Here is a 144,179-nt window from a genome sequence, read left to right on the forward strand (position 1 = left end):
GAGGGAGAGAAGCGTCCCGGGGAGCGAAGCCGAGCCCCTGGCTGGAAGAATGGTCTTATCGTTCAGCATGAGGTGAGTGGTGATTGGGCGGGAAGGTCCACGCTCGCTCCTCCCGCCCCTGTGTAGGAGCTGTAAGCTGAGCTTTGAATGTGACACCCGGGAGAAAGAGGCAGCTCCACAACATCAGCCAGGCAGAGCGCAGCTCCTGAGCACATAGTGCATCTATCACCATGGTGTCTCACTACTGGATGCTTCTACTTGTCTTGGCTATGGGCAGAAGCTCGGATTCTTCCCCTAGAGAGATGCTGAGCCCGGCCACGGACCCCCTGTCATCGCACATGATGAAGCTGTATGAGAAGTATAGCCGGGAGGGCTCCCGACCCCAGGACGGCAACACAGTGCGGAGCTTCCGGGCACAGCCAGGTAAGAGCCCTGATCTTATAGAACCTGTCCGGGACTCTCAGAGGAGCGAGGGGGGGGGGAGGTGAGGTGTTACAGACATCACACCACCACTGTCCCCCTGCACAGGTCACACGACTATTACACCTGTACAGTTCTATGTGCTGAGAGGGAGGGGGCTGCCATTGTCCCTGATACACTGTGATGTCATCGATGACACAGGAGAAGTCGTCTGAGGTCACCGTGTAGAGAAAGTCTACTATAAAGGGTTCTAACGCCGGGGATGGTGTCCGAAACCATAGATAATGGCGTCATGTGGTGCTGACCCTACCTGCAGCTCTTCACCCTACAACAGGGATTATACAGTATGGAGTCCCAGCAAGTAGCGGGAGCACATGCAGTAGCGCAGGATTCCCCTCTATAATATAGTCGCCATTGGCCAGCTCTCCGCTCGCCCCGTTTATACCAGAAATGTCTCATACTCGACTGATACCCCATATCTGGAGTGATTGTCTCCGAGGCGGATCAACTAGATCCCACCAGTCTGAACGGCCAATTACTGATCCAATAGCTACAATCACTGGAACCCATAGTATGGCCAAGCCCCAGATTATCAGGTGTGTGGGGTCCCCCATTACTCTATGAGCCCCAGAGTTATCAGGTGTGTGGGGTCCCCCATTATGAGGTGAGCCACAGAGTTATCACGTGTGGGGTCCCCCATTATAAGGTGAGCCCCAGAGTTATCAGGTGTGTGGGGTCCCCCATTACTCTATGAGCCCCAGAGTTATCAGGTGTGTGGGGTCCCCCATTATGAGGTGAGCCCCAGAGTTATCAGGTGTGTGGGGTCCCCCATTATAAGGTGAGCCCCAGAGTTATCAGGTGTGTGGGGTCCCCCATTATAAGGTGAGCCCCAGAGTTATCGGGTGTGTGGGGTCCCCCATTATAAGGTGAGCCCCAGAGTTATCGGGTGTGTGGGGTCCCCCATTATAAGGTGAGCCCCAGAGTTATCAGGTGTGTCGGGTCCCCCATTATAAGGTGAGCCCCAGAGTTATCAGGTGTGTGGGGTCCCCAATTACTCTGTGAGCCCCAGAGTTATCAGGTGTGTGGGGTCCCCCATTATAAGGTCAGCCTGAGAGTTATCAGGTGGGTGGGGTCCCCCATTACCCTGTGAGCCCCAGAGATATCAGGTGTGTGGGGTCCCCCATTACCCTGTGAGCCCCAGAGTTATCAGGTGTGTGGGGTCCCCCATTATAAGGTGAGCCCCAGAGTTATCAGGTGTGTGGGGTCCCCCATTATGAGGTGAGCCCCAGAGTTATCAGGTGTGTGGGGTCCCCCATTACTCTATGAGCCCCAGAGTTATCAGGTGTGTGGGGTCCCCATTATGAGGTGAGCCACAGAGTTATCACGTGTGGGGTCCCCCATTATAAGGTGAGCCCCAGAGTTATCAGGTGTGTGGGGTCCCCCATTACTCTATGAGCCCCAGAGTTATCAGGTGTGTGGGGTCCCCCATTATGAGGTGAGCCACAGAGTTATCAGGTGTGTGGGGTCCCCCATTATAAGGTGAGCCCCAGAGTTATCGGGTGTGTGGGGTCCCCAATTACTCTGTGAGCCCCAGAGTTATCAGGTGTGTCGGGTCCCCCATTATAAGGTGAGCCCCAGAGTTATCAGGTGTGTGGGGTCCCCCATTATAAGGTGAGCCCCAGAGTTATCAGGTGTGTGGGGTCCCCCATTATGAGGTGAGCCACAGAGTTATCACGTGTGGGGTCCCCCATTATAAGGTGAGCCCCAGAGTTATCAGGTGTGTGGGGTCCCCCATTACTCTATGAGCCCCAGAGTTATCAGGTGTGTGGGGTCCCCCATTATGAGGTGAGCCCCAGAGTTATCAGGTGTGTGGGGTCCCCCATTATGAGGTGAGCCCCAGAGTTATCAGGTGTGTGGGGTCCCCCATTATAAGGTGAGCCCAAGAGTTATCAGGTGTGTGGGGTCCCCCATTATAAGGTGAGCCCCAGAGTTATCAGGTGTGTGGGGTCCCCCATTATAAGGTCAGCCTGAGAGTTATCAGGTGGGTGGGGTCCCCCATTACCCTGTGAGCCCCAGAGATATCAGGTGTGTGGGGTCCCCCATTACCCTGTGAGCCCCAGAGTTATCAGGTGTGTGAGGTCCCCCATTATAAGGTCAGCCTGAGAGTTATCAGGTGTGTGGGGTCCCCCATTATAAGGTCAGCCTGAGAGTTATCAGGTGTGTGGGGTCCCCCATTATAAGGTCAGCCTGAGAGTTATCAGGTGGGTGGGGTCCCCCATTATAAGGTGAGTCCGAGAGTTATCAGGTGGGTGGGGTCCCCCATTACCCTGTGAGCCCCAGAGTTATCGGGTGCGTGGGGTCCCCCATTATAAGGTGAGCCCGAGAGTTATCAGGTGTGTGGGGTCCCCCATTATAAGGTGAGCCCGAGAGGTATCAGGTGTGTGGGGTCCCCCATTACCCTGTGAGCCCGAGAGTTATCAGGTGTGTGGGGTCCCCCATTACCCTGTGAGCCCGAGAGTTATCAGGTGTGTGGGGTCCCCCATTATAAGGTGAGCCCGAGAGGTATCAGGTGTGTGGGGTCCCCCATTATAAGGTGAGCCCGAGAGGTATCAGGTGTGTGGGGTCCCCCATTACCCTGTGAGCCCCAGAGTTATCAGGTGTGTGGGGTCCCCCATTATGAGGTGAGCCACAGAGATATCAATAAATAATACTAACAGCAGACTACCATAGCGCCGTACAATGAAGGAGCAGCAAAAAAGTGTATTGCAGCTTAGCACAACTAACCAAAAAATGAATAAAGATGTTGTAATAGAGAATGATGTGTATACTAATCACTTACATTGCACATTGCCAATAATTAGCAAATAATCAGTATGCAAACCCAATCAAATATTGGTCACATCCCTGAGTGTCAGTGTATATGACAGCCAGACTGACTAGGCTCTATTACAACTGCCCTCTAATAAGTCCTTACACTACTGCAATACAGATAGATCCCGGTGTCTGCTACCAGACCTAAGTAAGCCCCAGCACATCCAAGCTCATCACCCTATACCAACCCAGTGGTCATGCGTCCTGACTCCACATCTCCACACAGGTCGGGTATAGTACAGGACAGGTATAGTACAGGATGGTCAGGTATAGTACAGGTCAGGTATAGTACAGGACAGGTATAGTATAGGTCAGGTATAGTATAGGGCCGGTATAGTACAGGTCGGGTATAGTACAGGTCAGGTATAGTACAGGTCAGGTATAGTACAGGACAGGTATAGTATAGGTCAGGTATAGTATAGGGCCGGTATAGTACAGGTCGGGTATAGTACAGGTGGGTCAGGTATATTACAGGTGGGTCAGATATAGTACAGGACAGGTATAGTAGAGGTCAGGTATAGTACAGGTCGGGTATAGTACAGGTCAGGTATAGTACAGGTCGGGTATAGTACAGGTCGGGTATAGTACAGGTCAGGTATAGTACAGGTGAGGTATAGTACAGGTCAGGTATAGTACAGGTGGGTCAGGTATAGTACAGGTGGGTCAGATATAGTACAGGACAGGTATAGTAGAGGTCAGGTATAGTACAGGTCGGGTATAGTACAGGTCAGGTATAGTAGAGGTCAGGTATAGTACAGGTCAGGTATAGTACAGGTCGGGTATAGTACAGGTGGGTCAGGTATAGTACAGGTCAGGTATAGTACAGGACAGGTATAGTAGAGGTCAGGTATAGTACAGGTCGGGTATAGTACAGGTCGGGTATAGTACAGGTCAGGTATAGTACAGGTCAGGTATAGTACAGGTCGGGTATAGTACAGGACAGGTAAAGTACAGGACAGGTATAGTATAGGTCAGGTATAGTATAGGGCCGGTATAGTACAGGTCGGGTATAGTACAGGTGGGTCAGGTATAGTACAGGACAGGTATAGTAGAGGTCAGGTATAGTACAGGTCGGGTATAGTACAGGTCAGGTATAGTAGAGGTCAGGTATAGTACAGGTCGGGTATAGTACAGGTCGGGTATAATACAGGTCGGGTATAGTACAGGACAGGTATAGTATAGGTCCGGTATAGTATAGGTCCGGTGTAGTAGAGGTCGGGTATAGTAGAGGTCAGGTATAGTACAGGTCAGGTATAGTACAGGACAGGTATAGTATAGGTCCGGTATAGTACAGGTCAGGTATAGTACAGGTCGGGTATAGTACAGGACAGGTATAGTACAGGTCAGGTATAATACAGGTGGGTCAGGTATAGTACAGAACAGGTAAAGTACAGGACAGGTATAGTATAGGTCAGGTATAGTACAGGTCGAGTATAGTACAGGTCAGGTATAGTACAGGTCATGTATAGTACAGGTCGAGTATAGTACAGGTCAGGTATAGTACAGGTCATGTATAGTACAGGTCGAGTATAGTACAGGTCAGGTATAGTACAGGTAGGGTATAGTACGGGTAGGTCAGGTATAGTACAGGTTAGGTATAGTACAGGTCAGGTATAGTACAGGTCGAGTATAGTACAGGTCAGGTATAGTACGGGTAGGTCAGGTATAGTACAGGTCGGGTATAGTACAGGTCAGGTATAGTACAGGTCGAGTATAGTACAGGTCAGGTATAGTACAGGTCAGGTATAGTACAGGTGAGTAAGGTATAGTATAGACCAGGTATATTACAGGTTGGTTATAGTACAGATAGGGTATAGTGCAGGTCAGGTATAGTAAAGGTCAGGTATAGTGAAGGTGGGTCAGGTATAGTACAGGTGGGTATAGTACAGGTCAGGTATAGTACAGGACAGGTATAGTACAGGTCAGGTATAGTACAGATCAGGTATAGTACAGGTGGGTATAGTACAGGTCGGGTATAGTGCAGGTCAGGTATAGTACAGGTCAGGTATAGTACAGGACAGGTATAGTACAGGTCAGGTATAGTACATTACAGGTATAGTACAGGTGGGTTGAGTATAGTACAGGTGAGTATAGTACAGGAGAGGTATAGTACGGGTAGGTCAGGAATAGTACAGGACAGGTATAGTACAGGACGGGTATAGTACAGGACAGGTATAGTACAGGTCAGGTATAGTACAGGTCGGGTATAGTACAGGTGAGGTATAGTACAGGTGAGGTATAGTACAGGACAGGTATAGTACAGGTCGGGTATAGTACAGGTGAGGTATAGTACAGGTGAGGTATAGTACAGGTCAGGTATAGTACAGGACAGGTATAGTACAGGACAGGTATAGTACAGGTCAGGTATAGTACAGGTCGGGTATAGTACAGGTGAGGTATAGTACAGGTGAGGTATAGTACAGGACAGGTATAGTACAGGACGGGTATAGTACAGGTGAGGTATAGTACAGGTGAGGTATAGTACAGGACAGGTATAGTACAGGACAAGTATAGTACAGGTCGGGTATAGTACAGGTGAGGTATAGTACAGGTCAGGTATAGTACAGGTGACGTATAGTACAGGTCGGGTATAGTACAGGACAGGTATAGTACAGGACAGGTATAGTGCAGGTGGGTAAAGTACAGGTCGGCTTTAGTGCAGTTCAGGTATAGTACAGTACAGGTCTGGTATAGTACAGGACAGTTGTAGTACAGGTGAGGTACAGTACAGGTCGGGTATAGTACAGGTGAGGTATAGTACAGGACAGTTATAGTAGAGCTAAGGTATAGCAAAGGTCGGGTATAGTACAGGTCAGGTATAGTACAGATGGGTATAGTACAGGTGGGTCCGGTATAGTACAGGTGGGTCAGGTATAGTACAGGTGAGGTATAGTACAGGTGAGGTATAGTACAGATCAGGTATAGTACAGGTCAGGTATAGTACAGGTCAGGTATAGTACAGGATGGTCAGGTATAGTACAGGTCAGGTATAGTACAGGATGGTCAGGTATAGTACAGGTCAGGTATAGTACAGGTCAGGTATAGTACAGGTCAGGTATAGTACAGGATGGTCAGGTATAGTACAGGTCAGGTATAGTATAGTCGGGTATAGTACGGGTAGGTCAGGTATAGTACAGGTGAGTAAGGTATAGTACAGATCGGTTATAGAACAGGTTGGTTATAGTACGGGTAGGTCAGGTATAGTACAGGTCAGGTATAGTATAGGTCAGGTATAGTACAGGTCAGGTATAGTACAGGTCAGGTATAGTACAGGATGGTCAGGTATAGTACAGGTCAGGTATAGTACAGGATGGTCAGGTATAGTACAGGTCAGGTATAGTACAGGTCAGGTATAGTACAGGTCAGGTATAGTACAGGATGGTCAGGTATAGTACAGGTCAGGTATAGTATAGTCGGGTATAGTACGGGTAGGTCAGGTATAGTACAGGTGAGTAAGGTATAGTACAGATCGGTTATAGAACAGGTTGGTTATAGTACGGGTAGGTCAGGTATAGTACAGGTGGGTAAGGTATAGTACAGGTCGGGTATAGTACGGGTAGGTCAGGTATAGTACAGGTGGGGTATAGTACGGGTAGGTCGGGTATAGTACAGGTGAGTAAGGTATAGTATAGATCAGGTATATTACAGGTTGGGTATAGTACAGATAGGGTATAGTGCAGGTCAGGTATAGTACACGTCAGGTATAGTACAAATCAGGTATAGTGCAGGTGGGTCAGGTATAGTACAGGTCAGGTATAGTACAGGTGGGTCGAGTATAGTACAGGTGGGTATAGTACAGGTCAGGTATAGTACAGGTCGGGTATAGTGCAGGTCTGGTATAGTACAGGTCAGGTGTAGTACAGGTGAGGTACAGTACAGCTCGGGTATAGTACAGGTGAGGTATAGTACAGGACAGTTTTAGTACAGGACAGGTATAGTACAGGTGAGGTATAGCACAGGTCGGGTATAGTACAGGACAGGTATAGTACAGGTGAGGTATAGGACAGGTCGGGTATAGTACAGGTAGGTCAGGTATAGTACAGGTCAGGTATAGTACAGGTCGGGTATAGTACAGGTCAGGTATAGTACAGATGGGTATAGTACAGGATGGTCAGGTATAGTACAGGTGAGGTATAGTACAGGTGAGGTATAGGACAGGTCGGGTATAGTACAGGTAGGTCAGGTATAGTACAGGTCGGGTAAAGTACAGGTGGGTCGGGTATAGTACAGATCAGGTATAGTACAGGATGGGTATAGTGCAGGTGGGTCAAGTATAGTACAGGTGGGTATAGTACAGGAGAGGTATAGTACGGGTAGGTCAGGTATAGTACAGGACAGGTATAGTACAGGATGGGTATAGTACAAGTCAGGTATAGTACAGGTCGGGTATAGTACAGGTGAGGTATAGTACAGGTCAGGTATAATACAGGTGAGGTATAGTACAGGTCAGGTATAATACAGGAGATGTATAGTACAGGACAGGTATAGTACAGGTCGGGTATAGTACAGGACAGGTATAGTACAGATCGGGTATAGTGCAGGTGGGTATAGTACAGGTCAGGTATAGTACAGGTCGGGTATAGTGCAGGTGGGTATAGTACAGGTCGGGTATAGTACAGGTCGGGTATAGTACAGGTGGGTATAGTACAGGTCGGGTATAGTACAGGTCGGGTATAGTACAGGTCGGGTATAGTACAGATGAGGTATAGTACAGGTCGGGTATAGTATAGGTCGGGTATAGTACAGGTCAGGTATAGTACAGGTCAGGTATAGTACAGGTCGGGTATAGTACAGGTCAGGTATAGTACAGGTCGGGTATAGTGCAGGTGGGTATAGTAGAGGTCGGGTATAGTAGAGGTCGGGTATAGTAGAGGTCGGGTATAGTACAGGACAGGTATAGTACAGGTCGGGTATAGTACAGGTCAGGTATAGTACAGGTCGGGTATAGTACAGGACTGGTATAGTAGAGGTCGGGTATAGTACAGGTCGGGTATAGTACAGGTCGGGTATAGTACAGGTCGGGTATAGTACAGGTGGGTATAGTACAGGTCGGGTATAGTACAGGTCAGGTATAGTACAGGTCGGGTATAGTACAGGTCGGGTATAGTACAGGTCGGGTATAGTACAGGTCAGGTATAGTACAGGTCGGGTATAGTACAGGTCAGGTATAGTACAGGTCGGGTATAGTACAGGTCGGGTATAGTACAGGTCGGGTATAGTACAGGTGGGTATAGTACAGGTCGGGTATAGTACAGGTCAGGTATAGTACAGGTCGGGTATAGTACAGGTCGGGTATAGTACAGGTCGGGTATAGTACATACACTAATTGAGCACAACTTCCTTAATGCAAAAAAATTCCTTTATTAAAAAATAATAGAATAGAAATGTCAAAAACATGAAGAATGAGGGAAAAGGTGATAACAGTACAACAATCCAGGGAAGACACAATATGAATGGCAAAGACAATGAGTAAAGAAATATTACATATATAAAGGGCACAGGTACAATCAATAGTATAAATAACAGGATCCCAAGAAAAAACCCTCTCAAAAATCTATAAGTGCATTAGTGCATGTGAGGCTAACCGCCTAAACACAATTGGGACCTGTAAACGTAACACTCATATGATTGCCACCAGCCCAAAAAGACATACAAATATTAGTCAAGTCTTACCCATATTGCTGCTACCCTGGCACACCCCGACGCGCGTTTCGCAGATGACCACTTTATCAGGTATAATACAGGAGATGTATAGTACAGGACAGGTATAGTACAGGTCGGGTATAGTACAGGACAGGTATAGTACAGATCGGGTGTAGTGCAGGTGGGAATAGTACAGGTCGGGTATAGTACAGGACAGGTATAGTACAGATCGGGTATAGTGCAGGTCAGGTATAGTACAGGTCGGGTATAGTGCAGGTCAGGTATAGTACAGGACAGTTTTAGTAGAGGTAAGGTATAGCACAGGTCGGGTATAGTACAGGACAGGTATAGTACAGATGGGTCAGGTATAGTACAGGATGGGTCGGGTATAGTACAGGTGAGGTGTAGTACAGGTGAGGTTTAGTACAGGTGAGGTATAGGACAGGTCGGGTATAGTACAGGTAGGTCAGGTATAGTACAGGTGAGGTATAGTACAGGTCGGGTATAGTACAGGTGGGTCAGGTATAGTACAGGTCAGGTATAGTATATGTCAAGTATAGTACAGGTAGGTCAGGTATAGTACATGTCAAGTATAGTACAGGTAGGTCCGGTATAGTACAGGTCGGGTAAAGTACAGGTCAGGTATATTTCAGATAGGTCGGGTATAGTACAGGTCGGGTATAGTACAGGTCAGGTATACTACAGGTAGGTCGGGTATAGTGCAGGTCGGGTATGGTACAGGTCGGGTATAGTACAGGTGGGTCAGGTATAGTATAGGTCGGGTATAGTACAGGTCGGGTATAGTACAGGTGAGGTATAGTACAGGTCGGGTATAGTATAGGTTGGGTATAGTACAGGTAGGTCAGGTATACTACAGGTGGGTCAGGTATAGTACAGGTCGGGTATAGTACAGGTCAGGTATAGTATAGGTTGGGTATAGTACAGGTAGGTCAGGTATACTACAGGTAGGTCAGGTATAGTACAGGTGAGGTATAGTACAGGTCGGGTATAGTACAGGTGGGTCAGGTATAGTACAGGTCAGGTATAGTACAGGTCGGGTATAGTACAGGTAGGTATAGTACAGGTCGGGTATAGTACAGGACAGGTATAGTACAGGACAGGTATAGTACACGTCGGCTATCGTACAGGTAGGTCCGGTATAGTTCAGATAGGTCGGGTATAGTACAGGTGAGGTATAGTACAGGTCGGCTATAGTACAGGTAGGTCCGGTATAGTTCAGATAGGTCAGGTATAGTACAGGTCGGCTATAGTACAGGTGAGGTATAGTACAGGTCGGGTGTAGTACAAGACAGGTATAGTACACGTCGGCTATCATACAGGTAGGTCCGGTATAGTTCAGATAGGTCGGGTATAGTACGACATGGTATTAAATCTAGTAATTATAAACCAGGGCATAAAAAGTAAAAATAATTGAAATTCCAAGAAATAGTTGCATCTAATGTGAACGACTGAGACTTTCCTGAGCGCCCAAATCATCATGGACCTTAGATGAGTAAGTGAGGGATCCTGTATGATCTGGGTAAGTGAGGGATCCTGTGTGATTTGGGTAAGTGAGGGATCCTGTGTGATTTGGGTAAGGGAGGGATCCTGTGTGACCTGGGTAAGTGAGGGATCCTGTGTGATTTGGGTAAGGGAGGGATCCTGTGTGATCTGGGTAAGGGAGGGATCCTGTGTGATCTGGGTGAGGTATCCTGTATTATCCGGGTTAGTGAGGGATCCTGTGTGATCTGGGTAATGCTACGTTTACACGAAACGACTATCTGGCGAATTTTCACGATAACGATCGAATTCGAACGATAATCGTACGTGTAAACGCGGCAAACGATCAAAAAATTGTTCATTTTGATCTTTTAACATGTTCATAAATCGTTGTTCGCCAATTGCAAAAAATTCGCCGATCGTTCCGTGTAAACAGTCGTCGCGCGATAGTCCGGCCACCCGCAGCCCCGCCCGCCGCCCGGCCCCCCGCTCGCAGCCCGGCCCCCCGCTCATCCGCAGCCCCCTGCGCAGGCTCGATCGCCACCCCCGCCGCTCTGATCGACACCCCTGCCGCCGCTCCGATCTCCCCCCCTGCCGCTCCGATCGACACCCCCGCCGCTCCGAACGCCGCCGCCGCTCCGATCGCCACCCCCGCCGCCGCCGCTCCGATCGTCAACCCCCCCCCCCCCCCCGGCCCCCCGCTCATCCGCAGCCCCCTGCGCAGGCTCGATCGCCTCCCCCGCCGCCGCTCCGATCGCCACCCCCGCCGCCGCCGCTCCGATCGCCAACCCCCCCCCCCGGCCCCCCGCTCATCCGCAGCCCCCTGCGCAGGCTCGATCGCCACCCCCGCCGCTCCGATCGCCCCCCCCCGCCGCCGCTCCGATCGCCACCCCCACACGCCGCCTGTCCGATCGCCCCCCCCCCGCCGCCGCTCCGATCGCCCCCCCCCCCCCCGCCGCCGGATTATCTGCCAAAGATTTGAAGCCAAAGCCAGAAACAGACTATAAACAGAGATCAGGTCATAAAGGAAACCTGAGATTTTTCCTCTTTTCAAATCCATTCCTGGCTTTAGCTTCAAATCTTTGGCAGATAATCTTTCTGTGTAAATGGACCCTTATGCTAAGTTTACACGAGGCGATTATTGGCCCGATCGTACGATTAACGATTTCGAAGTAACGATTTTTTTTTTTATAACGATCAGCGTTTAGACGGTACGATATATCGTACGGAAAAATCATTTTGTGATCGTTGCAATCGAAATTTCAAACGGCTCCTCTTCAGCCAATCAGTGCTCCTCTTCAGCACTGATTGGCTGAAGGGGAGCTGTTTGAAATTCCCGGATCATCTCTTCAGCCAATCAGTGCGCTGAAGAGGGGAGCCGGGGATGTCCGAAGACCTGCTCCGCGGAGCAGGTAACGTATGTTCTTGGCCGCGGCGGTGGGGGCGATCGGAGCGGCGGGTGGGGGTGGCGATCGGAGCGGCGGGGGGTGGGGGTGGCGATCGAAGCGCCGGCGATCGGAGCAGCGGCGAATGGGGGTGTCGATCGGAGCGGCGGGGGTGTCGATCGGAGCGGCGGAGGGGGTGGCGATCGGAGCGGCGAGGGTGGCGATCGGAGCGGCGGCGGAGGTGGCGATCGGAGCGGCGGCAGGGGGGAGCCGATCGGGGCGGCGGGGGTGTCGATCAGAGCAGCGGGGGTGGCGATCAAGCCGGTGCAGGGGGCTGCGAATGAGCGGGGGGCCAGGCTGCGAGCGGGGGGCCAGGCGGCCGGACTATCGCGCGACGACTGTTTACACAGAACGATCGGCCTGTTAAAAGATCAAAATGAACGATTTTTCGATCGTTCGCCGCGTTTACACGTACGATTATCGTTCGAATTCGATCATTATCGTGAAAATTCGCCTGATAATCGCTCCGTGTAAACCCAGCATTAGGCTGGGTTCACACTACGTATATTTCAGTCAGTCCTCATAGCAACCAAAACGAGGAGTGGATTGAAAACACAGAAAGGATCTGTTCACATAATGTTGTAATTGAGTGGATGGCCGCCATATAACGGCAAATATTTGCTGGCATTTTAAAACAACGGCCGTTGTATTGAAATAATGGCAGTTCTTTACTGTTATATGGCGGCCATCCACTCAATTTCATCAGGATCCTTTCTGTGTTTTTAATCCACTCCTGGTTTTGGTTGCTATATGAGGACCACAATAGTGACTGAAATATACCTAGTGTGAACGCAGCCTCAGTGTGGGATCCTGTGGGATCCTGTGTGATCTGGGTGAGGAATCGTGATCTGGGTAAGTGAGGAGTCCCGTGTGATCTGTGTAAGTGAGGGATCCCGTGTGGTTTGAGTAAGTCTGGGATCCTGTGTGATCTGGGCAAGTAAAGGATCCTGTATAATCTGAGGAAGTGAGGGATCCTGTATGATCTGGATAAATGAGGGTTCCTGTAGGATCCGGATAAGTAAAGAATTCTGTGTGATCTGAGTTAGTTAAGGATCCTGTGTGATCCGCTTAAGTGAGGGATCCTGTGTGATCTGAGTAAGCAAAGGATTCTGTATTATCTGGGTAAGTAAGGGATCCTGTGTGATCTGGGTTAGTGAGGGATCTTGTGAGCTGGGTGATGGATCCTGTGTGATCTGTGTGAGGGAAGGATCCTGTGTGATCTGGGTAAGTGAAGGATCCTGTGTTATCCAGGTAAGTGAGTGATCCTGTGTGATTTGCATAAGGGAGGGATCCTGTATTATCTGTGTAAGTGATGGATTCTGTGTGATCGGAGTGAGGGATCCTGTCTGATGTGGGTAAGTGAGGAATCCTGTGTAATCTGGGTAAGTGAGGGATCCTGTATTATCTATGTAAGTTAGGGATCCTGTATAATCTGAGCAAGGACGGGTTTTCCCGCTACGGAATTCTCGCGGATAAACTCCTCGGAATTCTGACGGCTGTACGCGCGACTTTCCGCCGGCGGAATTCTGCTGAGTTTATCCTCGAGAATTCCTCAATGTGAACCCACCCTTAGTTAGTGATCTTGTGTGATTTGGGTTAGTGAGGGATCCTGTGTGATCTGGGTAAGAGGGATCCTGTATGATCTGTGTAAGTGAGGGATCCTGTATGATCTGTGTAAGTGAAGGATCCTGTATGATCTGGGTAAGTGAGGGATCCTCTGTGATGCGGGTTAGATGAGGGATCCTGTGGGATTCGGGTTAGTGAGGGATCCTGTGGTAGGATAGAATACAGGGTAATATACAGTATAGAGAAGTCTTCCAGATGCTTCTATGGATCAGTTAATCTTGCAGACACATTGTGGGTCCCTCACATCCATCTGGTAATCCATCCATGGAAATGAAGTGTTGGCACAAATTGTTCCTCTTGTACAATAAAGCTTCTTTATCTGACAGATTTCCTGGCTCCTCGCCCCACATATCGCTTCAACCTAACATCTCTGCAGCAGTCGGAGGTTGTCTTGGCTGCCACTCTCCATTTCGGACCTGACAAAGGCCCCCGGCCCTCCAGGGACTCATTGTGCAAAAGATCCAAGAATGCTTCCTGTCGTCTTCTGCTTCCACCACAAATCCAGAGGGTCAGCGTGATCTTCAGGAGTATTCTCCACCAATCTGATCTAGGTCTGGTGAAGTGGAATATCAGCAGTGCCACGTCCAATAAAAAGGGCGCGTGGCACGTGAAGGACATAACCAGCATCATCAAGGAGGTGCAGCGCCTACAGGACTTCTTCATCTCCACTGAAATTGACTTTGGCCACAAGTCTGCAATGATTCTGGATGGTAATCCGAGTGACGCCCCCTACATCCTAGTATTCGCCAATGACCGAGCCATCTCAGAGCCTAACAGTGTGGCAGTAACGTTACAAAGGTATGACCCATTCCAGCCGAGCATTGCCGAAGCCAAGCAGCAGCCCAATGCATCATCGGAGAGCAGAGTACGGAGGGATGCCACATTTCTAGCCTCCACCCATAATAATGAGCTCCCCGATGTTAAGTACATTCACTACAGCAAGCAGGACCTGTGGGAAAGCACCTACAAGTCCCTGAAACAGAAGCCCCAGAGGAAGGATCGCAAGAAGAAGGGCCACGACCCTGCCGACACCTTGCCAAAATCCCCAGTCCTTCACTTTGATGAGAGGACAATGAAGAAGGCTCGAAGACGTCAGTGGGATGAGCCGAGGGTCTGCACTCGCAGGTATCTCAAGGTGGATTTTGCGGACATTGGATGGAGTGAATGGATTATATCTCCCAAATCATTCGATGCCTATTACTGCTCAGGAGTGTGCGAATTCCCTATGCCAAAGGTAAGAAGCATCTCAGCAAGCAAAGTAGTAGATCCAGAAGTAGTAGGTCTGGGAGTAGTAGATCCAGGAGTAGTAGATCCGAGAGTAGTAGGTCTGAAAGTGGTAGATCCAGGAGTAGTAGATCCGAGAGTAGTAGGTCTGGAAGTGGTAGATCCAGGAGTAGTAGATCCGAGAATAGTAGGTCTGGAAATAGTAGATCCGAGAGTAGTAGGTCTGGAAGTAGTAGATCCGAGAGTAGTAGGTCTGGAAGTGGTAGATCCAGGAGTAGTAGGTCTGGGACTAGTAGATCCAGGAGTAGTAGATCCGAGAATAGTAGGTCTGGAAGTAGTAGATCCGAGAGTAGTAGGTCTGGAAGTAGTAGATCCGAGAGTAGTAGGTCTGGGAGTAGTATATCCAGGTGCAGTACGTCCAGAAGTAGTAGATCTGGCAAAAGAATACCCAGGAGTAGCAGATCCAGGAATAGTAGATCCGGGAGTAGTAAATCTAAGAGTAGTAGATTCAGAAGTAGTAGATCCAGGAGAGGTAGGTCTGGGAGTAGTAGATCCAGGAGGAGTAGTGTGGTGTGAGCCCCGGTGATGATGATGTGTCGGAGGATTGGCCGGTCACTTGCTAGATGGTGAAGTGTGACACCAGGCCGGTAGTGGTTGGCCGAGATACAGCCGGACCTTGGAGTGTTACTTTGTGACTCAGTGCCGTTGGGCACACAGGTGTGAGGGCACGCCTGCTTTTATTTTACAAGGCCGGTTGTACCTTTTTCCCCTGTGGTCAGTGTCCTGCCAGGTTCCTACCGGGTCCCTTGAGATACTGTAATCACGGATTTCCAGAGTGGTGTAGTGACCCTCCCGGACTATCGAAACTGCCACCCACAGAAAGGGGAAGTGTCCCAAGGTTGCAGTGTATGCTGTGTCGGTGTAGGACGAAGGATCACAAAGTCTCTTTACCATAAATAAGGCTGTTTTTGCTGAAGAGTACGTGATTGCAGCAGGTTACAAGGTTATGACGTCTCTCTTGATAAAACACTTGATAATACTTGTAGACAAATACTTGGCAAAACAGCAACCAAATCTGTGACAGGAATATAGTGTTGAATACAGTCGTACTGACTGGTTAGCATGGTGAGTGATACAGAGAAGCAGAGTAGCAGAAGAAAAAAGAAGAAGACATTCCTGTTGGTTTGCAGATCCATGTGACACACAAATAAACAATAACCCTTTACACACTTCAGCCGTGCCGCATCTGAACACACATATCCAATACAGCGACATCTAGTGGCGAAACGTTATCACTACTTTCATCACCACTTCAATACAATAAGTACGGACTTTTCTGAAGGGTGTATATAATAGTAACACCCATGATAGGACACCACAGTAGATTTGAGTGTAGTAGGTCTGGGAGTAGTAGATACAGGAGTCGTAGATCTGGAAGGATTAGGTCTATGAGTAGCAGATCTGGGAGTAGTAGATACAGGAGTATTTGCTCCAGGAGTAATAGATCTGGAAGAAGTATATGCGGGATTAGCAGATCCAGGATAAGGTCTGAGAGTAGTATATCTGGGAGAAGTAGATTCAGGAGTAGCCGATCCTGGTGCAGTACATTCAGGAGTAGCAGATCCAGGAGTAGTAGGTCCGGGAGCAGTAGATAAAGGAGTAGCAGATCTGGGAGCAGTAGATCCAGAAGTAGCAGATCTGGGAGCAGTAGATCCAGGAGTAGCAGATCTGGGAGCAGTAGATCCAGGAGTAGCAGATCTGGGAGCAGTAGATCCAGGAGTAGCAGATCTGGGAGCAGTAGATCCAGGAGTAGCAGATCTGGGAGCAGTAGATCCAGGAGTAGTAGATCTGGGAGCAGTAGATTCAGGAGTAGCAGATCCAGGAGTAGTAGGTCTGGGAGCAGTAGATCTGGGAACTGTAGATCCAGGAGTATTAGGTATAGAAGTAGTAGATCCAGGAGTAGTAGATCTGGGAGAAGTAGATCCAGGATTCTCAGCTCACTACTTTTTAGTTTTTTTTTTTTAATTTTAATCAGTTTTTATTAAATTTTTTTCAATAAAAAAAAAACAGATTTTACATACAAAGCAGGGACCGGCACAACCCGAATCCCTGTCAATATATATATAGATACATTTTCGCACAAGGGTAGATCCTAACCCGTATAACGGTTTCACCATACACATATACAAAATAAAGCATCCTTATCAAGCCTTAATATTTATACACATTATCGTTTACCATAAAATCCATACCCCAGTGCCAAGTCACTTTCCAGAAAAAACATCCTCACGGGTTATGAGCGAGCAGCCTGTGCATCCTCACAGGTTATGAGCGAGCGGCCTTTGCATCCTCACGGGTTATGAGCGAGCGGCCTGTGGATCCTCTGAGGTTATGAGCTAACGGCCTGTGAATCCTCTCATGGTATGAACGAGTGGCCTGTGCGTCCTCACGGGTTATGAGCGAGCGGCCTGTGCATCCTCACGGGTTATGAGCGAGCGGCCTGTGGATGCTCCCGGGTTATGAGCGAGCGGCCTTTGCATCCTCACGGGTTATGAGCGAGCGGCCTGTGGATCCTCTGAGGTTATGAGCTAACGGCCTGTGAATCCTCTCATGGTATGAACGAGTGGCCTGTGCGTCCTCACGGGTTATGAGCGAGCAGCCTGTGCATCCTCACGGGTTATAAGCAAGCGGCCTGTGCATCCTCACAGGTTATGAGTGAGCGACCTGTGGATCATCACGGGTTATGAGCGAGCGGCCTGTGGATCATCACGGGTTATGAGCGAGCGGCCTGCGGATCATCACGGGTTATGAGCAGGCGGCCTGTGGATCATCACGGGTTATGAGCGAGCGGCCTGCGGATCATCACAGGTTATGAGCGAGCGGCCTGTCGATCCTCACTGGTTATGAGCAAGCAGCCAGTGCATTCTCACGGGTTATGAGCGAGCGGCCTGTGAATCCTCTGAGGTTATGAGCTAACGGCCTGTGAATCCTCTAATGGTATGAACGAGTGGCCTGTGCGTCCTCACGGGTTATGAGCGAGCGGCCTGTGGATCATCACGGGTTATAAGCGAGCTGCCTGTGCATCCTCACAGGTTATGAGTGAGCGACCTGTGGATCATCACGGGTTATGAGCGAGCGGCCTGTGGATTATCACGGGTTATGAGCGAGCGGCCTGTGGATCATCACGGGTTATGAGCGAGCGGCCTGTGCATCCTCACGGGTTATGAGCGAGAGGCCTGTGGATCATCACGGGTTATGAGCGAGCAGCCTGTGGATCATCACGGGTTATGAGCGAGCAGCCTGTGCATCCTCACGGGTTATGAGCGAGCAGCCTGTGGATCATCACGGGTTATAAGCGAGCAGCCAGTGTATCCTCACGGGTTATGAGCGAGTGGCCTGTGGATCATCACGGGTTATAAGCGAGCGACCTGTGGATCATCATGGGTTATGAGCGAGCGGCTTGTGGATCATCACGGGTTATGAGCGAGCGGCCTGTGGATCATCACAGGTTATGAGCGAGCGGCCCGGAGTTTTCCATACCTTACATTTTGATGTGACGGGTTTTGAGACGCCTCGTGTTTTGTATAAGTCAGGCCTGCTCCTTGGGGACTTGTAACCGGTCAGGAATTTAAAGGGATAGTATGTTTAAGCAGCGTAATTATCCTCCTTTTTGGGGCCATAAAGTTTGTGCTTTTTAGGTTGTCATTATGAGAGGAAATTCTCCAGTGTGGAGGATGGGCCGATAATTCCACCGTAATGTATCATTCTCCAAGATGTGGTCACACAGGGTGTCTGCAGGGGGGCAGCTATAGGGGGCAGGGGGGCAGCTATAGGGGGCAGGGGTACAGCTATAGGGGGGCAGGGGTACAGCTATAGGGGCAGGGGTACAGCTATAGGGGGGCAGGGGTACAGCTATAGGGGGGCAGCTATAGGGGGCAGGGGTACAGCTATAGGGGGGCAGGGGTACAGCTATAGGGGCAGGGGTACAGCTATAGGGGGGCAGGGGTACAGCTATAGGGGGGCAGGGGTACAGCTATAGGAGGGCAGGGGTAAAGCTATAGGGGCAGGGGTACAGCTATAGGGGGGCAGGGGTACAGCTATAGGGGGGCAGCTATAGGGGGCAGGGGTACAGCTATAGGGGGGCAGGGGTACAGCTATAGGGGCAGGGGTACAGCTATAGGGGGGCAGGGGTACAGCTATAGGGGGGCAGGGGTACAGCTATAGGGGCAGGGGTACAGCTATAGGGGCAGGGGTACAGCTATAGGGGGCAGGGGTGCAGCTATAGGGGCAGGGGGCAGCTATAGGGGGCAGCGGGGCAGCTATAGGGGGCAGGGGGGCAGCTATAGGGGGCAGGGGTACAGCTATAGGGGGCAGAGGTGCAGCTATAGGGGGCAGGGGGGCAGCTATAGGGGGCAGCGGGGCAGCTATAGGGGGCAGGGGTACAGCTATAAGGGGCAGGGGGGCAGCTATAGGGGGCAGGGGTACAGCTATAGGGGGCAGGGGGGCAGCTATAGGGGCAGGCGTACAGCTATAGGGGGCAGGGGTACAGCTATAGGGGCAGGCGTACAGCTATAGGGGGCAGGGGTACAGCTATAGGGTCAGGCATACAGCTATAGGGGGCAGGGGTACAGCTATAGGGGCAGGGGTGCAGCTATAGGGGGCAGGGGTACAGCTATAGGGGGGCAGGGGTACAGCTATAGGGGCAGGGGTACAGCTATAGGGGCAGGGGTACAGCTATAGGGGGCAGGGGTGCAGCTATAGGGCAGGGGCAGCTATAGGGGGCAGCGGGGCAGCTATAGGGGGCAGGGGGGCAGCTATAGGGGGCAGGGGTACAGCTATAGGGGGCAGAGGTGCAGCTATAGGGGGCAGGGGGGCAGCTATAGGGGGCAGCGGGGCAGCTATAGGGGGCAGGGGTACAGCTATAAGGGGCAGGGGGGCAGCTATAGGGGGCAGGGGTACAGCTATAGGGGGCAGGGGGGCAGCTATAGGGGCAGGCGTACAGCTATAGGGGGCAGGGGTACAGCTATAGGGGCAGGCGTACAGCTATAGGGGGCAGGGGTACAGCTATAGGGGGCAGGGGTACAGCTATAGGGGCAGGCGTACAGCTATAGGGGGCAGGGGTACAGCTATAGGGTCAGGCATACAGCTATAGGGGGCAGGGGTACAGCTATAGGGGCAGGGGTGCAGCTATAGGGGGCAGGGGTACAGCTATAGGGGGCAGGGGTACAGCTATAGGGGGCAGGGGTACAGCTATAGGGGCAGGCGTACAGCTATAGGGGGCAGGGGTACAGCTATAGGGGGGCAGGGGTACAGCTATATGGGGCAGGGGTACAGCTATAGGGGGCAGGGGTACAGCTATAGGGGGCAGGGGTACAGCTATAGGGGCAGGGGTGCAGCTATAGGGGGCAGGGGTACGGCTATAGGGGCAGGGGTACAGCTATAGGGGCAGGGGTACAGCTATAGGGGGCAGGGGTACAGCTATAGGGGGCAGGGGTGCAGCTATAGGGGGCAGGGGTACGGCTATAGGGGGCAGGGGTACGGCTATAGGGGGCAGAGGTACAGCTATAGGGGGCAGGGGTACAGCTATAGGGGGCAGGGGTACAGCTATAGGGGCAGGGGTACAGCTATAGGGGGCAGGGGTACAGCTATAGGGGCAGGGGTACAGCTATAGGGGGCAGGGGTACAGCTATAGGGGGCAGGGGTACAGCTATAGGGGGCAGGGGTGCAGCTATAGGGGGCAGGGGTACGGCTATAGGGGGCAGGGGTACGGCTATAGGGGGCAGAGGTACAGCTATAGGGGGCAGGGGTACAGCTATATGGGGCAGGGGTACAGCTATAGGGGGCAGGGGTACAGCTATAGGGGGCAGGGGTGCGGCTATAGGGGGCAGGGGTACGGCTATAGGGGCAGGGGTACAGCTATAGGGGGGCAGGGGTGCAGCTATAGGGGGCAGGGGTACGGCTATAGGGGGCAGGGGTACAGCTATAGGGGGCAGGGGTACAGCTATAGGGGCAGGGGTACAGCTATAGGGGCAGGGGTACAGCTATAGGGGGCAGAGGTACAGCTATAGGGGGCAGGGGTGCAGCTATAGGGGCAGGGGTACAGCTATAGGGGGGCAGGGGTACAGCTATAGGGGGCAGGGGTGCAGCTATAGGGGGCAGAGGTGCAGCTATAGGGGGCAGGGGTACAGCTATAGGGGGCAGGGGTACAGCTATAGGGGCAGGGGTACAGCTATAGGGGGCAGGGGTACAGCTATAGGGGCAGGAGTACAGCTATAGGGGGCAGGGGTACAGCTATAGGGGGCAGGGGTACAGCTATAGGGGGGCAGGGGTACAGCTATAGGGGGCAGGGGTGCAGCTATAGGGGGCAGGGGTACAGCTATAGGGGGCAGGGGTGCAGCTATAGGGGGCAGGGGTACGGCTATAGGGGGCAGAGGTACAGCTATAGGGGGCAGGGGTACAGCTATAGGGGCAGGGGTACAGCTATAGGGGCAGGGGTGCAGCTATAGGGGGCAGGGGTACAGCTATAGGGGGCAGGGGTACGGCTATAGGGGGCAGGGGTGCGGCTATAGGGGGCAGAGGTACGGCTATAGGGGGCAGAGGTGCAGCTATAGGGGGCAGGGGTACAGCTATAGGGGGCAGGGGTACAGCTATAGGGGGCAGGGGTGCAGCTATAGGGGGCAGGGGTACAGCTATAGGGGCAGGGGTGCAGCTATAGGGGGCAGAGGTGCAGTTATAGGGGGGAGAAGTGCAGCTATAGGGGGCAGGGGTACAGCTATAGGGGGGCAGGGGTACAGCTATAGGGGCAGGGGTACAGCTATAGGGGGCAGGGGTGCAGCTATAGGGGGGCAGGGGTGCAGCTATAGGGGGCAGGGGTACAGCTATAGGGGGCAGGGGTACAGCTATAGGGGCAGGGGTACAGCTATAGGGGGCAGGGGTACAGCTATAGGGGGCAGGGGTGCAGCTATAGGGGGCAGGGGTACAGCTATAGGGGCAGGGGTGCAGCTATAGGGGGCAGAGGTGCAGTTATAGGGGGGAGAAGTGCAGCTGTGGGGAAAGAGGTGCAGCTATAGGGGGGCAGGGGTACAGCTATAGGGGGGCAGGGGTACAGCTATAGGGGCAGGGGTACAGCTATAGGGGGCAGGGGTGCAGCTATAGGGGGGCAGGGGTGCAGCTATAGGGGGCAGGGGTACAGCTATAGGGGGCAGGGGTACAGCTATAGGGGGGCAGGGGTACAGCTATAGGGGGGCAGGGGTACAGCTATAGGGGCAGGGGTACAGCTATAGGGGGCAGGGGTGCAGCTATAGGGGGCAGGGGTACGGCTATAGGGGGCAGAGGTACAGCTATAGGGGGCAGGGGTACGGCTATAGGGGGCAGAGGTGCAGCTATAGGGGGCAGGGGGGCAGCTGTGGGGAAAGAGGTGCAGCTATAGGAGGCAGGGGTACGGCTATAGCGGGCAGAGGTGCAGCTATAGGGGGCAGAGGTGCAGCTATAGGGGGCAGGGGGGCAGCTATAGGGGGCAGGGGTGCAGCTATAGGGGGCAGGGGTACGGCTATAGGGGGCAGAGGTACAGCTATAGGGGGCAGGGGTACGGCTATAGGGGGCAGAGGTGCAGCTATAGGGGGCAGGGGGGCAGCTGTGGGGAAAGAGGTGCAGCTATAGGAGGCAGGGGTACGGCTATAGCGGGCAGAGGTGCAGCTATAGGGGGCAGAGGTGCAGCTATAGGGGGCAGGGGGGCAGCTATAGCGGGCAGGGGTGCAGCTATAGGGGGCAGAGGTGCAGTTATAGGGGGGAGAAGTGCAGCTGTGGGGAAAGAGGTGCAGCTATAGGGGGCAGAGGTGCAGCTATAGGGGGCAGGGGGGCAGCTATAGGGGGCAGGGGGGCAGCTATAGCGGGCAGAGGTACAGCTATAGGGGGCAGAGGTGCAGTTATAGGGGGGAGAAGTGCAGCTGTGGGGAAAGAGGTGCATCTATAGGGGGCAGAGGTGCAGCTATAGGGGGCAGCTAGAGGTGCTGGCCCCTCTGGTATATGGTGGTTCTGTTACAGGTCTCTACAGAGAATGGCCCTAATATACGTCCTGTTGTGGTAGGGCAGGTGATTGTCTGTGTGCAGTCTGTGATGTTAATGTTGTGACACCAGTGCTAGTCCAATACACAGGTGTGATGTTGGTACCTGCTTTGTGTTGTGGCCGGCTGTATTCCCCAATTGGTCGGTGACCTGTCGGGCTGTGATGGGTCCCTTGTCCCTTGTGATGGGCTCTTGTCACAGTGGTCCGGAGTGGAGCTGTGACCCACCCGGACTATCGGTACCACCACCCACAGAAAGGGGAGATGACCCAAGGTGTGCAGTGCTGTGTATATAGGTGTTGGTGCGTATAGAAGATGATGTAGTATAAAAATATAACAGTTCAATTGTAAGACTTCTCAGTATAACAGCTCATGTCTCACAGGACAGACAAGTCGTGGTATACTAGAGTGTCTGACCCTTAGTGCTTGAGAAAGTGCTTGAGAGAAGTAAGAGAGGTAGTTGTAGTGGTGCTTGTAGAGTAGGAGAGAGGAGTTTGCCAGAGCAGCCCCAACCCAGTGTAGCAATGTACAACCTGAAGATATCGTTATAGTGAACTGTTACTTGTACTTGTGTATAGACTTTGTCTGAGCAGACTGTAAGAGTAAGTTCCTTCAGCTGAGGATGTGAGAACATGTACCTCCTGCTTTCTGCAGTGTTTTCTTCCTGTTTCTTACATTTGAGAAGGAATGGTCCCTCAGCAATAGGGGTGGGTCAGGGTGCTCCTGGGTGGCTGCTCTCCCTTGCTGTTGTTTAGCACTGCATAATAGAACTAGTTGCTTGCTTAGAAGAAATCTTTGTCTTTAGCTGCATCTGAGCTTGGTTCTTGTCAGGGGTCCTGGCATCAGCCAGGCCCTAGCTTATCTTCAGCAGGAACGGTTGTCTCCTGTGTCCTCTCTCTGTGAGAATCTGACTAGAACTGAACTGCACTTCCACCACCATGTAACTCCTCCTACAGAGGCTTCTGTGTGACTCTCAGTGAGTGGTGGGGGCGAGTATGTGCAGGTGAAAGGAGAAAAGAGATAGGTGAAAAATAAAGAGCACCTCCTATTGGTCAATAAGAAACACATGGTATACAATAAACATTAACCCATTACTGATTTCAGCTGTGCAATAAAAGTAACACATAGAAAATACTGACACCTATTGGTAAAACTTTAGAATACCTCATCACCACTTTAACCTTAAAGATATAGCTTTTGACAGATGCATAGGAGAGACAAAAACCACCCGTGGTGGGACACCACATACTCCCCCACTTGAGAAAAGCCGTCCACGGCGTAGCACCTGAAGAAAAGGTTTTGAGAGAAGGTTAAGGCACAGCATGGGTTATAGTAAAACAATAATATAAATAGGCATATAAGCAATTATAAATAACTTTGGCATTAGGCAATGGTTAGATCGTCCATGGATGCTGATCACTGGATGCATCAGTCCATATACACCCTTAGTGGTGCTATGATATGTATGAGATGATGCTATGAGACCAATACAACAGTGTGATGCCGCAGGGCCGTGTATATACCCTGTATCCTACATATGTGCACACAGTCCGCCTCAAGTGTGTCGGAGAAGATGAAAGAAGTAACATGAACTCTCATGCTGATGCCGGTCCCCCAGTACCTGGGCGCTTCCTGGTTAGAGACGACCTGAGAAGTGATGTTCCAGACAGTTAGCGGCCGAGACAGGACCCCACCATGGCCACTGAGTGGTGTCACTTCCCAGGTCCCCCTCTAACCACAAAGCGGAGAGGAACCAGGGAACTTGGGGAAAGTGCCAGAGACTTGTAATTTACAAGTCTTCCAGTACTTATCAGTTGCTGTATGTCCTGCAGGAAGTGGTGTATTCTTTCCAGTCGTCCAGTACTTATCAGCTGCTGTATGTCCTGCAGGAAGTGGTGTATTCTCTCCAGTCTGACACAGTGCTCTCTGCTGTAAGTACTGGAAGACTGGAGATTTTTTTAACAGAAGTAAATTAAAAATCTCTGGCACCACTTGATTTGAAAAAAATAAAAAATAAAATTGGTAAACAACCCCTTTGAGAATGATTTGGAATAAAACCCATTGTACGACTTACATATCTCTTCTTTGCTTCTCTCTCACAGGTGGTGCGACCCTCTAACCACGCGACAATACAGAGCATAGTCAAAGCGGTGGGCATCATTCCTGGCGTCCCAGAGCCTTGCTGTACACCCGAAAGAATGAGCTCCCTCAGTGTCCTCTTCCTGGATGAAAGTCGGAACGTAGTGCTGAAGGTGTACCCCAACATGTCGGTGGAGAGCTGCTCCTGCAGATAGTTTTATGCATAGGTCTTCAGCCCGGGCAGGTTATCATGTGAGACCTTCACCTCCTCTCATTCCCAAACACTTTGTCAGCACGGACAGATGGAACACAAGTGGATGCCCCGATAGGGAGAGACAAGGACCCCCATACTGGGAGAGACATCCATGGGCTTCACAAAGTGACTATAAAGGGCTGCAGGACCTGATCTGGAGGTTGGAGGACCTGACCTAATCTGGAGGTTGGAGGACCTGACCTGGAGGTTGGAGGACCTGAGCTAGAGGTTGGAGGACCTGACCTGGAGGTTGGAGGACCTGAGCTAGAGGTTGGAGGACCTGACCTGGAGGTTGGAGGACCTGATTTGGAGGTTAAGGGACCTAATCTGGAGATGGCATTTTACTCTTTGCTGGAGTGGATTTTTTCTTTTTATGTTAAAAGGTGTTTTTATGTGTATAGTATTTTTTGTACAGTCATACCAAGCTTCCATTGTCTGCCGGGACATTTTATACAGGACTGTAGTTACAGGGGACCTCCAACTTTTAGGCCTGAACTTTAATGTCAGAATAAATCTTTGTTGAGGTCGGCCCTCTGTTTGGGAGCTGGATATAGGGTTGTCCCTCTCCGTCAGTCCTGTGGACAGTGGATGGAGCGGCAGTGTATTGGTGTGGGCCCTCAAAGACCTCAAGAATGGGGGTCCTGAGGGGAGAGGGGATGAGTGTTGGTCCCTTTATCTCTGTCCTTAGAGAGGAATTAGAGCTCAATGGTTAGGCATTGGCACTGGAGGACAGCGGGGGGTGGGATCGGACCTAAAAAATCCAAAGTGCCGCCCCTTCTCTCCACTGATATCAAAGTGTATGACGGCCTTACAGGAGAAGTGCGGCACAGGGGGAAACAACAAAGGGCACTACCTTACCTCTCGCCATGCCCGCCATCTGCCGGAAGGCATTTTCCCCCGAGTTGTGATGACATCACGACTTGGGGGAGAATGCCTGTCCTGGGTGATGGACTGGATTCAGCTTTTCTAGGCACCTAGGGTGGAGCGGCAGGCTGATAGGCAGATCACCGAGCTCACGGAGCCATTCACTTAGCTTGTTCTGTCTCATCTCTAACCAGCTGATGTGTAGGGCCCCCGGGGGGAATTATTATGTCTGTATTTAATGTCCTTATTTAATTTTTTTATGGTTTTTCAATATATTTTTGCTTTTTCTAAACAACAACCTAAAACATTACGATAATAAAGGCCCAGGAAAAACCTTTAAATTAGCGCTATAAATAATGGATAATGCGGATGTCGACCTGTCCGGCCCTCTTGTTATCTCACATATAAAGGAGCCATCTATGTAGCCATGCAGACACGTGTCATCCAGACCTCAGATCTCGCTGGGATTGTGTAGGGGGTGCCCAACTATCCCTGATGGCAGATGATTAGGGAGAGAAGAGCTGGATGTGTTGGGTTTGAACATGGCCAATCCTTTTGTTCTCTCCCCTTCCATCTAGAATATGTGGACGCTCCGCTGAGTGTATGTGGCGATGGGGAGAGACAGTTGTATTACACGGCCCAATTAATGCTGGAATGCCCTTACCGAGCCTATATCGGCTGTGTATATGTATATATATATATATATATATATCGTTGGCAATGTCTGTGCAGCCCTTGCTGTATGTAGAAAGTAATACTTACCTCTCCACACTCCCAGGTGACCTCCTGCCGCTTTCCCGCTGACCGTGGCCACCTCTGAAGCTCTGCAGTGACAGGCAGCTCAGCCAATCACAGAGCAAGACAGGATAGCACTGCCGTTGGTGATTGGGCTGAGCGGGCTGTCATTTCAGTGACGGGTGGAGAAGCTTCAGAGATGGCTGTGGTCAATGGAAAACAGACAGGAGGACACTAAGGAGAGTGGGCAGGTAAGTACCACTTTATTATTTTAAGTTCCTCTGTCTTCAGCCGTGATTCCTAAACATGTTGACAGGTAATGATCAGCCGATGATCAGCCCTTTGACTTACCATTGTCTGATTCGGCAGATAATCACTTTGTTTCATAGGGCCCTTAGCTTGTACCAGATCTAGATCCCCTTTAACCCTTTAAGAAACCACAAGCTCATTCACAGTAGTATCATGGTGTCCCAGTGGTTCTCTCATGGTGTCCCAGTGGTTCTCGACATTCAGTTTGTTGTTTGATGGTTGAACAGTTGAATGAATGGTCATATAATGAAGGATCAATAGGCCGATACAGCCGCACACACCAGTCAGACGCGATCAATGACACCAAGTGAAGGATGAATGATCCTCCCTGAGAACTTTCTTTCCTGAAGGATCAATTATTGAAAAAGATATTTTGACTATTAAACAAAAATTTATTTTTTCCAGGTGAAGGCTGTCTCATCCATCTACAAAAACCATCATAGTAACTTCAGTCATTTTGGTTGTAATTGTCCATTTTGGTGAGTTTTACCTAAAGGCTCAGGTTCGGAGTGTTCCATCCCCTTAGTCCCCAGCGGTAAGACCAAGAATGATCAGACACTGGTAGCATGTCCTAGTAACACACTGTGGAGTCCACCCTACTGTGCCAGTACTCGCGGCCTCATGGATCGAAATCCCGGCTGTCATTGACAATACCACCACCCGACAGCTGGAGAGCTACAGGGGTCCCAGGAGGCTGATATATAGATAGCCATAACATGTGTTCTTCATCAGTGCTTTCACAAGTGGTGCCGCATGCTACACCAAAAAAATCCACATGGATGCAGATTTGTTACACCCCTCTGTAATTAGATGGACCCACAAACCTTTCTTTTCCCTATAGACCAGAAGCCACCATCAAGGGTCGAGGATCAATGGCCACCATTAGCTGAGGTCTTGCTGATATACAAGGTTGGCCCCCAGGTGGGGAGCTGTCGAGAGGTACATCTGGCTTTAGACCAATGGCAAGGAATCAGTGCCATAGGGGAACCAACCACTCGGTTGCCCAATATAACAATACATTAATAATAATAAATATTTAGCCAGAGACTTTAGAACAAAAATGAAAAACTTCTGTCTTCTTAATATGACAAAGACTTTTTTTATTTGATACAACACATGACCCATATTGTGGTTGTAAAGGCTGAACAAACTTCTGTCCTGGTACAGAGGATCCATATTGTTGTTATTTCCATATTGTTTCCATGTGGTACTTCTTTCCTACAGAATATATAACATCTCATCGAAGTCTATGAGGAACACTAGAGGCCCATGGAAGTGTATAAGGAACACTAGAGGCCCAAGGAAGTCTATGAGGAGCACTAGAGGCCCATGTACGTGTATGAGGAACGTTATAAGCCCATGGAAGTGTATGAGGAGCACTAGAGGCCCATGGAAGTGTATGAGGAGCACTAGAGGCCCATGGAAGAGTATGAGGAACACTAGAGGCCCATGGAAGTGTATGAGGAACACTAGAGGCCCATGGAAGTGTATGAGGAACACTAGAGACCCATGCAAGTGTATGAGGAACACTAGAGGCCCATGGAAGTGTATGAGGAGCACTAGAGGCTTATAGAAATGTATGAGGAGCACTAGGGGTCCAGAGGTCCATGAGTGCCTCAGTACAGCTCCGAGTGTATGGGAGGGTGGATGGTGTAGGAGAAGACTCACCATAGCCGCCTCTAGTCACCATATTGAGAGATGGTAGATCTATCGATTTTATTCACGTACATCAGATTCTAATGACTTGTACATAGAAATAGGTTAAATAACACCTCTAGAAAGATCTATGTAGGAGATGAATCTGCCAGGATCCTCTAATGTGGTTGGAAGGGGGAGATTCACTTACATGGAGAAATGTTTTATAATAAGATGTATATAGGACCCTGGTGAGATAGCAGGAGGTCACGTCGGGCTGATACCCCGTCCATTTCCATGGTAAAGCAGTGAAGACACCAGGGCTGGCGCTTTACGTTATTGTCGGGTCACCATCAGGATTACTGATCGTAGGATTTCTTGTGTCCATTGCTCTGAAGATGTAATTTATGTCTTGGATTATTAATTTGTATGGAATATTTTTATATTAGATGATTATATGATATGTATCCTGTGTCAGTCATGATGGGGTTAAAGTATTTCTGCATCACACCGTCCCTAATAAAACTTACTCCTGTTTATCATCTCTTCTCGATGTTCCACGTGTAGCCGTAGATTTACAGCTCATCTCCCTATCTGGACAAGAACACACAGGGCACAGCGGCCGTCTTCCTGCGGGGCCGTCTCCGATATCGACGCTCATGGCCATTTAGGTGAATTTATTCTATCAAACAAAGAACGTCAGTCAGTATAGTATCTGTCAGCCTACAGGACACGTCACCAACTATGATCCATTCCCAATCCTGAGCCGGAGCCGCTACTCTCCATAGGCCACCATGGGCTCATGTCTACTGGGGTCAGAACTGAGCAGCTTTAGGGGCTGTGGTCCTCCATTCTACTGACTGGTGGAGGTCCCAGGCTATTAAGACCAGAAGCTATAATCATGACTATGCTGTTCTATGTAGAAGCATTGTAGTAATACTATTATTAGAATTTATGTGTTCCTTTTTCCGGGTGTCGTTTGTGAGTCGCTGATCGCATCTTATGAGCCGACCATAAAATCAATGTTAATTGTTCGCTGTTCAGTGAATATACACATCGTTGATTTGCTGGGATTAGGAATATAGGGTATAGGAACGATCATAAAACCCATTGTAACTAACAGCTTTTTCTGTATATTATCGTCAACGATTGCAGGTTGTTCGCAAAAGCAATTGTTTATGGTTAGTTGGAGAAAGTAGATAATTTCAGGGAGAGCAGCTTAAGAAGACGCTGTAGGCTGCTAGGAAAAGCAATGATTGTGTCCACTATACATGAAGAGGGAGCTCCTCACTTCGTATTGGGGCTCCCCATCCTGAGCTAAGTCTTTCTTCCGACTGGTGATTTCGAACACATTGGCTTCTTTCCAGATGACGACTATTATCGGCCTATTGTTAGCTATAGCATCTCCATGGATGTTAGGTGAACAGATGTCTCTCTTGGCCCCACTATACACATGAACATTTTGCTCAGTGAAGATGGACGTGTTAAGCCACTGCAAGACCCCTCAGGTGGCAGCCCAGACAACACAAGGATCGAGCAAGTAAAGTCCATCACCTGTCTACGTAGAGACCATAGTGACCATAATGTAAGGCTTGTCTACCATGATCCTACATCATAAACTCTCTCTAAACTCTTCATAAATGAAACACAAGAGTGTCTGAGTGTTATACCCATAACGTCTATATGATATATTAGCATAAAGATAAGTCAAAGTTTAAGGGGTTACCGCCATATAGTTATATCCTTGACAAATGATGAGACCCCCACTGATCTAGAGGAAGGAGCCCTCAGCATGGTGAGGTTGATGATCTTTCATTCCTGGTGGCTTCTTTCTCTGACTGTCCAGGTGAGGTTGTCAGCACATTACAATAAACCTTCTGAGAGACAGTACAACTAGCGAGTTTTGCCGTACTGCAATGGCCGTGGCCATGAGGAGCCGCTGCTTTGCTTCTATTGTCCTATTCCTATTCCTATTCCTTTCCTTCTATGTTCATATTTGTGTGTGCCTAGTTCTTCTAGAAGGATCTGACTATATGATCTCTGGCCCAGCCTTAGGGGTGTGCAGCCTGCATATATCATAAGACCACTGCTGGCCCTAATGTTCCGGCACCCAGGGCGTTCACCCGTAGACTCACTGACTTTTCTACATCCTGAGATCATTGTTCACATTCTATGGCTTTCATCTATTGTTAGGATTCCTCTGAGGCCAGTGACATGGTGCTGTACACTCTCCCTACAGGAGCCGCCTTTCCCTTATATCAGTTATTGGAAGTCCCATAGGGTGTTCAAAGGGTGTGGTGGCACCAAAGTCCTGGCCAGGGTTGAACAGGCACACCACTGTGTACGCCATAGTGTGACACAGTAAACAAGCCCAAAAGTCCAGCCGAAGAGATCCCTTTATGGCTTCATTTCTTATGGGATGATTCACAAATAACCTATTTCTGTTGCTTATATACCACCAACATATTCAGTGGTGATGTATAAGATTGTCTCCATATGCATCAATCTAATCAACACTGGGGCCATTTCCATTGGAAGTCACTTTTTCAAACAAGTATAAAAACTGTAGGATGTGGAGGAACCCAAGCAGATATGGGAGCCTACCAGACCCCACTGATAATAGGTGTCAGGAATGTGACTTTGCGCTCCTCGATCTGTGCTGGGCGACCAAGGAAGCGCTGAGCCTCTGGTTGTTTTTTGGGTCACCTGCATCATGGACCCTATGAACAACCTGGTGACCCAGATGCAGGGTCTGAATATGTTGGTACAGACCCTTGCTGAGTGTGTGCAGGAACAAGAGTCCTTGCCCAGGCAGATGTCTCAAATGGTTCTCTAAGATTGATTTGCGGGGAGCATACAACCTAATAAGAGTAAAGGAGGGAGACGAGTGGAAGACTGCCTTTAATACTCCTGAGGGACATCTCGAATACCTTGTTATGCCCTTTGGATTATGTAATGCTCATTTTTTGGTGGTATATCTAGATGATATTTTGATATTTTCTCCTGATTGGTGCTCTCATGTTCAGCATGTTCGTGCTGTGTTAGAATTGCTAAGGCAAAATCACCTCTGCGCCAAGCTGTCAAAATGCCAGTTATGGATACAGGAGGTCTCATTCTTAGGGTATAAGATCACCTCCAACTCATTTTGTATGGACCCCCTTAAAGTGACAGCCATTGAAAATTGGGAGCGACCCAGTAGCCTTAAGGCCCTACAAAGGTTCCTGGGATTCGCCAATTACTATAGAAAGTTCATCAAGGGTTTTTCTGTTATTGCTAAACCTTTAACTGATCTAACCAAAAAGGGGGCAGACCTGGTTAATTGGAGTCCTGAGGCTATCCTGGCGTTTGACAAGCTGAAGAGGTGTTTTGCGGAAGCTCCTGTGTTAACTCAACCTGACTTTGAACAACCCTTTGTCATTGAAGTTGACGCATCTGAGGTTGGGGTAGGAGCAGTTCTCTCACAAGGTTCAGAGACCCTCACCAACCTCAGACCCATAGCCTACTTTTCTAGGAAGATCTCCAAGGCCGAAAGCAACTATGACATAGGTAACAGGGAACTTCTGGCCATTATTTTCTGAAAGGGGCTAAACATAGAATTAAGGTGTTAACAGATCATAAGAATCTTATATATCTGGATAAAGCCAAACGTCTCACTCGTCAGACCAGATGGGCTTTGTTCTTTACACGATTTAATTTTGAAATTACTTTTCAACCTGGGTCTAAAAATGTTAAAGCTGACGCCTTATCACGCAGCTTTGACATCGACACAGTTCCCAGGGAGCAACCAGAGACCATCCTGTCACCCGGGGTGGTGGTGGCCACTTTATAGCCCGATCTGGCAGCTCGGGTTGCGGAATCTCAGTCTCTGGCTCCCCGGGACACTCCTGAGTCCAAACTGTTTGTTCCTCCAAACCTTCATAAGGTTTTGGAGGAGATTCAGAATTCTGTGTTGCGCCGGTCACCCGGGAATTGCAGGTACTAAGTACTTACTCTCACGGCATTATTGGTGGCCTTCATGGGCAAGAGATGTCAAATCATTTGTCGACGCCTGTGAAACTTGTGCCAGATCCAAGGTTCCGTGTAGACTACCTGAAGGTCTCCTCCATCCCCTTCCGGTGCCTACCAGACCTTGGACTCATATTTCTATGGATTTTATTACCCTCTAAGGGTAAAACAGTCATTTGGGTGGTTGTTGACAGATTTTCTAAGATGTGTCACCTTATTTCCCTGCGTAAGCTCCCTAATGCTCGTACCTTGGCTACATTGTTCATAAACCATATCTTACGTTTGCATGGTGTTCCAGAAAATGTAGTTTCTGACAGGGGGGTACAGTTTGTTTCCAGATTTTGGAGGGAATTTTGTGGTCGGCTGGGCATCTCATTATCCTTTTCGTCGGCTTTTCACCCACAATCTAATGGCCAGACACAAAGGGTGAACCAATCTCTGGAACAATTTTTGAGGTGTTTTGTTGCAGGGAGCCAAGATAAATGGAGAGAATTTCTATCCTTAGCGGAATTTGCTCTAAATAGTCGTGAAAATCAGTCACTCAAGATGTCGTCATTTTATTGTAATTATGGCTTTAATCCCAGATATTCTTCTGTACATGCGTCAGAGTCCGTAAACCCTTTGGCCCAAGGTATCTATTCTAAACTGTGCACAGTTTGGGCCCAAGCTCTTCAGAACTTGGTCAAAGCCCAAGAGACAGCTAAGAAACAGGCGAACAAAAGACGCATATCTGGCCCAGATTACGGGATAGGAGAAAAGGTATGGCTCTCAACTAAGAACTTGAAATTGAAGGTTCCCTCTGGTAAACTAGCACCCAAGTACATTAGTCCGTACGTTATCACAGAGATCATTAATCCTGTTTCATTCAGATTACGATTACCTGGGTCTATGAGAATTCACAATGTATTTCATAAGTCTCTTCTCAAACAGTATGTTAATCCTGAGATTCCTTCAGTCCTCCCTGCTCCTCTGGTCATCCAGGGGGAGCTGGAGTTTGAAGTGGACAGGATATTGGACTCTTGTCAAATTCAAAATTCTATCCAATATCTTGTCCAGTGGAAGGGATATGGTCCTGAAGAAAACACATGGGTTGCCAGTAAGGATATTCCTCCCCCCACGTCTCATTCGGAAGTTTCATGACCATAACCCCTCTAAACCGGGTCCTTTAAATAAGGTTCCTGAGGCCCCTCATAAGAGGAGGCGTTCTGTCAGGAATGTGACTTTGCGCTCCTCGGTCCGTGCTGGGCGACCGAGGAAGCGCTGAGCCTCTGGTTGTTTTTTGTTTGCAGTTCTGTCTGAATGCTGTCTTAGTTTCCCAGCCACACCCGCATTGCCTGTTACACTCTGGCAGTGCGGGGGTTACTCCTTATAGACCTGTCCAGCTGAGCTGGGGGCTGGGATCAGGGCTGATCCAATCAAGTGCTGGACCCCGTCCCTGATTCCAGATAAAAAGCAGCAGGCTCCTCATTTCCCTGCTGGCTATTGAGTGTTACTCAGCTAAGCGCTTCATCTCTCCTGGTCCTGTTACTTCTGTTGTCTGACCTATTGCTTCATCTCTCCTGGTTCTGTTACTGCTGTTGTCTGACCTATTGCTTCATCTCTCCTGGTCCTGTTACTGCTGTTGTCTGACCTATTGCTTCAGCTCTCCTGGTTCTGTTACTTCTGTTGTCTGACCCATTGCTTCATCTCTTCTGTTACTGCTGTTGCCTGACCTATTGCTTCAGCTCTCCTGGTCCTGTTACTGCTGTTGTCTGACCTATTGCTTCAGCTCTCCTGGTTCTGTTACTTCTGTTGTCTGACCTATTGCTTCAGCTCTCCTGGTTCTGTTACTGCTGTTGTCTGACCTATTGCTTCATCTCTCCTGTTACTGCTGTTGTCTGACCTATTGCTTCATCTCTCCTGTTACTGCTGTTGTCTGACCTATTGCTTCATCTCTCCTGGTCCTGCTGTTGTCTGACCTATTGCTTCAGCTCTCCTGGTTCTGTTACTGCTGTTGTCTGACCTATTGCTTCATCTCTCCTGGTCCTGCTGTTGTCTGACCTATTGCTTGATCTCCCAACCTGCTTTGTCTGCTGCCTGCCCTGACCTCCTTGTCTGTCTCTGACTCTTCTTCTGCCTTACGTTTTTGTACTTCGCTGACCGCCGTTGCTGACCCGGACCGTAGACTCTTCATTATTGTGTTTGTTTCGTCTGTCTTGTTTTGTGTATCACCTGGTGTAGGACAGGGACTGACACCGTGGTTGTCCGCGGCCGTTTAGGGCCATTGAGGCAAGTAGGTAGGGACAGAAGGTGGGTTCTAGTGGTTAGGGCTCACTGTCTTGTCCTGTTCCCTACCTACGTCCGGCGACTTTGTGACAATAGGTCCATGATAATGTGGACATGTTCTGAGGTCCTCAGATACTCGAGACTTCAAATGAGATGATGGTTGCCATATGACTGGATCCTGGGGCATTGAAGTACAAGATGAAGTACGGCTGGTGTGAGCAGGTGTCACGGCCCGGGATGTGCCATGAATATCAGCTGGTGTGCCCCAGTGTAGAGCAGTTCACTCCTACATATACAGCGTCAGTCTCATCCAATATTTCTGGATAGGAACTTTTCTAAGAGAATGATGGATGGCGTCATGCCTACTCCAGTAAACAACGCTTCAGGAAATTTCACAAATGAAGAATGCGGATATTTGGTCGGGAGCAGATAATTAAGCAGAAGCCCCTTCCATGTAGTCCGGGCGGCCTCCCTTCGAGCCCCGTTCTGCATGTTTATAGAATCTTCATTAACTCCAATGTGATAAGCTCAGTTGATGCATTGCAATCCAAACCCAGATAAGAGGCAGTGAACACTTTGGTCTGCATCATAATTACCAGGATAGTAGCTTCAAAAAATAACTCAAAGAAGAATCGTGCCGGGATTCCTGCCGCCAGATCCATCCACTGCGCATGAAGGAACCTCACATCCCAACGTTGTCATACTAGAAGCACCCGAATTAGTAACACAGCCCCGACACCATGTGGAATGCCAGGTTACCCATGCTGTGCTCTCTAGTCATGGTCCTAACACGCTCTACACTCAACAGACCATTGCCAGAAAAGGAAGAAGAAGACCTGAGCCACCATGAAGTGGAGGCAGAGGAGGTTCTCAGCTCCCTGACTGGAACCATGAAAGAGCACCTGAAAGAGAGTCTGAACTTAACTGGAGTCTTATTTCCAGAGAAAACTCCAATGAAGCTCCCCCAGTACATGATCGATCTCTATAACCGATATGCCGATGATAGGACATCTATGCCAGTGTCCAACATAATCCGAAGCTTTAACGTTGAAGGTAGGAGAATATGCATCCCTCTCTATGGCCAGTATACGATATCTCCTCACCCTTTATGTGCCCATGTGTATTCCTGACTGATATATTGGAGACTTTTTGGTCAAATTTTCATCTTATTCCTATAGACATGACTGGTAAAAGTTTTGGACACTTTTTGGAGTCAATAATAGTTTCATAATATTTCATCTCTTGATGTTCTGGGGTTTTTACTAGGAAATTGATAATGTATAGGGGAATATTTAACTTTAGGTAATAATCCCACCAATACATTGTTATACAGTGTGGCTCAAAGAATACATAGTCCATGGGGTCCAGCCTGGAGAATGTTGGGTGGATGAGGAAACGGGGGGATTCCTAAGCTTGGTTCTATCTATGGGAAGTCTATGGTCAAGTCCAAATTATCCTAAAGGTAGGAAAAAAATTGGATTAAGATCCAACAAAGTATTTCTGCAACTTTTTGTAGTTTGTTGTATTTCTCTTTGCTCAGCGAGTCCAGAGGTGGATTGTTTCCCAGCATCACCATCTTTATAGTATAGAACCCTTATTGGTGGTGGGAGATAGAACCGGAGGAGGCAGCACAAGAAGAGGAGAGTGTGTGTAAACCGCCAGGAGAGTAGAGAGATTAGAGAGATAGGACTGCTGCAATGTGATGCTGGTTTACAGGTGGAGCGGTGTGATGTTGGCTTATACAGGTGGAGCAGTGTGATGTTGGGTTATACAGGTGGAGCGGTGTGATGTTGGGTTATATAGGTGGAGCGGTGTGATGTTGGGTTATACAGGTGGAGCGGTGTGATGTTGGGTTATATAGGTGGAGCGGTGTGATGTTGGGTTATACAGGTGGAGCGGTGTGATGTTGGGTTATACAGGTGCAGTAGTGTGATGTTGGGTTATACAGGTGGAGCGGTGTGATGTTGGGTTATACAGGTGCAGCAGTGTGATGTTGGGTTATACAGGTGGAGCGGTGTGATGTTGGGTTATATAGGTGGAGCGGTGTGATGTTGGCTTATACAGGTGGAGCGGTGTGATGTTGGGTTATACAGGTGGAGCAGTGTGATGTTGGGTTATACAGGTGGAGCGGTGTGATGTTGGGTTATACAGGTGGAGCAGTGTGATGTTGGGTTATACAGGTGGAGCAGTGTGATGTTGGGTTATACAGGTGGAGCGGTGTGATGTTGGGTTATACAGGTGGAGCAGTGTGATGTTGGGTTATACAGGTGGAGCGGTGTGATGTTGGGTTATACAGGTGGAGCAGTGTGATGTTGGGTTATACAGGTGGAGCAGTGTGATGCTGGTTTACAGGTGGAGCAGTGTGATGTTGGCTTATACAGGTGGAGCAGTGTGATGTTGGCTTATACAGGTGCAGCAGTGTGATGCTGGTTTACAGGTGGAGCAGTGTGATGTTGGGTTATACAGGTGGAGCAGTGTGATGTTGGGTTATACAGGTGGAGCGGTGTGATGTTGGGTTATACAGGTGCAGCAGTGTGATGTTGGGTTATACACGTGGAGCGGTGTAAAGTTGGGTTATACAGGTGGAGCGGTGTGATGTTGGGTTATACAGGTGCAGCAGTGTGATGTTGGGTTATACAGGTGGAGCGGTGTGATGTTGGGTTATACAGGTGGAGCGGTGTGATGTTGGGTTATATAGGTGGAGCAGTGTGATGTTGGGTTATACAGGTGGAGCGGTGTAATGTTGGGTTATACAGGTGGAGCAGTGTGATGGTGGGTTATACAGGTGGAGCGGTGTGATGTTGGGTTATACAGGTGGAGCGGTGTGATGTTGGGTTATACAGGTGGAGCGGTGTAATGTTGGGTTATACAGGTGGAGCGGTGTGATGTTGGGTTATACAGGTGGAGCGGTGTGATGTTGGGTTATACAGGTGGAGCGGTGTGATGGTGGGTTATACAGGTGGAGCGGTGTGATGTTGGGTTATAGAGGTGGAGCGGTGTGATGTTGGGTTATAGAGGTGGAGCGGTGTGATGTTGGGTTATACAGGTGGAGCGGTGTGATGTTGGGTTATACAGGTGGAGCGGTGTGATGTTGGGTTATACAGGTGGAGCGGTGTGATGTTGGGTTATACAGGTGGAGCGGTGTGATGTTGGGTTATACAGGTGGAGCGGTTTGATGTTGGGTTCCTCAGGTGGAGGCAGTTGCTATGGGGCCTGTGCAGGAATGGGCCCGGGCGAGAAGTTAAGATCGTGTGCCCTTCTGCTTAACCCCTTATGTACTGCAGTGTGTAAGTGACCCAATGTTTACTTACATGCTGCACCCCAAAAAAGGATTAACAAACAGAAGACAGAATTCTGCTTCACTGTTCTGATAACCTCTGACCTCTGTTCTCCAGCTGGCAATCAAGTAGTAAAGGAAAATGTGCAGAGCTCCGTGCAAAGGTCAGGGGTTATCAGTAGAGATGAGCGAACCGGCCGAGGTTTGGGTTCGTATGAACCTGAACTCTCAGTAATGATTCCCACTGTCTGCCCGCTCCGTGGAGAGGGTGGATACAGCCTGAGGACCGCCTGGAACACTAGGATACAGCCATAGCCATAGGCTGTATCCACCCTCTCCACGGAGCGGGCAGACAGCGGGAATCAGAAGCCGAGAGTTCAGGTTCATACGAACCCGAACCTCGTCCGGTTCGCTCATCTCTAGTTATCAGTGCACCAGCAGTAAAGCAGTAAATATATATATATATATATATATATATATATATATATATATATATATATATATGCGCAGTGCTTTCTGCTGTGCGTATTTATTGGTGCACAGTGATGCTGGTTCACTACAGGTGGGACAGTATTTATTGGTGCACAGGGATGATGGCTCACTACAGGGGGGACAGTATTTATTGGTGCACAGGGATGCTGGTTCACTACAGGTGGGACAGTATTTATTGGTGCACAGGGATGATGGCTCACTACAGGTGGGACAGTATTTATTGGTGCACAGGGATGCTGGCTCACTACAGGTGGGACAGTATTTATTGGTGCACAGGGATGCTGGTTCACTACAGGTGGGACAGTATTTATTGGTGCACAGGGATGATGGTTCACTACAGGTGGGACAGTATTTATTGGTGCACAGGGATGATAGTTCACTACAGGTGGGGCAGTATTTATTGGTGCACAGGGATGCTGGCTCACTACAGGTGGGACAGTATTTATTGGTGCACAGGGATGATAGTTCACTACAGGTGGGACAGTATTTATTGGTGCACAGGGATGATGGTTCACTACAGGTGGGACAGTATTTATTGGTGCACAGGGATGATAGTTCACTACAGGTGGGGCAGTATTTATTGGTGCACAGGGATGCTGGCTCACTACAGGTGGGACAGTATTTATTGGTGCACAGGGATGATAGTTCACTACAGGGGGGGCAGTATTTATTGGTGCACAGGGATGCTGGCTCACTACAGGTGGGACAGTATTTATTGGTGCACAGGGATGATGGTTCACTACAGGGGGGACAGTATTTATTGGTGCACAGGGATGCTGGTTCACTACAGGTGGGACAGTATTTATTGGTGCACAGAGATGCTGGTTCACTACAGGGGGGACAGTATTTATTGGTGCACAGGGATGCTGGCTCACTACAGGTGGGACAGTATTTATTGGTGCACAGGGATGATAGCTCACTACAGGGGGGACAGTATTAATTGGTGCACAGGGATGCTGGCTCACTACAGGTGGGACAGTATTTATTGGTGCACAGAGATGCTGGTTCACTACAGGTGGGACAGTATTTATTGGTGCACAGGGATGCTGGTTCACTACAGGTGGGACAGTATTTATTGGTGCACAGGGATGCTGGTTCACTACAGGTGGGACAGTATTTATTGGTGCACAGAGATGCTGGCTCACTACAGGGGGGACAGTATTTATTGGTGCACAGGGATACTGGCTCACTACAGGTGGGACAGTATTTATTGGTGCACAGAGATGCTGGTTCACTACAGGGGGGACAGTATTAATTGGTGCACAGGGATGCTGGTTCACTACAGGGGGGACAGTATTAATTGGTGCACAGAGATGCTTGTTCACTACAGGTGGGACAGTATTTATTGGTGCACAGGGATGCTGGCTCACTACAGGTGGGACAGTATTTATTGGTGCACAGGGATGATGGCTCACTACAGGGGGGACAGTATTTATTGGTGCACAGGGATGATGGCTCACTACAGGTGGGACAGTATTTATTGGTGCACAGGGATGCTGGTTCACTACAGGTGGGACAGTATTTATTGGTGCACAGGGATGCTGGCTCACTACAGGTGGGACAGTATTTATTGGTGCACAGGGATGCTGGTTCACTACAGGGGGGACAGTATTTATTGGTGCACAGGGATGCTGGTTCACTACAGGGGGGACAGTATTTATTAGTGCACAGGGATGATAGTTCACTACAGGTGGGACAGTATTTATTGGTGCACAGGGATGATAGTTTACTACAGGTGGGACAGTATTTATTGGTGCACAGGGATGCTGGCTCACTACAGGGGGGACAGTATTTATTGGTGCACAGGGATGCTGGTTCACTACAGGGGGGACAGTATTTATTGGTGCACAGGGATGCTGGTTCACTACAGGTGGGACAGTATTTATTGGTGCACAGGGATGATAGTTCACTACAGGTGGGGCAGTATTTATTGGTGCACAGGGATGATGGCTCACTACAGGTGGGACAGTATTTATTGGTGCACAGTGATGCTAGTTCACTACAGGTGGGACAGTATTTATTGGTGCACAGGGATGCTGGCTCACTACAGGTGGGATGGTATTTATTGGTGCACAGGGATGCTGGCTCACTACAGGGGGGACAGTATTTATTGGTGCACAGGGATGCTGGTTCACTACAGGTGGGACAGTATTTATTGGTGCACAGGGATGATAGTTCACTACAGGTGGGACAGTATTTATTGGTGCACAGGGATGATAGTTCACTACAGGTGGGACAGTATTTATTGGTGCACAGAGATGCTGGTTCACTACAGGGGGGACAGTATTTATTGGTGCACAGAGATGCTGGCTCACTACAGGGGGGACAGTATTTATTGGTGCACAGGGATACTGGCTCACTACAGGTGGGACAGTATTTATTGGTGCACAGAGATGCTGGTTCACTACAGGGGGGACAGTATTAATTGGTGCACAGGGATGCTGGTTCACTACAGGGGGGACAGTATTAATTGGTGCACAGAGATGCTGGTTCACTACAGGGGGGACAGTATTTATTGGTGCACAGGGATGATGGCTCACTACAGGTGGGACAGTATTTATTGGTGCACAGGGATGATGGCTCACTACAGGGGGGACAGTATTTATTGGTGCACAGGGATGATGGCTCACTACAGGTGGGACAGTATTTATTGGTGCACAGGGATGCTGGTTCACTACAGGGGGGACAGTATTAATTGGTGCACAGGGATGCTGGTTCACTACAGGGGGGACAGTATTAATTGGTGCACAGAGATGCTGGTTCACTACAGGTGGGACAGTATTTATTGGTGCACAGGGATGATGGCTCACTACAGGTGGGACAGTATTTATTGGTGCACAGGGATGCTGGTTCACTACAGGTGGGATGGTATTTATTGGTGCACAGGGATGATAGTTCACTACAGGTGGGACAGTATTTATTGGTGCACAGAGATGCTGGTTCACTACAGGTGGGACAGTATTTATTGGTGCACAGGGATGATGGCTCACTACAGGTGGGACAGTATTTATTGGTGCACAGGGATGCTGGTTCACTACAGGGGGGACAGTATTTATTGGTGCACACGGATGCTGGCTCACTACAGGTGGGACAGTATTTATTGGTGCACAGGGATGATAGTTCACTACAGGTGGGACAGTATTTATTGGTGCACAGGGATGATGGCTCACTACAGGTGGGACAGTATTTATTGGTGCACAGGGATGCTGGTTCACTACAGGTGGGACAGTATTTATTGGTGCACAGTGATGCTGGTTCACTACAGGTGGGACAGTATTTATTGGTGCACAGGGATGATAGTTCACTACAGGTGGGACAGTATTTATTGGTGCACAGGGATACTGGCTCACTACAAGGGGGACAGTATTTATTGGTGCACAGGGATGATGGCTCACTACAGGTGGGACAGTATTTATTGGTGCACAGGGATGATAGTTCACTACAGGTGGGACAGTATTTATTGGTGCACAGGGATGATAGTTCACTACAGGTGGGACAGTATTTATTGGTGCACAGGGATGATAGTTCACTACAGGTGGGACAGTATTTATTGGTGCACAGGGATGATAGTTCACTACAGGTGGGACAGTATTTATTGGTGCACAGGGATGATGGCTCACTACAGGTGGGACAGTATTTATTGGTGCACAGGGATGATAGTTCACTACAGGTGGGACAGTATTTATTGGTGCACAGGGATGATAGCTCACTACAGGTGGGATGGTATTTATTGGTGCACAGGGATGCTGGCTCACTACAGGGGGGACAGTATTTATTGGTGCACAGGGATGCTGGTTCACTACAGGTGGGACAGTATTTATTGGTGCACAGGGATGATAGTTCACTACAGGTGGGACAGTATTTATTGGTGCACAGGGATGATAGTTCACTACAGGTGGGACAGTATTTATTGGTGCACAGAGATGCTGGTTCACTACAGGGGGGACAGTATTTATTGGTGCACAGGGATGCTGGCTCACTACAGGTGGGACAGTATTTATTGGTGCACAGGGATGATAGCTCACTACAGGGGGGACAGTATTAATTGGTGCACAGGGATGCTGGCTCACTACAGGTGGGACAGTATTTATTGGTGCACAGAGATGCTGGCTCACTACAGGGGGGACAGTATTTATTGGTGCACAGGGATACTGGCTCACTACAGGTGGGACAGTATTTATTGGTGCACAGAGATGCTGGTTCACTACAGGGGGGACAGTATTAATTGGTGCACAGGGATGCTGGTTCACTACAGGGGGGACAGTATTAATTGGTGCACAGAGATGCTGGTTCACTACAGGTGGGACAGTATTTATTGGTGCACAGGGATGATGGCTCACTACAGGTGGGACAGTATTTATTGGTGCACAGGGATGATGGCTCACTACAGGGGGGACAGTATTTATTGGTGCACAGGGATGATGGCTCACTACAGGTGGGACAGTATTTATTGGTGCACAGGGATGCTGGTTCACTACAGGGGGGACAGTATTAATTGGTGCACAGGGATGCTGGTTCACTACAGGGGGGACAGTATTAATTGGTGCACAGAGATGCTGGTTCACTACAGGTGGGACAGTATTTATTGGTGCACAGGGATGCTGGTTCACTACAGGTGGGATGGTATTTATTGGTGCACAGGGATGATAGTTCACTACAGGTGGGACAGTATTTATTGGTGCACAGAGATGCTGGTTCACTACAGGTGGGACAGTATTTATTGGTGCACAGGGATGCTGGTTCACTACAGGTGGGACAGTATTTATTGGTGCACAGGGATGATGGCTCACTACAGGGGGGACAGTATTTATTGGTGCACAGGGATGCTGGTTCACTACAGGGGGGACAGTATTTATTGGTGCACACGGATGCTGGTTCACTACAGGGGGGACAGTATTTATTGGTGCACAGTGATGCTGGTTCACTACAGGTGGGACAGTATTTATTGGTGCACAGGGATGATAGTTCACTACAGGTGGGACAGTATTTATTGGTGCACAGGGATGATAGTTCACTACAGGTGGGACAGTATTTATTGGTGCACAGGGATGCTGGCTCACTACAGGGGGGACAGTATTTATTGGTGCACAGGGATGATGGCTCACTACAGGTGGGACAGTATTTATTGGTGCACAGGGATGATAGTTCACTACAGGTGGGACAGTATTTATTGGTGCACAGGGATGATAGTTCACTACAGGGGGGACAGTATTTATTGGTGCACAGTGATGCTGGTTCACTACAGGGGGGACAGTATTTATTGGTGCACAGGGATGCTGGCTCACTACAGGTGGGACAGTATTTATTGGTGCACAGGGATGCTGGCTCACTACAGGGGGGACAGTATTTATTGGTGCACAGGGATGATAGCTCACTACAGGTGGGACAGTATTTATTGGTGCACAGGGATGCTGGTTCAATACAGGTGGGACAGTATTTATTGGTGCACAGGGATGATGGTTCACTACAGGTGGGACAGTATTTATTGGTGCACAGGGATGATGGTTCACTACAGGTGGGACAGTATTTATTGGTGCACAGGGATGCTGGTTCACTACAGGGGGGACAGTATTTATTGGTGCACAGGGATGCTGGTTCACTACAGGTGGGACAGTATTTATTGGTGCACAGGGATGCTGGTTCACTACAGGGGGGACAGTATTTATTGGTGCACAGGTATTTATATCCCCTTTCAACACATGAGCCAGAAGCAGCGATCTCTGATTTCTTAATATTGATCTGTGAGGGAGTTTTTGATGGGGGCTTCAATATTCAGGGAAGGAGTATAGAAGTATATAAGATAGCTGTCACTGAGAGATATCTGTCCTTCCTGGCTTTATAGATAACACATCCCTGTACACATAGAGTATATAGCAAGGTGCTATAGATTAGTTATCTGTATATATTTTCCTAGGGGCTATATACATTGTATCTGATGTACTTGGGATACATTACTATAGCCTGTATACACACAAGCTTGCTGGGGGTCACACAGGGGGATGGTCAGGGGAGTGATTGCTAATCAAGAGTTGATAAATTGCATCTGTGTGAAGCTCCCAGTCCCTTCCAGCACAGAAGCTGCGATCTCTGCGAGCTGAGGGCCGCCATATTGAGATCTGTGAGCAAGTTTTGGATCTGAAGTGGGGGGCTATACTATGGGGGGGCTATACTATGGGGGGGCTATACTATGGGGGGGCTATACTATTGGGGGGCTATACTATTGGGGGACTATACTATTGGGGGCTATACTATTGGGGGGGCTATACTATTGGGGGGCTATACTACTGGGGGACTATACTACTGGGGGGCTATACTATTGGGGGGGCTATACTATTGGGGGGCTATACTATTGGGGGACTATACTATTGGGGGACTATACTACTGGGGGGCTATACTACTGGGGGGCTATACTATTGGGGGGGCTATACTATTGGGGGGCTATACTATTGGGGGGGGCTATACTATGGGGGGCTATACTATGGGGGGGGGCTATACTATGGGGGGGGGCTATACTATGGGGGGGGGCTATACTATTGGGAGGCTATACTATGGGGGGGACTATACTATGGGGGGGCTATACTATTGGGAGGCTATACTATGGGGGGGCTATACTATTGGGGGGCTATACTATGGGGGGGGCTATACTATGGGGGGGGGCTATACTATTGGGGGGCTATAGAGAACAAATTGTTTGTTGCTTTTGCTGTTAGTTTTTTATATATACTTTATATCCCCATAAAAATGAGCTCTATGTGTGATAATGCGGCCCAATGTACATCTTGTGCGATGTATGCAAACCTGGATCAACCGAGAGGGTATATACCATTGTGGGAGATGTATGGGGGGGGGAGGGTATATACCATTGTGGGAGATGTATGGGGGGGGAGGGTATATACCATTGTGGGAGATGTATGGGGGGGGAGGGTATATACCATTGTGGGAGATGTATGGGGGGGGAGGGTATATACCATTGTGGGAGATGTATGGGGGGGGAGGGTATATACCATTGTGGGAGATGTATGGGGGGGGAGGGTATATACCATTGTGGGAGATGTATGGGGGGGGAGGGTATATACCATTGTGGGAGATGTATGGGGGGTTAGGGTATATACCATTGTGGGAGATGTATGGGGGTTAGGGTATATACCATTGTGGGAGATGTATGGGGGGTTAGGGTATATACCATTGTGGGAGATGTATGGGGGGTTAGGGTATATACCATTGTGGGAGATGTATGGGGGGGATAGGGTATATACCATTGTGGGAGATGTATGGGGGGTTAGGGTATATACCATTGTGGGAGATGTATGGGGGGGGAGGGTATATACCATTGTGGGAGATGTATGGGGGGGGGAGGGTATATACCATTGTGGGAGATGTATGGGGGGGGGAGGGTATATACCATTGTGGGAGATGTATGGGGGGTTAGGGTATATACCATTGTGGGAGATGTATGGGGGGTTAGGGTATATACCATTGTGGGAGATGTATGGGGGGGATAGGGTATATACCATTGTGGGAGATGTATGGGGGGTTAGGGTATATACCATTGTGGGAGATGTATGGGGGGGAGGGTATATACCATTGTGGGAGATGTATGGGGGGTTAGGGTATATACCATTGTGGGAGATGTATGGGGGGTTAGGGTATATACCATTGTGGGAGATGTATGGGGGGTTAGGGTATATACCATTGTGGGAGATGTATGGGGGGGAGGGTATATACCATTGTGGGAGATGTATGGGGGGTGAGGGTATATACCATTGTGGGAGATGTATGGGGGGTGAGGGTATATACCATTGTGGGAGATGTATGGGGGGGGGAGGGTATATACCATTGTGGGAGATGTATGGGGGGTTAGGATATATACCATTGTGGGAGATGTATGGGGGGTGAGGGTATATACCATTGTGGGAGATGTATGGGGGGTTAGGGTATATACCATTGTGAGAGATGTATGGGGGGGAGGGTATATACCATTGTGGGAGATGTATGGGGGGGGAGGGTATATACCATTGTGGGAGATGTATGGGGGGTGAGGGTATATACCATTGTGGGAGATGTATGGGTGGGAGGGTATATACCATTGTGGGAGATGTATGGGGGGGGGAGGGTATATACCATTGTGGGAGATGTATGGGGGGTTAGGGTATATACCATTGTGGGAGATGTATGGGGGGGGGGGGTATATACCATTGTGGGAGATGTGTGCATGTTGCTGGTTTGGAAGCCCAGATCCTGGATCTAAATGAGCGGCTGTGATAATTGAGATACATTGGCAAACTGGAAAGGGGTCTGCTGCTCACTGAGCAAGCACTCCAAGGGGTAGATGGGAGATGGGGTGATAGCATGGAGGGGGCAGGAGTTAGAGGCAGCTAGTTTGGTCACAGTTAGATAACGGGGTAGAGGGAAGAGTGTGAGGGAGGCCAGTCCTGATCTGGCACACCCCAACAAGATTGCCAAATTGGGGATGAGGGGGATGCTGGTTCAGGGGGGCATTGCTGCAGCAGGACACTGCCAGCCAGGGGGGTGTCTGCTCCAGTAAGGTGGGAAACAGGAGTTCAGGGCAGGCCAGGCAGGTACTGGTAGTGGGGGACTCAATTATTAGGGGGACAGACAGGGCAATCTGTCACAAAGACCGGGATCGTTGAACAGTGTGTTGCCTTCCTGGCGCTCGAGTTCGTCACATCGCGGATCGGGCTGACAGATTACTGGGAGGGGCTGGCGATGACCCAGCAGTCATGGTGCACATTGGCACCAATGATAAAGTTAGAGGTAGGTGGAGGGTCCTCAAAAATGATTTCAGGGACTTAGGCAGGAAGCTTAAAACTAGGACCTCCAAGGTGATATTCTCCGAAATATTACCTGTACCACGAGCCACACCTGAGAGACAGCGGGAGATTAGGGAGGTAAGTAAGTGGCTCAAGAGCTGGTGTAGGATAGAGGGGTTTGGGTTCATGGAGAACTGGGCCGACTTCTCGGTCGGTTACAGGCTCTACGGTAGGGAAGGGCTGCATCTCAATGGGGAGGGTGCAGCCGTGCTGGGGGAGAAGATGGCTAAGAGGTTGGAAGAGACCAGGGGGGGAGGGGCAACTACAATATAGTAAGTCAAGACAGAGTAGATGGAGAGCTAGGCCTAGACCAGTAATGGCTAACCTTGACACTCCAGCTGTTGCAAAACTACAACTCCCATCATGCCTGGGTTTTGCAACAGCTGGAGTGTCAAGGTTAGCCATCACTGGCTTAGATTATGGAACTGGGGGTGGAGCGGCAGGAGGGGACAGAACAGTCACTAGTGACAAGAGGAAAGGGAATATGGACAAACATATTAAATGTATGTATACTAATGCTCGAAGCCTCACTAATAAAGCTGAGGAATTAGAACTCATAATGGTGGAAGAGAAATATGACATAGTGGGGATAAGCGAGACCTGGCTGGACGAGACCTATGACTGGGCGGTTAATATCCAGGGTTATAGTCTATTCAGAAATTACCATAAAAATAAGAAAGGGGGAGGGGTCTGCCTATATGTTAAATCCTGCCTTAAAGGGGTAGTGCGGCGCTAAGAAATTATTCACAAAATAACACACATTACAGAGTTGTATAACTTGTGCGGGTGCGGGGGAACACGGGGAAGGGGGTGATTCACATACATAACATACATTACAAAGTTGTATAACTTTGTAATGTGTGTTATTTGTGAATAATTTCTTAGAGCCGCACTACCCCTTTAAGCCCATTCTGTGGGAGGATATAAGTGATGATAATGTGGAGTCTCTTTGGGTAGAAATAAGGGGGAGGGACGAGGAATAATAAAATTCTTATAGGAGTGAGTTATAATAACTACCCAAATATAAACTGGAAAGGGAAGCCGATACTGGAAATAGTAAGAGAAAATTACCTTTCCCAACTAGTACAGGAACGGGGGGGGGGAACTTCAGAAAGGCTAATTTCCAAAAACTAAGAGAGGACCCCGGGGACATAGACTGGGACACTGCCCTGAGATATAAGAGAGGACCCCGGGGACATAGACTGGGGGGACACTGCCCTGAGATATAAGAGAGGACCCCGGGGACATAGACTGGGGGGACACTGCCCTGACATATAAGAGAGGACCCCGGGGACATAGACTGGGGGGACACTGCCCTGAGATATAAGAGAGGACCCCGGGGACATAGACTGGGGGGACACTGCCCTGAGATATAAGAGAGGACCCCGGGGACATAGACTGGGGGGACACTGCCCTGAGATATAAGAGAGGACCCCGGGGACATAGACTGGGGGGACACTGCCCTGAGATATAAGAGAGGACCCCGGGGACATAGACTGGGGGGACACTGCCCTGCCCTCCCACAAATCTCACCTGCCTAACACAACAAGAAGTGGGGAGACGCCATAAAAACATTACAATCCATCAGTCACCAGGCCCAGAAGGTGTCCATCCCAGAGTAGTGTAGGGTAAGTACTGTGTTAGAACAGAAACGAAGATTCATCCACCGCTTCTTTAAAATCTAATATTTATTGTAACATCACAAATCAAAAAATAAAATAAAAATGTCTGAAACCAAGCTGAGGCGTTGCAGGGTGTCCACCCCTTAATCATGGCAAATGCATATCAGACACATCAGACTGATCCATGATTTAGGGGTGGACACCCTTTAGACGTGATACAGAGGGATTTGGAGAAGCTGGAGGCTTGGGCAGAGAAATGGCAAATGAAGTTTAATGTGGATAAATGTAAGGTTATGCATTTGGGCCGTAGAAATAATAAGTACAGTTATGTGCTAAATAATAACACACTGGGTAACACTGCTACTGAAAAGGACCTGGGGGAATTGGTGTCTGGTAACCTCATCTATAGTGATCAGTGCCAGGCAGCAGCTGCCAAGGCTAATAAAATAATGGGAGGCATCAAAAGAGGCCGAGATGCTAAAGATTAGAGATGAGCGAATACGATTCGATAGAGTAGGTGTTCGATGGAATATTGCGATATTCGAAAGATTCGAAATACAATAGAAATCCCCCCCCCCATCGCACTTGGTGCTTTTTTAATCCAATAATCATGCAGGGAGGCCGGGAGGGACCCTGGGAGTCAGAAAACGGCGTCTACCCTCATTGGATATTAGGAAGAGCCCGGCACTCACCAAGTAGATTATGCTTCTTTATTGTAGTGTGTGTACACCCCTAAGCTGATGAAGGCCATGCTTGGCCGAAACGCGTCCTTGTACCATATGTTTGCTACACTACAATAAAGAAGCATAATCTACTTGGTGAGTGCCGGGCTCTTCCTAATATCTGAACATTTTTCTCACCTCGAGCACCACCGCCACGGAAGTGCCGTCTTCTACATATTTCTACCCTCATTGGATGGCTGAACCACATGACCTAGAATCTTAAATTCTTGGCTCCCGCCTCTCGACCGCAGATAAACTTTCAACCTAGTCAGGGAGAGATCTTGGAGCAGGGAGAGATCTTGGAGCAGGGAGAGATCCTGGAGCAGGGAGAGATCGGTGTTAGTAGGTTTGGTCAGGCAGGATTACTACAGAACCCAAAAGTCCTTTTCAGGGCGAAGATCCAGCGAAAAAGTCATCTCTGCATCCAAAGCTTCTCAGTGCTAAGAAATAGATGATATAACAGCAGCAGCATCAGGTGTATTCATTCCAGGACCCTGTGTGTACAAGTGACTTATAGTGTCCCTGGTTTAGCCCACTAAGGGCAGGTAAACGTTATACCTAGTGTGCCAGTTGCCCAGTAAAAGGCACGTGATACCCACTGGTGTGCCAGTTACCCAGTAAAAGGCACGTGATACCCACTGGTGTGCCAGTTGCCCAGTAAAAGGCACGTGATACCCACTGGTGTGCCAGTTGCCCAGTAAAAGGCACGTGATACCCACTGGTGTGCCAGTTGCCCAGTAAAAGGCACGTGATACCCACTGGTGTGCCAGTTGCTCAGTAAAAGGCACGTGATACCCACTGGTGTGCCAGTTGCCCAGTAAAAGGCACGTGATACCCACTGGTGTGCCAGTTGCCCAGTAAAAGGCACGTGATACCCACTGGTGTGCCAGTTGCTCAGTAAAAGGCACGTGATACCCACTGGTGTGCCAGTTGCCCGGTAAAAGGCACGTGATACCCACTGGTGTGCCAGTTGCCCAGTAAAAGGCACGTGATACCCACTGGTGTGCCAGTTGCCCAGTAAAAGGCACGTGATACCCACTGGTGTGCCAGTTGCCCAGTAAAAGGCACGTGATACCCAGTGTGCCAGTTGCCCAGTAAAAGGCACGTGATACCCAGTGTGCCAGTTGCCCAGTAAAAGGCACGTGATACTCAGTGTGCCAGTTGCCCAGTAAAAGGCACGTGATACCCAGTGTGCCAGTTGCCCAGTAAAAGGCACGTGATACCCAGTGTGCCAGTTGCCCAGTAAAAGGCACGTGATACCCAGTGTGCCAGTTGCCCAGTAAAAGGCACGTGATACCCAGTGTGCCAGTTGCCCAGTAAAAGGCACGTGATACCCAGTGTGCCAGTTGCCCAGTAAAAGGCACGTGATACCCAGTGTGCCAGTTGCCCAGTAAAAGGCACGTGATACCCAGTGTGCCAGTTGCCCAGTAAAAGGCACGTGATGCCCAGTGTGCCAGTTGCCCAGTAAAAGGCGCGTGATACCCACTAGTGTGCCAGTTTCCCAGTAAAAGGCATGTGATACCCACTGGTGTGCCAGTTGGCCAGTAAAAGGCACAAGATACCCAGTGTGCCAGTTGCCCAGTAAAAGGCACATGATGCCAAGTGTGCCAGTTGCCCAGTAAAAGGCACGTGATACCCACTAGTGTGCCAGTTTCCCAGTAAAAGGCACGTGATACCCACTAGTGTGCCAGTTTCCCAGTAAAAGGCACGTGATACCCACTAGTGTGCCAGTTTCCCAGTAAAAGGCATGTGATACCCACTAGTGTGCCAGTTTCCCAGTAAAAGGTGCGTGATACCCAGTGTGCCAATCTCTGCTCTGCTGCGGCCTAGCGTTCATACAGCATTACGTGTGATATGTGCAAATCACATGACGCTCTACGGACGCACATTGGGATAATGTATGTAACGCTGCGCAAGAAATATGAAGGAAATGTGTGAACATTGCCGTAAACATTCGTAAAGTGTTTGAAAATATTTTTCCTTCGCAACTGCGGAGAGTGGCATTATACTGGGATTTTGGGGTGTTGGGTCCACCCTGGCACGCTCCCCCTGAGGTCACAGTGTAATTCCAGAGGTGTTGCATCATTTAGGGAGGTTTCATGGGGGACTTGGTGACCTCCAAGTGGTCGAATTTTGATTTCCAAGTGCCGAGAATTATTTTCCCACAGACTATAATGCGATTGATTGGGACTGTATACAGCCACGGGCACCGGTATATAAGAAGGACACAGCTGAACTGGAGCGGGTGCAGAGAAGGGTGACAAAGTTCATTAAGGGCAAGGGGGGGGGGGTTACAGGACCAGGACAGGTTATCACGCTTGGGGTTATTTACTCTAGAATAAAGACGTCTTAGGGGCGATCTGATCCCAATGTACAAATATATGAATGGACAGTACAGAGATCTTTGTAGGGGTCTCCTTACTCCTAGGTCTGTAACCATGACAAGGGGGCATCCTCTACGTCTAGAGGAAAGAAGATTTCACCATCAGCATCGACGCGGGTTCTTTACTGTACGAGCGGTAATGGTGCGTTTACACAGGCAGATTTATTTGTCAGATTTTTTTAAGCCAAAGCCAGGAAAGGATTTGAAAACAGGAGAAATCTCAGTCTTTCCTTTATGACCTGTTCTCTGTTTATAGTCTGCTCCTGGTTTTGGCTTCAAAGATCTGACAGATAAATCTGTCTGTGTAAATGCAACAGTAGACTGTGGAACTCCACGTGATGGTTGATTCATTATATAAGTACAGGGGAGGCCTGGATGCTTTTCTACAACAATATAATATTACAAGTTATGGGCATTAGATTTCCGGTGATACGTTGGTCCGGGGATTGTTCTGGTCGTCATTGGAGTCGGGAGGGAGTTTTCTCCCTGTGATGGGGCAATTGTCATCTGCCTCATGGGGGTTTTTGTCTTCCCCTGGATAACACAGTAGGATTTCCCTAGGTTGAACCTGATGGACTCTTGTCTTCTATCAACCTTATTTACTATGTTACTATTGGTGCACAGTGATGTTGGTTCACTACAGGTGGAGCAGAACCTTTTTGCTGCACTGTGGTTTTGGTTTGTCACTGATGGAGAAGTACATATTGCTGCACTGCAGTGTTTGTGTACTTCAGGTAGAAGAGTACTTATTGCTGCAGTGTTGGTGTACTTCAGGTGGAAGAGTACTTATACTGCAGTGTTGTTGTACTTCAGGTGGAACAGTACATATTGCTGCACTGCAGTGTTGGTGTACTTCAGGTGGAAGAGTACTTATACTGCAGTGTTGTTGTACTTTAGGTGGAACAGTACATATTGCTGCACTGCAGTGTTGGTGTACTTCAGGTGGAACAGTACTTATTGCTGCAGTGTTGGTGTACTTCAGGTGGAACAGTACTTATTTCTGCAGTGTTGGTGTACTCCAGGTGGAACAGTACTTATTGCTGCAGTGTTGGTGTACTTCAGGTGGAACAGTACTTATTGCTGCAGTGTTGGTGTACTCCAGGTGGAACAGTACTTATTGCTGCAGTGTTGGTGTACTTCAGGTGGAACAGTACTTATTGCTGCAGTGTTGGTGTACTTCAGGTGGAACAGTACTTATTGCTGCAGTGTTGGTGTACTTCAGGTGGAACAGTACTTATTGCTGCAGTGTTGGTGTACTCCAGTTGAAGCATTATATTTTTGCACTGTGGTGCTGATTTGGCGCTGCTCAGGAATATCCTGTTCACTACATGGCGGTATCTGGCGCTGTGTTTGAGAAGCCCCAAGTTTCACTATTGTTCTTGATTTCTCGCTCACTTCACCTCTGTCTGTTTCTTTATACTGAGATTCTTCTTTTTCATCATATTGTTTGGGACTCGATGATCAGCAGTAGAGATGACCGAATCGGGTTCGAGTCCAGCCAAACTCGAAGGATTAGCGGTGGCTGCTGAAGTTGGATAAAGCCCTAAGGCTATGTGGGAAACATGGATATAGTCATTGGCCGTATCCATGTTTTCCAGACAACCTTGGAGCTTTATCCAAGTTCAGCAGCCCCAGCTAATCAAATACCGAATGCTCGGGATCGGATCGACTCGAACCCGAACTCTGTTCGCTCATCTTTTATCAGCAGTGATCAGTAACTTCATTACGAACACATTCACACTGACTAGAAAGTTCCTCTCATCTCCTGATACACCACATTGACCAAGATTCATCAGCCTGACTGAGACAAAGACTGGCTGGTTTTGCCCATAGAAACACCAATCACAGTTCCCATAGCAACCAATCCCAACTCCCATAGCAACCAATCCCAGCTCCCATAGCAACCAATCCCAGCTCCCATAGCCATCAATCACAGTTCCCATAGCAACCAATCCCAGCTCAGCTTTTAGGGGGGGTCACAGAAAGTCCTGTCTCCTCCGCCCTGTATACCGCCAGCTATGCACTTTCTGCTCCCGTTAGAAGTTTAATGGGTATTCCAGGTGAAACTATTGGTGGCCCGTCCAAATAGCAAAGCAGCTGCCATTCACCTCAATGGGGGAGCAGTGCAATTGTATGGGCCACACTTTTGCTTATTCATTGGCCGATAGCTGGGCGGCTTAGAGCGGCCGCTCCTAGGAACGATCAATGAGAATTAACACTGAAAGAACAGGAGAGCAGCAGCGGCGGCAATAAGATTGGATGATGGCGGAGGTGCGGAGCGCTGCTGCCATCTGCTGGGGAGATGAGGAACTCGCCACATCCTGCTCTACTACAAAGTGTTATCAGCTGTGAGGGAGACTACAGAGCAATCAGTATCAGGAACTCAGCAAGAAAGTCATCCAGCAACTACACATCATACACATCATATACATACTACACATCATACACATACTACACATCATACACATACTACACATCATACACATACTACACATCATACACATACTACACATCATACACATACTACACATCATACATCATACTACACATCATACATCATACTACACATCATACATCATACTACACATCATACATTATATACATCATACACACTACACATCATACACATACTATACATATACTACACATCATACACATACTACACATCATATACATACTACACATCATATACATACTACACATCATACACATACTACACATCATATACATACTACACATTATATACATACTACACATCATACATCACATCATACACATACTACACATCATATACATCATACACATACTACACATCATACACATACTACACATCATACATCATACTACACATCATATACATTATATACATCATACACACTACACATCATACACATACTACACATCATACATCACATCATACACATACTACACATCATACACATACTACACATCATACATCATACTACACATCATACATCATACTACACATCATACATCATACTACACATTATATACATCATACACATACTACACATCATACATCACATCATACACATACTACACATCATACACATACTACACATCATACACATACTACACATCATACACATACTACACATCATACATCATACTACACATTATATACATCATACACATACTACACATCATACTACACATCATATACATCATACACATACTACACATTATATACATCATACACATACTAAACATTATATACATCATACACATACTACACATCATACTACACATCATATACATCATACATATACTACACATCATACAGATGGTAACAAGCAATAGAGAGTTAATTCCCAACCTATAAGGCCTATGCTGACCTCTAACCTCCCTGTGCACTTCTAACGATGTAGGGAAACATGACCCCAAACACTCCGGGTATGCTGCATAAACCTTTATAGGGGGTTAGTTTGTGCTGCTGCTTCGGACTACAGGAAAGAGAATTTACTGAGTATAAAATTCCATTTCCACATAATGGGGATCTAGCAAGATGACATAAAGGGGGGAGAATCATACAGCAGCCATGAGAACCGCTTTACCAAGGCTGGCTGCCCAGAGGTTCTAATGGCCAGAAGAATAAGACCACAATGCAGTTCTGCATATCTGATCAATGAGAATGCACATCTCCACCACCCAGGGTGTAGACATTGCCCTTGTGGTAAGGGCCTTCATGGATTCAGGTACTTGGACTCTCACCTCTTGGTAACACACAAAGGGGGAGATTTATCAGACATGGTGTAAAGTGAGACTGGCTCAGTCGCCCCCGGCAACCAATCAGATTCCACCTTTCATTTTCCAAAGAGTCTGTGAGGAATGAAAGGTGGAATCTGGTTGCTAGGGGCAACTGAGCCAGTCTCACTTTACACCATGTTTGATAAATCTCCCCCAAAGAGTCTTTCTTATCCATCTGGATAAAATGGCTTTCGAGGACTTCAATCCCTTATCCTTCCTGAAAAAGATACAGAAAAAAATATCTTCTGACTTCTCCGGTTCTCACTAAAGAAGCTCTCAAGGCTCCGCCCCCAACCAGAGAGCGCAGGCTCAAGGCTCCGCCCCCAACCAGAGAGCGCAGGCTCAAGGCTCGGCCCCCAACCAGAGAGCGCAGGCTCAAGACTCCGCCCCCAACCAGAGAGCGCAGGCTCAAGGCTCGGCCCCCAACCAGAGAGCGCAGGCTCAAGGCTCGGCCCCCAACCAGAGAGCTCAGGCTCAAGGCTCGGCCCCCAACCAGAGAGCGCAGGCTCAAGGCTCTGCCCCCAACCAGAGAGCTCAGGCTCAAGGCTCGGCCCCCAACCAGAGAGCTCAGGCTCAAGGCTCCGCCCCCAACCAGAGAGCGCAGGCTCAAGGCTCGGCCCCCAACCAGAGAGCGCAGGCTCAAGGCTCGGCCCCCAACCAGAGAGCTCAGGCTCAAGACTCCGCCCCCAACCAGAGAGTGCAGGCTCAAGGCTCGGCCCCCAACCAGAGAGCTCAGGCTCAAGGCTCGGCCCCCAACCAGAGAGCGCAGGCTCAAGGCTCTGCCCCCAACCAGAGAGCTCAGGCTCAAGGCTCGGCCCCCAACCAGAGAGCTCAGGCTCAAGGCTCGGCCCCCAACCAGAGAGCTCAGGCTCAAGGCTCTGCCCCCAACCAGAGAGCTCAGGCTCAAGGCTCGGCCCCCAACCAGAGAGCTCAGGCTCAAGGCTCGGCCCCCAACCAGAGAGCTCAGGCTCAGGGCTCGGCCCCCAACCAGAGAGCTCAGGCTCAGGGCTCGGCCCCCAACCAGAGAGCTCAGGCTCAGGGCTCGGCCCCCAACCAGAGAGCTCAGGCTCAGGGCTCGGCCCCCAAACAGAGAGCTCAGGCTCAAGGCTCGGCCCCCCAACCAGAGAGCTCAGGCTCAAGGCTCGGCCCCCCAACCAGAGAGCTCAGGCTCAAGGCTCGGCCCCCAACCAGAGAGCTCAGGCTCAAGGCTCGGCCCCCAACCCGAGAGCTCAGGCTCAAGGCTCGGCCCCCAACCCGAGAGCTCAGGCTCAAGGCTCGGCCCCCAACCCGAGAGCTCAGGCTCAAGGCTCGGCCCCCAACCCGAGAGCTCAGGCTCAAGGCTCGGCCCCCAACCCGAGAGCTCAGGCTCAAGGCTCGGCCCCCAACCCGAGAGCTCAGGCTCAAGGCTCGGCCCCCAACCCGAGAGCTCAGGCTCAAGGCTCGGCCCCCAACCCGAGAGCTCAGGCTCAAGGCTCGGCCCCCAACCCGAGAGCTCAGGCTCAAGGCTCGGCCCCCAACCCGAGAGCTCAGGCTCAAGGCTCGGCCCCCAACCAGAGAGCTCAGGCTCAAGGCTCGGCCCCCAACCAGAGAGCTCAGGCTCAAGGCTCGGCCCCCAACCAGAGAGCTCAGGCTCAAGGCTCGGCCCCGAACCAGAGAGCTCAGGCTCAGGGCTCGGCCCCCAACCAGAGAGCTCAGGCTCAGGGCTCGGCCCCCAACCAGAGAGCTCAGGCTCAGGGCTCGGCCCCCAACCAGAGAGCTCAGGCTCAGGGCTCGGCCCCCAACCAGAGAGCTCAGGCTCAGGGCTCGGCCCCCAACCAGAGAGCTCAGGCTCAGGGCTCGGCCCCCAACCAGAGAGCTCAGGCTCAGGGCTCGGCCCCCAACCAGAGAGCTCAGGCTCAAGGCTCGGCCCCCAACCAGAGAGCTCAGGCTCAAGGCTCGGCCCCCAACCAGAGAGCTCAGGCTCAAGGCTCGGCCCCCAACCAGAGAGCTCAGGCTCAAGGCTCGGCCCCCAACCAGAGAGCTCAGGCTCAAGGCTCGGCCCCCAACCAGAGAGCTCAGGCTCAAGGCTCGGCCCCCAACCAGAGAGCTCAGGCTCAAGGCTCGGCCCCCAACCAGAGAGCTCAGGCTCAAGGCTCGGCCCCCAACCAGAGAGCTCAGGCTCAAGGCTCGGCCCCCAACCAGAGAGCTCAGGCTCAAGGCTCGGCCCCCAACCAGAGAGCTCAGGCTCAAGGCTCGGCCCCCAACCAGAGAGCTCAGGCTCAAGGCTCGGCCCCCAACCAGAGAGCTCAGGCTCAAGGCTCGGCCCCCAACCAGAGAGCTCAGGCTCAAGGCTCGGCCCCCAACCAGAGAGCTCAGGCTCAAAGCTCTGCCCCCAACCAGAGAGCTCAGGCTCAAAGCTCTGCCCCCAACCACATCCAGTGCAGTCGTAACTCTTCCTCATTAGACCAATTTTAGACAAAAAAAAAAAAAAACAGGTAACTTAATCTGCTGAGTAGTGATCACATGGACACAGTGTACAGAAAGGGCCACAGCGGGCTCTACCTGCTCAGGAGGCTGAGGGCCTATGGAGTCCAGGGGGCACCTTCTTAGGACCTTCTTTAACTCTGTAGTGGCATCAGCCATCTTCTTCGGAGTGGCCTGCTGGGGAAGTGGCATATCAACCAGCGATCAGAAGGGGCAGCTCTGTCCTTGGGAGCCCCCTGGAACCGGTGCAGGTGGTGGGGGAGCGAAGGATTTTGTCAGTGGTCAGCTCCATACTGGAGAATGACCCCCATCCTATGCACGAGACTGTGATAGTGATCGCACTGGGCAGTACTGTCAGTGACCGTTTAATGCACCCAAAGTGCAAGAAGGAGCGATATGGGACGTCCTTCCTTCCTGCAGCGGTCAGGCTGTACAACCAACACCGACCCATGCAGAGATCACTCCACAAAAAGAACTAAAATAGTCTAATGTTTTATTGTATCTTTTTACCTTTTCTTCTTTGTCTACCTAATCGTAATGCCTTCACTTTACCTTTTAGCTTTTTGTATGTGTGATCTCGATGCTGCTGTAACACACTGAATATCCCCATGGTGGGACTATTAAAGGATTATCTTATCTTAGATCCCACCTGGGAGCTGGATCCATGACAGTCGGTGGAATCCTTAGCGTAGCTTTAATAAATCTCTGTATTAGGGATTCATGGGACTGTCAGCTGTCTAGAAGGGCATAAAGAGTACAGACATGGACTGTGACGGTAGAAGCTTCAGCCCATTCTCAAATCCATCCTGGAGAAATTGAAGGATTGCCTCAAATCGAGGGTGATATGGAAGAAGTCTGATTCTTCTCACACCAGGATACAAACATCCTTCACCCTCAGGGAGGTTCTGTTTGTGGATTCTGCACTTAATAAGAGAAATATGTTCACCACCAATTCTAAAAAGCCTCAGCCCATCAATAGGGGCCTGCAATCATAGGTGGCCCAGACCCAGACACAATCTGCCCTTCTGTGACAGTAGATGAGGAACCTGGGGATGTCCTTTTGGACATATACACCAGGAGAGAAAAACCATGACCTATTGGGCCAATCATGATAAACGAGACCTAATCTTTGGCATTCTCCGAAATGGCCATTAGGTCCACGTAAGGGTCGCCATAATATCTGGTGATTCGCCAGACACAATCTGTCCTCATGGGGCAGTAGGTGAGGAATCTGTGTAAGTCTCCAAAATTTCCTTTAGGACATATTTATCAGGAGAGAACAACAATTACCACAATGACCTCTTGGGCCAATCTGTGGCTCTCAGGATTAATGAGACGTGATCCTGTATTGTCTTTTTACAAGACTTCTACTGGTTATTGTCCCCAGTAGCTTTTAGGGAGTTAAAACCATGCATCCTGGTTTTACCCCAAATGGCCATGGGACCAATGGGTCGCTGTAATATCTGGCGATTCACTAGAACATCATCTGGTCCAGAGACCATTCTTCTGTCAGGGTTATATTGTGGCCTTTTACATTACAGTGTTGCGACTTCCCTTGTTGCTGGATAGAACTCTTGGTCCATGCAAAAAAAAAAAAAAAAAAAAAAAAAAAAAAAAAGCTTCTGCCTCTCACAGTAATGCTGCTGATCACCTGCCCCTCTGAAGATGGATATGCACCACTGTAGATGTGTTCTGGATCTTACTCAGATAGCTTCCCCATGGATGGATATGCACCACTGTAGATGTGTTCTGGATCTTACTCAGATAGCTTCCCCATAGATGGATATGCACCACTGTAGATGGGTTACTTACTCCGATAGCTTCCCCATAGATGGATATACACCACTGTAGATGTGTTACTTACTCCGATAGCTTCCCCATAGATGGATATGCACCACTGTAGATGTGTTACTTACTCCGATAGCTTCCACATAGATGGATATGCACCACTGTAGATGTGTTACGTACTCCGATAACTTCCCCATAGATATATATGCACCACTGTAGATGTGTTACTTACTCCGATAACTTCCCCATAGATATATATGCACCACTGTAGATGTGTTCTGGCTCTTACTCCGATAGCTTCCCCATAGATGGATATGCACCACTGTAGATGTGTTCTGGCTCTTACTCCGATAGCTTCCCCATAGATGGATATGCACCACTGTAGATGTGTTCTGGATCTTACTCCGATAGCTTCCCCATAGATAGATATGCACCACTGTAGATGTGTTACTTACTCCCATAGCTTCCCCATAGATGGATATGCACCACTGTAGATGTGTTACTTACTCCGATAGCTTCCCCATGGATGGATATGCACCACTGTAGATGGGTTCTGGATCTTACTCCGATAGCTTCCCTATAGATGGATATGCACCACTGTAGATGTGTTACTTACTCCGATAGCTTCCCCATGGATGGATATGCACCACTGTAGATGGGTTCTGGATCTTACTTCGATAGTTTCCCCATAGATGGATATGCACCACTGTAGATGTGTTACGTACTCCGATAGCTTCCCCATAGATGGATATGCACCACTGTAGATGTGTTCTGGCTCTTACTCCGATAGCTTCCCCATAGATTTATATACACCACTGTAGATGTGTTACTTACTCCGATAGCTTCCCCATAGATAGATATGCACCACTGTAGATGTGTTCTGGATCTTACTCCGATAGCTTCCTCATAGATCGATATGCACCACTGTAGATGTGTTACTTACTCCGATAGCTTCCCCATAGATAGATATGCACCACTGTAGATGGGTTCTAGATCTTACTCCGATAGCTTCCCCATACATGGATGTGCACCACTGTAGATGTGTTACTTACTCCGATAGCTTCCCCATAGATGGATATGCACCACTGTAGATGTGTTACTTACTCCGATAGCTTCCCCACAGATGGATATGCAGCACTGTAGATGTGTTACTTACTCCGATAGCTTCCCCATAGATGGATATGCACCACTGTAGATGTGTTACTTACTCCGATAGCTTCCCCATAGATGGATATGCACCACTGTAGATGTGTTACTTACTCCGATAGCTTCCCCATAGATGGATATGCAGCACTGTAGATGTGTTACTTACTCCGATAGCTTCCCCATAGATAGATATGCACCACTGTAGATGGGTTCTGGATCTTACTCCGATAGCTTCCCCATAGATGGATATGCACCACTGTAGATGTGTTCTGGATCTTACTCCGATAGCTTCCCCATAGATGGATATGCACCACTGTAGATGTGTTCTGGCTCTTACTCCGATAGCTTCCCCATAGATGGATATGCACCACTGTAGATGTGTTACTTACTCCAATAGCTTCCCCATAGATGGATATGCACCACTGTAGATGTGTTACTTACTCCGATAGCTTCCCCATAGATGGATATGCACCACTGTAGATGTGTTACTTACTCCGATAGCTTCCCCATAGATGGATATGCACCACTGTAGACATGTTCTGGATCTTACTCCGGTAGCTTCCCCATAGATGGATATGCAGCACTGTAGATGTGTTACTTACTCCGATAGCTTCCCCATAGATGGATATGCACCACTGTAGATGTGTTACTTACTCCGATAGCTTCCCCATAGATGGATATGCAGCACTGTAGATGTGTTCTGGCTCTTACTCCGATAGCTTCCCCATAGATGGATATGCACCACTGTAGACATGTTCTGGATCTTACTCCGGTAGCTTTCCCATAGATGGATATGCACCACTGTAGATGTGTTCTGGATCTTACTCCGATAGCTTCCCCATAGATCGATATGCACCACTGTAGATGTGTTCTGGATCTTACTCCGATAGCTTCCCCATAGATGGATATGCACCACTGTAGATGTGTTCTGGCTCTTACTCCGATAGCTTCCCCATAGATGGATATGCACCACTGTAGATGTGTTACTTACTCCAATAGCTTCCCCATAGATGGATATGCACCACTGTAGATGTGTTACTTACTCCGATAGCTTCCCCATAGATGGATATGCACCACTGTAGATGTGTTACTTACTCCGATAGCTTCCCCATAGATGGATATGCACCACTGTAGACATGTTCTGGATCTTACTCCGGTAGCTTCCCCATAGATGGATATGCAGCACTGTAGATGTGTTACTTACTCCGATAGCTTCCCCATAGATGGATATGCACCACTGTAGATGTGTTACTTACTCCGATAGCTTCCCCATAGATGGATATGCAGCACTGTAGATGTGTTCTGGCTCTTACTCCGATAGCTTCCCCATAGATGGATATGCACCACTGTAGACATGTTCTGGATCTTACTCCGGTAGCTTCCCCATAGATGGATATGCACCACTGTAGATGTGTTCTGGATCTTACTCCGATAGCTTCCCCATAGATGGATATGCAGCACTGTAGACATGTTCTGGATCTTACTCCGATAGCTTCCCCATAGATGGATGTGCTGGACTGGAGCTCACTTACCACTCATCTCTCATATGTTGGATGGCAGCCACTTCTGTTAGGAACAAAGTCTTCTTCATCCGTCTCTCCTGAATGAGGGTGCCTCACCCTGTGTTAGATGCATCAGCAGTTACCTCCACCCACTTCGAGGGTGAGATTGGTCTGCCATTGACTGAGAAAACCATCACTTAAAGGAGGCCTTTGTATCTGTGGATATAAACAATCACCCAATGTCAGCTGTTTATGCTTTGGTCCCATACGGACAGCATCTGCTGCACGGGATGCATATGCCAACTCGTACTCTTGCAGGAAGGAGACAATGGTGACCTTGGATTCTCTCAGGATGGTGACTACAACCGACATAACACAGAAGATTGTCCTATCTATTTCCCTTATCTTATGTCATCCCAGGCCAGGGATATATATATATAATACACACCAGGCAGGTAACCTTAGTGAATGTAAAGGGATCTGGGGTGATCTCAAACAGAAGAGCTGTAAACTGGAGATGCAAAGGAATATGCAGGAATATGCCAGGTACATGCAGGTGTATGCAGTCTTCTCTGTAGCCAGGTACATGCAGTCTTCTCTGTAGCCAGGTACATGCAGTTATATGCAGTCTTCTCTGTAGCCAGGTACATGCAGTTATATGCAGTCTTCTCTGTAGCCAAGTACATGCAGGTATATGTAGTCTTTTCTGTAGCCAGGTACAGTACATGCAGGTACATGCAGTCTTCTCTGTAGCCAGGTACATGCAGTCTTCTCTGTAGCCAGGTACATGCAGATGTATGCAGTCTTCTCTGTAGCCAGGTACATGCAGGTATATGCAGTCCTCTCTGTAGCCAGGTACATGCAGTCTTCTCTGTAGCCAGGTACATGCAGTTATATGCAGTCTTCTCTGTAGCCAGGTAAATGCAGTTATATGCAGTCTTCTCTGTAGCCAAGTACATGCAGGTATATGCAGTCTTCTCTGTAGCCAGGTACATGCAGGTGTATGCAGTCTTCTCTGTAGCCAGGTACATGCAGGTGTATGCAGTCTTCTCTGTAGCCAAGTACATGCAGGTATATGCAGTCGTCTGTGTAGCCAGGTACATGCAGGTATATGCAGTCGTCTCTGTAGCCAGGTACATGCAGGTATATGCAGTCGTCTTTGTAGCCAGGTACATGCAGGTGTATGCAGTCGTCTTTGTAGCTAGGTACATGTAGAAATGTGTCAGTCACATCTAGCATGGTTAGATAGTCTCCTTCCTCTAGGAGGGAGAACACAGAGCGTATGTTCTCCATATGGAACCTTCTTTGCTTAGAACTGTAGATCTATGGACGTTCACCAACAACTTACTTTATTTTGGATTGGAAACTGCCGAGAATATGGCATCATAAGGTAAACCTATGGTTGCTGCAAGAGAAGCTTTAGTCACAAGCTTCTTTGTCCCCATCCACAAGACCTCTGAGATGGATGATCCTTATTGTACCGGATCCATCATTTTATTCCAGTACCTTCCATGCTGGAAACTCTATAGAACGTGGAACAAGGGAGGATTTTCTTCCCACTATTAGACTGGGGCAGAGATTGTACCTTTCTGTAAGGAAAAGTCCTCCATGAGAGTGTCCCCAATCCATTCAGGTGGATTCTCAAGGTACATAGAGTATTATTAGAAAGAACATCCATCTCTGGCAAAGTCTTATGCTCCTCTCCAACCGTGGAGGGGCCACGGACCAGGCAGCCGACTGTGGAGGGGCCACGGACCAGGAAGCCGACTGTGGAGGGGGCCACGGACCAGGCAGCCAACTGTGGAGGGGGCCACGGACCAGGCAGCCGACTGTGGAGGGGGCCACGGACCAGGCAGCCGACTGTGGAGGGGTCCACGGACCAGGCAGCCAACTGTGGAGGGGGCAACGGACCAGGCAGCCGACTGTGGAGGGGTCCACGGACCAGGCAGCCAACTGTGGAGGGGGCCACGGACCAGGCAGCCGACTGTGGAGGGGGCCACGGACCAGGCAGCCGACTGTGGAGGGGTCCACGGACCAGGCAGCCAACTGTGGAGGGGGCAACGGACCAGGCAGCCGACTGTGGAGGGGTCCACGGACCAGGCAGCCAACTGTGGAGGGGGCCACGGACCAGGCAGCCGACTGTGGAGGGGGCCACGGACCAGGCAGCCGACTGTGGAGGGGGCCACGGACCAGGCAGCCGACTGTGGAGCGACACATACTCAGAAGCAAGAGCATCTGCTTAACAAAACTGAATTCCCCTGCCATCTGGATGTGGACTCTTGCAGGATACACATATATAAGTGACTGAGCTTTCCCAAAAGTTTCCTCACCCTGGAACTTTGATCATTAGATTCCTGCATTAAACATGATAATAAACTTGCGCCAGGTATAAAGGCAACAAACTGCTGTGTAGTGAAAGAAAAACAGCTACCACAAGCACCTGATACCCAACTAGCAATTCTAAGGCTGTGTACACACAATGCAGCCTCATTGCTTTAATGCATCATTCTATGGCAGTACTAGTGTAAGACACCAGGTGTACTCAGTATATAATATTACTAATGTAATACAGACACCAGGTGTACTCAGTATATAATAGCACTAATGTAATACAGACACCAGGTGTACTCAGTATATAATATTACTAATGTAATACAGACACCAGGTGTACTCAGTATATAATAGCAGTACTAATGTAATACAGACACCAGGTGTACTCAGTATATAATAGTACTAATGTAATACAGACACCAGGTGTACTCAGTATATAATATTACTAATGTAATACAGACACCAGGTGTACTCAGTATATAATAGTACTAATGTAATACAGACACCAGGTGTACTCAGTATATAATATTACTAATGTAATACAGACACCAGGTGTACTCAGTATATAATATTACTAATGTAATACAGACACCAGGTGTACTCAGTATATAATATTACTAATGTAATACAGACACCAGGTGTACTCAGTATATAATATTACTAATGTAATACAGACACCAGGTGTACTCAGTATATAATAGCAGTACTAATGTAATACAGACACCAGGTGTACTCAGTATATAATATTACTAATGTAATACAGACACCAGGTGTACTCAGTATATAATATTACTAATGTAATACAGACACCAGGTGTACTCAGTATATAATATTACTAATGTAATACAGACACCAGGTGTACTCAGTATATAATAGCAGTACTAATGTAATACAGACACCAGGTGTACTCAGTATATAATAGTACTAATGTAATACAGACACCAGGTGTACTCTGTATATAATATTACTAATGTAATACAGACACCAGGTGTACTCAGTATATAATATTACTAATGTAATACAGACACCAGGTGTACTCAGTATATAATATTACTAATGTAATACAGACACCAGGTGTACTCAGTATATAATAGCAGTACTAATGTAATACAGACACCAGGTGTACTCAGTATATAATATTACTAATGTAATACAGACACCAGGTGTACTCAGTATATAATATTACTAATGTAATACAGACACCAGGTGTACTCAGTATATAATATTACTAATGTAATACAGACACCAGGTGTACTCAGTATATAATAGTACTAATGTAATACAGACACCAGGTGTACTCAGTATATAATATTACTAATGTAAGAGACACCAGGTGTACTCAGTATATAATATTACTAATGTAATACAGACACCAGGTGTACTCAGTATATAATAGTACTAATGTAATACAGACACCAGGTGTACTCAGTATATAATAGCAGAACTAATGTAATACAGACACCAGGTGTACTCAGTATATAATAGCAGTACTAATGTAATACAGACACCAGGTGTACTCAGTATATAATATTACTAATGTAATACAGACACCAGGTGTACTCAGTATATAATATTACTAATGTAATACAGACACCAGGTGTACTCAGTATATAAAATTACGAATGTAATACAGACACCAGGTGTACTCAGTATATAATATTACTAATGTAATACAGACACCAGGTGTACTCAGTATATAATATTACTAATGTAATACAGACACCAGGTGTACTCAGTATATAATAGCAGTACTAATGTAATACAGACACCAGGTGTACTCAGTATATAATATTACTAATGTAATACAGACACCAGGTGTACTCAGTATATAAAATTACGAATGTAATACAGACACCAGGTGTACTCAGTATATAATAGTACTAATGTAATACAGACACCAGGTGTACTCAGTATATAATAGTACTAATGTAATACAGACACCAGGTGTACTCAGTATATAATAGCAGTACTAATGTAATACAGACACCAGGTGTACTCAGTATATAATATTACTAATGTAATACAGACACCAGGTGTACTCAGTATATAATAGTACTAATGTAATACAGACACCAGGTGTACTCAGTATATAATAGCAGTACTAATGTAATACAGACACCAGGTGTACTCAGTATATAATATTACTAATGTAATACAGACACCAGGTGTACTCAGTATATAATAGCAGTACTAATGTAATACAGACACCAGGTGTACTCAGTATATAATATTACTAATGTAATACAGACACCAGGTGTACTCAGTATATAATAGTACTAATGTAAGAGACACCAGGTGTACTCAGTATATAATAGTACTAATGTAATACAGACACCAGGTGTACTCTGTATATAATAGCAGTACTAATGTAATACAGACACCAGGTGTACTCAGTATATAATAGCAGTACTAATGTAATACAGACACCAGGTGTACTCAGTATATAATATTACTAATGTAATACAGACACCAGGTGTACTCAGTATATAATAGTACTAATGTAATACAGACACCAGGTGTACTCAGTATATAATATTACTAATGTAATACAGACACCAGGTGTACTCAGTATATAATAGCAGTACTAATGTAATACAGACACCAGGTGTACTCAGTATATAATAGTACTAATGTAATACAGACACCAGGTATACTCAGTATATAATAGCAGTACTAATGTAATACAGACACCAGGTGTACTCAGTATATAATATTACTAATGTAATACAGACACCAGGTGTACTCAGTATATAATAGTACTAATGTAATACAGACACCAGGTGTACTCAGTATATAATAGTACTAATGTAATACAGACACCAGGTGTACTCAGTATATAATAGCAGTACTAATGTAATACAGACACCAGGTGTACTCAGTATATAATAGCAGTACTAATGTAATACAGACACCAGGTGTACTCAGTATATAATATTACTAATGTAATACAGACACCAGGTGTACTCAGTATATAATAGTACTAATGTAATACAGACACCAGGTGTACTCAGTATATAATATTACTAATGTAAGAGACACCAGGTGTACTCAGTATATAATAGTACTAATGTAATACAGACACCAGGTGTACTCAGTATATAATAGTACTAATGTAATACAGACACCAGGTGTACTCAGTATATAATATTACTAATGTAATACAGACACCAGGTGTACTCAGTATATAATAGCAGTACTAATGTAATACAGACACCAGGTGTACTCAGTATATAATAGTACTAATGTAATACAGACACCAGGTGTACTCAGTATATAATATTACTAATGTAATACAGACACCAGGTGTACTCAGTATATAATATTACTAATGTAATACAGACACCAGGTGTACTCAGTATATAATAGCAGTACTAATGTAATACAGACACCAGGTGTACTCAGTATATAATAGTACTAATGTAATACAGACACCAGGTGTACTCAGTATATAATATTACTAATGTAATACAGACACCAGGTGTACTCAGTATATAATATTACTAATGTAATACAGACACCAGGTGTACTCAGTATATAATATTACTAATGTAAGAGACACCAGGTGTACTCAGTATATAATAGCAGTACTAATGTAATACAGACACCAGGTGTACTCAGTATATAATATTACTAATGTAAGAGACACCAGGTGTACTCAGTATATAATAGTACTAATGTAATACAGACACCAGGTGTACTCAGTATATAATAGTACTAATGTAATACAGACACCAGGTGTACTCAGTATATAATATTACTAATGTAAGATAGACACCAGGTGTACTCAGTATATAATAGTACTAATGTAATACAGACACCAGGTGTACTCAGTATATAATAGTACTAATGTAATACAGACACCAGGTATACTCAGTATATAATAGCAGTACTAATGTAATACAGACACCAGGTATACTCGGTATATAATATTACTAATGTAATACAGACACCAGGTGTACTCAGTATATAATAGTACTAATGTAATACAGACACCAGGTGTACTCAGTATATAATAGTACTAATGTAATACAGACACCAGGTGTACTCAGTATATAATAGTACTAATGTAATACAGACACCAGGTGTACTCAGTATATAATAGCAGTACTAATGTAATACAGACACCAGGTGTACTCAGTATATAATATTACTAATGTAATACAGACACCAGGTGTACTCAGTATATAATATTACTAATGTAATACAGACACCAGGTGTACTCAGTATATAATATTACTAATGTAATACAGACACCAGGTGTACTCAGTATATAATAGTACTAATGTAAGAGACACCAGGTGTACTCAGTATATAATATTACTAATGTAATACAGACACAAGGTGTACTCAGTATATAATAGTACTAATGTAATACAGACACCAGGTGTACTCAGTATATAATAGTACTAATGTAATACAGACACCAGGTATACTCAGTATATAATAGCAGTACTAATGTAATACAGACACCAGGTATACTCGGTATATAATATTACTAATGTAATACAGACACCAGGTGTACTCAGTATATAATAGTACTAATGTAATACAGACACCAGGTGTACTCAGTATATAATAGTACTAATGTAATACAGACACCAGGTGTACTCAGTATATAATAGTACTAATGTAATACAGACACCAGGTGTACTCAGTATATAATAGCAGTACTAATGTAATACAGACACCAGGTGTACTCAGTATATAATATTACTAATGTAATACAGACACCAGGTGTACTCAGTATATAATATAACTAATGTAATACAGACACCAGGTGTACTCAGTATATAATAACAGTACTAATGTAATACAGACACCAGGTGTACTCAGTATATAATAGCAGTACTAATGTAATACAGACACCAGGTGTACTCTGTATATAATATTACTAATGTAATACAGACACCAGGTGTACTCAGTATATAATATTACTAATGTAATACAGACACCAGGTGTACTCAGTATATAATAGTACTAATGTAAGAGACACCAGGTGTACTCAGTATATAATATTACTAATGTAATACAGACACAAGGTGTACTCAGTATATAATAGTACTAATGTGATACAGACACCAGGTGTACTCAGTATATAATATTACTAATGTAATACAGACACCAGGTGTACTCAGTATATAATAGTACTAATGTAATACAGACACCAGGTGTACTCAGTATATAATATTACTAATGTAATACAGACACCAGGTGTACTCAGTATATAATATTACTAATGTAATACAGACACCAGGTGTACTCAGTATATAATAGTACTAATGTAATACAGACACCAGGTGTACTCAGTATATAATAGCAGTACTAATGTAATACAGACACCAGGTGTACTCAGTATATAATAGTACTAATGTAATACAGACACCAGGTGTACTCAGTATATAATATTACTAATGTAATACAGACACCAGGTGTACTCAGTATATAATATTACTAATGTAATACAGACACCAGGTGTACTCAGTATATAATAGTACTAATGTAATACAGACACCAGGTGTACTCAGTATATAATAGCAGTACTAATGTAATACAGACACCAGGTGTACTCAGTATATAATAGTACTAATGTAATACAGACACCAGGTGTACTCAGTATATAATAGTACTAATGTAAGAGACACCAGGTGTACTCAGTATATAATATTACTAATGTAATACAGACACAAGGTGTACTCAGTATATAATAGTACTAATGTAATACAGACACCAGGTGTACTCAGTATATAATATTACTAATGTAATACAGACACAAGGTGTACTCAGTATATAATAGTACTAATGTAATACAGACACCAGGTGTACTCAGTATATAATAGCAGTACTAATGTAATACAGACACCAGGTGTACTCAGTATATAATAGTACTAATGTAATACAGACACCAGGTGTACTCAGTATATAATATTACTAATGTAATACAGACACCAGGTGTACTCAGTATATAATATTACTAATGTAATACAGACACCAGGTGTACTCAGTATATAATAGTACTAATGTAATACAGACACCAGGTGTACTCAGTATATAATAGCAGTACTAATGTAATACAGACACCAGGTGTACTCAGTATATAATATTACTAATGTAATACAGACACCAGGTGTACTCAGTATATAATAGTACTAATGTAATACAGACACCAGGTGTACTCAGTATATAATATTACTAATGTAAGAGACACCAGGTGTACTCAGTATATAATAGTACTAATGTAATACAGACACCAGGTGTACTCAGTATATAATAGTACTAATGTAATACAGACACCAGGTGTACTCAGTATATAATAGCAGTACTAATGTAATACAGACACCAGGTGTACTCAGTATATAATAGTACTAATGTAATACAGACACCAGGTGTACTCAGTATATAATATTACTAATGTAATACAGACACCAGGTGTACTCAGTATATAATATTACTAATGTAATACAGACACCAGGTGTACTCAGTATATAATAGCAGTACTAATGTAATACAGACACCAGGTGTACTCAGTATATAATAGTACTAATGTAATACAGACACCAGGTGTACTCAGTATATAATAGCAGTACTAATGTAATACAGACACCAGGTGTACTCAGTATATAATAGTACTAATGTAATAACAGACACCAGGTGTACTCAGTATATAATATTACTAATGTAATACAGACACCAGGTGTACTCAGTATATAATATTACTAATGTAATACAGACACCAGGTGTACTCAGTATATAATATTACTAATGTAAGAGACACCAGGTGTACTCAGTATATAATAGCAGTACTAATGTAATACAGACACCAGGTATACTCGGTATATAATATTACTAATGTAATACAGACACCAGGTGTACTCAGTATATAATAGTACTAATGTAATACAGACACCAGGTGTACTCAGTATATAATAGTACTAATGTAATACAGACACCAGGTGTACTCAGTATATAATAGTACTAATGTAATACAGACACCAGGTGTACTCAGTATATAATAGTACTAATGTAATACAGACACCAGGTGTACTCAGTATATAATAGCAGTACTAATGTAATACAGACACCAGGTGTACTCAGTATATAATAGTACTAATGTAATACAGACACCAGGTGTACTCAGTATATAATATTACTAATGTAACACACCAGGTGTACTCAGTATATAATAGCAGTACTAATGTAATACAGACACCAGGTATACTCGGTATATAATATTACTAATGTAATACAGACACCAGGTGTACTCAGTATATAATAGTACTAATGTAATACAGACACCAGGTGTACTCAGTATATAATAGTACTAATGTAATACAGACACCAGGTGTACTCAGTATATAATATTACTAATGTAATACAGACACCAGGTGTACTCAGTATATAATATTACTAATGTAATACAGACACCAGGTGTACTCAGTATATAATAGTACTAATGTAAGAGACACCAGGTGTACTCAGTATATAATATTACTAATGTAATACAGACACCAGGTATACTCAGTATATAATAGCAGTACTAATGTAATACAGACACCAGGTATACTCGGTATATAATATTACTAATGTAATACAGACACCAGGTGTACTCAGTATATAATAGTACTAATGTAATACAGACACCAGGTGTACTCAGTATATAATAGTACTAATGTAATACAGACACCAGGTGTACTCAGTATATAATAGTACTAATGTAATACAGACACCAGGTGTACTCAGTATATAATAGCAGTACTAATGTAATACAGACACCAGGTGTACTCAGTATATAATATTACTAATGTAATACAGACACCAGGTGTACTCAGTATATAATATAACTAATGTAATACAGACACCAGGTGTACTCAGTATATAATAACAGTACTAATGTAATACAGACACCAGGTGTACTCAGTATATAATAACAGTACTAATGTAATACAGACACCAGGTGTACTCTGTATATAATATTACTAATGTAATACAGACACCAGGTGTACTCAGTATATAATATTACTAATGTAATACAGACACCAGGTGTACTCAGTATATAATAGTACTAATGTAAGAGACACCAGGTGTACTCAGTATATAATATTACTAATGTAATACAGACACAAGGTGTACTCAGTATATAATAGTACTAATGTAATACAGACACCAGGTGTACTCAGTATATAATAGTACTAATGTAATACAGACACCAGGTGTACTCAGTATATATAGTACTAATGTAATACAGACACCAGGTGTACTCAGTATATAATAGCAGTACTAATGTAATACAGACACCAGGTGTACTCAGTATATAATTAGCACTAATGTAATACAGACACCAGGTGTACTCAGTATATAATATTACTAATGTAATACAGACACCAGGTGTACTCAGTATATAATATTACTAATGTAATACAGACACCAGGTGTACTCAGTATATATAGTACTAATGTAATACAGACACCAGGTGTACTCAGTATATAATAGCAGTACTAATGTAATACAGACACCAGGTGTACTCAGTATATAATAGTACTAAATGTACTACAGACACCAGGTGTACTCAGTATATAATAGTACTAATGTAAGAGACACCAGGTGTACTCAGTATATAATAGTTACTAATGTAATACAGACACCAGGTGTACTCAGTATATAATAGTACTAATGTAATACAGACACCAGGTGTACTCAGTATATAATGCAGTACTAATGTAATACAGACACCAGGTGTACTCAGTATATAATATTACTAATGTAATACAGACACCAGGTGTACTCAGTATATAATATTACTAATGTAATACAGACACCAGGTGTACTCAGTATATAATAGTACTAATGTAATACAGACACCAGGTGTACTCAGTATATAATAGCAGTACTAATGTAATACAGACACCAGGTGTACTCAGTATATAATAGTACTAATGTAATACAGACACCAGGTGTACTCAGTATATAATATTACTAATGTAATACAGACACCAGGTGTACTCAGTATATAATATTACTAATGTAATACAGACACCAGGTGTACTCAGTATATAATAGTACTAATGTAATACAGACACCAGGTGTACTCAGTATATAATAGTACTAATGTAATACAGACACCAGGTGTACTCAGTATATAATAGTACTAATGTAATACAGACATCAGGTGTACTCAGTATATAATATTACTAATGAAATACAGACACCAGGTGTACTCAGTATATAATATTACTAATGTAATACAGACACCAGGTGTACTCAGTATATAATATTACTAATGTAATACAGACACCAGGTGTACTCAGTATATAATAGTACTAATGTAATACAGACACCAGGTGTACTCAGTATATAATATTACTAATGTAATACAGACACCAGGTGTACTCAGTATATAATAGTACTAATGTATACTGAGTACACCAGGTGTACTCAGTATATAATAGTACTAATGTAATACAGACACCAGGTGTACTCAGTATATAATAGCAGTACTAATGTAATACAGACACCAGGTGTACTCAGTATATAATAGTACTAATGTAATACAGACACCAGGTGTACTCAGTATATAATATTACTAATGTAAGAGACACCAGGTGTACTCAGTATATAATAGCAGTACTAATGTAATACAGACACCAGGTGTACTCAGTATATAATAGTACTAATGTAATACAGACACCAGGTGTACTCAGTATATAATAGTACTAATGTAATACAGACACCAGGTGTACTCAGTATATAATAGCAGTACTAATGTAATACAGACACCAGGTGTACTCAGTATATAATAGTACTAATGTAATACAGACACCAGGTGTACTCAGTATATAATATTACTAATGTAATACAGACACCAGGTGTACTCAGTATATAATACATACTAATGTAATACAGACACCAGGTGTACTCAGTATATAATATTACTAATGTAATACAGACACCAGGTGTACTCAGTATAATAGCAGTACTAATGTAATACAGACACCAGGTGTACTCAGTATATAATAGCAGTACTAATGTAATACAGACACCAGGTGTACTCAGTATATAATATTACTAATGTAATACAGACACCAGGTGTACTCAGTATATAATATTACTAATGTAATACAGACACCAGGTGTACTCAGTATATAATATTACTAATGTAATACAGACACCAGGTGTACTCAGTATATAATAGTACTAATGTAATACAGACACCAGGTGTACTCAGTATATAATAGCAGTACTAATGTAATACAGACACCAGGTGTACTCAGTATATAATATTACTAATGTAATACAGCCACCAGGTGTACTCAGTATATAATATTACTAATGTAATACAGACACCAGGTGTACTCAGTATATAATAGTACTAATGTAATACAGACACCAGGTGTACTCAGTATATAATATTACTAATGTAATACAGCCACCAGGTGTACTCAGTATATAATATTACTAATGTAATACAGACACCAGGTGTACTCAGTATATAATAGTACTAATGTAACACAGACACCAGGTGTACTCAGTATATAATATTACTAATGTAATACAGACACCAGGTGTACTCAGTATATAATAGCAGTACTAATGTAATACAGACACCAGGTGTACTCAGTATATAATATTACTAATGTAATACAGACACCAGGTGTACTCAGTATATAATATTACTATGTAATACAGACACCAGGTGTACTCAGTATATAATATTACTAATGTAATACAGACACCAGGTGTACTCAGTATATAATAGTACTAATGTAATACAGACACCAGGTGTACTCAGTATATAATAGCAGTACTAATGTAATACAGACACCAGGTGTACTCAGTATATAATATTACTAATGTAATACAGCCACCAGGTGTACTCAGTATATAATATTACTAATGTAATACAGACACCAGGTGTACTCAGTATATAATATTACTAATGTAATACAGACACCAGGTGTACTCAGTATATAATAATGGTACTAATGTAATACAGACACCAGGTGTGCTCAGTATATAATAGCAGTACTAATGTAATACAGACACCAGGTATACTCAGTATATAATAATGGTACTAATGTAATACAGACACCAGGTGTACTCAGTATATAATATTACTAATGTAAGAGACACCAGGTGTACTCAGTATATAATATTACTAATGTAATACAGACACCAGGTGTACTCAGTATATAATAGCAGTACTAATGTAATACAGACACCAGGTGTACTCAGTATATAATAGCAGTACTAATGTAATACAGACACCAGGTGTACTCAGTATATAATAGCAGTACTAATGTAAGATAGACACCAGGTGTACTCAGTATATAATATTACTAATGTAATACAGACACCAGGTGTACTCAGTATATAATAGTACTAATGTAATACAGACACCAGGTGTACTCAGTATATAATAGTACTAATGTAAGAGACACCAGGTGTACTCAGTATATAATATTACTAATGTAATACAGACACCAGGTGTACTCAGTATATAATATTACTAATGTAAGATAGACACCAGGTGTACTCAGTATATAATAGTACTAATGTAATACAGACACCAGGTGTACTCAGTATATAATAGTACTAATGTAAGAGACACCAGGTGTACTCAGTATATAATATTACTAATGTAATACAGACACCAGGTGTACTCAGTATATAATAGCAGTACTAATGTAATACAGACACCAGGTGTACTCAGTATATAATAGCAGTACTAATGTAATACAGACACCAGGTGTACTCAGTATATAATAGTACTAATGTAATACAGACACCAGGTGTACTCAGTATATAATAGTACTAATGTAATACAGACACCAGGTGTACTCAGTATATAATAGCAGTACTAATGTAATACAGACACCAGGTGTACTCAGTATATAATAGTACTAATGTAACACACCAGGTGTACTCAGTATATAATAGCAGTACTAATGTAATACAGACACCAGGTGTACTCGGTATATAATATTACTAATGTAATACAGACACCAGGTGTACTCGGTATATAATAGCTGTACTAATGTAATACAGACACCAGGTGTACTCGGTATATAATAGTACTAATGTAATACAGACACCAGGTGTACTCTGTATATAATAGCTGTACTAATGTAATACAGACACCAGGTGTACTCTGTATATAATAGCTGTACTAATGTAATACAGACACCAGGTGTACTCAGTATATAATAGTACTAATGTAATACAGACACCAGGTGTACTCTGTATATAATAGCTGTACTAATGTAATACAGACACCAGGTGTACTCGGTACACAACTAGATACTCTAAAGTTTTATTCATACCCTGCAATATCATCTTCTGCATCAAAAATAGCAGTACTATACATGTAGCAACTCTAGGGGGGTGTACACACAATGCAGTTTCTTGCTTCAATGCAAGATTAAATATCAGTACCAGAGCTAAAAAAAAAGACACCAGATGCTCAATACACAACCAGCAACTTTAGGGTTGTGTTCATACAATGCAGTCTTATAACTTCACTGCATCATACAAAAGCAGCGCTAGAGATCCTACGTCAGGTGTAACCAAAACACAACCAACAATCCTAGGGATGTGTCCACACAACAGTTCCATAACCACATAATGCATCCTTCCACAAAAACATAAAATCTTTGCTCCGTACACAACAGGATAGAAACAAAATACATATACAAAAAACTCTCCCTCTCCACACGGAAAAGTAGAATTAATGGAAGGAGAACAGAGAAACACACATAGGCCTGAGCCTGCTCTCCTCCTACCACCTGTCCTACAGGACACACATAGGCCTGAGCCTGCTCTCCTACCACCTGTCCTACAGGACACACATAGGCCTGAGCCTGCTCTCCTCCTACCACCTGTCCCACAGGACACACATAGGCCTGAGCCTGCTCTCCTCCTACCACCTGTCATACAGGACACACATAGGCCTGAGCCTGCTCTCCTCCTACCACCTGTCCTACAGGACACACATAGGCCTGAGCCTGCTCTCCTCCTACCACCTGTCCTACAGGACACACATAGGCCTGTTCCCTGCTCTCCTCCTACCACCTGTCCTACAGGACACACATAGGCCTGAGCCTGCTCTCCTCCTACCACCTGTCCTACAGAAGGACACACATAGGCCTGAGCCTGCTCTCCTACCACCTGTCCTACAGAAGGACATACATAGGCCTGAGCCTGCTCTCCTCCTACCACCTGTCCTACAGGACACACATAGGCCTGAGCCTGCTCTCCTACCACCTGTCCTACAGGACACATTTAGGCCCGAGCCTGCTCTCCTCCTACCACCTGTCCTACAGAAGGACACACATAGGCCTGAGCCTGCTCTCCTATCCTACCACCTGTCCTACAGGACACACATAGGCCTGAGCCTGCTCTCCTACCACCTGTCCTACAGAAGGACACACATAGGCCTGAGCCTGCTCTCCTCCTACCACCTGTCCTACAGGACACACATAGGCCTGAGCCTGCTCTCCTACCACCTGTCCTACAGAAGGACACACATAGGCCTGAGCCTGCTCTCCTACCACCTGTCCTACAGAAGGACATACATAGGCCTGAGCCTGCTCTCCTACCACCTGTCCTACAGAAGGACACACATAGGCCTGAGCCTGCTCTCCTCCTACCACCTGTCCTACAGGACACACATAGGCCTGAGCCTGCTCTCCTCCTACCACCTGTCCTACAGGACACACATAGGCCTGAGCCTGCTCTCCTCCTACCACCTGTCCTACAGGACACACATAGGCCTGAGCCTGCTCTCCTCCTACCACCTGTCCTACAGGACACACATAGGCCTGAGCCTGCTCTCCTACCACCTGTCCTACAGGACACACATAGGCCTGAGCCTGCTCTCCTACCACCTGTCCTACAGGACACACATAGGCCTGAGCCTGCTCTCCTCCTACCACCTGTCCTACAGGACACACATAGGCCTAAGCCTGCTCTCCTCCTACCACCTGTCCTACAGGACACACATAGGCCCGAGCCTGCTCTCCTCCTACCACCTGTCCTACAGGACACACATAGGCCTGAGCCTGCTCTCCTCCTACCACCTGTCCTACAGGACACACATAGGCCTGAGCCTGCTCTCCTCCTACCACCTGTCCTACAGAAGGACACACATAGGCCTGAGCCTGCTCTCCTCCTACCACCTGTCCTACAGGACACACATAGGCCTGAGCCTGCTCTCCTCCTACCACCTGTCCTACAGGACACACATAGGCCTAAGCCTGCTCTCCTCCTACCACCTGTCCTACAGGACACACATAGGCCTGAGCCTGCTCTCCTCCTACCACCTGTCCTACAGGACACACATAGGCCTAAGCCTGCTCTCCTCCTACCACCTGTCCTACAGGACACACATAGGCCTGAGCCTGCTCTCCTTCTACCACCTGTCCTACAGGACACACATAGGCCTGAGCCTGCTCTCCTACCACCTGTCCTACAGGACACATAGGCCTGAGCCTGCTCTCCTCCTACCACCTGTCCTACAGGACACACATAGGCCTGAGCCTGCTCTCCTCCTACCACCTGTCCTACAGGACACACATAGGCCTAAGCCTGCTCTCCTCCTACCACCTGTCCCACAGGACACATAGGCCTGAGCCTGCTCTCCTCCTACCACCTGTCCTACAGGACACACATAGGCCTAAGCCTGCTCTCCTCCTACCACCTGTCCTACAGGATACACATAGGCCTGAGCCTGCTCTCCTCCTACCACCTGTCCCACAGGACACACATAGGCCTGAGCCTGCTCTCCTTCTACCACCTGTCCTACAGGACACACATAGGCCTGAGCCTGCTCCTATCCTCCTACCACCTGTCCCACAGGACACACATAGGCCTGAGCCTGCTCTCCTCCTACCACCTGTCCTACAGGACACACATAGGCCTGAGCCTGCTCTCCTCCTACCACCTGTCCTACAGGACACACATAGGCCCGAGCCTGCTCTCCTCCTACCACCTGTCCTACAGGACACACATAGGCCTGAGCCTGCTCTCCTTCTACCACCTGTCCTACAGGACACACATAGGCCTGAGCCTGCTCTCCTCCTACCACCTGTCTCACAGGACACACATAGGCCTGAGCCTGCTCTCCTCCTACCACCTGTCCTACAGGACACACATAGGCCTGAGCCTGCTCTCCTCCTACCACCTGTCCTACAGGACACACATAGGCCTAAGCCTGCTCTCCTCCTACCACCTGTCCTACAGAAGGACACACATAGGCCTGAGCCTGCTCTCCTCCTACCACCTGTCCTACAGGACACACATAGGCCCGAGCCTGCTCTCCTACCACCTGTCCTACAGGACACACATAGGCCTGAGCCTGCTCTCCTACCACCTGTCCTACAGGACACACATAGGCCTGAGCCTGCTCTCCTCCTACCACCTGTCCTACAGGACACACATAGGCCCGAGCCTGCTCTCCTCCTACCACCTGTCCTACAGGACACACATAGGCCTGAGCCTGCTCTCCTACCACCTGTCCTACAGGACACACATAGGCCTGAGCCTGCTCCTATCCTACTACCACCTGTCCTACAGAAGGACACACATAGGCCTGAGCCTGCTCTCCTCCTACCACCTGTCCCACAGAAGGACACACATAGGCCTGAGCCTGCTCTCCTACCACCTGTCCTACAGGACACACATAGGCCCGAGCCTGCTCTCCTCCTACCACCTGTCCTACAGGACACACATAGGCCTGAGCCTGCTCTCCTCCTACCACCTGTCCTACAGGACACACATAGGCCTGAGCCTGCTCTCCTCCTACCACCTGTCCTACAGGACACACATAGGCCTGAGCCTGCTCTCCTCCTACCACCTGTCCTACAGGACACACATAGGCCTGAGCCTGCTCTCCTCCTACCACCTGTCCTACAGGACACACATAGGCCTAAGCCTGCTCTCCTCCTACCACCCGTCCCACAGGACACACATAGGCCTGAGCCTGCTCTCCTCCTACCACCTGTCCTACAGGACACACATAGGCCTGAGCCTGCTCCTATCCTCCTACCACCTGTCCTACAGGACACACATAGGCCTGAGCCTGCTCACCTACCACCTGTCCTACAGGACACACATAGGCCTGAGCCTGCTCTCCTCCTACCACCTCTCCTACAGGACACACATAGGCCTGAGCCTGCTCCTATCCTACCACCTGTCCTACAGGACACACATAGGCCTAAGCCTGCTCTCCTCCTACCACCTGTCCTACAGGACACACATAGGCCTGAGCCTGCTCTCCTCCTACCACCTGTCCTACAGGACACACATAGGCCTGAGCCTGCTCTCCTCCTACCACCTGTCCTACAGGACACACATAGGCCTGAGCCTGCTCTCCTCCTACCACCTGTCCTACAGGACACACATAGGCCTAAGCCTGCTCTCCTCCTACCACCCGTCCCACAGGACACACATAGGCCTGAGCCTGCTCTCCTCCTACCACCTGTCCTACAGGACACACATAGGCCTGAGCCTGCTCTCCTCCCACCTGTCCTACAGGACACACATAGGCCTGAGCCTGCTCTCCTCCTACCACCTGTCCCACAGAAGGACACACATAGGCCTGAGCCTGCTCTCCTCCTACCACCTGTCCTACAGGACACACATAGGCCTGAGCCTGCTCCTATCCTACCACCTGTCCTACAGGACACACATAGGCCTGAGCCTGCTCTCCTCCTACCACCTGTCCTACAGGACACACATAGGCCTGAGCCTGCTCCTATCCTACCACCTGTCCTACAGGACACACATAGGCCTGAGCCTGCTCTCCTCCTACCACCTGTCCTACAGGACACACATAGGCCTGAGCCTGCTCTCCTCCTACCACCTGTCCTACAGGACACACATAGGCCCGAGCCTGCTCTCCTCCTACCACCTGTCCTACAGGACACACATAGGCCTGAGCCTGCTCTCCTCCTACCACCTGTCCTACAGGACACACATAGGCCTGAGCCTGCTCTCCTCCTACCACCTGTCCTACAGAAGGACACACATAGGCCTGAGCCTGCTCCTATCCTACCACCTGTCCTACAGGACACACATAGGCCTGAGCCTGCTCTCCTACCACCTGTCCTACAGGACACACATAGGCCTGAGCCTGCTCTCCTCCTACCACCTGTCCTACAGGACACACATAGGCCTGAGCCTGCTCTCCTCCTACCACCTGTCCTACAGGACACACATAGGCCTGAGCCTGCTCTCCTCCTACCACCTGTCCTACAGGACACACATAGGCCTGAGCCTGCTCCCCTCCTACCACCTGTCATACAGGACACACATAGGCCTGAGCCTGCTCTCCTCCTACCACCTGTCCTACAGGACACACATAGGCCTGAGCCTGCTCTCCTCATACCACCTGTCCTACAGAAGGACACACATAGGCCTGAGCCTGCTCTCCTCCTACCACCTGTCCTACAGAAGGACACACATAGGCCTGAGCCTGCTCTCCTCCTACCACCTATCCTACAGGACACACATAGGCCCGAGCCTGCTCTCCTCCTACCACCTGTCCTACAGGACACACATAGGCCTGAGCCTGCTCTCCTCCTACCACCTGTCCTACAGGACACACATAGGCCTGAGCCTGCTCTCCTACCACCTGTCCCACAGAAGGACACACATAGGCCTGAGCCTGCTCTCCTCCTACCACCTGTCCTACAGGACACACATAGGCCTGAGCCTGCTCTCCTCCTACCACCTGTCCTACAGGACCCACATAGGCCTGAGCCTGCTCACCCCCTACCACCTGTCCTACAGGACACACATAGGCCTGAGCCTGCTCTCCCCCTACCACCTGTCCTACAGGACACACATAGGCCTGAGCCTGCTCTTCTCCTACCACCTGTCCTACAGAAGGACACACATAGGCCTGAGCCTGCTCTCCTCCTACCACCTGTCCTACAGGACACACATAGGCCTGAGCCTGCTCTCCTCCTACCACCTGTCCTACAGGACACACATAGGCCTGAGCCTGCTCTCCTCCTACCACCTGTCCTACAGGACACACATAGGCCTGAGCCTGCTCTCTTACTACCACCTGTCCTACAGGACACACATAGGCCTGAGCCTGCTCTCCTCCTACTTCCTGTCCCACAGAAGGACACACATAGGCCTAAGCCTGCTCTCCTCCTACCACCTGTCCTACAGAAGGACAGGAAAAATACAAGGAGGCTGGAGGTCAGCATAGGGCCTTATAGGCAGGGCAATTAACCTCTTAGGGACATATGACGTACCCGTACGTCATATGTCCCTAGGAGGTGTTCAGAGCGGGGCTGCGCGGCGACCCCGCTCCGAACCGCTGCGATCCCTGGTGCCGCGTGTAGCCCAGGACCGCGGCTATTAGCGGCCACGGTCTGTTTGCCGTGCCCGCTAATCAGGTAATCGGAGGCAGCTGTCAAAGTTGACAGCTGCCTCCGATTACCGGAGGCAGCCGTTCCCTGGTGTCTAGTGGCGGAGATCGCTCCTCCGTGTGTGGTGCCGGCTGGGGTCTGCTCCAAGATGGCTCCGACCCCGGCTTGGCACTCGTTTGTTTTTAGCTGCAGCAGCCGAAAGCAAACGAGTGCCGATCTCATTGATCTGTGCTGTATTACTATACAGCAAAGATCTCAATGAGAGATCAAAGTGTATATACTAGAAGTCCCTAACCCCAGGGGGGAATAACCCTAACCCCAGGGGGGGGAATAACCCTAACCCCAGGGGGGGAATAACCCTAACCCCAGGGGGGGGGAATAACCCTAACCCCAGGGGGGGGAATAACCCTAATCCCAGAGGGGGAATAACCCTAATCCCAGAGGGGGAATAACCCTTATCCCAGAGGGGGAATAACCCTACCCCCAGGGGGGGGATAACCCTAACCCCAGGGGGGGAATAACCCTAACCCTAGGGGGGAAATAACCCTAACCCCAGGGAGGGAATAACCCTAACCCCAGGGGGGGAATAACCCTAACCCCAGGGGGGGGGAATAACCGTAACCCCGGGGGGGGGGGGGAATAACCCTAACCCGGGGGGGGAATAACCCTAACCGCAGGGGGGGGGGAAATAACCCTAACCCCAGGGGGGGGGGGGGGGAAATAACCCTAACCCTAGGGGGGGAATAACCCTACCCCCAGGGGGGGGGATAACCCTAACCCCAGGGGGGGGATAACCCTAACCCCAGGGGGGGAATAACCCTAACCCCAGGGGGGGGAATAACCCTAACCCTAGGGGGGAAATAACCCTAACCCTAGGGGGGAAATAACCCTAATCCCAGGGGGGAAATAACCCTAACCCTAGGGGGGAAATAACCCTAATCCCAGAGGGGGAATAACCCTAACCCCAGGGGGCTTCTAGTATATGTGTAAAAAAAAAAAAAAAAAGTATTATTAGTAAAAAGCCCCCTCCCCTAATAAAAGTCAGAATCACCCCTTTTCCCAGGTTATAAATAAAAGTCAATAAATAAATAAACATGTTTGCTATCGCCGCGTGCGTAATCGCCCAAACTATTAATTAATCACATTCCTGATCTCGCACGGTAAACGGCGTCAGTGCAAAAAAATCCCAAAGTGCAAAATTGTAAAAATGTAATTAAAAAGCGATCAAAAAGTCGCTTATGCGTAATCAAGGTACCGATAGAAAGAACACATCATGGCGCAAAAACTGACACCTGACACAGCCCCATAGACCAAAGGATAAAAGCGCTATAAGCCTGGGAATGGAGCGATTGTAAGGAACGTATATTTGGTAACAATGGTTTGAATTTTTTACCGGCCATCAGATACAATATAAGTTATACATGTTACATATCGTTTTAATCGTAATGACTTGAGGAACATAGATAACAAGACAGTTTTACCCCAGGGCGAATGGCGTAAAAACACATACCCCCAAATAAACAAAATATGTTTTTTTTTTCCATTTCACCACACTTTGAATTTTTTTCTTGTTTCGCAGTGTACTTTATGAAAACATTCAGCCGTCACTGCAAAGTACAATTAGTGACGCAAAAAATAAGGGCTGATGTGGGTCTCTAGGTGGAAAAATGCAAGTGCTATGTATGTATGTATGGCCTTATATACACAAGGAGGAAAAAATTAAAATTGTCTCTGTCCTTAAAGGGTTAAAGGGATATTCCTCCCCAAATTATTTTTGCATTAATACGTTGCCCCCCCCCCCCCCCGTAGCTTTCCATCTTTCCAATATCAATTTATTATGGATTCTGCATAGTTTTGCTGTTATCTAGATGCATTCACCCCCACCAAACACATAGAGCCATCAAATCTCAGTCCAACTTGCCACCCCTCCCTTACTCGGGGTCACGAGTCAGCTTCTAACCCAGACCACTGAAGTGAGGGAGGACATTGACAGCTGCTGCTGCCTCGTTTGTCCCCACGGTTTCCTGCAGCAGTCCAGTAGCAGCGGCGGCACAAACCCCCCCCCCCCCCCCTCCCTTTACTAACCAGCAGCTCTGCTATATCACTCATTCAGCTCTGCTATATCACTCATTCAGCTCTGCTATATCACTCATTCAGCTCTGCTATATCACTCACTCATCTCTGCTATACCTTGTGGATATCAGCTCTGCTACATCATGGACCAATCAGGCATAAGCATGGCATGATGGGAGATGTAGTTTTGTAGCAGGCGCCATGTTGGATATAGTTCGGCTTTTTAAAAAACTTGTAACCAGGGCTGTGGAGTCGGTAAGCTGCAGCTCCAACTCCAACTCCGACTCCTGAATTTTATCAGGACCGACTCGGACTCCTGCTCCTTGATAAATGGCCGGTCATATACCAGGGGAAATATCTATCACATCGGCTCAGCAGCTTCTCCCTAATGTCCTACATGATCCTGGGGCGACTTCTGAGGGAATATATACTGTATATACAGCAGCTTCTCCTGTGTGTGCAGCCAGTCTCCAGCCTCCATGTCGTGAACTACTCACAACTAGACTAGATGGAGCAGGTGATCTTTTCCTGCTGACATCTTCTATGTTTCTAATATTCACCACAGAAACACTAACACTGCCAGATACCTGTAATATAGAGGTCAGCCATAGTGATAGAGTCACACATAGTGATGTTGAGGGTAACTGTGGGGGCAAGCAATAACACACACATATACACACACACACACACACAGCCTGCTGCAGCCATAGCACACACACGCACACACAGCCTGCTGCAGCCATAGCACACACACGCACACACAGCCTGCTGCAGCCATAGCACACACACACGCACAGCCTGCTGCAGCCATAGCACACACACAGCTGCTGCCATAGAACACTGAAGAAAACCACACAATGTTCTACCAGAGAGAAAACCCCACACTGAGGACAGAGGTTACTGCTACACTACTTATGTCTTCTCCTCCTCCTCTATATTACACAGGATATCTCCATATTACACTGCTGCTCATATACAGTCATCCAGCATCCAGGAAGAGACCAGCACAGATCTCCCCCCACACAATGGACTCTTCCAGCTCAGGAACAAACTGCCAGTGTCCTATTACTGATATATTCCCCGACCACCCTTATGTAATAGGGCCAGTGTCCTATTACTGATATATTCCCCGACCACCCTTATGTAATAGGGCCAGTGTCCTATTACTGATATATTCCCCGACCACCCTTATGTAATAGGGCCAGTGTCCTATTACTGATATATTCCCCGGCCACCCTTATGTAATAGGGCCAGTGTCCTATTACTGATATATTCCCCGACCACCCTTATGTAATAGGGCCAGTGTCCTATTACTGATATATTCCCCGACCACCCTTATGTAATAGAGCCAGTGTCCTATTACTGATATATTCCCCGACCACCCTTATGTAATATTGCCAGTGTCCTATTACTGATATATTCCCCGACCACCCTTATGTAATAGGGCCAGTGTCCTATTACTGATATATTCCCCGACCACCCTTATCTAATAGGGCGAGTGTCCTATTACTGATATATTCCCCGACCACCCTTATGTAATAGGCCCAGTGTTCTATTACTGATATATTCCCCGACCACCCTTATCTAATAGGGCCAGTGTCCTATTACTGATATATCCCCGACCACCCTTATCTAATAGGGCCAGTGTCCTATTACTGACATATTCCCTGACCACCCTTATGTAATAGGGCCAGTGTCCTATTACTGATATATTCCCCGACCACCCTTATCTAATAGGGCCAGTGTCCTATTACTGATATATTCCCCGACCACCCTTATGTAATAGGCCCAGTGTTCTATTACTGATATATTCCCCGACCACCCTTATGTAATAGAGCCAGTGATCTATTAGAATGTTGCTCATAAAATATATTGATGAGCAAAACTTATAAAATTCATATCAAAACTCAATTCAAAATTTTTTAAAGATTTTTTTAAAGCTGGAGTCTGAGTCGGTACATTTTTTTCCCGACTCCAACTCCGACTCCACAGCCCTGCTTGTAACTATGGAAAGGAAGCAGCTAGAAAGACGGGAGACGGCTCAAAATTCTCAGGGGAACTTGGTGAGTAAGACCAGCTAGGGTTGGGGGCATTTTATTTTTTTTAGCTCTTGGGGGGAGTACCCCTTTATTGCTTGTTACCATCTGTCCTATCATTGCAGGAAGATAGAATCTTCCCCATTGTGTGCTGCTGCTTAGGATGTAAGGGAAATACTATATACTATACACACCACATTATATACACTATACACACCACATTATATACACACTCCACATTAAATATACTCTACACTATATACACCACACACATATATATATATATATATATATATATATATATATATATATATATATATATATATATTATACACTATATACACCACATTATATATACTATACACCCCACATTATATATTCTATAAACACCACATTATATATACTATACACTATATACACCACATATATATTATACACTATATACACCACATTATATACACTCACCGGCCACTTTATTAGGTACACCATGCTAGTAACGGGTTGGACCCCCTTTTGCCTTCAGAACTGCCCCAATTCTTGGTGGCATAGATACAACAAGGTGCTGGAAGCTTCCTCAGAGATTTTGGTCCATATTGACATGATGGCATCACACAGTTGCCGCAGATTTGTCGGCTGCACATCCATGATGCCAATCTCCCGTTCCACCACATCCCAAACATGCTCTATTGGATTGAGATCTGGTGACTGTGGAGGCCATTGGAGTACAGTGACCTCATTGTCATGTTCAAGCAGAAATCGAGACTCATCAGACCAGGCAACGTTTTTCCAATCTTCTACTGTCCAATTTCGATGAGCTTGTGCAAATTGTAGCCTCAGTTTCCTGTTCTTAGCTGAGCGGAGTGGCCCCCGGTGTGGTCTTCTGCTGCTGTAGCCCATACTGTGTACTGTGCGTTCAGAGATGCTCTTCTGCCTACCTTGGGTGTAACGGTTGGCTATTTGAGTCACTGTTGCCTTTCTATCAGCTGGAACCAGTCTGCCCATTCTCCTCTGACCTCTGGCATCAACAAGGCATTTCCACCCACAGAACGGCCGCTCACTGGATGTTTTTTCTTTTTCGGACCATTCTCTGTAAACACTAGAGATGGTTGTGCGTGAAAATCCCAGTAGATCAGCAGTTTCTGAAATACTCAGACCAGCCCTTCTGGCACCAACAACCATGCCACGTTCAAAGGCCTCAAATCACCTTTCTTCCCCATACTGATGCTCGGTTTGAACTGCAGGAGATTGTCTTGACCATGTCTACATGCCTAAATGCACTGAGTTGCCGCCATGTGATTGGCTGATTAGAAATTAAGTGGTAACGTGCAGTTGGACAGGTGTACCTAATAAAGTGGCCGGTGAGTGTATACTATACACACCACATTATATACACATTACATTACATATACTATACACTATTTATTACATTATATACACACATTATATACACTATATACACCACATTATATATACTATACACTATATACCACATTATATACACACCCCATTATATGCACACATATATATATATATATATATATATATATACACACCACATTATATATACTATACACCCCGCATTATATATTCTATACACACCACATTATATATTCTATACACACCACATTATATATACTATACACTATATACACCACATATATATTATACACTATATACACCACATTATATATACTATACACTATATACACCACATATATATTATACACTATATACACCACATTATATATACTATACACTATATACACCACATATATTATACACTATATACACCACATTATATATACTATACACACCACATTACATATACTATACACTATATATTACATTATATACACACATTATATACACTATATACACCATGTTATATATACTATACACACCACATTATATATATACTATACACACCACATTACATATACTATTCACTATATACCACATTATATACACACCCCATTATATGCACACATTATATATACTATACACACCACATTATATATACTATACACTATATACACCACATATATATTATACACTACTGGAAAATTTACCCGGCGCTGCCCGGGTATAAAGTGTCAGTGTGTATAGGGGGTCCTGTATACCTGTAGTATAGAGTTGGTGGATGTGCTGTATACCTGTAGTATAGAGTTGGTGGAGGTCTTGTATAACTGAAGTATATAGTTCGGGGGTCCTGTATACCTGTAGTGTATAGTTTGAGGGTCCTGTATACCTGAAGTATATAATTGGTGGAGTTCCTGTATACCTGTAGTGTATAGTTTTGGGGTTCTGAATACCTGTAGTGTATAGTTTGGGGTTCTGTATACCTGTAGTATAGAGTTGGTGGAGGTGCTGTGGCAGTGTTATCCAGTCACAGTATGGTGGTATTGGTCAGGTCTGGTATGGCAGTGTTATCCAGTCACAGTATGGCGGTATTGGTAAGGTCTGATATAGCTGGTGTTATCCAGTCACAGTATGGCGGTATTGTTCAAGTCTGGTATGGCGGTGTTATTCAGTCACAGTGTGTCGGTATTGGTCAGGTCTGGTGGTGTTATGCAGTCACAGTATGGCGGTATTGGTCAGGTCTGGTCTGGTGGTGTTATCCAGTCACAGTATGGCGGTATTGGTCAGGTCTGGTATGGCAGTGTTATCCAGTCACAGTATGGCGGTATTGGTCAGGTCTGGCAGTGTTATCCAGTCACAGTATGACGGTATTGGTCAGGTCTGGTGTGGCGGTGTTAAATGTGACATCTAGAGCTATTACCTACCAGTCCTGATGCTAATTGGTGAGTGAGGATGGGGCATCCTCAGGTTTAGTGCTTAGGGCAGCAGCAGCTGGTAATACTGCCCTGTACACATGTACTGTATAGATGGAGTAGGGGGTCCTGTATACATGTACTGTATAGATGGAGTAGGGGGTCCTGTATACATGTACTGTATAGATGGAGTAGGGGGTCCTGTATACATGTACTGTATAGATGGAGTAGGGGGTCCTGTATACATGTACTGTATAGATGGAGTAGGGGGTCCTGTATACATGTACTGTATAGATGGAGTAGGGGGTCCTGTATATATATGTACTGTATAGATGGAGTAGGGGGTCCTGTATACATGTACTGTATAGATGGAGTAGGGGGTCCTGTATACATGTACTGTATAGATGGAGTAGGGGGTCCTGTATACATGTACTGTATAGATGGAGTAGGGGGTCCTGTATACATGTACTGTATAGATGGAGTAGGGGGGTCCTGTATACATGTACTGTATAGATGGAGTAGGGGGTCCTGTATACATGTACTGTAGAGATGGAGTAGGGGGGTCCTGTATACATGTACTGTATAGATGGAGTAGGGGGGTCCTGTATACATGTACTGTATAGATGGAGTAGGAGGGTCCTGATTACATGTACTGTATAGATGGAGTAGGAGGTCCTGTGTGAGGCAGCTTCCCTAGCAACCACAACTCCCTGTGAAAATGAAAGCAGTAATCCTATTGGTTGCTAAGGCTCCAACTGCTGTTTCCTCTGGGCAGCTGCAGCTAATTATATCACCTGTGTTTGCAGTGTGGACTCAATGGGGTGCAGCTCTTTCCCCTCCCCCTCCCCTCCTGTACATCTGGCGGGGACGGGACCTTCGCTAAAACCTTCCCGGGCACCCAATGTATTTTTGTGCCAAATTTGGGGTCAAAAGGTTCAGGCGTTTGGAAGTCTATATGGGACAGACAGAAAGACAGACTTTCATTTTTATGATATAGATATACTATACGCTATATGTTGGTGACTTTCTGCAGGTAACAGGTTTTCTCTTCTCTTGCAGATATTTTCTCATCATCTTCCCAGGAGAATCTCCTCCAGAGTCATATCTTGTTGTTTAATGTCACCATCCCCCAGCACGAGGTGGTCACCATGGCCGAGCTGAAGCTTTCTTTAGGAGACGCTGGTCCGGGGCACCTCAGTCTATTTGACGTTATCCACATCGAACCCTCCGAGAACCTGATGGACCCCAACTCCTTCTTGGCTTCCAAAGACGTTGCAGGAGATGAATCTGTGACCATAGATGTCACCAAAGCCGTGAAGCGATGGATAAAGTCTAAGGTGCAAGTGAAGAAGCTAGAGATCTTCCTGAAGCTAAAGGCTCCACAAGACACCTGCCTTACAACTAAGAACTTCACTATCTATTCTGATAGAAGTCACCCCCCCATATTAATCGTCTTCTCAGATGATCAAAGCGAGAGCAACGTGAAGGACAATCCCATGGGTCTAACCCAAATGATGCTCTATGAGCAAAGTAACAAGCTGGGAACCTACTCCAAAAACACCACTAATGGACATGGTGAGGAACACAAAGGGAAGAGGAGGACGAAGCGTAATGCGGAGAGCAACCACTGCACCAAGGCCTCCCTCATCGTCAATTTCAAAGACATCGGCTGGGACTCCATCATCATCTTCCCTCCGAGCTATGATGTCGGCCAGTGTGTGGGAAACTGCTATTATCCCCTGACCGAGAACCTGACGCCCACGAAGCACGCCATAGTGCAGTCACTGATGCACATGAAGAAACCCAAAGATGTCGGAAACATTTGTTGTGTGCCGACCAAGCTAGAAAGTATCCAGGTGGTGTACCGGGAAAACAAACAGACCTACATCAAGAAGAACTACGAGGACATGAAAGTGGTGGAGTGCGGCTGTAGGTAGCCTCCTCGCCGGCTGTAGGTAGCCTCCTCACCTGATGTGGGTAGTCTACTCGCCGACTGTATGTAGTCTCCACTCCGGCTATAGGAAGTCTCCTTGCAGTTCGTGGGTGGTCTCCTCACCAACTGTGGGTGGTCTCCTCGCCGGCCGTAGGTAAACTCCTCACCGGCTGTAGGTAGTTTCCTCGATGGCTGTAGGTGGCTTTCCTGCTGGCTGTGGGTAGTCTCCTTGCCGGTTGTAGGGAAACTTCGCTCAGGCTGTAGGTAGCCTCCTCATTGGCTGTAGGTAGAATTCGCTCCAGCTGTAGGTAGTGTTCTCGCCAGTTGTAAGGAGTCTCTTCGCTGGCTGTAGGAAGACTCCAACTCTAGGTAGTCTTCTCTTCGGCTCTAGGTAGTCTCCTCGCTGGCTCTAGGTAGTCTCCTCGCTGGCTCTAGGTAGTCTCCTCGCTGGGCCACGTTTACATAGGGCGATAGCCGTTCAGACTCCAATGGGTCGAATGTACTGAAGACAAATAATGAACGCTTGTCTGGTTACACCATTAATCTACTAACCTATTTATCTTCTCTGTCTTCTCGGAGGATTCAAGTTTAAAAGGGAAAATTTAAAGGGGTATTCTGGCCAGAGCAAGGAAATAACCTTTGGGACCCCCAATGGTTGCTCAGGAGCACCACAGCTCGCACTGAATTTCTTCTTGCCTATTTCCACAGCTATCCCGGTACACTTGAAGGTGACGGTTCTCTGTTGAACGCATCACAACTCCAGGGATCAAAGACAGTCCCTGGGGTCAGAGCCCCACCCAGGTCACTTACTGGTGCTGGAATACCTCTTTAAGCAACTAGACTAATATGTATAGCTGGATCCCCTGATGACATGAGACGAGGTTCTGTGGAGCATTATACGTGAAGATTCTCAGGTTCTGATTGGCTTAGAGCATTATCTCCTCGATGGAGGGTGACAGCTACAGGACAGGAAGATGCCCAGGGTTAAAGGGGATCTCCACAATCAGGAAAAGGCTGTATCCTTCTGATTGTGTTGGGAAAATCCCTTCAGGGACAGTATATAGACGGGCATTGTGCGGCACTGCGGATCAGGACAACGTGACGCAATGTCCACGGGAGATGAACTGTAAGTGATGTGTAACAATACTATAAACCTTTCAGGAGTCGGAGGTCACTGTGGACGGGACCCTCCATATCCTGAGTGTAATATATTACGTATACAGTGTTACATATTCGTACCCGCCAATGATAGACACACAGATATCACACACGGGGTCTACAGCGGGAATGGACTGGACAGCTGCAACTCCCACCAATGCCTCCTATAAACGATAATACGGTACGGGGGCCGGACACCGCTCCACCATCTACATTCATAGTAGTCCAAACAGGAAGTTCTGGATTCAACTTCCTGGGATCAGCTGTCATTGGGTAAAATAATCTTTCTGGATTCATTCTTTATTTTTGCTAAAAACACCAATGTAAACATGTAGTAACCCTTCTGGCATTACAAAGAAGCTACAATGTTGCAGATACATCCTGCCAAGGACTTGTTTACATCAGCCATCTCAGAAGGGAGGAGCAACATATAAAAAGTTATGTTTGAGTGGAATACCCCTTTACTTGGGAGTGGGAACAAACTAGACCTAATCTCTGTGCACAGGGCCGGGCATACAGGTGTAGACGCTCCCACTCCCCATCAGGAGTAACCAGTCTGGGTGTTCACACTTTCCTGGCCGGAGGGATCCATCCCTGGGGGGTTAGAGTGATTGGTTATATCCCACAAGATAAAGGGGATGAGTCTGGGACTCTCCTCCTACTGACCACATTTCTGAGAAGGCCATGTGACCAAACTTTCATCAATCCTTGACATGTGACACAGAGCGGTATTAAAGGGGTTGTCCAGCGGAAAAAAAAACTTCTTTCAAATAAACTGGTGCCAGAAAGTTATATAGATTTGTAATTTACTTCTATTTAAAAATCTCCAGTCTTCCAGTACTTATGAGCTGCTGTATGTCCTGCAAGAAGTGTATTCTCTCCAGCCTGACACGGTGCTCTCTGCTGCTGCTCTGTCCATGTCAGGAACTGTCCAGAGCAGCAGCAAATCCCCATAGAAAACCTCTGCTGCTCTGGACAGTTCCTGACATGGACAGAGGTGGCAGCAGAGAGTACTGTGTCTAAATGTAAATAAAACACCACTTCCTGCAGGACATACAGCAGTTTATAAGTATGGGAAGACTTAAGATTTTTAAATAGAAGTAAATTACAAATCTATATAACTTTCTGACACCAGCTGATTTGAAAGAATTTTTTTTTCCGCTGGAGAATCCCTTTAATCATTGCTTGTCCATAATACCGCAGTCTATGCAGTCTTAGCAGTATAACAAGTCACATGACCGCTCCCACTATCCAGCCACATGACAAGGTTATACTGGGGTCCGGGTACTGGGACACTGCACCTCGCTTTGTTCTTGGGGTCACTTTCTGACAGTCCTCGATATTTATGACTATGAGGCGAGAAGGGCCCCTGCTAATGTGGCCCCTGATTTATACTATATTTTGGTCTCCTCCGATTCTCACAATACACAATGCTTGATGTGTTTTCCATCTTTGCACCTTGAGAATGTTTTTTGCATTGTGTCTGTGATTCCAACAGCGCCACCCATGTCCACAGGCTGTAAATGGTAGTGCACTGCAATGCCAGACACAGCCACTAAACCAGAGGGGCGCTATTGCTGAGGAAAAAGCCGAGACTGATCCTAACCAACCAAACCCGGATCTATAAGACTAAAGGCTTCACCACATAAAGAGGGCAGAAGGTCCTCCATAGGTGCTAGGACCCAGGGGACACCTCTGCGACATCACATACAGTATATCCTCAGGAGGATGGGTACCCGCTGTATACACTGCGGGGTCCATTGGATTTTGTGTCACATTTGGTAAATGAAGGTGAATAAAGAAGAGATTGGTAAGAGCCGGGGGTCATAGTCTTCCATTGTTTCCATGGTTACAGTATGGTGGGATGTGAAGCCTCGTACTCTATGTGCTGCCATATAGTGACTCCATAGAGCATTCAATCAGAGATATTGTATGATATGTATGGGGTGTGATGTATGGGGTGAGATGTATGGGGTGTCATGTATGGGGTGTCATGTATTGGGGTGATGTATGGGGTTATGTATGGGGTGAGATGTATGGAGTATAATGTATGGGGTGTGATGTATGGAGTATAATGTATGGGGTATAATGTATGGGGTGTGATGTATGGGGTATAATGTATGGGTATAATGTATGGGGGTGATGTATGGGGGTATAATGTATGGGGTGTGATGTATGGGGTATAATGTATGGGGTGTGATGTATGGGGTATGATGTATGGGTATAATGTATGGGGTGTGATGTATGGGGTGTGATGTATGGGGTATAATGTATGGGTATAATGTATGGGGGTGATGTATGGGGTATAATGTATGGGGTGTGATGTATGGGGTGTGATGTATGGGGTATAATGTATGGGTATAATGTATGGGTATAATGTATGGGGGTGATGTATGGGGTATAATGTATGGGGTATGATGTATGGGGTATAATGTATGGGGGTGATGTATGGGGGTGATGTATGGGGTATAATGTATGGGGTATAATGTATGGGGGTGATGTATGGGGTATAATGTATGGGGTATGATGTATGGGGTATAATGTATGGGGGTGATGTATGGGGGTGATGTATGGGGTATAATGTATGGGGTATAATGTATGGGGGTGATGTATGGGGGTGATGTATGGGGTGATGTATGGGGGTGATGTATGGGGTGTGATGTATGGGGTATAATGTATGGGGGTGATGTATGGGGTGTGATGTATGGGGGTGATGTATGGGGGTGATGTATGGGGTATAATGTATGGGGTATAATGTATGGGGTGTGATGTATGGGGTGTGATGTATGGGGTATAATGTATGGGGTATAATGTATGGGGGTGATGTATGGGGTATAATGTATGGGGTGTGATGTATGGGGTATAATGTATGGGGTGTGATGTATTGGGTGTGATGTATGGGGTGTGATGTATGGGGTATGATATATGGGGTATGATATAGGTGTATGGGGTGTGATATATGGGGTATGATATATGTGTATGGGGTGAGATGTATGGGGTATGATATAGGTGTATAGGGTATGATGTATGGGGTATGATGGCAGTATAGGAGAGCGGGGTGTATGTTACATGAGGTGTGGTGGTATATAGCACTGTATGGCCTGTATGGATAGTGGTCTGAAGGATGAGATCAGTGAAAATTTGGTTCTGCTCTGTATGGGGCCTGGGGGCCCTCCTATTAGTCATCCTAATACTTAAAGGGAAACTCTGAAAAACAGGAATTTTAAATCAACTTTTGTCATAAAATCTATATTATAAAATCTTCCAGTACTTATCAGCTGCTGTATGTCCTGCAGGAAGTGGTGTATTCTCTCCAGTCTGACACAGTGCTCTCTGCTGTCACCTCTGTCCATGTCAGGAACTGTCCAGAGCAGCAGCAAATCCCCATAGAAAACCTCTGCTGCTCTGGACAGTTCCTGACATGGACAGAGGTGGCAGCAGAGAGCACTGTGTCAGACTGGAGAGAATACACCACTTCCTGCAGGACATACAGCAGCTGATAAGTACTGGAAGGCTGGAGATTTTTGTGTAGAGGTAAATTACCAATCTGTATAAACTTTCTGACACCAGAGTTCCCCTTTAACCCTTTGCTGCGGTGATACCCTGGTTAGAGCATTAGCGTTGTATATATTATATACAGCGCTGTCAGCGCTCCGTTACTTCTCCCCCCAGCCTCCATAGTATCTGTCCCCTCTTATTTCTCGTCTTTCCTCCTCTTCCTCGTCCGTCTGGCCTCAGGATTATCGGACGCTACTTATCGGCTTTGTGTCAGGTTGAGGAGTTCATGTTCTGCATTACCCTGAGTGCGGCCTGGCGTCAGATGCGTCCCTGGGTGACCCCGGGATAAGGAGGCAAATCCTAAAGTCCGCAATTAATCCCCATTAATGGCAAGAGATGGCGGTTTGATAGGACTTCTAGCTTAACCCCTTCCCTCCCGGAGTAATAGGACAAGTCACTGAGGGGCTTCTTATATGTGAGGATGGTCCTCACCACCAGTGACAACATAAAAGTCCTGGAAAGACGGTCAAAATCAACGGGTGAAAACGTAAAAAATCCATCAAACGTCAATGTATGCGCAGTCATCGATGGGATGTGTCAAAATGGGAGATTGGTGGAGGTCCGACTAATGTGAGCCCCCCGACCACTACAACAAACCGTAGAGGTGTCGGTAAAGAGCCGTGTCAGTTTATCTCCGGAAGGTTCCACGTTCTTCAAGGCCGGGCTATTGTAGTCAATGGTCGCCCTCAGGTGTCACCGTCTGGGCTCGGTAGCTGGGCCACCAGACCTCCCACAATCCCTGGCCTGAATGGTCGAAGACGTAGGTGACCTGGAACACTCGCTCTCACCGCTTTAGGTGATAAGATGGAGGCGTCTCTGAGACGTAGGCTTTACCTAGGCTGGGGCGGATCTCCTCATTTTGTGCCTCACGGTCCTTGGGGCTCTCGATGTAGATAGGCATCATACACTTCCTCCAAAGGCCGGCTCATGTAGTGCCATTCCCAAGTGCGGGGTGCAGATACTGAATACAGGTTAGAGTGCTAAGCCGGGCCTGAGGCCTAGTTCAGGGCTTTGAGGTCCATGGGGGAGATTTATCAAAGGGTGTAAAATTTAGACAAACTGCCCACAGCAACCAATCACAGCTCAGCTCTCACAGCAACCAATCACAGCTCAGCTCTCACAGCAACCAATCACAGCTCAGCTTTAGGCAGTGCTGAAAGGAAAGAGGAACTGTGATTGGTTGCTGTGAGAGCTGAGCTGTGATTGGTTGCTGTGAGAGCTGAGCTGTGATTGGTTGCTGTGGGCAGTTTGCACCAGTCTAAATCTCCCCCTTGTCTTCTTCTCCTCACAGGTTTCGGCCTCTATAGACACACTCCGCTACTGACTAAGCTAGACCAAGCTCCACCTTCCTTCGAGAGGGTTCTGCAATTTTAGACAATGGGAGACTTCTGCCGGCCAAGGCATTGCCTGTACAAAATATTTAAGGGCGGAGTATAAAACATGAACTTTCCCTTGGCAGCCACGCCCGGCACTGGTCCCTACAGTGGAGTTTACCCCCCCCCCCCCCCAAGTTTTACTATTTTGTCCTGAACAGGTCATCAGGTGTTCAATAAAATGTCCACATCCCACAGGATTCAGAGGGTGGATGAAAACAATGGCGTCCTCTTCCTTCCCGGCTCCAGCAACGGCGCCCACCTCACGATGCTCCAGTTTTTGGCCACTTTCTGGCCTCAGACGCATAGTTGCCAACATTTGAAAAATTTTTCCAGGGACACTTTAGCGTTGTCAACAAGGGGTGTGGCCTATAGTAGGTGTGGTCTTGCTAGGTGTGGCTTATTGTGGGTGTGGTTTATTGGGTGTGGCTTGTCACCCACTTTTTTTTGGGGGGGGGGGTTCCAGAATTTTCCAGTTAAAACGTTACAGTCAGAACAATACAAAAGGATGAGGGGTGTAGTAGTAGTACAGGTATAGATGAGGGGTGTAGTAGTAGTACAGGTATAGATGAGGGGTGTAGTAGTAGTACAGGTATAGATGAGGGGTGTAGTAGTAGTACAGGTATAGATGGGGGTGTAGTAGTACAGGTATAGATGAGGGGTGTAGTAGTAGTAGTACAGGTATAGATGAGGGGTGTAGTAGTAGTAGTACAGGGACAGATGAGGGGTGCAGTAGTAGTAGTACAGGTATAGATGAGGGGTGTAGTAGTAGTACAGATATAGATGAGGGGTGTAGAAGTAGTACAGGTATAGATGAGGGGTGTAGTAGTAGTACAGGTATAGATGAGGGGTGTAGTAGTAGTACAGATATAGATGAGGGGTGTAGAAGTAGTACAGGTATAGATGAGGGGTGTAGTAGTAGTACAGGTATAGATGAGGGGTGTAGTAGTAGTACAGGTATAGATGAGGGGTGTAGTAGTAGTACAGGTATAGATGAGGGATGTAGTAGTAGTAGTACATGTATAGATGAGGGGTGTAGTAGTAGTACAGGTATAGATGAGGGGTGTAGTAGTAGTACAGGTATAGATGAGGGGTGTAGTAGTAGTAATACAGGTATAGATGAGGGGTGTAGTAGTAGTACAGGTATAGATGAGGGGTGTAGTAGTAGTACAGGTATAGATGAGGGGTGTAGTAGTAGTAGTACAGGTATAGATGAGGGGTGTAGTAGTAGTACAGGTATAGATGAGGGGTGTAGTAGTAGTAGTACAGATATAGATGAGGGGTGTAGCAGTAGTACAGGTATAGATGAGGGGTGTAGTAGTAGTACAGATATAGATGAGGGGTGTAGTAGTAGTACAGGTATAGATGAGGGGTGTAGTAGTAGTACAGATATAGATGAGGGGTAAAGAAGTAGTACAGGTATAGATGAGGGGTGTAGTAGTAGTACAGGTATAGATGAGGGGTGTAGTAGTAGTACAGGTATAGATGAGGGGTGTAGTAGTACATGTATAGATGAGGGGTGTAGTAGTAGTACAGGTACAGATGAGGGGTGTAGTAGTAGTAGTACATGTATAGATGAGGGGTGTAGTAGTAGTACAGGTACAGATGAGGGGTGTAGTAGTAGTAGTACATGTATAGATGAGGGGTGTAGTAGTACAGGTATAGATGAGGGGTGTAGTAGTAGTAGTACAGGTATAGATGAGGGGTGTAGTAGTAGTACAGGTATAGATGAGGGGTGTAGTAGTAGTACAGGAATAGATGAGGGGTGTAGTAGTAGTACAGGTATAGATGAGGGGTGTAGTAGTACAGGTATAGATGAGGGGTGTAGTAGTAGTACAGATATAGATGAGGGGTGTAGTAGTAGTAGTACAGGTATAGATGAGGGGTGTAGTAGTAGTACAGGTATAGATGAGGGGTGTAGTAGTAGTACAGGAATAGATGAGGGGTGTAGTAGTAGTACAGGTATAGATGAGGGGTGTAGTAGTACAGGTACAGATGAGGGGTGTAGTAGTAGTAGTACAGGTATAGATGAGGGGTGTAGTAGTAGTACAGGAATAGATGAGGGGTGTAGTAGTAGTACAGGTATAGATGAGGGGTGTAGTAGTACAGGTATAGATGAGGGGTGTAGTAGTAGTACAGGTATAGATGAGGGGTGTAGTAGTAGTAGTACAGATATAGATGAGGGGTGTAGTAGTAGTACAGGTATAGATGAGGGGTGTAGTAGTAGTAGTAGTACAGATATAGATGAGGGGTGTAGTAGTAGTAGTACAGGTATAGATGAGGGGTGTAGTAGTAGTAGTACAGGTATAGATGAGGGGTGTAGTAGTAGTACAGGTACAGATGAGGGGTGTAGTAGTAGTACAGGTATAGATGAGGGGTGTAGTAGTAGTACAGGTATAGATGAGGGGTGCAGTAGTAGTAGTACAGGTATAGATGAGGGGTGTAGTAGTAGTACAGGTATAGATGAGAGGAGGTGTAGTAGTAGTACAGGAATAGATGAGGGGTGTAGTAGTAGTACAGGAATAGATGAGGAGTGTAGTAGTAGTACAGGTATAGATGAGGGGTGTAGTAGTAGTACAGGTACAGATGAGGGGTGTAGTAGTATTAGTACAGGTATAGATGAGGGGTGTAGTAGTAGTAGTAGTAGTACAGGTATAGATGAGGAGTAGTAGTAGTACAGGTATAGATGAGGGGTGTAGTAGTAGTAGTAGTACAGGTATAGATGAGGGGATGTACTAGTAGTAGTACAGGTATAGATGAGGGGTGTAGTAGTAGTACAGGTATAGATGAGGGGTGTAGCAGTAGTACAGGTATAGATGAGGGGTGCAGTAGTAGTACAGGTATAGATGGGGGTGTAGTAGTAGTACAGGTATAGATGAGGGGTGTAGTAGTAGTAGTAGTAGTACAGGTATAGATGAGGGGTGTAGTAGTAGTAGTAGTAGTACAGGTATAGATGAGGGGTGTAGTAGTAGTACAGGTATAGATGAGGGGTGTAGTAGTAGTACAGGTATAGATGAGGGGTGTAGTAGTAGTACAGGTATAGATGGGGGTGTAGTAGTAGTACAGGTATAGATGAGGGGTGTAGTAGTAGTAATAATACAGGAACAGATGAGGGGTGTAGTAGTAGTACAGGTAAAGATGAGGGGTGTAGTAGTAGTACAGGTATAGATGAGGGGTGTAGTAGTAGTACAGGTACAGATGAGGGGTGTAGTAGTAGTAGTACAGGTATAGATGAGGGGTGTAGTAGTAGTACAGGTATAGATGAGGGGTGTAGTAGTAGTACAGGTATAGATGAGGGGTGTAGTAGTAGTACAGGTATAGATGAGGGGTGAAGTAGTAGTAGTAGTAGTACAGGTATAGATGAGGGGTGTAGTAGTAGTACAGGTATAGATGAGGGGTGAAGTAGTAGTAGTAGTAGTACAGGTATAGATGAGGGGTGTAGTAGTAGTACAGGTATAGATGAGGGGTGTAGTAGTAGTACAGGTATAGATGAGGGGTGTAGTAGTAGTACAGGTATAGATGAGGGGTGAAGTAGTAGTAGTAGTAGTACAGGTATAGATGAGGGGTGTAGTAGTAGTACAGGTATAGATGAGGGGTGTAGTAGTAGTACAGGTATAGATGAGGGGTGTAGTAGTAGTACAGGTATAGATGAGGGGTGAAGTAGTAGTAGTAGTAGTACAGGTATAGATGAGGGGTGTAGTAGTAGTACAGGTATAGATGAGGGGTGAAGTAGTAGTAGTAGTAGTACAGGTAAAGATGAGGGGTGTAGTAGTAGTACAGGTATAGATGAGGGGTGTAGTAGTAGTAGTACAGGTATAGATGGGGGGTGTAGTAGTAGTAGTAGTAGAGGAATAGATGAGGGGTGTAGTAGTAGTAGTACAGGTATAGATGAGGGGTGTAGTAGTAGTAGTCCAGGCATAGATGAGGGGTGTAGTAGTAGTACAGGTATAGATGAGGGGTGTAGTAGTAGAAGTAGTAGTAGTAGTACAGGTATAGATGAGGGGTGTAGTAGTAGTAGTACAGGAATAGAGGAGGGGTGTAGTAGTAGTACAGGTATAGATGAGGGGTGTAGTAGTAGTAGTAGTAGTAGTACAGGTATAGATGAGGGGTGTAGTAGTAGTAGTACAGGAATAGAGGAGGGGTGTAGTAGTAGTACAGGTATAGATGAGGGGTGTAGTAGCAGTAGTACAGGTATAGATGAGGGGTGTAATAGTAGTACAGGTATAGATGAGGGGTGTAGTAGTAGTACAGGTACAGATGAGGGGTGTAGTAGTAGTACAGGTATAGATGAGGGGTGTAGTAGTAGTACAGGTATAGATGAGGGGTGCAGTAGTAGTAGTACAGGTATAGATGAGGGGTGTAGTAGTAGTACAGGTATAGATGAGAGGAGGTGTAGTAGTAGTACAGGTATAGATGAGGGGTGTAGTAGTAGTACAGGTATAGATGAGAGGTGTAGTAGTAGTAGTACAGGTATAGATGAGAGGTGTAGTAGCAGTAGTACAGGTATAGATGAGGGGTGTAGTAGTAGTAGTACAGGTATAGATGAGAGGTGTAGTAGCAGTAGTACAGGTATAGATGAGGGGTGTAGTAGTAGTAGTACAGGTATAGATGAGGGGTGTAGTAGTAGTACAGGTATAGATGAGGGGTGTAGTAGTAGTAGTACAGGTATAGATGAGGGGTGTAGTAGTAGTACAGGTACAGATGAGGGGTGTAGTAGTAGTACAGGTATAGATGAGGGGTGTAGTAGTAGTACAGGTATAGATGAGGGGTGTAGTAGTAGTACAGGTATAGATGAGGGGTGCAGTAGTAGTACAGGTATAGATGAGAGGTGTAGTAGCAGTAGTACAGGTATAGATGAGGGGTGTAGCAGTAGTACAGGTATAGATGAGGGGTGTAGTAGTAGTACAGGTATAGATGAGGGGTGTAATAGTAGTACAGGTATAGATGGGGGTGTAGTAGTAGTACAGGTATAGATGAGGGGTGTAGTAGTAGTAGTAGTACAGGTATAGATGAGGGGTGTAGTAGTAGTAATAATACAGGAACAGATGAGGGGTGTAGTAGTAGTACAGGTAAAGATGAGGGGTGTAGTAGTAGTACAGGTATAGATGAGGGGTGTAGTAGTAGTACAGGTACAGATGAGGGGTGTAGTAGTAGTAGTACAGGTATAGATGAGGGGTGTAGTAGTAGTAGTACAGGTATAGATGAGGGGTGTAGTAGTAGTACAGGTATAGATGAGGGGTGTAGTAGTAGTAGTACAGGTATAGATGAGGGGTGAAGTAGTAGTAGTAGTACAGGTATAGATGAGGGGTGTAGTAGTAGTAGTACAGGTATAGATGAGGGGTGTAGTAGTAGTACAGATATAGATGAGGGGTGTAGAAGTAGTACAGGTATAGATGAGCCTGGTGTAGTAGTAGTACAGGTATAGATGAGGGGTGTAGTAGTAGTACAGGTATAGATGAGGGGTGTAGTAGTAGTAGTACAGGTATAGATGAGGGGTGTAGTAGTAGTAGTACAGGTATAGATGGGGGGTGTAGTAGTAGTAGTAGAGGAATAGATGAGGGGTGTAGTAGTAGTAGTACAGGTATAGATGAGGGGTGTAGTAGTAGTAGTCCAGGCATAGATGAGGGGTGTAGTAGTAGTACAGGTATAGATGAGGGGTGTAGTAGTAGAAGTAGTAGTAGTAGTACAGGTATAGATGAGGGGTGTAGTAGTAGTAGTACAGGTATAGATGAGGGGTGTAGTAGTAGTACAGGTATAGATGAGGGGTGTAGTAGTAGTAGTAGTAGTACAGGTATAGATGAGGGGTGTAGTAGTAGTACAGGTATAGATGAGGGGTGTAGTAGTAGTACAGGTATAGATGAGGGGTGTAGTAGTAGTAGTAGTACAGGTATAGATGAGGGGTGTAGTAGTAGTAGTACAGGAATAGAGGAGGGGTGTAGTAGTAGTAGTACAGGTATAGATGAGGGGTGTAGTAGCAGTAGTACAGGTATAGATGAGGGGTGTAGCAGTAGTACAGGTATAGATGAGGGGTGTAATAGTAGTACAGGTATAGATGAGGGGTGTAGTAGTAGTACAGGTACAGATGAGGGGTGTAGTAGTAGTACAGGTATAGATGAGGGGTGTAGTAGTAGTACAGGTATAGATGAGGGGTGTAGTAGTAGTACAGGTATAGATGAGAGGAGGTGTAGTAGTAGTACAGGTATAGATGAGGGGTGTAGTAGTAGTACAGGTATAGATGAGAGGTGTAGTAGTAGTAGTACAGGTATAGATGAGGGGTGTAATAGTAGTACAGGTATAGATGAGGGGTGTAGTATTACAGGTATAGATGGGGGTGTAGTAGTACAGGTATAGATGAGGGGTGTAGTAGTAGTAGTAGTAGTACAGGTATAGATGAGGGGTGTAGTAGTAGTAGTAGTAGTACAGGTATAGATGAGGGGTGTAGTAGTAGTACAGGTATAGATGAGGAGTAGTAGTAGTACAGGTATAGATGAGGGGTGTAGTAGTACAGGTATAGATGAGGGGTGTAGTAGTAGTACAGGTATAGATGAGGGGTGTAGTAGTACAGGTACAGATGAGGGGTGTAGTAGTACAGGTACAGATGAGGGGTGTAGTAGTAGTACAGGTATAGATGAGGGGTGTAGTAGTAGTACAGGTACAGATGAGGGGTGTAGTAGTAGTAGTACAGGTATAGATGAGGGGTGTAGTAGTAGTAGTACAGGTATAGATGAGGGGTGTAGTAGTAGTACAGGTATAGATGAGGGGTGTAGTAGTAGTACAGGTATAGATGAGGGGTGTAGTAATAGTACAGGTATAGATGAGGGGTGTAGTAGTAGTACAGGTATAGATGAGGGGTGTAGTAGTAGTAGTACAGGTATAGATGAGGGGTGTAGTAGTAGTAGTACAGGTATAGATGAGGGGTGTAGTAGTAGTACAGGTATAGATGAGGAGTAGTAGTAGTACAGGTATAGATGAGGGGTGTAGTAGTAGTAGTAGTACAGATATAGATGAGGGGTGTAGTAGTAGTACAGGTATAGATGAGGGGTGTAGTAGTAGTAGTAGTACAGATATAGATGAGGGGTGTAGTAGTAGTAGTACAGGTATAGATGAGGGGTGTAGTAGTAGTAGTACAGGTATAGATGAGGGGTGTAGTAGTAGTACAGGTACAGATGAGGGGTGTAGTAGTAGTACAGGTATAGATGAGGGGTGTAGTAGTAGTACAGGTATAGATGAGGGGTGCAGTAGTAGTAGTACAGGTATAGATGAGGGTGTAGTAGTAGTACAGGTATAGATGAGAGGAGGTGTAGTAGTAGTACAGGAATAGATGAGGGGTGTAGTAGTAGTACAGGAATAGATGAGGAGTGTAGTAGTAGTACAGGTATAGATGAGGGGTGTAGTAGTAGTACAGGTACAGATGAGGGGTGTAGTAGTAGTAGTACAGGTATAGATGAGGGGTGTAGTAGTAGTAGTACAGGTATAGATGAGGAGTAGTAGTAGTACAGGTATAGATGAGGGGTGTAGTAGTAGTAGTAGTAGTACAGGTATAGATGAGGGGATGTACTAGTAGTAGTACAGGTATAGATGAGGGGTGTAGTAGTAGTAGTACAGGTATACATGAGGGGTGTAGTAGTAGTACAGGTATAGATGAGGGGTGTAGTAGTAGTAGTACAGGTATAGATGAGGGGTGTAGTAGTACAGGTATAGATGAGGGGTGTAGTAGTAGTACAGGTATAGATGAGGGGTGTAGTAGTAGTACAGGTATAGATGAGGGGTGCAGTAGTAGTACAGGTATAGATGGGGGTGTAGTAGTAGTACAGGTATAGATGAGGGGTGTAGTAGTAGTACAGGTATAGATGAGGGATGTAGTAGTAGTAGTAGTAGTACAGGTATAGATGAGGGGTGTAGTAGTAGTACAGGTATAGATGAGGGGTGTAGTAGTAGTACAGGTATAGATGAGGGGTGTAGTAGTAGTACAGGTATAGATGGGGGTGTAGTAGTAGTACAGGTATAGATGAGGGGTGTAGTAGTAGTAATAATACAGGAACAGATGAGGGGTGTAGTAGTAGTACAGGTAAAGATGAGGGGTGTAGTAGTAGTACAGGTATAGATGAGGGGTGTAGTAGTAGTACAGGTACAGATGAGGGGTGTAGTAGTAGTAGTACAGGTATAGATGAGGGGTGTAGTAGTAGTACAGGTATAGATGAGGGGTGTAGTAGTAGTACAGGTATAGATGAGGGGTGTAGTAGTAGTACAGGTATAGATGAGGGGTGTAGTAGTAGTAGTACAGGTATACATGAGGGGTGTAGTAGTAGTACAGGTATAGATGAGGGGTGTAGTAGTAGTAGTACAGGTATAGATGAGGGGTGTAGTAGTACAGGTATAGATGAGGGGTGTAGTAGTAGTACAGGTATAGATGAGGGGTGTAGCAGTAGTACAGGTATAGATGAGGGGTGCAGTAGTAGTACAGGTATAGATGGGGGTGTAGTAGTAGTACAGGTATAGATGAGGGGTGTAGTAGTAGTACAGGTATAGATGAGGGATGTAGTAGTAGTAGTAGTAGTACAGGTATAGATGAGGGGTGTAGTAGTAGTACAGGTATAGATGAGGGGTGTAGTAGTAGTAGTACAGGTATACATGAGGGGTGTAGTAGTAGTACAGGTATAGATGAGGGGTGTAGTAGTAGTAGTACAGGTATAGATGAGGGGTGTAGTAGTAGTAGTACAGGTATAGATGAGGGGTGTAGTAGTAGTACAGGTATAGATGAGGGGTGTAGTAGTAGTAGTACAGGTATAGATGAGGGGTGTAGTAGTAGTACAGGTATAGATGAGGGGTGTAGTAGTAGTACTACAGGTATAGATGAGGGGTGTAGTAGTAGTACAGGTATAGATGAGGGGTGTAGTAGTAGTAGTACAGGTATAGATGAGGGGTGTAGTAGTACAGGTATAGATGAGGGGTGTAGTAGTAGTACAGGTATAGATGAGGGGTGTAGTAGTAGTACAGGTATAGATGAGGGGTGCAGTAGTAGTACAGGTATAGATGGGGGTGTAGTAGTAGTACAGGTATAGATGAGGGGTGTAGTAGTAGTACAGGTATAGATGAGGGATGTAGTAGTAGTAGTAGTAGTACAGGTATAGATGAGGGGTGTAGTAGTAGTACAGGTATAGATGAGGGGTGTAGTAGTAGTACAGGTATAGATGAGGGGTGTAGTAGTAGTACAGGTATAGATGGGGGTGTAGTAGTAGTACAGGTATAGATGAGGGGTGTAGTAGTAGTAATAATACAGGAACAGATGAGGGGTGTAGTAGTAGTACAGGTAAAGATGAGGGGTGTAGTAGTAGTACAGGTATAGATGAGGGGTGTAGTAGTAGTACAGGTACAGATGAGGGGTGTAGTAGTAGTAGTACAGGTATAGATGAGGGGTGTAGTAGTAGTACAGGTATAGATGAGGGGTGTAGTAGTAGTACAGGTATAGATGAGGGGTGTAGTAGTAGTACAGGTATAGATGAGGGGTGAAGTAGTAGTAGTAGTAGTACAGGTATAGATGAGGGGTGTAGTAGTAGTAGTAGTACAGGTAAAGATGAGGGGTGTAGTAGTAGTACAGGTATAGATGAGGGGTGTAGTAGTAGTAGTACAGGTATAGATGGGGGGTGTAGTAGTAGTAGTAGAGGAATAGATGAGGGGTGTAGTAGTAGTAGTACAGGTATAGATGAGGGGTGTAGTAGTAGTAGTCCAGGCATAGATGAGGGGTGTAGTAGTAGTACAGGTATAGATGAGGGGTGTAGTAGTAGAAGTAGTAGTAGTAGTACAGGTATAGATGAGGGGTGTAGTAGTAGTAGTACAGGAATAGAGGAGGGGTGTAGTAGTAGTACAGGTATAGATGAGGGGTGTAGTAGTAGTAGTAGTAGTAGTACAGGTATAGATGAGGGGTGTAGTAGTAGTAGTACAGGAATAGAGGAGGGGTGTAGTAGCAGTAGTACAGGTATAGATGAGGGGTGTAATAGTAGTACAGGTATAGATGAGGGGTGTAGTAGTAGTACAGGTATAGATGAGGGGTGTAGTAGCAGTAGTACAGGTATAGATGAGGGGTGTAGTAGTAGTACAGGTATAGATGAGGGGTGTAGTAGTAGTACAGGTACAGATGAGGGGTGTAGTAGTAGTACAGGTATAGATGAGGGGTGTAGTAGTAGTACAGGTATAGATGAGGGGTGCAGTAGTAGTAGTACAGGTATAGATGAGGGGTGTAGTAGTAGTACAGGTATAGATGAGAGGAGGTGTAGTAGTAGTACAGGTATAGATGAGGGGTGTAGTAGTAGTACAGGTATAGATGAGAGGTGTAGTAGTAGTAGTACAGGTATAGATGAGAGGTGTAGTAGTAGTAGTACAGGTATAGATGAGGGGTGTAGTAGTAGTAGTACAGGTATAGATGAGAGGTGTAGTAGCAGTAGTACAGGTATAGATGAGGGGTGTAGTAGTAGTAGTACAGGTATAGATGAGGGGTGTAGTAGTAGTACAGGTATAGATGAGGGGTGTAGTAGTAGTAGTACAGGTATAGATGAGGGGTGTAGTAGTAGTACAGGTACAGATGAGGGGTGTAGTAGTAGTACAGGTATAGATGAGGGGTGTAGTAGTAGTACAGGTATAGATGAGGGGTGTAGTAGTAGTAGTACAGGTATAGATGAGGGGTGTAGTAGTAGTACAGGTATAGATGAGGGGTGCAGTAGTAGTACAGGTATAGATGAGAGGTGTAGTAGTAGTAGTACAGGTATAGATGAGGGGTGTAGCAGTAGTACAGGTATAGATGAGGGGTGTAGTAGTAGTACAGGTATAGATGAGGGGTGTAATAGTAGTACAGGTATAGATGGGGGTGTAGTAGTAGTACAGGTATAGATGAGGGGTGTAGTAGTAGTAGTACAGGTATAGATGAGGGGTGTAGTAGTAGTAATAATACAGGAACAGATGAGGGGTGTAGTAGTAGTACAGGTAAAGATGAGGGGTGTAGAAGTAGTACAGGTATAGATGAGGGGTGTAGTAGTAGTACAGGTACAGATGAGGGGTGTAGTAGTAGTAGTACAGGTATAGATGAGGGGTGTAGTAGTAGTAGTACAGGTATAGATGAGGGGTGTAGTAGTAGTAGTACAGGTATAGATGAGGGGTGTAGTAGTAGTACAGGTATAGATGAGGGGTGTAGTAGTAGTAGTACAGGTATAGATGAGGGGTGAAGTAGTAGTAGTAGTACAGGTATAGATGAGGGGTGTAGTAGTAGTAGTACAGGTATAGATGAGGGGTGTAGTAGTAGTACAGGTATAGATGAGGGGTGTAGTAGTAGTACAGATATAGATGAGGGGTGTAGAAGTAGTACAGGTATAGATGAGCCTGGTGTAGTAGTAGTACAGGTATAGATGAGGGGTGTAGTAGTAGTACAGGTATAGATGAGGGGTGTAGTAGTAGTAGTACAGGTATAGATGAGGGGTGTAGTAGTAGTAGTACAGGTATAGATGGGGGGTGTAGTAGTAGTAGTAGAGGAATAGATGAGGGGTGTAGTAGTAGTAGTACAGGTATAGATGAGGGGTGTAGTAGTAGTAGTCCAGGCATAGATGAGGGGTGTAGTAGTAGTACAGGTATAGATGAGGGGTGTAGTAGTAGAAGTAGTAGTAGTAGTACAGGTATAGATGAGGGGTGTAGTAGTAGTAGTACAGGTATAGATGAGGGGTGTAGTAGTAGTACAGGTATAGATGAGGGGTGTAGTAGTAGTAGTAGTAGTACAGGTATAGATGAGGGGTGTAGTAGTAGTACAGGTATAGATGAGGGGTGTAGTAGTAGTACAGGTATAGATGAGGGGTGTAGTAGTAGTAGTAGTACAGGTATAGATGAGGGGTGTAGTAGTAGTAGTACAGGAATAGAGGAGGGGTGTAGTAGTAGTAGTACAGGTATAGATGAGGGGTGTAGTAGTAGTAGTACAGGTATAGATGAGGGGTGTAGCAGTAGTACAGGTATAGATGAGGGGTGTAATAGTAGTACAGGTATAGATGAGGGGTGTAGTAGTAGTACAGGTACAGATGAGGGGTGTAGTAGTAGTACAGGTATAGATGAGGGGTGTAGTAGTAGTACAGGTATAGATGAGGGGTGTAGTAGTAGTACAGGTATAGATGAGAGGAGGTGTAGTAGTAGTACAGGTATAGATGAGGGGTGTAGTAGTAGTACAGGTATAGATGAGAGGTGTAGTAGTAGTAGTACAGGTATAGATGAGGGGTGTAATAGTAGTACAGGTATAGATGAGGGGTGTAGTAGTACAGGTATAGATGGGGGTGTAGTAGTACAGGTATAGATGAGGGGTGTAGTAGTAGTAGTAGTAGTACAGGTATAGATGAGGGGTGTAGTAGTAGTAGTAGTAGTACAGGTATAGATGAGGGGTGTAGTAGTAGTACAGGTATAGATGAGGAGTAGTAGTAGTACAGGTATAGATGAGGGGTGTAGTAGTACAGGTATAGATGAGGGGTGTAGTAGTAGTACAGGTATAGATGAGGGGTGTAGTAGTACAGGTACAGATGAGGGGTGTAGTAGTACAGGTACAGATGAGGGATGTAGTAGTAGTACAGGTATAGATGAGGGGTGTAGTAGTAGTACAGGTACAGATGAGGGGTGTAGTAGTAGTAGTACAGGTATAGATGAGGGGTGTAGTAGTAGTAGTACAGGTATACATGAGGGGTGTAGTAGTAGTACAGGTATAGATGAGGGGTGTAGTAGTAGTACAGGTATAGATGAGGGGTGTAGTAATAGTACAGGTATAGATGAGGGGTGTAGTAGTAGTACAGGTATAGATGAGGGGTGTAGTAGTAGTAGTACAGGTATAGATGAGGGGTGTAGTAGTAGTAGTACAGGTATAGATGAGGGGTGTAGTAGTAGTACAGGTATAGATGAGGAGTAGTAGTAGTACAGGTATAGATGAGGGGTGTAGTAGTAGTAGTAGTACAGATATAGATGAGGGGTGTAGTAGTAGTACAGGTATAGATGAGGGGTGTAGTAGTAGTAGTAGTACAGATATAGATGAGGGGTGTAGTAGTAGTAGTACAGGTATAGATGAGGGGTGTAGTAGTAGTAGTACAGGTATAGATGAGGGGTGTAGTAGTAGTACAGGTACAGATGAGGGGTGTAGTAGTAGTACAGGTATAGATGAGGGGTGTAGTAGTAGTACAGGTATAGATGAGGGGTGCAGTAGTAGTAGTACAGGTATAGATGAGGGGTGTAGTAGTAGTACAGGTATAGATGAGAGGAGGTGTAGTAGTAGTACAGGAATAGATGAGGGGTGTAGTAGTAGTACAGGAATAGATGAGGAGTGTAGTAGTAGTACAGGTATAGATGAGGGGTGTAGTAGTAGTACAGGTACAGATGAGGGGTGTAGTAGTAGTAGTACAGGTATAGATGAGGGGTGTAGTAGTAGTAGTACAGGTATAGATGAGGAGTAGTAGTAGTACAGGTATAGATGAGGGGTGTAGTAGTAGTAGTAGTAGTACAGGTATAGATGAGGGGATGTACTAGTAGTAGTACAGGTATAGATGAGGGGTGTAGTAGTAGTAGTACAGGTATACATGAGGGGTGTAGTAGTAGTACAGGTATAGATGAGGGGTGTAGTAGTAGTAGTACAGGTATAGATGAGGGGTGTAGTAGTACAGGTATAGATGAGGGGTGTAGTAGTAGTACAGGTATAGATGAGGGGTGTAGCAGTAGTACAGGTATAGATGAGGGGTGCAGTAGTAGTACAGGTATAGATGGGGGTGTAGTAGTAGTACAGGTATAGATGAGGGGTGTAGTAGTAGTACAGGTATAGATGAGGGATGTAGTAGTAGTAGTAGTAGTACAGGTATAGATGAGGGGTGTAGTAGTAGTACAGGTATAGATGAGGGGTGTAGTAGTAGTACAGGTATAGATGAGGGGTGTAGTAGTAGTACAGGTATAGATGGGGGTGTAGTAGTAGTACAGGTATAGATGAGGGGTGTAGTAGTAGTAATAATACAGGAACAGATGAGGGGTGTAGTAGTAGTACAGGTAAAGATGAGGGGTGTAGTAGTAGTACAGGTATAGATGAGGGGTGTAGTAGTAGTACAGGTACAGATGAGGGGTGTAGTAGTAGTAGTACAGGTATAGATGAGGGGTGTAGTAGTAGTACAGGTATAGATGAGGGGTGTAGTAGTAGTACAGGTATAGATGAGGGGTGTAGTAGTAGTACAGGTATAGATGAGGGGTGTAGTAGTAGTAGTACAGGTATACATGAGGGGTGTAGTAGTAGTACAGGTATAGATGAGGGGTGTAGTAGTAGTAGTACAGGTATAGATGAGGGGTGTAGTAGTACAGGTATAGATGAGGGGTGTAGTAGTAGTACAGGTATAGATGAGGGGTGTAGCAGTAGTACAGGTATAGATGAGGGGTGCAGTAGTAGTACAGGTATAGATGGGGGTGTAGTAGTAGTACAGGTATAGATGAGGGGTGTAGTAGTAGTACAGGTATAGATGAGGGGTGTAGTAGTAGTAGTAGTAGTACAGGTATAGATGAGGGGTGTAGTAGTAGTACAGGTATAGATGAGGGGTGTAGTAGTAGTAGTACAGGTATACATGAGGGGTGTAGTAGTAGTACAGGTATAGATGAGGGGTGTAGTAGTAGTAGTACAGGTATAGATGAGGGGTGTAGTAGTAGTAGTACAGGTATACATGAGGGGTGTAGTAGTAGTACAGGTATAGATGAGGGGTGTAGTAGTAGTAGTACAGGTATACATGAGGGGTGTAGTAGTAGTACAGGTATAGATGAGGGGTGTAGTAGTAGTACTACAGGTATAGATGAGGGGTGTAGTAGTAGTACAGGTATAGATGAGGGGTGTAGTAGTAGTAGTACAGGTATAGATGAGGGGTGTAGTAGTACAGGTATAGATGAGGGGTGTAGTAGTAGTACAGGTATAGATGAGGGGTGTAGTAGTAGTACAGGTATAGATGAGGGGTGCAGTAGTAGTACAGGTATAGATGGGGGTGTAGTAGTAGTACAGGTATAGATGAGGGGTGTAGTAGTAGTACAGGTATAGATGAGGGATGTAGTAGTAGTAGTAGTAGTACAGGTATAGATGAGGGGTGTAGTAGTAGTACAGGTATAGATGAGGGGTGTAGTAGTAGTACAGGTATAGATGAGGGGTGTAGTAGTAGTACAGGTATAGATGGGGGTGTAGTAGTAGTACAGGTATAGATGAGGGGTGTAGTAGTAGTAATAATACAGGAACAGATGAGGGGTGTAGTAGTAGTACAGGTAAAGATGAGGGGTGTAGTAGTAGTACAGGTATAGATGAGGGGTGTAGTAGTAGTACAGGTACAGATGAGGGGTGTAGTAGTAGTAGTACAGGTATAGATGAGGGGTGTAGTAGTAGTACAGGTATAGATGAGGGGTGTAGTAGTAGTACAGGTATAGATGAGGGGTGTAGTAGTAGTACAGGTATAGATGAGGGGTGAAGTAGTAGTAGTAGTAGTACAGGTATAGATGAGGGTGTAGTAGTAGTAGTAGTACAGGTAAAGATGAGGGGTGTAGTAGTAGTACAGGTATAGATGAGGGGTGTAGTAGTAGTAGTACAGGTATAGATGGGGGGTGTAGTAGTAGTAGTAGAGGAATAGATGAGGGGTGTAGTAGTAGTAGTACAGGTATAGATGAGGGGTGTAGTAGTAGTAGTCCAGGCATAGATGAGGGGTGTAGTAGTAGTACAGGTATAGATGAGGGGTGTAGTAGTAGAAGTAGTAGTAGTAGTACAGGTATAGATGAGGGGTGTAGTAGTAGTAGTACAGGAATAGAGGAGGGGTGTAGTAGTAGTACAGGTATAGATGAGGGGTGTAGTAGTAGTAGTAGTAGTAGTACAGGTATAGATGAGGGGTGTAGTAGTAGTAGTACAGGAATAGAGGAGGGGTGTAGTAGCAGTAGTACAGGTATAGATGAGGGGTGTAATAGTAGTACAGGTATAGATGAGGGGTGTAGTAGTAGTACAGGTATAGATGAGGGGTGTAGTAGCAGTAGTACAGGTATAGATGAGGGGTGTAATAGTAGTACAGGTATAGATGAGGGGTGTAGTAGTAGTACAGGTACAGATGAGGGGTGTAGTAGTAGTACAGGTATAGATGAGGGGTGTAGTAGTAGTACAGGTATAGATGAGGGGTGCAGTAGTAGTAGTACAGGTATAGATGAGGGGTGTAGTAGTAGTACAGGTATAGATGAGAGGAGGTGTAGTAGTAGTACAGGTATAGATGAGGGGTGTAGTAGTAGTACAGGTATAGATGAGAGGTGTAGTAGTAGTAGTACAGGTATAGATGAGAGGTGTAGTAGTAGTAGTACAGGTATAGATGAGGGGTGTAGTAGTAGTAGTACAGGTATAGATGAGAGGTGTAGTAGCAGTAGTACAGGTATAGATGAGGGGTGTAGTAGTAGTAGTACAGGTATAGATGAGGGGTGTAGTAGTAGTACAGGTATAGATGAGGGGTGTAGTAGTAGTAGTACAGGTATAGATGAGGGGTGTAGTAGTAGTACAGGTACAGATGAGGGGTGTAGTAGTAGTACAGGTATAGATGAGGGGTGTAGTAGTAGTACAGGTATAGATGAGGGGTGCAGTAGTAGTACAGGTATAGATGAGAGGTGTAGTAGTAGTAGTACAGGTATAGATGAGGGGTGTAGCAGTAGTACAGGTATAGATGAGGGGTGTAGTAGTAGTACAGGTATAGATGAGGGGTGTAGTAGTAGTACAGGTATAGATGGGGGTGTAGTAGTAGTACAGGTATAGATGAGGGGTGTAGTAGTAGTAGTACAGGTATAGATGAGGGGTGTAGTAGTAGTAATAATACAGGAACAGATGAGGGGTGTAGTAGTAGTACAGGTAAAGATGAGGGGTGTAGAAGTAGTACAGGTATAGATGAGGGGTGTAGTAGTAGTACAGGTACAGATGAGGGGTGTAGTAGTAGTAGTACAGGTATAGATGAGGGGTGTAGTAGTAGTAGTACAGGTATAGATGAGGGGTGTAGTAGTAGTACAGGTATAGATGAGGGGTGTAGTAGTAGTAGTACAGGTATAGATGAGGGGTGAAGTAGTAGTAGTAGTACAGGTATAGATGAGGGGTGTAGTAGTAGTAGTACAGGTATAGATGAGGGGTGTAGTAGTAGTACAGGTATAGATGAGGGGTGTAGTAGTAGTACAGATATAGATGAGGGGTGTAGAAGTAGTACAGGTATAGATGAGCCTGGTGTAGTAGTAGTACAGGTATAGATGAGGGGTGTAGTAGTAGTACAGGTATAGATGAGGGGTGTAGTAGTAGTAGTACAGGTATAGATGAGGGGTGTAGTAGTAGTAGTACAGGTATAGATGGGGGGTGTAGTAGTAGTAGTAGAGGAATAGATGAGGGGTGTAGTAGTAGTAGTACAGGTATAGATGAGGGGTGTAGTAGTAGTAGTACAGGCATAGATGAGGGGTGTAGTAGTAGTACAGGTATAGATGAGGGGTGTAGTAGTAGAAGTAGTAGTAGTAGTACAGGTATAGATGAGGGGTGTAGTAGTAGTAGTACAGGTATAGATGAGGGGTGTAGTAGTAGTACAGGTATAGATGAGGGGTGTAGTAGTAGTAGTAGTAGTACAGGTATAGATGAGGGGTGTAGTAGTAGTACAGGTATAGATGAGGGGTGTAGTAGTAGTACAGGTATAGATGAGGGGTGTAGTAGTAGTAGTAGTACAGGTATAGATGAGGGGTGTAGTAGTAGTAGTACAGGAATAGAGGAGGGGTGTAGTAGTAGTAGTACAGGTATAGATGAGGGGTGTAGTAGCAGTAGTACAGGTATAGATGAGGGGTGTAATAGTAGTACAGGTATAGATGAGGGGTGTAGTAGTAGTACAGGTACAGATGAGGGGTGTAGTAGTAGTACAGGTATAGATGAGGGGTGTAGTAGTAGTACAGGTATAGATGAGGGGTGCAGTAGTAGTAGTACAGGTATAGATGAGGGGTGTAGTAGTAGTACAGGTATAGATGAGGGGTGTAGTAGTAGTACAGGTATAGATGAGAGGAGGTGTAGTAGTAGTACAGGTATAGATGAGGGGTGTAGTAGTAGTACAGGTATAGATGAGAGGTGTAGTAGTAGTAGTACAGGTATAGATGAGGGGTGTAATAGTAGTACAGGTATAGATGAGGGGTGTAGTAGTACAGGTATAGATGGGGGTGTAGTAGTACAGGTATAGATGAGGGGTGTAGTAGTAGTAGTAGTAGTACAGGTATAGATGAGGGGTGTAGTAGTAGTAGTAGTAGTACAGGTATAGATGAGGGGTGTAGTAGTAGTACAGGTATAGATGAGGAGTAGTAGTAGTACAGGTATAGATGAGGGGTGTAGTAGTACAGGTATAGATGAGGGGTGTAGTAGTAGTACAGGTATAGATGAGGGGTGTAGTAGTACAGGTACAGATGAGGGGTGTAGTAGTACAGGTACAGATGAGGGATGTAGTAGTAGTACAGGTATAGATGAGGGGTGTAGTAGTAGTACAGGTACAGATGAGGGGTGTAGTAGTAGTAGTACAGGTATAGATGAGGGGTGTAGTAGTAGTAGTACAGGTATACATGAGGGGTGTAGTAGTAGTACAGGTATAGATGAGGGGTGTAGTAGTAGTACAGGTATAGATGAGGGGTGTAGTAGTAGTACAGGTATAGATGAGGGGTGTAGTAGTAGTACAGGTATAGATGAGGGGTGTAGTAGTAGTAGTACAGGTATAGATGAGGGGTGTAGTAGTAGTAGTATAGGTATAGATGAGGGGTGTAGTAGTAGTACAGGTATAGATGAGGAGTAGTAGTAGTACAGGTATAGATGAGGGGTGTAGTAGTAGTAGTAGTACAGGTATAGATGAGGGGTGTAGTAGTAGTACAGGTATAGATGAGGGGTGTAGTAGTAGTAGTACAGGTACAGATGAGGGGTGTAGTAGTAGTAGTACAGGTATAGATGAGGGGTGTAGTAGTAGTAGTACAGGTATACATGAGGGGTGTAGTAGTAGTACAGGTATAGATGAGGGGTGTAGTAGTAGTACAGGTATAGATGAGGGGTGTAGTAGTAGTAGTAGTAGTACAGGTATAGATGAGGGGTGTAGTAGTACAGGTATAGATGAGGGGTGTAGTAGTAGTACAGGTATACATGAGGGGTGTAGTAGTAGTAGTACAGGTACAGATGAGGGACAGGGGTGCAGCTAGGAGTCATAGGGCCCCATGAAACCTTGGTAGCTGGGGTGACTTGAACAGACTGGGGGTAGCTGGGGCAGACTTCAGCATCATCCCCTCAGTATACACCAGTATAATACAGTGAGGTGTGACTGGTATATACTGGTATATAATCCCCTCAGTATACCACCAGTATAATACAGTGTGATGTGACTGGTATATACTGGTATATAATCCCCTCATGTGGCCCCTCAGTATACCACCAGTATAATACAGTGAGGTGTGACTGGTATATACTGGTATATAATCCCCTCAGTATACCACCAGTATAATACAGTGTGGTGTGACTGGTATATACTGGTATATAACCCCCCCTTATGTGGCCCCTCAGTATACCACCAGTATAATACAGTGTGGTGTGACTGGTATATACTGGTATATAACCCCCCCTTATGTGGCTCCTCAGTATACCACCAGTATAATACAGTGAGGTGTGACTGGTATATACTGGTATATAATCCCCTCATGTGGGCCCCTCAGTATACCACCAGTATAATACAGTGAGGTGTGACTGGTATATACTGGTATATAATCCCCTCAGTATACCACCAGTATAATACAGTGAGGTGTGACTGGTATATACTGGTATATAATTCCCTCATGTGGCTCCTCAGTATACCACCAGTATAATACAGTGAGGTGTGACTGGTATATACTGGTATATAATCCCTCATGTGGCTCCTCAGTATACACCAGTATAATACAGTGTGGTGTGACTGGTATATACTGGTATATAATCCCCTCATGTGGCTCCTCAGTATACCACCAGTATAATACAGTGAGGTGTGACTGGTATATACTGGTATATAATCCCCTCATGTGGCTCCTCAGTATACCAGCAGTATAATACAGGGAGGTGTGACTGGTATATACTGGTATATAATCCCCTCAGTATACACCAGTATAATACAGTGAGGTGTGACTGGTATATACTGGTATATAATCCCCTCATGTGGCTCCTCAGTATACCAGCAGTATAATACAGGGAGGTGTGACTGGTATATACTGGTATATAATCCCCTCATGTGGCTCCTCAGTATACACCAGTATAATACAGTGAGGTGTGACTGGTATATACTGGTATATAATCCCCTCAGTATACACCAGTATAATACAGTGTGAGGTGTGACTGGTATATACTGGTATATAATCCCTCATGTGACCCCTCAGTATACACCAGTATAATACAGTGAGGTGTGACTGGTATATACTGGTATATAATCCCTCATGTGACCCCTCAGTATACCACCAGTATAATACAGTGAGGTGTGACTGGTATATACTGGTATATAATCCCCCCATGTGGGCTCCTCAGTATACCACCAGTATAATACAGTGAGGTGTGACTGGTATATACTGGTATATAATCCCCTCATGTGGCCCCTCAGTATACCACCAGTATAATACAGTGAGGTGTGACTGGTATATAATCCCCTCAGTATACCACCAGTATAATACAGTGAGGTGTGACTGGTATATACTGGTATATAATCCCCTCAGTATACCACCAGTATAATACAGTAAAGTCTGTCCTTCTGTCCTTCTGTCTGTCTGTCTGTCCTCTATAGACTTCCAAACGCCTGAACCGTTTGACCCCAAATTTGGCCCACAGATACATTGGGTGCCCGGGAAGGTTATTGCGAAGGTCCCGTCCCCGCCAGATGTACAGGAGGGGAGGGGGAGGGGAAAGAGAGGCGCCCCATAGAGATGAATGGGAAAATCTCCTCACTGCAAACACAGGTGATATAATTAGCTGCAGCAGACACGGCAGTTGGAGCCTTAGCAACCAATAGGATTACTGCTTTCATTGTCACAGGGAGCAATGGTTGCTAGGGAAGCTGCCTCACAACATCCACAGTAATAACTGGTAGACCCCTACTCCATCTATACAGTACAGGTATACAGGGCCCCCTACTCCATCTATACAGTACATGTATATACAGGACCCCCTACTCCATCTATACAGTACATGTATACAGGGCCCCCTACTCCATCTATACAGTACATGTATATACAGGACCTCCTACTCCATCTATACAGTACATGTATACAGGACCCCCTACTCCATCTATACAGTACAGGTATACAGGACCCCCTACTCCATCTATACAGTACATGTATATACAGGACCCCCTACTCCATCTATACAGTACATGTATATACAGGACCTCCTACTCCATCTATACAGTACATGTATACAGGACCCCCTACTCCATCTATACAGTACAGGTATACAGGACCCCCTACTCCATCTATACAGTACATGTATATACAGGACCCCCTACTCCATCTATACAGTACATGTATATACAGGACCCCCTACTCCATCTATACAGTACATGTATATACAGGGCCCCCTACTCCATCTATACAGTACATGTATAGACAGGACCCCCTACTCCATCTATACAGGACATGTATATACAGGACCCCCTACTCCATCTATACAGTACATGTATATACAGGGCCCCCTACTCCATCTATACAGTACATGTATATACAGGACCCCCTACTCCATCTATACAGTACATGTATATACAGGACCCCCTACTCCATCTATACAGTACATGTATATACAGGACCCCCTACTCCATCTATACAGTACATGTATATACAGGACCCCCTACTCCATCTATACAGTACATGTATATACAGGACCCCTTACTCCATCTATACAGTACAGGTATATACAGGACCCCCTACTCCATCTATACAGTACATGTATATACAGGACCCCCTACTCCATCTATACAGTACATGTATATACAGGACCCCCTACTCCATCTATACAGTACATTTATATACAGGACCCCCTACTCCATCTATACAGTACATGTATACAGGACCCCCTACTCCATCTATACAGTACATGTATATACAGGACCCCCTACTCCATCTATACAGTACATTTATATACAGCACCCCCTACTCCATCTATACAGTACATGTATATACAGGACCCCCTACTCCATCTATACAGTACATGTATATACAGGGCCCCCTACTCCATCTATACAGTACATGTATACAGGACCCCCTACTCCATCTATACAGTACATGTATATACAGGACCCCCTACTCCATCCATACAGTACATGTATATACAGGGCACAACAGGTATACCAAACTGTGACTGGGTAACACTGCTACACCAGACCTGACCAATACCGCCATACTGTGCTGGATAACACTGTCATACCAGACCTGACCAATACCGCCATACTGTGACTGGATAACACTGCCAGACCTGACCAATACCGCCATACTGTGACTGGATAACACCTCCATACCAGACCTGACCAATACCGCCATACTGTGACTGGATAACACCTCCATACCAGACCTGACCAATACCGCCATACTGTGACTGGATAACACCTCCATACCAGACCTGACCAATACCGCCATACTGTGACTGGATAAAACTGTCATACCAGACCTGACCAATACCGCCATACTGTGACTGGATAACACTGTCATATAAGACCTGACCAATACCGCCATACTGTGAATGGATAACACCGCCACACCAGACCTGACCAATACCGCTATACTGTGCTGGATAACACTGTCATACCAGACCTGACCAATACCGCCATACTGTGACTGGATAACACCGCCACACCAGACCTGACCAATACCGCTATACTGTGCTGGATAACACTGTCATACCAGACCTGACCAATACCGCCATACTGTGACTGGATAACACTGCCATACCAGACCTGACCAATACCGCCATACTGTGCTGGATAACACTGTCATACCAGACCTGACCAATACCGCCATACTGTGACTAAATAACACTGCCATACCAGACCTGACCAATACCGGCAAACTGTGACTGGGTAACACCGCCACACCAGTCCTGACCAATACCACCATACTGTGACTGGATAACACCATCATATCAGACCTGACAAATACTGCCATACTGTGACTGGATAACACCGCTATACCAGACCTGACCAATACCACTATACCGTGACTGGATAACACCGCCACACCAGACCTGACCAATACCGCCATACTGTGACTGGATAACACCCCCATACCAGACATGACCAATACCAACACACTGTGACTGAATAACACTGCCATACGGGTAAATACAACCCTGCAGGTATACAGGACACTACAGGTATACAGGACCCCAAAACTATACACTACAGGTGCATGGGACCTCCACAAAACTATATACTACAGGTATACAGGACCCCAAATTTTACACTACAGGTATACAGGACCCCAAAACTATATACTACAGGTATAAAGGACCTCCACCAACTATATACTTCAGGTATACAGGACCTCCACCAACTATATACTACAGGTATGCAGGACCCCAAACTATACACTACAGGTATACAGGACCCCAAAACTATACACTACAGGTATATAGGAACTCCACCAACTATATACTACAGGTATATAGGACCCCAAACTATACACTACAGGTATACAGGACCTCAAAACCATACACTACAGATATACAGCACCTTCACCAACTCTATACTACAAGTATACAGGACCCCAAATATACTACAGGTGTACAGGAACTCCACCAGCTATATACTACAGGTATATAGGACCCCAAACTATACACTACAGGTATACAGGACCTCCACCAACTCTATACTATAGTTATACAGGACCCTCAAACTATTTACTACAGGTATACAGGACCCCCGAACTATAAACTACAGGTATACAAGACCTCCACCAACTATACATTACAGGTATACAGCACCAACTATATACTACAGGTATACAGGACCCCCAAACTATACAGTACAGGTATACAGGACCTTCACCAACTGTACACTGCAGGTATACAGGACCTCCCTCAACTATACACTATAGGTATACAGCCCCCAACTATGCACTACAGATATGCGAGACCCCTAAAAACTATACATTGTGGGTATACAGAACCCCTCCAACTATGCACTACAGGTATACACTAATTCCACTGATTAACTCAGATGAAACAATACCTTTAGCTTGGCCTCCTGGGCACCTTAGAACAAATCTAATTAACACACTGACACTTTATACCCGGGCAGCGCCGGGTACATTTTCTAGTCTATATCATAAAAATCAAAGTCTGTCTGTCTGTCTGTCTGTCTGTCTGTCCTTCTGTCTGTCTGTCTGTCCTCTATAGACTTCCAAACGCCTAAACCGTTTGACCCCAAATTTGGCACACAGATACATTGGGTGCTCGGTAAGGTTTTAGCGAAGGTCCCGTCCTCGCCAGATGTACAGGAGGGGAGGGGGAGGGGAAAGAGCGGCGCCCCATAGAGATGAATGGGAAAATCTCCTCACTGCAAACACAGGTGATATAATTAGCTGCAGCAGACACGGCAGTTGGAGCCTTAGTAACCAATAGGATTACTGCTTTCATTTTTACAGGGAGCAATGGTTGCTAGGGAAGCTGCCTCACAACATCCACAGTAATAACTGGTAGACCCCCTACTCCATCTATACAGTACATGTATACAGGGCCCCCTACTCCATCTATACAGTACATGTATATACAGGACCCCCTACTCCATCTATACAGTACATGTATATACAGGACCCCCTACTCCATCTATACAGTACATGTATATACAGGGCCCCCTACTCCAACTATACAGTACATGTATACAGGACCCCCTACTCCATCTATACAGTACATGTATATACAGGACCCCCTACTCCATCTATACAGTACATGTATACAGGACCCCCTAATCCATCTATACAGTACATGTATACAGGACCCCCTACTCCATCTATACAGTACATGTATTTACAGGGCCCCCTACTCCATCTATACAGTACATGTATATACAGGACCCCCTACTCCATCTATACAGTACATGTATATACAGGGCCCCCTACTCCATCTATACAGTACATGTATACAGGACCCCCTAATCCATCTATACAGTACATGTATACAGGACCCCCTACTCCATCTATACAGTACATGTATATACAGGGCCCCCTACTCCATCTATACAGTACATGTATATACAGGCCCCCCTACTCCATCTATACAGTACATGTATATACAGGGCCCCCTACTCCATCTATACAGTACATGTATATACAGGGCCCCCTACTCCATCTATACAGTACATGTATATACAGGGCCCCCTACTCCATCTATACAGTACATGTATATACAGGGCCCCCTACTCCATCCATACAGTACATGTATACACAGGGCACAACAGGTATACCAAACTGTGACTGGGTAACACTGCCACACCAGACCTGACCAATACCGCCATACTGTGACTGGATAACACTGTCATACCAGACCTGACCAATACCGCCATACTGTGACTGGATAACACCGCTATACCAGACCTGACCAATACCACCATACTGTGCTGGATAACACCGCCACACCAGACCTGACCAATACCGCCATACTGTGACTGGATAACACCGCCATACCAGACATGACCAATACCGACACACTGTGACTGAATAACGCTGCCATACGGGTAAATACAACCCTGCAGGTATACAGGACACTACAGGTATACAGGACCCCAAAACTATACACTACAGGTGCACGGGACCTCCACAAAACTATATACTACAGGTATACAGGACCCCAAACTTTACACTACAGGTATAAAGGACCCCAAAACAATATACTACAGGTATACAGGACCTCCACCAACTATATACTTCGGGTATACAGGACCTCCACCAACTATATACTACAGGTATACAGGACCCCAAACTATACACTACAGGTATACAGGATCCCAAAACTATACACTACAGGTATACAGGAACTCCGCCAACTATATACTACAGGTATATAGGACCCCAAACTATACACTACAGGTATACAGGACCTCAAAACTATACACTACAGGTATACAGGACCTACACCAACTCTAATACAGGTATACAGCACCTTCACCAACTCTATACTACCAGTCTACAGGACCACAAATATACTACAGGTATACAGGAACTCCACCAGCTATATACTACAGGTATATAGGACCCCAAACTATACACTACAGGTATACAGGACCTTCGCCAACTCTATACTATAGTTATACAGGACCCTCAAACAATTTACTACAGGTATACAGGACCCCTGAACTATATACTACAGGTATACAAGACCTCCACCAATTATACACTACAGGTATCCAGGACCCTCAAACTATAAACTACAGGTATACAAGACCTCCACCAACTATACATTACAGGTATACAGCACCAACTATATACTACAGGTATACAGGACCCCCAAACTATACAGTACAGGTATACAGGACATTCACCAACTGTACACTGCAGGTATACAGGACCTCCCTCAACTATACACTACAGGTATACAGCCCCCCCAAATACACACTACAGGTATACAGGACCCCCCCCCCAACTATACACTATAGGTATACAGCCCCCCAACTATGCACTACAGATATGGGAGACCCCTAAAAACTATACATTGTGGGTATACAGAACCCCTCCAACTGTGCACTACAGGTATACACTAATTCCACTGATTAACTCAGATGAAACAATACCTTTAGCTTGGCCTCCTGGGCACCTTAGAACAAATCTAATTAACACACTGACACTTTATACCCGGGCAGCGCCGGGTACATTTTCTAGTACTGGTATATAATCCCCTCATGTGGGCTCCTCAGTATACACCAGTATAATACAGTGAGATGTGACTGGTATATACTGGTATATAATCCCCTCATGTGGGCCCCTCAGTATACACCAGTATAATACAGTGAGGTGTGACTGGTATATACTGGTATATAATCCCCTCATGTGGCCCCTCAGTATACCACCAGTATAATACAGTGAGGTGTGACTGGTATATACTGGTATATAATCCCCTCATGTGGCCCCTCAGTATACCACCAGTATAATACAGTGAGGTGTGACTGGTATATACTGGTATATAATCCCCTCATGTGGGCTCCTCAGTATACCACCAGTATAATACAGTGTGAGGTGTGACTGGTATATACTGGTATATAATCCCCTCAGTATACCACCAGTATAATACAGTGTGAGGTGTGACTGGTAAATACTGGTATATAATCTCCTCATGTGGCTCCTCAGTATACCACCAGTATAATACAGTGAGGTGTGACTGGTATATACTGGTATATAATCCCTCATGTGGGCCCCTCAGTATACCACCAGTATAATACAGTGTGAGGTGTGACTGGTATATACTGGTATATAATCCCCTCAGTATACCACCAGTATAATACAGTGAGGTGTGACTGGTATATACTGGTATATAATCCCCTCATGTGGCCCCTCAGTATACCACCAGTATAATACAGTGAGGTGTGACTGGTATATACTGGTATATAATCCCCTCATGTGGCTCCTCAGTATACACCAGTATAATACAGTGTGGTGTGACTGGTATATACTGGTATATAATCCCCTCATGTTGGCTCCTCAGTACACACCAGTATAATACAGTGAGGTGTGACTGGTATATACTGGTATATAATCCCCTCAGTATACCACCAGTATAATACAGTGAGGTGTGACTGGTATATACTGGTATATAATCCCCTCATGTGGCTCCTCAGTATACCACCAGTATAATACAGTGAGGTGTGACTGGTATATACTGGTATATAATCCCCTCATGTGGCCCTCAGTATACCACCAGTATAATACAGTGTGGTGTGACTGGTATATACTGGTATATAATCCCCTCATGTGGCTCCTCAGTATACCACCAGTATAATACAGTGAGGTGTGACTGGTATATACTGGTATATAATCCCCTCAGTATACCACCAGTATAATACAGTGTGAGGTGTGACTGGTATATACTGGTATATAATCCCCTCAGTATACCACCAGTATAATACAGTGAGGTGTGACTGGTATATACTGGTATATAATTCCCTCATGTGGCTCCTCAGTATACACCAGTATAATACAGTGAGGTGTGACTGGTATATACTGGTATATAATTCCCTCATGTGGCTCCTCAGTATACCACCAGCAGTGCCGGATTAAGGTTGGTGGAGACCCTGGGCAACAATTTAGTTGGGGGCCCCCCCATTTTCTTCCCCCACAAATAACCATACAGTGCTCTATTTAGGTGGCTGATTACTGTAGCACCTACCCCTCCTCACTCCTGGCTGTGTGGCTCAGCATCCTCCTCTGTTCTGCATGTGATGGTCCCTAGAGGCTGCAGTCCAGAGGAAGATGCCAGGCCCTAGAGACAGGATGGGGAGGGGTGAGCATCACGGTATGATCCCACTTAATTCAATGCGAGAACACAGCACTTTAGCACTTTCTGTGCACTCTTGCCCCCTGTGTCAGCCACCACAGCAGCATGTGCAGTTGTGAATTGCAGGCAGAACCTGGACTTCCCAGAAAGTCCCATCTTCAGTTCCCAACCATGTACACTAGCTGAAGCAGTAAAGAGCGCCCAGAAAGTACTTAAAGGCTGTGTAGAATATATAGCGGATATGGCTGTGAATATACCCTAAGGATCATGGCATATATAGCTGCACACAGGCTATATGTCATATGCTGCACACAGGCTATATATCATACTCTGCATACAGGCTATATATCATATGCTGCACACAGGCTATATATATACCATATGCTGCACACAGGCTATATACCATACACTGCATACAGACTGTATATCATATGCTGCACACAGGCTATATATCATATGCTGCACACAGGCTATATGTCATATGCTGCACACAGGCTATATACTATACACCGCACATAGGCTATATATCATACACTGCACACAGGCTATATATCATACTCTGCATACAGGCTATATACCATACACTGCACACAGGCTATATGTCATATGCTGCACACAGGCTATATATCATACTCTGCATACAGGCTATATATCATACACTGCACACAGGGTATATATCATACTCTGCATACAGGCTATGTACCATACACTGCACATAGGCTATATGTCATATGCTGCACACAGGCTATATGTCATATGCTGCACACAGGCTATATGTCATATGCTGCACACAGGCTATATATCATACTCTGCATACAGGCTATATACTATACACCGCACACAGGCTATATATCATACGCTGCACACAGGCTATATATCATACCCTGCACACAGGCTATATGTCATATGCTGCACACAGGCTATATGTCATATGCTGCACACAGGCTATATATCAGGGGTCCCCAAACTACGGCCCGCGGGCCGCATGCGGCCCCCCGAGGCCATATATCCGGCCCCCGCCGCACTTCCGGAAGGGGCAACTCTTTCATTGGTGGTCAGTGAGAAGACTGCTCTCACTGACCACCAATAAAAGAGCTACCCCTTCCGGATCACGCCAGCCTCTGCCCCACATCCACACTGCAGCCGACATCCCTCCAGAGGGATCCCCCAGCAGGTGCAGCGACGTCATCACTGCCCCTGCCGGAGGATCCCTTAGAGATCATTTCCAGGTTACATCCGGGCGGGGGCTTTGTGGTCCGTGCGGCGTGGAGGAGGCAGGCTGCAGGGCCGACATCTCACACTGCTCCGGGATCTGCGGAGCGGTTGGGGGGCCATGTGCAACGGACCGCAGATCCCAGAGCAGTGTGAGACGTCGGCCCTGCCGCCTGCCTCCTCCGCACCCCACAGACCACCAACCCCCCCGCCCCGGATGTAACCTGGACATGATCTCTGAGGGATCCTCCAGCAGGGGCAGTGATAACGTCGCTGCACCTGCTGGGGGTTCCCTCAGGAGACTGACCTGCTGAAGAGGAGTGAAAAGGCACTATTAGGTGAGTATATATATTATTTTTTTTGTAGCAATGCAGGGGGGCATTATAACTATATGGGGGACATTGCAGGGGGACAATATAACTATATGGAGGACATTGCAGGGGGACAATATAACTATATGGGGACATTGCAGGGGGACAATATTACTATAAGGGGGACATTGCAGGGGGACATTATTACTATATGGGGGACATTGCAAGGGGACCATATTACTATAAGGGGGACATTGCAGGGGGACAATATTACTATAAGGGGGACATTGCAGGGGGACATTATTACTATATGGGGGACATTGCAGGGGGACATTATTACTATATGGGGGACATTGCAGGGGGACATTATTACTATATGGGGGACATTGCAGGGGGACAATATAACTATATGGGGGACATTGCAGGGGGACAATATTACTATATAGAGAGCACAACAGGGAGCATTATTACTATATGGGGACAATGCAGGGACACATTATTAGTATTTGGGGGCTGGTTGAGGGTGTAAAGGGGGAGTTAGGGGTGGAAAGAAAGAGGGTTGCTTTTACTTTTTTTTGGGGGGGGGGTTGTGGCATTTTGCATTGGGATTTGATTATAGTTTGTTTTTTTTATAGTCCGGCCCTCCGACGGTCATAGGGACAGTGAACTGGCCCCCTGTGTTAAAAGTTTGGGGACCCCTGCTATATATCATACTCTGCACACAGGCTATATACTATACATTGCACACAGGCTGTATATCATACACTGCACACAGGCTGTATATCATACACTGCACACAGGCTATATGTCATATGCTGCACACAGGCTATATATACCATAGAATGGAAAGAAGGTGCGGATCCAGCACTCCAAGGTAAGTTAAAAATCTTATATTTTATTCAATCATGTTAAAATACAGCAGAGCTATGTGTGCTGTGTGGCCCAGTAGATTGACGCGTTTCGCGCATGCGCGCTTAGTCATATGAAACGCGTCAATCTACTGGGCCACACAGCACACATAGCTCTGCTGTATTTTAACATGATTGAATAAAATATAAAAGATTTTTAACTTACCTTGGAGTGCTGGATCCGCACCTTCTTTCCATTCCATTTACCCATTGACGGCTAGCCACCGCCTGGAACCGTGCACCCTCCCTCAATGCATTGATATCCGAACTATACAACAACAAGGTGAGCTGATCTCCATTTTTTCACTTTCCATTATATATACCATATGCTGCACACAGGCTGCATGTCATATACTGCACACAGGCTATATATGATAGGCTGCACACAGGCTATATATACCATATGCTGCACACAGGCTTTATATACCATATGCTGCACACAGGCTATATATACCATATGCTGCACACAGGCTATATATACCATATGCTGCACACAGGCTATATATATCATATGCTGCACACAGGCTATATACCATACACTGCAAAAGGCTATATATAATAGGCTGCACACAGGCTATATACCATACACTGCACAAGGCTATATATAATAGGCTGCACACAGGCTATATAGCATACACTGCACACAGGCTATATAGCATACACTGCACACAGGCTATATATCATATGCTGCACACAGGCTATATGTCATGTGCTGCACACAGGCTATATATACCATACACTGCACACAGGCTATATATCATACACTGCACACAGGCTATATATCATAGGCTGCACACAGGCTATCTATCATAGGCTGCACACAGGCTATTTGTCATATGCTGCACACAGGCTATATACATATATACTCCTGCTCTGATATATGCCCCCATAGTATATGCCCCCTGCTCTGATATATGCCCCTATAGTATATACCCCTGCTCTGATATATGCCCCTATAGTATATACCCCTGCTCTGATATATGCCCCCATAGTATATGCCCCCCCAGCTCTGATATATGCCCCCTGCTCTGATATATGCCAATATAGTATATATCCCTGCTCTGATGTGCCAATACAAAACAAAGCCTCATACTCACCTGATCTGGGTAGATGACAGGTCTTCTCTCTTCTGGCTCTTCTCTGTTCCTTCAGCCTGAAAGCCACTGTGACAGATGCTCCAGCATGCTCCATGATATCACATCCCTGCTGGAGAGATCAGGTTTCCTTGCTGAGGTCCCACGCTGTCCTCTCCTCAGTGATGGGGAGGGGCGAGGGGGGAGTGAGGACCTCTGCAGGAGACAGGCACCCGGAAGCTTAACAGGAAGAATCCATTCAAAGACCCACCAGGGGGAGTCTGAGCCTGCCGGGAGGGAGATGTTTGCACAGGATTAACCCTACACCTCCCTCCCTCCCTGGACAGCATGCAGTGTGCCCAGTGCTGTGTCCAGGTAGGGTTTCCACATGCTTTTTGCGCGTGGGACTAGCTCCCAGACACCACTTCCAGGTTTGGGCTGGTGGAGGCCCCCTAGTGGTGGAGGCCCATGGGCACGTGCCCCTGGTGCCCTCCCTTTAATCCGGCCCTGACCATTAGTATAATACAGTGAGGTGTGACTGGTATATACTGGTGTATAATCCCTCATGTGGCTCCTCAGTATACCACCAGTATAATACAGTGAGGTGTGACTGGTATATACTGGTATATAATCCCCTCATGTGGCCCTCAGTATACCACCAGTATAATACAGTGAGGTGTGACTGGTATATACTGGTATATAATCCCCTCATGTGGCCCTCAGTATACCACCAGTATAATACAGTAAGGTGTGACTGGTATATAATCCCCTCATGTGGGCCCCTCAGTATACCACCAGTATAATACAGTGAGGTGTGACTGGTATATACTGGTATATAATCCCCTCAGTATACCACCAGTATAATACAGTGTGTGTGACTGGTATATACTGGTAATCCCACATGAAGGGATTATATACCAGTATATACCAGTCACACGTCACTGTATAATACTGGTGGTATACTGAGGGCCACATGAGGGGATTATATACCAGTATATACCAGTCACACCTCACTGTATTATACTGGTGGTATACTGAGGGGATTATATACCAGTATATACCAGTCACACCTCACTGTATTATACTGGTGTATACTGAGGGGCCCACATGAGGGATTATATACCAGTATATACCAGTCACACCTCACTGTATTATACTGGTGGTATACTGAGGGGATTATATACCAGTATATACCAGTCACACCTCACTGTATTATACTGGTGTATACTGAGGGGCCCACATGAGGGATTATATACCAGTATATACCAGTCACACCTCACTGTATTATACTGGTGTATACTGAGGGGCCACATGAGGGATTATATACCAGTATATACCAGTCACACCTCACTGTATTATACTGGTGTATACTGAGGGGATTATATACCAGTATATACCAGTCACACCTCACTGTATTATACTGGTGTATACTGAGGGGCCACATGAGGGGATTATATACCAGTATATACCAGTCACACCTCACTGTATTATACTGGTGGTATACTGAGGGGCCACATGAGGGGATTATATACCAGTATATACCAGTCACACCTCACTATATTATACTGGTGTATACTGAGGGGATTATATACCAGTATATACCAGTCACACCTCACTGTATTATACTGGTGGTATACTGAGGGGCCACATGAGGGGATTATATACCAGTATATACCAGTCACATCTCACTGTATTATACTGGTGGTATACTGAGGGGATTATATACCAGTATATACCATTCACACCTCACTGTATTATACTGCTGTATACTGAGGGGATTATATACCAGTATATACCAGTCACACCTCACTGTATTATACTGGTGGTATACTGAGGGCCACATGAGGGGATTATATACCAGTATATACCAGTCACACCTCACTGTATTATACTGGTGGTATACTGAGGAGCCACATGAGGGAATTATATACCAGTATATACCAGTCACACCTCACTGTATTATACTGGTGGTATACTGAGGGGCCCCACATGAGGGGATTATATACCAGTATATACCAGTCACACCTCACTGTATTATACTGGTGTATACAGAGGGGCCACATGAGGGGATTATATACCAGTATATACCAGTCACACCTCACTGTATTATACTGGTGGTATACTGAGGGCCACATGAGGGGGATTATATACCAGTATATACCAGTCACAACACACTGTATTATACTGCTGTATACTGAGGGGATTATATACCAGTATATACCAGTCACACCTCACTGTATTATACTGGTGTATACTGAGGGGCCACATGGGGGGATTATATACCAGTATATACCAGTCACACCTCACTGTATTATACTGGTGTATACTGAGGAGCCACATGAGGGATTATATACCAGTATATACCAGTCACACCTCACTGTATTATACTGGTGGTATACTGAGGGGTCACATGAGGGGATTATATACCAGTATATACCAGTCACACCTCACTGTATTATACTGGTGGTATACTGAGGGGCCACATGAGGGGATTATATACCAGTATATACCAGTCACACCTCACTGTATTATACTGGTGTATACTGAGGGGCCCACATGAGGGATTATATACCAGTATATACCAGTCACACCTCACTGTATTATACTGGTGTATACTGAGGAGCCACATGAGGGATTATATACCAGTATATACCAGTCACACCTCACTGTATTATACTGGTGGTATACTGAGGAGCCACATGAGGGAATTATATACCAGTATATACCAGTCACACCTCACTGTATTATACTGGTGGTATACTGAGGAGCCACATGAGGGGATTATATACCAGTATATACCAGTCACACCTCACTGTATTATACTGGTGGTATACTGAGGGGCCACATGAGGGGATTATATACCAGTATATACCAGTCACACCTCACTGTATTACATAGTAACATAGTAAATAAGGTTGAAAGAAGACAAGAGTCCATCAGGTTCAACCTAGGGAAACCCTACTGTGTTGATCCAGGGAAGGCAAAACCCCCCACTAGGGAGACGACAACCGCCCCACCACAGGGAGAAAACTCCCCCCCCCGTATCCAATGGCGACCAGAACAATCCCTGGATCAACGTATCACCGGAATCTAATGCCCATAACTTGTAATATTATATTGTTCAAGAAAAGCATCCAGGCCTCCTCTGTACTTATATAATGAATCGGCCATGACAACATCATGTGGCAGAGAGTTCCACAGTCTTACCGCTCGTACAGTAAAGAATATAGATAGTTCCACAGTCTCACCGCTCGTACAGTAAAGAACCCGCATCGATGCTGATGATAAAATCTTCTTTCCTCTAGACGTAGAGGATGCCCCCTAGTCATGGTTACAGACCTAGGAGAAAGGAGACCACTACAAAGATCTCTGTACTGTCCATTCATATATTTGTACATTGTGATCAGATCGCCCCTAAGACGTCTTTTTTCTAGCGTAAATAACCCCAAGCGTGATAACCTGTCCTGGTACTGTAACCCGCCCCCCCCATTCCCTTAATGACCTTTGTCGCCCTCCTCTGCACCCGCTCCAGTTCAGCTGTGTCCTTCTTATATACCGGTGCCCGGTGCTGTACACAGTATATACCATATGTGGTCTGACCAGTGGTTTATAAAGAGGCAAAACTATGTTCTCATCTTTAGCATCTATACCTCTTTTGATGCACCCCATTATTTTATTAGCCTTGGCAGCTGCTGCCTGGCACTGATTACTATAGATGAGGTTACTGTCCACCAATCCCCCAGGTCCTTTTCGGAAGTAGTTTTACCCAGTGTTTTATTATTTAGCACATAACTGTACTTATTATTTCTATGGCCCAAATGCATAACCTTACATTTATCCACATTAAACTTCATTTGCCATTTCTCCGCCCAAGCCTCTAGCTTCTCCAAATCCCTCTGTAATATGATATTATCCTCCTCTGTGCTGATTACTTTACCCAGTTTAGTATCATCTGCAAAAATGGAGATTCTACTCTGTAGCCCCTCATAAAGATCATTAATAAAAATATTAAAAAGAAGTGGACCCAACACTGCCCCCTGTGGTACCCCACTAGTAACTGTGACCCAACACTGACCCCTGTGGTACCCCACTAGTAACTGTGACCCAACACTGACCCCTGTGGTACCCCACTAGTAACTGTGACCCAACACTGACCCCTGCTGTACCCCACTAGTAACTAAAACCCAATCTGAATATGTTCCATCAATGACCACCCTCTGTTTTCTATCACACAACCAGTTATTTACCCAGTTGCGTACGTTTTCCCCCAGTCCCAGTATCCTCATTTTATAGACAACCTTTCATGCGGCACAGTATCAAATGTCTTTAAAAAGTCCAGATACACAACGTCCACAGCCTCCCCCAGGTCCAGTCTATATACACAACGTCCACAGCCTCCCCCCGGTCTAGTCTATATAAACAACGTCCACAGCCTCCCCCAGGTCCAGTCTATCACTTACCTCTTCATAGAAGCCGATCAGATTAGTCTGACAGGATCGATCCCTCATAAATCCATGCTGGTGCTGCGTCATAAGATTATTTTCATTAAGATACTCCAATATAGCATCTCTTACAATCCCCTCACATACGTTACCTACTATAGATGTTAGACTTACAGGCCTGTAGTTTCCAGGATCACTCTTTGACCCCTTCTTGAATATTGGTACCACGGGGGGGCGTGGCCTGGCAGCCTAATGGAGTAGTCGCAGGTTGTGTGAGCTCCTACCCAGCACGCTATTCTAACGGCTATTAACGGCAGCACACCGGCAGTTTTCCCGGAAACGGACTCCTACTGACTTGCTAACATGTCGGGGAAGCGAAGGAGACACAATAAACCCGTCTACCCGCTGAAATTATACTTCACGAGGCGTACGGACCAAAACCAAGATGGCGCCGGCACCTCAGAAGACAACGGCCCCCCGGGCGCCCAACCACCTCACGGCGGGTCGGCTTCTACTCAGCTTCACAGGTTCCGGAGATCTTCCTCGGATCCTAGCCTCCATGACCGGTCACCCGAACATGCTCCGGCGGGACCATCCTCACCATCCACGTCTCCGGTGAGTGACAGGGAGCTCCCTAATGGCGGCGCTCCTGCGCCCTCCCGCACTAAGGCTACCACTACTCTCCCTGCTTCCCAACCCTCCGGAACACAGCAAAGCCCCATGCCACATACCCTGGCTCTACACCCAGCGGGATCCCCCCCCCCCAGACCCATTTATGTCTCAGGTGGATGCCCTCTCAGCACTACATATCCCTGATGATACGCTGACCCCCACCAATATGATGGACATGCTGCAGGCCCTGAGGAAAGCATTCCGACAGGACATGTACAGTCTCTTTAATCCCCTGAAAGCCACAGTGGATGACTTGGGTGATAGAGTCGATCATGTGGAACACAAAATGGGAGAATTTGCTTCCACACATAACTCCCTCTTAGAATCCCATGAAACTTTGAAAGAAGAAGTTCAGCTCCTCCAATCCAAAATGGCCGATCTCGAAGACCGAAGCCGCAGAAATAATGTAAAACTGAGGGGAGTAGCAGAATCTGTGTTGCCTAAAGACATTCCGTCATATGTGAAAGAACTTATCAGAGCGACTTTACCACATTGCTCAGATAAAGATCTCGAAATAGATCGAGCACACCGTATCCCCAAACCCAAACACCTGGGTCCCGACGTGCCACGAGACATCCTTGCCAGAGTGCATTTTTTTACTGTGAAGGAACAGCTCATGGAATTTTCCAGACGCAACGGCGGATTACCAGCGCCGTATCATAACATATCGGTATACGCAGACCTCTCTGCCCATACTCTTCAGCTCCGAAGGGCCCTACTTCCAGCTACACAAGTGCTCCGCCACAATAAGATAATGTACCGCTGGGGCTTTCCCACCCGTCTTCTCATTAACAGAGGGAACCAGATCCATGTGGTCACCAATATAGAAGACGGCGAAGCCCTGCTCACCACTTGGGGACTCGAACTCCCCCCACAGAAGAAACCACCGAATCCCCGTCCCCGCATTCAGGACGAATGGTCCGTTGTGAAATGAAGCTTGTCTGCTCAGTGCATATAAGTGCTGCTGGAGAAGTCGGTTGGACTACTACCAGACGGGCTTCAGGTTGGAACTATACCCCCCCACCTGCGAGGTGTTAAGGCTACTATGAGTCTAACCACTTTTGTTTCCTTAGTTCTACAGTTTATATGTTTGAATTTAGATGCACCAGCTATACCCCCTACAATTTGGAATACTGCATACACTGTACTGACTTATTGGCAGGGCACGTGCTCTCTGGCTGGGAAGCACATAGGTGCCTTAACTTTTCTATGGTCTATCATATACTTATTCAGTATTATGTTTACTTACCAAGATGGTTTTAAAAATCGTTAGTATGAATGTCAATGGTTTAAACAGTCCCCATAAACGCTCCCACACATGGAGAGAAGTTAAAAGCCTCCGTGGAGACATCTTATGCATACAGGAGACTCATCTCCTGCAGGAAGATGCTTTCAGGTTTAAACACCCCTCATTCCCACACATTTTTCACTCCCATCATTCCTCCAAGGCACGAGGTGTATGTATAGCTATAAGAAATACAGTTGCCTTTTCCTTAAGCTCAGCCATTACTGACCCATCTGGTAGATATGTACTGTTAAACTGTGAAATTAACTCTGTTAAATATTCTCTCCTTTCACTGTATGCCCCCAACAAAGGGCAACTTAGGTTCATACGTAAAATGGTGCGACTAATACATGCTCAAAACTATGGTCGCCCCATTCTATGTGGAGATTTCAACCTCACAGCTGATCCCGAAGTAGACATGACAAGTACCCCTCGCACCCCCCCAAATAACTTATCACAGCTGCTATGGCAGGAAGAAATATATGACGTATGGCGAATACATCATGGTTCTGAGAAAGATTTCTCCTTCCATTCAGCAGTGCATAACAGCTACTCACGCATAGACCTGTTTCTGGTTAAAGCTGACAGTTTACAACTTGCCACTAAATCCACTATAGAACCTATCACCTGGGCCGACCACGGTGCGATCACACTCTCACTTTCGGAAAAATACAACCAACCCCCGACATACATCTGGAGATGCAACCCTTCCCTTATGACCCACTCAGTTTATGGTCCGCTAATACTGAAAGACTTGAAAGATTATTTCGCAACAAATACTACCTCACCGATATCCCCATTCTCCTTATGGAACGCACATAAAGCGTACATAAGAGGCTCCTTTATTAAATTTGGTGCCACTATGAAGAAAAATAGAGCAAAACGTATTACTGACCTACTCACTAGCATCCGTCATGCAGAAACTGCTAATAAGAACCTCCCCTCCCCTTCAGTGGCTGCTACCCTTAGTGACCTCCGCTTAGAGCTTAGAGGACTATTGTTGTCGGACTATGAAAAGAACCTAAAAAAGGTCAAAGCTCGCTATTATTCCCAGGATAATAAAGCGGGAAAATTATTGGCGGCCCGTTTAAAAGCCCGCAACACCAAATCCAAAATCCCCTTCCTCTTACACCCAGTATCTGGGGAGAAATTATACTCCCCCACGGATATAGCCAACGGTTTTGGCACATACTATGCCCACTTATACAACCTGGCTGATCACACTATAGACCCCCCAACCTTACCCCACCTTACCCAAGATTTTTTAGATAAACTACACCAAACTATCCCCTACCCAACTTGCCACTCTAAACCAAGAAATCACAGAGGCAGAAATTTTAAAGGTAATTAAGACCCTCCCACCTGATAAAGCCCCAGGTCCCGACGGATTCACTAACACATACTATAAAACGTTTAGCTCCATCATCCTACCATATTTAACCAAATTTTGCCAACAAGCCATAATAGATGGATCTTTCCCACGAGAAAATATGGAAGCACTAATAGTTACCCTACCAAAACCTGGAAAATCTCCCGATGTCCCCCAAAACTTTAGGCCAATATCGCTACTAAATATAGATCTAAAAATACACGCCAAACTGATAGCTCTCCGATTAGCCCCACTCCTTCCCGCCCTTATTTCCCCGGACCAGGCCGGGTTTGTCAGTGGCCGCCAAGCCTATCATAATACGCGCCGTATGTTGCATATCCTACACCATATTGAGAAACACCGCCTCCCCTCCCTACTACTGGCCCTTGACGCGGAGAAGGCGTTCGATAGACTACGTTGGTCGTACGCCTTCTCCGCCCTTCAACACATGGGGTTCTCAGGAAACATCATGAGTGCCATAGAAGCCCTATACTCCACCCCCACTGCTACGGTATTTGTCAATGGGGCTCTATCAAATTCATTCCCACTCACCAACGGAACCCGCCAAGGATGCCCCCTCTCCCCTCTAATTTTTATAATAGCCATGGAACCACTCGCCCAATCCATCAGGCTAGATTCCTCTATATCGGGGGTCACTATTGGAGGACACTCCCATATTATCACTCTTTATGCGGATGATGTCATACTCTCCATGACTAACCCTACCCAATCCTTGCCCCGCATCATGTCCCACATTCATACCTTTGGTACGATATCTTATTACCATCTCAATTCAGCTAAGACACAAGCCATGCCTATGTATCTATCTGACCAGTCAATCACCACCCTCAAAACCAACTATCAATTTGACTGGACTGACAAAGGCCTCCAATATTTGGGAATTACATTACCAACTTCCTATAGGTCCGTATACCACACCAATTATACACCCTTCCTTTCGGAAATCACTAAGGAGGCCGTCTCACTATCTAAACATGAAATATCGTGGATGGGAAGGGTTGCATCTCTCAAAATGTTTCTCCTCCCCAAATTTCTTTATTTATTTAGAACCCTCCCTATTGCTGTCCCCCTTTCCTTCTTTACCAAAGCCCAAAGTATTGTCACCAAATTCATATGGGCCAACAACAGACCCAGACTAGCTACCCACATTCTCAGCAAACATAAATTGGCTGGAGGTCTAGGAGTGCCGATACTTAAGGAATATTATACAGCCACACTTATTGCACAATTAAAAGATTGGTGGACCCAACCTAAAGATATTCCGTGGGTACAAATAGAACAGGAAGCTGTTGCACCATATACACTACAACAGGTACTACTACTCCCCTTCTGGTCCCAATCGACTTTTCACAACTCTAATCCACTAATCCTCTCTTCATATAAACTATGGGTAACATATCATAAACGCGCAGGAAACTTACAACCAATCCCTCTATCCCTGGTTCCTTTGACCTTCTTACATACCCAACTAACAGGCACAAACTTATCTTCATGGTGTACGCTGGGCATAAACACGGTTGGTGACTTGATGATAGATGGTAATTTCCCGACATTCCAACTGCTGCAAAACGAGTTCCACATACCGAGACAAGACTTTTATAAATTCTTGCAAATACGTCACCTATGGGCAACCTCTACTCCAAAAGAGGTATATATCGAGCTTAAAGTGTTTAAGTTTTTCACTTTTAAAATGAAGGGGTTACGATGTATATATGATATTTTATGTAACTATATGTCATTTCATAAATCACATCCTTATAGGTCATGGGAAAGAGAATTGAATATTGTAATCTCTGATAAGACATGGGTAAACGCTCTCTCCATAGTACACCGCCATCTCCAATGCAGCTCCCATATCGAAGCTGCCCTAAAAACAATTTTGAGGTGGTACTATACCCCCGTACAACTATCCAAAATATATCGAGATGCCCCAGACCGCTGCTGGAGACAATGCGGACACAAAGGATCCCTTCTCCACGTAATGTGGGCATGTCCACTCTTACAAGCATATTGGTCTTCTTTCCAATCTTTCGTTGAGGAAATCATACCAATACGCTTTCACTGGTCCCCCCGACTAATACTCCTCTTCATGGACTTTGAGCATATCCCAAGGACCTATCGCCCACTGACGTGCCAACTCTTCCTCTTGGGGAGGCTAATCCTTACACGCTACTGGAAGTCGACTGACATACCCCCACTAACAGAACTTATCACTGCAGTAAACACTACCTTCATATACGAAAAAGCTATAACAGTTGATACCATGTCATATAGTAAATTGGTTACCAAGTGGGGTCCTTGGATGAAGTCCAAATACTGCATTACACACTAACGGTGACTTGTGAGGATTCCCTACCCCCCCCCCCCCTTTTTCTCCTTTCTCTCTCCACTTCTGTGCAATTGTTGCTATCACACCCTCACCTCAGGAGCTACCTTGGGAATGACCTATCATTACCCTCCCCCCCCCTCCCCCCCCTATGAACCTACAACCCTCTTGCTCTGGGACTGTACACCAACACAATAATTACCATCCCAGTACGACATTAGTCGTAACATCTATATAACCCTATACGCTCTTAGTATCATAATTATATATCCCAATTGGTCAGCTGGTGCAGCTTTTTGTTTACTCACTGTTTATTTAGTTGTTTAATTACTGTTTATTGTTTAACTCCTACCTATTATTTGTTCCTTTCATTTACATAGTATAGGATGTAGCTTGTTGCTTATCTTGCAATTCTAATGTTCGCAACTATTTCTACCTGATTCGTATTGCCTCACTGATTAGAACCCATACCCTCCATACTACTGATAACACGCAACCACCACCTGCTGCGATTTGAAGTCCTATACTGTACCACAACTTATCCTGTTATTTTATGTATGTTCACTGTACAAATGTACTGTTTATTTCTTTGCAACTATATTGCTACGAAATGACAATGTTGTAAATAACAAAAACCTTTTAATAAAAATATTGAACCAGAATATTGGTACCACATTAGCTATGCGCCAGTCCTGTAGAACAATCCCTGTCGTAATAGAATCTTTAAATAATAGGAATATCGGTCTGTCTAACACAGTACATAATTCCTGCAGTACTCTAGGATGGATGCCTTCTGGGCCCGGTGACTTATGGATTTTAATGTTTTTAAGGCGTTTCCCCACTTCTTGTTGTGTTAGGCAGGTGAGATTTATGGGAGGATTAACATTATCCCTAGTCATGTCCTCTGTTATGGGATTCTCCTCTGTGAATACAGTAGAGAAGAATGTATTTAGTAGATTGGCCTTTTCCTCTTCCCCCTCCACCATTACACCCAGATTATTTTTGAGGGGACCAACATTTTCGGTTTTAAGTCTTTTGTTGTTTATATAAGTGAAGAACATTTTGGGATTCCTATTACTTTCTGTGGCTATCCTTCTTTCTGTTGGTATTTTTGCTTCTTTTATTTGCTTCTTACACATTCTATTCTTCTGTCTATAGTCGCTCAATGCTTCCCCACCACCTTCTTGTTTTAGTAGTCTGACTGCTTGTTTCTTATCATTTATTGCCCCCCTTATAGCTGAAGTTACCACATTGGATTTCTCTTATTTCTACTACGTTTATTCCCATATGGTACAGTATGTGTCCTTCATATGATCTACCCAGGATGCTCTTACATATGTCCCCGGGGTCCTCTCTTATATCTCAGGGCAGTGTCCCGGTCTATGTCCCCGGGGTCCTCCCTTATATCTCAGGGCAGTGTCCCCCCAGTCTATGTCCCCGGGGTCCTCTCTTATATCTCAGGGCAGTGTCCCCCCAGTCTATGTCCCCGGTGTCCTCTCTTATATCTCAGGGCAGTGTCCCGGTCTATGTCCCCGGGGTCCTCCCTTATATCTCAGGGCAGTGTCCCCCCAGTCTATGTCCCCGGGGTCCTCTCTTATATCTCAGGGCAGTGTCTATGTCCCCGGGGTCCTCTCTTATATCTCAGGGCAGTGTCCCGGTCTATGTCCCCGGGGTCCTCCCTTATATCTCAGGGCAGTGTCCCAGTCTATGTCCCTGGGGTCCTCTCTTATATCTCAGGGCAGTGTCCCCCCAGTCTATGTCCCCCCAGTCTATGTCCCCGGGGGTCCTCTCTTATATCTCAGGGCAGTGTCCCAGTCTATGTCCCCGGGGTCCTCTCTTATATCTCAGGGCAGTGTCCCCCCCAGTCTATGTCCCCGGGGTCCTCTCTTATATCTCAGGGCAGTGTCTATGTCCCCGGGGTCCTCTCTTATATCTCAGGGCAGTGTCCCCCCAGTCTATGTCCCTGGGGTCCTCTCTTATATCTCAGGGCAGTGTCTATGTCCCCGGGGTCCTCTCTTATATCTCAGGGCAGTGTCCCCCCAGTCTATGTCCCCGGGGTCCTCTCTTATATCTCAGGGCAGTGTCCCCCCAGTCTATGTCCCCGGGGTCCTCTCTTATATCTCAGGGCAGTGTCCCAGTCTATGTCCCCGGGGTCCTCCCTTATATCTCAGGGCAGTGTCCTCCCAGTCTATGTCCCCGGGGTCCTCTCTTATATCTCAGGGCAGTGTCCCCCCAGTCTATGTCCCCGGGGTCCTCTCTTATATCTCAGGGCAGTGTCCCCCCAGTCTATGTCCCCGGGGTCCTCTCTTATATCTCAGGGCAGTGTCCCCCCAGTCTATGTCCCCGGGGTCCTCTCTTATATCTCAGGGCAGTGTCCCCCCAGTCTATGTCCCCGGGGTCCTCTCTTATATCTCAGGGCAGTGTCCCCCCAGTCTATGTCCCCGGGGTACTCTCTTATATCTCAGGGCAGTGTCCCAGTCTATGTTCCCGGGGTCCTCTCTTATATCTCAGGGCAGTGTCCCCCCAGTCTATGTCCCCGGGGTCCTCTCTTATATCTCAGGGCAGTGTCCCCCCAGTCTATGTCCCCGGGGTCCTCTCTTATATCTCAGGGCAGTGTCCCCCCAGTCTATGTCCCCGGGGTCCTCTCTTATATCTCAGGGCAGTGTCCCCCCAGTCTATGTCCCCGGAGTCCTCTCTTATATCTCAGGGCAGTGTCCCCCCAGTCTATGTCCCCGGGGTCCTCTCTTATATCTCAGGGCAGCGTCCCCCCAGTCTATGTCCCCGGGGTCCTCTCTTATATCTCAGGGCAGTGTCCCAGTCTATGTCCCGGGGTCCTCTTTTATATCTCAGGGCAGTGTCCCCCCAGTCTATGTCCCCGGGGTCCTCTCTTATATCTCAGGGCAGTGTCCCCCCAGTCTATGTCCCCGGGGTCCTCTCCTATATCTCAGGGCAGTGTCCCCCCAGTCTATGTCCCCGGGGTCCTCTCTTATATCTCAGGGCAGTGTCCCCCCAGTCTATGTCCCCGGGGTCCTCTCTTATATCTCAGGGCAGTGTCCCCCCCAGTCTATGTCCCCGGGGTCCTCTCTTATATCTCAGGGCAGTGTCCCCCCAGTCTATGTCCCCGGGGTCCTCTCTTATATCTCAGGGCAGTGTCCCCCCAGTCTATGTCCCCGGGGTCCTCCCTTATATCTCAGGGCAGTGTCCCCCCAGTCTATGTCCCCGGAGTCCTCTCTTATATCTCAGGGCAGTGTCCCCCCAGTCTATGTCCCCGGGGTCCTCTCTTATATCTCAGGGCAGCGTCCCCCCAGTCTATGTCCCCGGGGTCCTCTCTTATATCTCAGGGCAGTGTCCCAGGCTATGTCCCGGGGTCCTCTTTATATCTCAGGGCAGTGTCTATGTCCCCGGGGTCCTCTCTTATATCTCAGGGCAGTGTCCCAGCCTATGTCCCCGGGGTCCTCTCTTATATCTCAGGGCAGCGTCCCCCCAGTCTATGTCCCCGGGGTCCTCTCTTATATCTCAGG

At 46.4% G+C, this 144,179-nt stretch overlaps 3 protein-coding genes across 3 annotated transcripts in view; all 3 read left to right on the forward strand.

Moving 5' to 3' along the window:
* Positions 1 to 230: 230 nt before the first annotated feature.
* GDF10 (growth differentiation factor 10) lies at positions 231 to 25,764 on the forward strand. Its single transcript, XM_069978782.1, has 3 exons — positions 231 to 423; positions 13,832 to 14,739; positions 24,895 to 25,764. The coding sequence occupies exons 1-3, from the start codon at positions 231 to 233 to the stop codon at positions 25,084 to 25,086; spliced, it is 1,293 nt and encodes a 430-aa protein (XP_069834883.1). The 3' UTR covers positions 25,087 to 25,764.
* A 9,833-nt stretch (positions 25,765 to 35,597) lies between these two features.
* LOC138798366 (dorsalin-1-like) lies at positions 35,598 to 92,730 on the forward strand. Its single transcript, XM_069978783.1, has 2 exons — positions 35,598 to 35,990; positions 91,576 to 92,730. The coding sequence occupies exons 1-2, from the start codon at positions 35,678 to 35,680 to the stop codon at positions 92,451 to 92,453; spliced, it is 1,191 nt and encodes a 396-aa protein (XP_069834884.1). The 5' UTR covers positions 35,598 to 35,677; the 3' UTR covers positions 92,454 to 92,730.
* Positions 92,731 to 137,276: 44,546 nt separating this feature from the next.
* Positions 137,277 to 144,179, forward strand: part of RBP3 (retinol binding protein 3) — a 64,999-nt gene continuing 58,096 nt past the window's right edge. Inside the window, exons 1-2 of the mRNA XM_069979792.1 lie at positions 137,277 to 138,077; positions 138,595 to 138,822. Of these exons, the coding sequence (XP_069835893.1) occupies positions 137,277 to 138,077; positions 138,595 to 138,822 (1,029 nt within the window). The remainder of the gene's footprint in view (positions 138,078 to 138,594; positions 138,823 to 144,179) is intronic.

The sequence above is a fragment of the Dendropsophus ebraccatus genome, chromosome 8 (genome assembly GCF_027789765.1).
Source record: "Dendropsophus ebraccatus isolate aDenEbr1 chromosome 8, aDenEbr1.pat, whole genome shotgun sequence".
NCBI classification, from domain to species: domain Eukaryota; kingdom Metazoa; phylum Chordata; class Amphibia; order Anura; family Hylidae; genus Dendropsophus; species Dendropsophus ebraccatus.

Bases quoted from the DNA above. Each gene is read 5' to 3' on its own strand.
- GDF10 (XM_069978782.1), top strand. From the start codon at position 231: ATGGTGTCTCACTACTGGATGCTTCTACTTGTCTTGGCTATGGGCAGA. The intron at 424-13,831 runs GTAAGAGCCCTG...TTTATCTGACAG, and splicing joins GAGCTTCCGGGCACAGCCAG to ATTTCCTGGCTCCTCGCCCC. The intron at 14,740-24,894 runs GTAAGAAGCATC...TCTCTCTCACAG, and splicing joins GCGAATTCCCTATGCCAAAG to GTGGTGCGACCCTCTAACCA.
- LOC138798366 (XM_069978783.1), top strand. From the start codon at position 35,678: ATGTGGAATGCCAGGTTACCCATGCTGTGCTCTCTAGTCATGGTCCTA. The intron at 35,991-91,575 runs GTAGGAGAATAT...CTTCTCTTGCAG, and splicing joins CCGAAGCTTTAACGTTGAAG to ATATTTTCTCATCATCTTCC.